Source organism: Ovis aries, chromosome 2 (genome assembly GCF_016772045.2).
Source record: "Ovis aries strain OAR_USU_Benz2616 breed Rambouillet chromosome 2, ARS-UI_Ramb_v3.0, whole genome shotgun sequence".
In the NCBI taxonomy this organism is placed as follows: domain Eukaryota; kingdom Metazoa; phylum Chordata; class Mammalia; order Artiodactyla; family Bovidae; genus Ovis; species Ovis aries.
This window is the reverse complement of record NC_056055.1, coordinates 83,216,469-83,338,364: the sequence shown is the minus strand read 5'-3', so window position 1 is coordinate 83,338,364 and position 121,896 is coordinate 83,216,469. Positions and strand designations below refer to the sequence as shown.

General features: G+C 37.2%; 1 protein-coding gene across 9 annotated transcripts; it reads left to right on the top strand.

Annotated features, from left to right (window-relative positions):
* Positions 1–2,333: 2,333 nt before the first annotated feature.
* On the top strand, positions 2,334–74,464 carry ZDHHC21 (zinc finger DHHC-type palmitoyltransferase 21). 9 transcript variants are annotated; one of them, XM_060409506.1, is made up of 11 exons: positions 2,334–2,465; positions 6,536–6,711; positions 10,958–11,090; positions 14,720–14,868; positions 17,326–17,523; positions 18,370–18,468; positions 24,896–25,007; positions 28,039–28,177; positions 51,016–51,132; positions 65,721–65,764; positions 66,315–74,464. In XM_060409506.1, the coding sequence occupies exons 5-11, from the start codon at positions 17,370–17,372 to the stop codon at positions 66,445–66,447; spliced, it is 798 nt and encodes a 265-aa protein (XP_060265489.1). In that variant the 5' UTR covers positions 2,334–2,465; positions 6,536–6,711; positions 10,958–11,090; positions 14,720–14,868; positions 17,326–17,369; the 3' UTR covers positions 66,448–74,464. The 9 variants fall into 9 exon arrangements, with proteins under 9 accessions (XP_060265489.1, XP_060265491.1, XP_011981298.1 ...); XM_060409508.1 differs by lacking the exon at positions 14,720–14,868 and adding an exon at positions 14,155–14,340; XM_012125908.5 differs by lacking the exon at positions 6,536–6,711.
* The last annotated feature ends 47,432 nt before the right edge of the window (positions 74,465–121,896 follow it).

The following is a 121,896-nucleotide window of genomic DNA, read 5'->3' as shown; positions in this document are numbered from 1 at the left end:
CAATAAAGCAGAAATAGATGTTTTTTTGGAACTCTCTTGCTTTTGCCATGATCCAGCGGATGTTGACAATCTGATCTCTGGTTCCTCTGCCTTTTCTAAAACCAGCTTGAACATCTGGAAGTTCATGGTTCATGTATTGCTGAAGCCTGGCTTGGAGAATTTTGAGCATTACTTTACTAGCGTGTGAGATGAGTGCAATTGTGTGGTAGTTTGAGCATTCTTTGGCATTGCCTTTCTTTGGGATTGGAATGAAATCTGTTCTTTTCCAGTGCTGTGGCCACTGCTGAGTTTTCCAAATTTGCTGGCATATTGAGTGCAGCACTTTCACAGCATCATCTTTCAGGATTTGAAACAGCTCCACCGGAATTTCATCACCTCCACTAGCTTTGTTCGTAGTGATCCTTTCTAAGGCCCACTTGACTTCACATTCCAGGATGTCTGGCTCTAGGTGAGTGATCACACCATCATGATTATCTTGACCATGAAGATCTTTTTTGTACAGTTCTTCTGTGTATTCTTGCCACCTCTTAATACCTGCTTCTCTTAGGTCCATACCATTTCTGTCCTTTATCGAGCCCATCTTTGCATGAAATGTTTCCTTGGTATCTCTAATTTTCTTGAAGAGATCTCTAGTCTTTCCCAGATCTATTAAAACACCGATTGTTGGGCTTCTCCCCCAAAGTTTCTATGTCAGTATGTCTGGGTATAGCTGGAGAACATGAATTTCTCATAAGTTCTTAGGTGATTCTGATGCTGCTGGTGTGGGAACCACACTCTGATAACCACCAATGTAAGACTTTAAGATTGCAGGGTCTTATATTTGTTACTAATTCAGAAACCAGGACATAACACGTTTGAAAATACCTAGCAAAACAAGGTAACATAAGGGTCCAAACTAAACTACAATGTGTGTGATATTGAGAGAGAGGAACTCTGGGCTGGCAGGATTTGAGCTGAGTCCCCGGTCTGGATAGAATTAAGATCATGAGAGGAAGATGGAGGGCCTTTTAGAAAGGGTAGATTCAGAAGCAAGATAGGTAGAGATAAGACTGGAGGGATAGGTAGGGACCAGTTTGTGAAGAGCGTTCCATGCCATTCTGTAGAGTTCAGCTGCTGCTGCTACTGCTAAGTTGCTTCAGTCCTGTCTGACTCTCTGCGACCCCATAGATGGCAGCCCACCAGGCTCCGCCTTCCCTGGGATTCTCCAGGCAAGAACACTGGAGTGGGTTGCCATTTCCCTCTCCAATGCATGAAAGTGAAAAGTGAAAGTGAAGTCACTGAGCCGTGTTCAACTCTCAGCGACCCCATGGACTGCAGCCCACCATGCTCCTCTGTCCACGGGATTTTCCAGGCAAGAGTACTGGAGTGGGGTGCATTGCCTTCTCCTTAGAGTTCAGCAAGTAGAATTTCGCCGCCCCTCATTCCACACATTATTTCTCCTGTGGAAGATAGGCACAAGGATCTAGCATACTGAAAACTTTTTAACCTTCCCAAAGACCTGTTCAGCAGAGGTGAGGGAGAGAGTAAAGGTTTTATCTTTGGTGTTGGGCGAAGATACGAATTGAGATTGAGAGGTGGATTATTTGCAGTGTTGAATCAATGTGTTTTTCGTAGGTTGCAGGGATGGGAAAGCCAGTAACTTTTGGATGACAAACACAAAGTAAAGCTTGTCTCACTGCGACTTTTGGTTGCCGACAGGAAAAAGAAAAATCTTGGCTGTCTTGGGCAACTTTGGCTCTCGTTACACAGAGGGTCTGAAGTGGGCAAGACCGTTCACTAGAGTCCAGTGCTTTCCAATCTTCAAGGTGCACGTGTAGGCATCACTTGTAACCCTTCTTAAAATGCAGATACTGATTCAGCAGGCCTGAAATGGCGCGTTTGTAACACGTTTCCTGAGGATAATGATGCTGGGTACTATAATTTGAGGCAAGGTACCAGGGGCCATCCAGTGTGAGGGGTAGAGAGGCCCGCAGGACAGCCCTTTCGAAGGGAAGAGGATAAAGGCGATCTTTAAAGAAAGGCCCCTCTCCAGTCACTCAGGAGACTGGGGACGGTGTGGAAGGAGGAGGGCCTGGGCAAAGCTGGGAAGGTGGCAGCCAGGGGGGGCGGCGGCGCCGAGGTGCGTCAGGTGCTAGTGTTGGGTAGCGGCCGTCCGGGGGCACGTGGCCGCGGCGAGTCTCCGCCCGCCCCAAGCGCGATTTCTGGTCTTTGGGCCCTCGGCGGCTCCCATCGCGGCTCCCGGGCGCGCAGTGGGGACCGCGGCGGCAACCGCAACCGGTCACTCCACCGCGCGGGCGGGTGCACCTATCCCGCCGGCCCGGCGCTCTGGCTCCGGAAGCGGAAGGGGAGCGCAGGCCCGGCTGGGCGGCGGCGGCGGGACTAGAGGAGGAGGAGGCGGAGGTGAAGGGGGAAGAGCTGCCTGCAGCCGCGAGAGCAGTAGCGGGGAGAGCGAGCCCCCGGCGCCGGTGAGTGTGTGCAGGCGCGGAACGCCACGGCAGCTCGGCGCCCGCCCCAGCCCCGCGCCCTGCCCCGCACGCTCTCCCCTGCCCGCACCTGCCCTCACCCCCGCTCAGAGCCCCGGGTCTTCTCCGTGCCCTGCCCCCCTGGGGTCTGGCCTTTCTCCCAGCATCTTCAGCCAGGGCGGTGCAGCCACCCGCCAGCTGCCCCTCCCATTACTGGTAGTTTGGTGGTTTCCTGTTCCAGTCTATATGGTTTGGGGTAGTTTTTTGTTTGTGTGGTGTAAAAAATCTGTGCCCTGAGCTTCTCACGTATGAACTCTAGTTTCCCTTCTCTGTACCCACGCCCGGAGACCTGCTAGAGATCTGGGATTTGTTCCTGCCATCGCAGCTTTTCATTCATTCCCAGATCGCTGGGGTGAGGCTTCAGAGGATTTGCGAGAGGAGAAACAACTTGCTCCTTTGCTGACCTTCTGCCTCCCTCCCCCAGATCCAAGAGTGGTTTTGAGAAAATGGCTTATGGATGGCAGCAGTTTGCACTTGTTACCATTCACTATAGTAGGCCACTGAATTTTAACCATTTAATGCTGTGGTCTTTTTCAAGCTGTATTTGGGTCATGTATTAAGATCCTTTGTGAGTCAGTGGAGGATGTCTGTACCTCTAGGGCGAAGGGAACCTGACTGGTTATTATTTGAAAATATTTCAGTATAGCCATCTATAAAAGTACAAGAGGAAAAAAAGTCAAGGTCGTTGTGGGCGGGTCATAAATCATAGTGTAAAGTTACAGTATAAAATAAAGACCAGTAAGTATAATTAAGCACGCAGATTAAAAGTATTTGTCAAATGGATCCAAGATCTGTTATGCTAATATGCGTACTTTAAATATTCACTACCTTCCTTGAAGTAAAAAGTAATAATAATTTTCATTTGATGTCTGTTCAGTACATGCCATTCCTTGACTAAAGGCTGTTGATGTAATGTCTTGTTAAATCCTTCCAACTCCTCAGATTGTTTTTTAAGAATGAAATCCAGAGAGTTGCTTTATTTTGCCTTAGGTGTGCTGTGTTGTCATGGCAAAAACTATTTTTGAAAAGATAAGATGAGAAATCAGTTAGAAAGAAAGAACCAAATAATTTGGTGTTGTGGAAAGAAAAACTCGGTCACTATCTAGCTGTGGTTTCATGGGTAGGTCAGTGACCAATGACATTTTTCATCTGTACAACCAGGTGAAGTGAAGTGAAGTCACTCAGTCGTGTCCAACTCTTTGCGACCCCCATGGACTGTAGCCTGCCAGGCTACTCCATCCATTGGATTTTCCAGGCGAGAATACTGGAGTGGGTTGCCATTTCCTTCTCCAGAGAATCTTCCCTATGCAGGGATTGAACCTGGGTCTCCCTCGTTACAGGCAGACTCCTTAACATCTGAGCAACCAGGAAGTTGGGCCAAACTCTTTAAGCCTTATTTTAGCTGTCCCATGCTTATTTGGAATATGCTAAGTTTGTAAATAATTTAAGACCCATTAACATGTTAAAGATACCTGAAGAAGTATTAGTAAAATTATATCAAAATAGAACCAAAAATGTATAAATCCATACTTTTAGCATAATATTTGCTGCTGCTGCTAAGTTGCTTCAGTCGTGTCTGACTCTCTGCGACCCCATAGAAGGCAGCCCACCAGGCTCCCCTGTCCCTGGGATTCTCCAGGCAAGGAACACTGGAGTGGGTTGCCATTTCCTTCTCCAATGCATGAAAGTGAAAAGTGAAAGTGAAGTTCCTCAGTGTCTGACTCTTTGCGACCCCCATGGACTACAGCCTACCAGGCTCCTCCGTCCATGGGATTTTCCAGGCAAGAGTACTGAGGTGGGGTGCCATTGCCTTCTCCAGCATAATATTTGGTGTAGTACTATTCCAGAATTCCTCATTTGGAGATCAAACAATAGGATTATATTAAGTCCTTTTAAACTGTTGTGATTTCTGTTTAATTTAACATACTTTTGAAGCCATAGTTGAAATAAATGAACTAGAGTGTATTTTAAGTGAATTGATAGCTGTGTCACATTGCCTACCTCTGGGGTGTTTTGCTTAATGAAAGAAATTTAAGCATTTAAAAATGCAAACATGGAACCATCAGCTTAACAGGTAGGTTCTTAAGAAGTAATCAGTGAATCATAAAATTTTGTACTTCTTTTTACTCACTGCCTGATTTCTCTAATTCATAGAGATGGATTCAGAGCCTGTGGAAAAGCACATGGGTAAAATAATGTCATGTATTAGTGAAGAAATGAATTGAGAAGTCTAGTAATGTCTCCATGGAGCTTTTTTTTCAGGAATTGTAATTGAATGTGAGTCAATAAAATCTTTCTCAGTGTAGAAGACTACATAGTGATGTTATCAGTTCTACCAGACACAACAGGGAAGGCAAAGGAAGAGCTATTTGTATTACCAGCCAGTTGTCCCCTAAGCTCAGTTTTACTTTTGTATTAGGAATGAAGGCATTTTATTTGACTGTAGTGGAACATTAGGACTCAGTTTCAGTTTCTCAAACACACTGAAAACAATGGCACTTTATCATCGAGAAAAATCAGTGCATTAATACATCTTATTAAAGTCAAAAATGTTAAAAAATAGAGGTGAATGACAAGAAGCAATGGAAAAACACGTCTTTCTTATTATTAGAATATTGATTGTTTTTGGTTAAGAGTTTTTGGTAAATTTTTTTTGGTAAGTAGAGTTTTCTGAATGTTGAGTTTTAAGCCAACTTTTTCACTTTCTTCTTTCACTTTCATTAAGAGGCTCTTTAGTTCTTCACTTTCTGCCATAAGGGTGGTGTCATCTGCATATCTGAGGTTATTGATATTTCTCCCGTTAATCTTGATTCCAGCTTGTGCTTCTTCCAGCCCAGCGTTTCTCATGATGTACTCTGCATGTAAGTTAAATAAGCAGGGTGACAATATACAGCCTTGATGTACTCCTTTTCCTATTTGGAACCAGAAGTGAAGAAGAACTAAAGAGGCTCTTGATGAAAGTGAAAGAGGAGAGTGAAAAAGTTGGCATAAAGTTCAACATTCAGAAAACTAAGATCATGGCATCTGGTCCCATCACTTCATGGCAAATAGACGGAGAAACAGTGGAAACAGAGGCAGACTTTATCTTATGGGGCTCCAAAAATCACTGCAGATGGTGTCTGCAGCCATGAAATTAAAAGACACTTACTCCTTTGAAGGAGATCAGCCCTGGGATTTCTTTGGAAGGAATGATGCTAAAGCTGAAACTTTGGCCACCTCATGCAAAGAGTTGACTCATTGGAAAAGACTCTGATGCTGGGAAGGATTGGGGGCAGGAGGAGAAGGGGACGACAGAGGATGAGATGGCTGGATGGCATCACGGACTCGATGAACGTTGAGTCTGAGTGAACTCTTGGAGTTGGTGATGGACATGGAGGCCTGGTATGCTGCAATTCATGGGGTCGCAAGGGGTTGGACACGACTGAGTGACTGAACTGAACTGAAATTGAGTTAGCCTAGTTTGAAAAGCATATCTTAATAGATACAAAATAGCACTACTTGCATTGGTAGCTACCTGTCCCAACGTAGTTGGTAGTTTATTAGCTTATTTCCCTTTTTTGACGTACTCTGGCGAAAAAATGTGATATTTGTAAAGTTTGTCTTCTACCTTTTAGACCCCTGTTTCCTGGTGCTTTTTCACCCAAGTGGGTTAACTTTGCCTATTTAAGAACTGAATAAGTTTCTGCTCTCTCTCTGTTGCTACCACTTCCACAAAAGGGCAGGTTAGGTAAAAATTAGTATTTTACTACTCACTGACTCATTTAATTTTAATTTTAACTTCACATGCTCCACTGTGGTTTCAACCTGACTTCTGATTTTAAGCCTTTTATCAGTAATTATGGAATAAATAACTTTTTTTTTTTTTTTTTTTTTTACTGTTGTAGTATTTTCAGCTTCAGCAAGCAAGGAGAGATTTTTTTTTTCTTTCAGTATTATTGTTTTTAAATCATGTCTGCTTTGGTAAAGCCTGGTGTGAAGGAAATCTAATTTAGCTTTTTTTTTTTTCCCCCCAGTCTGTTCTTGGTGCAGTGGATACTCGATAGGGATAAGTAGCTGACTTGCCTTTCCTCCTGGAAGAACATGCCTAATTCACATCCAGGAAATGCCAGAGCCTTATTTCTGGCTTTTCCTGTAGCTGAAGGTTTTCTCCTTGTGCGGTTTTTTGAGCAGAAGTTACCTGTGTTCAAAGGTAGGGAGCTTCTATCCCTACCCTGCATTTAATACCACTTATTTCCTGGCTGCCCTGTCCCTTTTCCTAAGTGAAGAGTCCCACATAGGCCGTTTGTACTGACTGAAACAATATTAGGTGGGCTTTAATTCATATCATCCCACACCTTTTGAGTTATTTTTTTTTGTTAGGAGGTTTGTTTTTTGTTAGAAGTTGCTGTATTGCAATACTTTTAATAATGGTATTAATTTACTTTTTTTTAAATTTCATCTATGAAGTATATACACAGAAGAGCCTCAGCTTATGTTCAGTTCTGCCCAGAATATAGAGACTTAAAGACTTGTTCTAGGAAGTGGATTCTTGAAACCATCAGTGGTACAGGTTGGACACTTTGTTCCCCCACATTTTCATGGGGTCTTGCTGGAGACCTTAGCAGATGGGCCAGAATTCCCAACTATAATTCTGTATTTTTCCTTAGGTTTTGAAATCAGGTCCTGATTTTCTCCCATGCTTCATTCCTTAACTCACCAGGCCTTCTACTTTTACCTGAAAATGATTTAGCTCAGTCACTCTATTTTTAGATCAAATCTCTGTTTTTGGTTTTTCGCTTGAAGAGACCTCATGCATGCCTGCCTGGTGGAAATACAGCCTCCCTACGTGCTTATAGTGTGATGCGAGGGAAAAGGCTGTATACTGTCTGAGGTTTCACCTCCCTTGACAAGTAGTTCTCAGATTCTGGTGTTGGAAAAAGTAGATAGCTGGGTATAGTTAAATTGTGCTTGCCTCTAAGTCACTTTAGTCGTGTCCGACTCTTTGCGACCCAGTGGACTGCAGTCCGCCAGACTCCTCTGTCCATGGGATTTTCCAGGCAAGAATACTAAAGTGGGTTGCCATGCCCTCCTCCAGGGGATCTTCCCGACCCAGGGATTGAACTTGCGTCTCTAACCTGCCTCTAGCGCCACCTCAAATCACTGCTTTAATGATGGCAACCCAGAAACATTGTTTCATCTTGGAGTTTTTAAGACTGGATGTAAAATTCATCTTTAAGTCCTTCCTTCCCCTTATAAACTCCCATTTAAAATTACCATTGTTGGAGGTGTTTCTTATTTGCCAGGCAATTTCTCCTTTAGGTATGACAGTCACCTTGTGTGTTCATATTTTAATCACCATATTAGAGATGGTTATACTGAAGCTTGAAAAGAAACTGAAGCTTAAAGAGCTAATAAAAGGCTCTGTCATAATTTGAATGTGACTCTCTTAAACGTTTAAGATTAATTTCCTACTCTGTTAAAATAAACTGAATACCTCTGTGATATTTTAAAAATTACATGACCTATTTGGCTAATTATTAATGACATCTGTATCCGGATATTTTAGGTAGAATTACTTGACTAGTTTCTCAGAGTTGATAAAATTAGAAGTTAAATAGCTGTATAAATATATACAGTTATATATTTATGTTTTTGAGATTCATTTAAAGCTGCAATTATAAGGTTTAAATTTTATATATTTGTATAATATGCTAACCATTTTATTTTGACACTGTGGGGGGGGGTTTTTTTTTTGGTTTGCCCTGTAAATCATCAATTGCAGTCTTTCACACATAACGATGTTAAAAATAATTAACTTTTTATAGTTATAGAACTTTGAGATATTCTTTGCTGTCACAAAATCTCTTGGGTTTTTAAGACTAGGGTTGCTTTTGTATCACATGGGTGAGATTTGGTTCTACAGCAGTGGCCATGCTGGATGGATAAAATGCTTGTCTCATTTTCGGTGCTGTGGCTGTGATGTGTTCTAATAACTGTAAATACAAAGTAGGATTTTTTTCCCCTTGATTTTAAGCTGGAGAATGCCTGGGATGGTTGACTTGTGCTGTTACCTAACGTTACTGACAGAAACTACTGTTTTGCTGGAAACGTTAAGAAGCCACCCTGGAGTCCTAGCCCGAGCAGAATTACTGACTTTGGCCATGTTTCAGAGCACTTCCTTGTACCACATTTAATTCTGTTTGAGGTCTTTTCTAGAAGATGAGTTCATTCATTGCTGTTAGAGTAGCAGCTCCTTTGCTAAGTCATTCTGTATTTTGTCTCTGAAGCAAATGTGCAAGCCATGGAGACCACTTTAAATTAGCTTAGCAAGCTAGAGTAGAAGCAAGTTACGTTTCACAATCGAGCAATCATGAGCCATAGAAAAAGTGACCTTGGGAAAAAAAATGCAGTTTAAAAAAAGGAGTCTATAAAGGGAATGGAAATGCAGTGATCATAATTTTGATATTTTCTTCCACATCCTCTGTATGTAATAGGTTCCTATTGCTATGGTAAGCAGCATGCATAGCAAACTCACAACTTGTCTTTTATTTCCTTTCTTGGAGAATGGTATCACCATTCACCTAGACCTTAAGCCAAACACTTGGGAGTCATCATAGAATCTGCCCTATGTGTGATTGATCACTATGTCCTGCTAGTTTTACTCTCAAGTTCTTACTCTGCCCTTTTCCAGCATACCTCCTGTCTTGTAAGTTTTCCATCCTCACCCCTACTCCTTCCTACTTCCTTTAGAAACTACTGCTTTTGGGGTACTTAACATATGCCCTCATCTCTCAACTGAATAACCAGTGAAAGTGAAGTCGCTCAGTCGTGTCCGACTCTTTGTGACCCCGTGGACTATAGCCCACCAGGCTCCTCTGTCCATGGGATTCTCCAGGCAAGAATACTGGAGTGGGTTGCCATTTCCTTCTCCAGGGGATCTTCCCGACCCAGGGATCGGACCCAGGGATTGAACCCAGGTCTCTCGCATTGCGGGCAGACGCTTTAACCTCTGAGCCAACCAGTAAACCTAGCTTATTTCATATAGTCAGTCTTGGAGCTTTATCCGTCCACCCAGGTTTGTCCTTCAGAGTGTTGCTCTTTCTAAAATGCACATTTCATCATGGCATTCTTTTGCCTATAATCCTTTAGTATTTTCTAAACTACTGTCTGCAGGGTGAAGTCCAGACTCATTGGCATGGTTTAACAGTGTTTTTCACTCTGTCTACTTGTAGGTCACGAAATCAGTGTAGTAGGCTGTGACCAACATTATGTATTTTCATTAAAGTGAAATACAATAAAATAGTGAAGTATATATCACATATAGTCCGGATAAATATCACTTCATTAAAGTTTTTCAGTTACATATTTTATAGTTATGAAATATATACTCACATATCTCATGTATTTCTGTATATTTGCTACTAGATGTTCTGAACTGTATTTCTTAAAGATGATTGTTCTCGAAAGGTTTAACATGTTTTATGTGATTCTTGCGTATGAATGACTCATTTCAGTGTACTTAGATTTTCTTTGCCTCCCTTATACCTTTGCTTACTTTGCTCTCTGATTCAGAAGAGCCTCCGTTTGTCATCATTTCAAGGTTTCACTTGCTCCAGAAATCTGTTCTTGGTGGCAACACCAAAAGAAAATTTTCACCGCAGCCTGGTAGACCCATAAATATTCACATGACTGAAAAAAGTCCCATGAACCAGTACTCTTCCTCTACGAGACACATTATTGCCCCATTGCCGTCTATCTTACTTTGTCTTGGTTGGTGTTGATCATGCCTGTTTACGAGTTTGTCTCTGTTGAGAATAGGTCTGGTCTCTCTTTTCTCTTTTAAATCTATATGCAGTGCCAAGGCTTGGTATATAGACAATAAGAAGTGATTGAATTAGTGAAATTCTGGATCAGTATGTTTTCTAGAACTCTTTACAGTAACTCTTAAACTCTTACTGTTTAAGCCTGAACTGTAGAAATTAACTTTAATGATTTCATTATAGGAGGATAACTTTTTCCTTAAAACATTTGAATGAATATGTGCTTCTATTTTTAAGCCCTTTACTTTACAATTGTCAGTTGTGATTAGACAGTCCTAGCCTAACATCTTGATAGACATTACATTGCATTGTGTCAGATCAGTGACCTCAGGATCTACTGTTACTTTGTAATTTGTGGTCAGGAAGTTTGGTGAAGCTAAATACTGGACACATAACACTTAATTTGATTTTATGGGAACTGTGTAGTTTCAAAAGAGAAAACTTTAATGTATAATGGCAGTCAGATAAAGATTTTTGGGGGCTGGCGGGATTAGATGTGAAGACAGAATTGAGTGGAGTTGGATCATTTTATTTCTAAATTTAAACTTTTGTAATTGGTGATTTTTCAGTTAGAATATTTAGTTGTTTACAATTTGTATCATTGTTGTGAGATCATTTTTATTAAACCATTAATAGAGTCTCATGGAGAACTGCTATTGAGGAGAGATCCATTTGTTGGGATGCAATAAAAAAAAAAGAATAATCAAGATAAAACTGCTAAATCCAAGTACCAGAAAAATTGCAACACATCTCAGTGAATTTGCAAGTGGTAAGTGCATTTAATTTTAATGGGAATATGTTTCTTAGTTCTGTGGCATAGTATCCTTAAAGTGTTACGTTTACATGAATTTTAACAATCTTTCATTTGCAAAAAAATATACTTTATGTAAAGTTTTTCATATTAAAATTTTAACCACATTTTGTTAAGGCTTTTTCCACAGAGGGAAAAAAAAATCTGTAAATAATATTGAAACATCTTCCTGAATTATATGTCTTATATGGCTTTATTGCTAATGCTTCTGTGCTGCATTTTTAAAGATACTAATTTGAAAAACATTCCATATAAAGATAATGCATAGTGATAAAGAGAGGCTAAAATGAAAATTTCTGGTGGGCATGGCAACTCGCTCCAGTATTCTTGCCTGAAGTGTCCCGTAGACAGAGGAGCCTGGTGAGCTATAGTCCATAGGGTCGCAAAGAGTTGAACATAGCTGAAGTGACTGAGCACAAGCACACTTGTTTCTTAATAAGCTTAGACTTATACATAAATATACGTACAAAATGTGATGGCATTCCTTCTCTCCATCCTTTCCTTCCTCAGCCTAGCGATAACCACTGTTAACAGTTTGGTAGGTGTATTTTCTTCCACACATACAGAAATAACTACACATTATTTTTTTTTCTAACAAAAAAAGAATCACGTTGCATAAACTTTTCTGTAACTTTCCCCTCCAGCATTTAATTATGAAAGATTCTAAGCAGAAGAACTGAAAGAATTTCATACTATAATACCTTCATACCCATCACCATAATTCTGCAACTAATGTTTTACTGAACTACATCACATGCTCGTCCATCTCTGGGTCCATCCATTAATCCGTGGTTTTGGGGATCCATTTGAAAGTAAACTGCAGTCATCTGTGCGCTTCCTTCCCCCTCTCCCCAGTACTTCAGTGTACATATCATTAACTAGAGTTAAGCATTGGTTTAAAGAAATTTTTTTTAAAGGTGAATTGACATACCATGAAATGCACCCATATTAGGTGCACATTTGCTGGGTTTCAACAAATTTATAACCTGTATATCTCAAATTTGTGTCAAGATAGAGATCTTTATCGGCACCCCAGAAAGTTCCCTTATACCTTTTCCTAGTTCACCTCTATGCTGCCCTCCTTTCAGGAAGATATCCACCCCCACAGATTTTGCCATATAACTTCATATAACTTCTTTTCACTCAACCCTTATGTGGGTCAGTTCAGTTCAGTTCAGTCGCTCAGTCGTGTCCGACTCTTTGCGACCCCATGAATCTCAGCACGCCAGGCCTCCCTGTCCATCACCAACTCCTGGAGTTCACTCAGACTCACGTCCATCGAGTCAGTGATGCCATCCAGCCACCTCATCCTCTGTCGTCCCCTTCTCCTCCTACCCCCAATAAGCCATATGCAAATTTTGATCAACTTGCTATCCTTCTTTAAAAATCGCAATAGTTTGGAAATAGTCTATGTTGTGGGTGTATTGTGATTTACACTATATGACCATTTCTCTCTCTCTCTATGAACATTTGTTGTTGTTTAGTTGCTAAGTTGTGTCCAGTGTTTTGTGACCCCATGGACTATAGTCCACTAGATGCCCGGGCAAGAATACTGGAGAAGGTTGCCATTTTCTCCTCCAGGGGACCTTCCCAACTCAGGGATTGAACCCCTCACTTCTGCTTGGCAAGCGGATTCTTTATCACTGAGATCACCTGGGAAGCCCCTACCAGGGTATTTAGGTTGTACCATATTTTTGTGATTATAAAAAGTGCTATATAGAACATCCTTATATGTATATATACCTGTACACTCTGGTGAATGATTTTATAGATATGACTGGAAATAAAACTGCTGGATCAGAGTGTTTGACGTTTTAATAGATACTGCCAAATTGCCCTTCGAAGATAATTATATCGATTTACATGCTTATCAGCAATGAATTGAAAGTGTCCTTTTCTCTGTGCCCTTTCAACATTGGGTGTCATCTGTTTTTCTAAAATTTTGTCAGTACAAAGGATGAAAAATACAACTAGTGATTTCACATTTTTCTAGTCAGCAGTGATTAACCGTTGGATTTTTTTTTTGTCCTTTGTGAATTACCTCTCCATGTATTTACTTTAATGACTCTTACTAGTAATACGATATATTCTATTTTCTAAGGATGCTTTGTCTTTTAATTTTGTTTCTGCTGTGTTTTGAGCTTCAGAAATGTTAATCTTAATGTGATCAAACATGGCTGATGGGGTCTTACTAAAAATCTTTCTCATTCTAAGATTATAAAATCACTTACTATCTATGTTCTTGTTAGTTTTTCTTTTTATTTGAAATTTTGAAGAGAAGGAGAAATTCGCTGTGAACTTAGGTGCCAGTAAAAAAAATTCATATGGAGAGTGAGATTCAAATTGACCTTGAAGTGTGAGTTGAATTTGAATAGAGCAGATAAAATTGCAGGGACATTTTGGACCGAAGGAATGAGAGAGGTATATATATTCTTATTCATGGGACAATAATAAGACCCACGGCTGGCATGGTGAGTCATATAAAGCTGTGAGTTCAGAGACACTCATTTGGCTCAATTTCTTGTTAATTATTTTGGCTCACTTTTATCCTTTTCCAAAATCTGCATTCTGGTGTTATAATTTTCCGTCATAGTTTTCTGTCCCTTTTCATAGCGACTTCAATATTCTTCCTGAGGAAAATACATAGTAAAATTTAGTTGCCTGAACAAGGCAGAAAAGGAAAGGTGGTTTCCTACCAGAGTAGGTTAACATTGTTATTATTTACATGGTCTAGTTTATTAGAGTTGAGTTATAATTTATTTGAAAAAAAAAACAAACCAACATTATGCTGTAGTAATTTATATTATTAATGACATTGGTCACAGCACCCAAGTATAGTTACCAGATAGCAATCTTCAAAAATGTTGAAGTACCAGTGTGTCCACTATTTACATCAAAGCGTTATGAGCTCATCACTTAATATACAAATTACTGCGTTGAATTCTCTAGCTGATGAAAGTATTTACAGATGCCACCCTTAAAACCACGTAGCAACATAGTGTTCAATTTGGTTGTTGCTCAGGATGTGTAATAGTTTCTGTCCGGCCATGAGCCACGCCTGGTAGGTATTAACTGAGAGGCGGGATCCTGCAACTCTACCAGTTACATGTTTCCGGCTGGCATCTGGTTTGGAGCTCTTGGAAGGCTACTGCTTTTGTCTCTACAGTCCAGTTGTAAGGATTAAGTGGCACTGATTTTCACTGATCAGGTATTTTTTAAAAAAATATTCAGTGTCTTACTTGTTCATTCTTTCATATTTCTACCCTTAGCTCACTTTTCCTTGGGGATTCTTGTTCTTTTAGAGCTTGTTAGTCTGTGTATGTTTATATCCAGGAAAAACAGACACATTTTAAACTGTGCTTTTCATTAATAGTTTCTGTTGTGAGGAATGTGTTGCAATGATAAGAAAAAATTGTTATTCTCTGGTAGAGGAGAATGAAAATAGAGTTTAAAAGTGTTTGATAATTTTGCTACATGTTTTGCTGGGTTTTATGCATCTCTGTTTCTGATACTAATATATTTAGAAGTAAGTAGTGAAATTACTCTGATTTCTATATAATTATTGAAATTCATTGTCTGTTTTTTAGTCCTGAATGGAACTGAAACATTAAAAGAAGATACGTGAAGTTAATGATACTGATCATGTTGAGAGACAGACTTCTGTCATTTCTTTTAGCACTTGATAGTTGGCAAGATTGTAAAAATAAACATTCTTTTTAACGTTTCTCTTTTTTAGGTATGTTGATAGCTTATCATTTGCATTTGAGTTCATTGACTTTTTACAATAATGATGCCTAGAAAATTAAGTAGCATGCTTTATCCTCTGTGGCTTTCCTTACTTTGATGATACTGATAGATCTTTTAATTTTCTAGTTAAAAGGTAATGAAGTTCAACCTTTACTTTTTTAAAGATCTAGGCAATTATTTCAGTTTTAAAATTCATGCATAAATACTAAGAGACCAAATCTGATTTAAAGAGTTGGGTGGTATTGCATTTGAATTCTTATCTTTTTTTTCCCCTGCATTTCCAGTGTTTCAGGGTTCTAGGGATAATAGGATAAGAGTGTTCTTTTAGAATTAAGTAATCCTTAATCTTTTTTTTTTCTTTTTCCTGGTAGCTTTGTAACTTTAAAGAACATTGGCAAGGCCTCTAAAGGGTAGTTCTGTGAGGCTCTTCAACTGATGGTAAATTATTCCTAGAATGCAGTAGTCTGATATATGTTAGAAATCTGGGAGATACCCTCCAAAAGCTTACTGGTTTGATTCTACAACTAATTTTTCCAAAACTAGTTTTGACTTTTGTCTTCTCTTAGCCCGAATGAATCATTGTCTTTAATTTTGTCCTCCACACCAGAGCTTTAATAATTTATTTAAAGTGTAAACCTCACTATGTTACCCTGCTCCCCTGCTTTAGTAGCTTCCCAAGAAATTGTCTTTGACTGGCATCTTTGTCATGATATAGCCCCTTATTTCTTACTGCTTGCTCTCCCCTAAAAGTTTGTAAGTCTTAAATACCTCCAACACGTCCTTCTGTTTGCAGTCCTGTTGTCACTTTTCTTTGGTTGGATGACTTTTACTCTTCTTTTAAGATTGAAGTCTGCTCCAGGGAGTCTTGTCCTGATTTAATTAGTCCCCATTTGTGCCTATAGTTATATATTGTCCACATCCCTGGAATGTATTATATCATATTAAACCCATTTTATGACTTTTTCCTCCATTAGACTGTTAGTTCCTTCAAGCCAAGATCATGTCCTATTCATCATTGTGTTTACAGTGTCTAGCAAGTGACTGGTGTATGGTGGAGGCTCATTGAATATTTGTTGAACTGAGTTCAACTCATTACTCTACATCTGAAGTCATAGTGAAGCTCCTGGATTAGTTGTTCCTGGATACCAGTCAACTGTATCAGAGACACCTGGAGACCATTTTATCAGTAGAACATTTTAGTGGTTTTTGGGCATTACTCTGTAAAGTATTATGATTCACTAGATCTAGAATGAGGCCTGGGAATAAGTGTTTTGATAAGCTCCTCAACTGATTCCTGTTTGCTTACAGGTTTGAGAAATATTGAACTAGTTTATTACTGTATTATTCCATTGTATTTTACGTAAAAACATTGCCGCCTAGACCTTACATGGTCAGTCGCTCAGTTGTGTCTGACTTTGCAAGCCTATGGACTGTAGCATGCCAGGCTCCTCTGTCCATGAAATTTTCCAGGCAAAACTACTGGAGTTGGTTGCCATTTCTTACTCCAGGGGATCTTCCTGTTTCAGGGATCAAACCCACGTCTCCTGCATTACAGGCAGATCTTTATCACTGTGTCACATGGGAAACCGAAACCTTACATAGTAATTTATTATTGAGGGTTTATAAGTTGTATCTACTAAAGGACATATTTTAAGTCACTTTTTCATACCTGTGTAGAAATATCTTAACTTTAAGCATCTCATTGTGAGACGTATTAGCATTTTGTTAACACCGAACTGAAAAAACCCACATTTAAGTAGGAGTCTTCTTGAATTGGTAGTATTAATAATATTAGTTGAGCTTCATTCCATGAACTTAAGTATTTCTGGCAATTTGTATTTACTTTTCATTTTTTATTATGATTTTTCAAAAGGATTTTTAAGCATTTTATTATGATTTAAGAATTAAATTGAACAAATCTTAAGTGTATTGCTCAATTTTTACATGTATATATACCATAAAGCAACAGGTTAACATATAGAACATTTCTAGCTCCTCAAAGTTTCCCCTGTGTCCTTTCCAGTCAGTAAACATGCTTCCCACCATGAGATGGGTACTCTTGACTTGGATGACCATCACTAGTCTTATGGACAAGATTTTTTTAGTAGTTTTAGTAATATCTTTTGGTGAATATATGCACTTATGTCCCTTGAACTGATACATGGAATCGCTGAGCTAAAGACAGACTTGTGTTTAACTTCAGAAGGTAATGCCAGTTTACTCTGTGATCTCAATCCATAATGAAAATTGAAGTTAAATTATTTGAAGCTTATGGTGAAATTCGAATAGCCTAAAACTTCCCTTTGTTTTCCAAAGGGTTTTATATTGTCAAAAATATATGTACAAAGAAAATTGGTGTCATTTTATAGTTGCCAATAAGGTAGTTTTGTTTCAGTCTGATAATTTTTCCCATGTAAGTAACTGTTTTCTGTTTCCCTTTCCCTAGGTTCGTCTTCGCTGTGGATTGGTAGGCAGTCATAGGGCTGCAGAATGGGTCTCCGGATTCACTTTGTTGTTGACCCACATGGTTGGTGCTGCATGGGTTTGATTGTCTTTGTCTGGTTATACAACTTTTTTTTAATTCCCAAAATTGTCCTCTTTCCTCACTATGAAGAAGGACATATTCCAGGCATATTAATAATAAGTAAGTTTCTAAATCTTTATTTTCTTGTATAATTAAAGATTTTTTTCTCATTGTGAATATTTTTGGAATTTAATACCATTATATAACCTTCCTTTTAATATTATTCAGTGCTATTAATATGAAATTATTTACTCATTTTAAAAGAAAGAGCTCTATATATAATTTTGCAGGGTAAGGTAATTGGTATATCTTCATATCTAACTCTAGAAAATCTACAAATACCATTTTGTTTAAAGCTACGCTGGCACAATAGTTCTATTTATGTAGGTGTGTGTGTATTTTTAGTGTTTCTGTTATACAATTTAAATTTAGATAATTAAAGTACATGTATAAATGTATATAGTTTAAGGTGTTATTAATTGTAAAATTCAAAAGTTTCTGCATTATTTATTTTCAAATTAAGAATCTCAAGATCTATTGAAAAGAGCAATTGAACATCACTAATCCAATGTAATTTTGAAGCTAGCCAGTTAGAGTTAATGAAAAAGTTTAATTGTAGAATAGGTTTAAAAATGCTGCTTTGATTCTATCAAATATAGTATATGTAGTAATTAAAAGGAGTTAATTTCTGTTAATTAATATACCATTAGTTTCTGTTAATAAAGAATCTCATTTACAACACATTTATCATTGTTATGCAAAATAGCTATTTAAAATTAGTATATTTTAGAAAGTCCTCCTGGCAATATTATTTGATGAATGAAATGAGTTCATCATTTTTCCATCTTATCTCTGAGAATTTAGGCTGATGCTGTTAATTAAAATATACTTTTAGCCTTTAAATATGCTTGTCAAAAGACATTTTGAAGGGTAAATACTGATTTTATTTACTTGTTTATTTTCAAGTATTCTATGGCATTGCCATGTTCTGTCTGGTTGCTTTAGTGAGGGCCTCAATAACTGATCCAGGAAGACTCCCTGAGAACCCAAAGATCCCACATGGAGGTAGGGTGCTCTTCAGATTCATCCGTTTTACTATGTCAGAACTATCACGTGTATTAATGTATGTTATTGCCTTTAGTATATTAATTACAGATGTCATCTAAGCCACTTCGTGTCTCTTCTCAAGTGCCTTCTTTCCAGATTTCTCAGTTTACAACCACAAATCCCAGCTTACTCCTCGGATCTGCCGTCTCTGGCTCCTTTTCAGTTTAGCTGCTTATTTGTCCCTCACTCCTCCCACTCTGGATCTGTATAACCTCTGTGAGGGTGTAGAGTTTTTCTTTTGTTTTCTTATTTGTTCAGTACTGTATCCTTAGGGCCTAAACAGCCTCTGTCACTTAGTAATAATTGCTGGGTAAATATTTGTTGAATGATACTATCTGAAAAATTACATTTTTATTTAGTAGAGGAGTTTTTGATGGTGCCACTTACCTCATGATGTAGTATAATATTGCTTACAATGTATTTACAAATATTTACAAAATAAATATCTATTGTATTATAATGCTATTGCTTGTATTTCTCCAAGTTGGAACAATTCAGTGAAAAATTTGAAAGCCTTTTGTTCTAGTGTCAATGGAAGTAATTTTTGGTCACCTTATTGCATAGTAACCATTTAGATCACAGAAATAAATTAAAAATGTATTGCTTGCCAGATACAGTAAACCTCCTTTATCCTCTTTCCTGAGTTTTGCTTTTGAACATTTGCTATGTAATCTTTGAGAACCTTGTACTTTCTTCTAGAAGAAATTTATATGTCTTTTTTATACATTATAGAGCCAGATAATTTTTATAGTAATTCAGTAGTTTCTGAACTTGCTATACATTAGAATCACCTAGGGAACTTTAAAAAACCTCAATGTCCAAATCACACCCCATATTAATTAAATCAGAATGTCTGGGGGTAAGAGCCCAGTATCCATGCTTTTGAAAGATCCCAGGTGAATCTAATGTGTAGAAGTTTGGAAAGCAATGTAGTCGTTCTTTCCAAAATTAGATTTAAGTGGCAAGTCACTTAGCCTCCTTTGAGCTTGTGATTGTTTTTTGAGATCTGTGATTTTGGGGCTTAATGGGCATTGCACATTTAATGATTAAGTGGGAATGACACTGATATTTATGTAACTGTAGAAATTTCTGAAAATAATCTTGAGTATTTAGTTTTTATTAATTTGTAGAACAGTATCACTGTCACTTAACGGTTATTGTGTGTGTGTGTACGCCTGTGTTTGGGCAGGGAGGATGGCAGTCTGTAATTTGTATAAAATCTCTCTTCTCAACTAACCTAAAACAAACGACTGTCTAAAATATTGATACATGTATTTTTCTACTTCAACTCTAAAACCTGATGTTCCCAGAAAATCAAGGAAGCAGGGTTTTCCTAACTCAGGACTCATTTCTGATGAAAACTTCAGTCTGCTGTGGTCAAATATTCAAATGCCTACACCTGTCAGATAGTACAAATCAGTGAAAGGGGCCAGGGAGGAACTATTTCATCTTGAAAAATCTATCTTATCTAAAGGAAGTGGCACTAATTCAGCTACACTGAATTGTCATGCAGGACGGGTATTTTTGAAGAGAAAACATGAAATCTCAATTTTTATGAGACATTTTATGATTTTAAAAAATATTAGCAACTAATTCAAAATTTTAAAAGCATTGTTTTTAAATGAATACCCAACAGATTATACCTGAGGGCCAGATTGAATCCACCTGAAGCTTCTGTGTTACCTTTAATTTTTAGGTTCCAGTGATGAGGACACCATGGCATCTTGCCAACCTTTTGGTTATCTGCATTATATCTCTTCTCATTGACATTTGGGCTGTTTTTCTTCAGTGGAAAGTTCCCCTTTGCCCAACCAAAAAAAAAAAAAAAATCCACGCATTCATTTATCACATCTGAATGCTTCCAAAGTCTTTTGGTATCTCCTGTCATATGACCCTCATGGTGGTGGTATGAGGTGGGTAGACTGGGTAAATCAGGAGCATAGATTGCCCTTCACAGGTCATACAGTAGGCTGTTACAGAGTGGCTGTGAAGCCCAGATTCTTGTCTCCATCATCTTTTTTACCATGAATCCTCTTACAGATGAATTATCTTACCTCTTTATTCATCTTTGCTTTGGTTTGAAGGAAATTAATTAAAGCTATCATGTGCTTTTTGCTCAGTTACTTGATGATTGTGTAGATATAGTTTTAACTTAGTTAAAATAAAAATTGTGAAAAATAATGACTAAAGTGTTGGGGTCTACAAAATAGTGACGTTTATTCAGCATTGTTTTAAGAGTGAGCAGTTTTATATAATTGAGCTCCTTAGAAAAGGAAACCTAAACCTTAAGGCTTTTATTATTTTAGCTACTTTAAAAAATTTTTACATGCCCTTCTGAAATATTTTACATGCCTTTCTGTTTTTTTAAACATAGTAACTTTAGTTTCTATATGACCCACCAAGTATGAGGCAATTTGAGTATAGGAGAATGCTTCTGTGTGAAGATCCCAAGAATTCGATTTTATAAACTTTGGGATGTGTAGATGGAATAGTCAAATGAAACTATTAAATGTCTATTTAAATTACATGCATGTTTGAAATACAGAAATATTACTTTTTGTCATTTTTGAATTTTATGAAATGATTTTATTTAGTCTCAACTTTTAAAAAACAACTTTGAGTGTAATTCACACATCATATAATTCAGCTATTTAAAGTGTACAATTTAGTGTCTTTTATATACAGATTTGTACAACCATTAGCACAGTCAATCTTAGAACATTTTCATCATCAAGCTCTTAACTTGCATGTTAGAGTTCTGTTTTTGTCCTCACTAGTGCCACCTTGTTTTTTTTTTTGTTGTTGTTATGTATGCCCCCTGTTGTACCTTGCATCCCTGCGGCTTATTTATTTTATGGCTGAAAATTTGTACTTCTTAGTCCCCTTCTCATATTTTGCCCCACTCCCACCCCTCTCCCTCTGGCAACCACTAGTTTGTTTTCTGTTTCTTGAGTCTGTTTCTGTTTTGTTTGTTCATTTATTTCTTGCATTGCCAACCAGTTCTGCCAGGAAACCTCGATTAAGACCCAATCCTTGTATTGATTTTCGTTAGTTTCAAGTTATATTTTTCTCCCCAAAACATTACTTTGTGATCTGAAATATAGTCATTGAAAAAAGTTCCCCTAATATGTGAATCTTTCAAAAGACTCAAATGGAAAGGTGATTTGCTTCTTTTTGAGGGATAAATGAAACCAAACCGTATCTGTCTTTATAGTCTTTCATGCAATTACAGCATTAAAAAGTTTCCCTGTTAAACAATATGATACTGTTTACCTTATATTAAAGAGGATCATTTATAGATTTTACCTTTTTTCTTTTGTTTTACGTGTTGATTTTTCTTTCCTTTAAAAAATGTTATCTTAATTTTTTACTTTCTGTATAGCTGCCATAAATTAGCAGGTGGATTCTGTCTCCCATAGGCTTTTATTTTATTTTGTTAGATGGGTAGTGCAAAAGTCTTATAGGTAATCATCAGACACCAGAATGTATTAGTCACCAAGATCCTGTTGCTGCTGCTGCTGCTAAGTCGCTTCAGTTGTGTCGACTCTGTGCGACCCCATAGACGGCAGCCCACCAGGCTCCCACGTCCCTGGGGTTCTCCAGGCAAGAGCACTGGAGTGGGTTGCCATTTCCTTCTGCAATGCATGAAAGTGAAAAGTGAAAGTGAAGTCGCTCAGTTGTGCCTGACTCTCAGCAACCCCATGGACTGCAGTCTACCAGGCCCCTCCGTCCATGGGATTTTCTAGGCAAGAGTACTGGAGTGGGGTGCCATTGCCTTCTCCAAGATCCTATTAGGACCTGAATAAATCCTGAAGAAGAAAAAAGGGAGAAGACTAAGAAATGGTTCCTGGATACATAGGATAGATTAAGATGGATGACTTTTTTTCTTGTTTTGCAAAGCAAAAACATAGATGATACTTTAAATTTCTGAATTTTAAAAATAGTGATTTTTTTCCTTTCTAAAAACAAATGTGTTTGTGCTTGTGTGTTCAAAATGTGCATCTTCATTTTAGATTTTTGTATCTTAAATTGAGCATTAAGTGACTCACACTCTTTGTTTGAACAAATTTATGGTCCAGACCATAGATCAGCAAATTCTACGTTAGTGCCAAATAGATGTTTTTAGCCTTATGAACCATATAGTCTCTGTCACAAGTCCTCCTCTCTGTCATGGTAGCCCCAAAAGCCGACATACACAGCATGTAAATGAATGGGCATGGCTGTGTTTAAATAGAGCTTTCTTTATGGACATGGAATTTAAATTCCAAGATTTTTACTTACCACAAATTGTTATTATTATTTTTAATCATTTAAAATTGTTAAAAATACTGTTAGCTCACACGTGCATGCTAAGTCGCTTCAGTTGTGTCCGACTCTTTGTAGACTGTAGCCCTCCAGGCTGCTCTGTCCATGGATTCTCTAGGCAAGAAGCTGGAGTGGGTTGTCATACCTTTCTCCAGGGGATCTTTCTGACCCAGTCATCTCTTACCTCTCTTACATTAGGCAGGTGGGTTCTTTACTACTAACACCACCTGGGAAGCTCATGGATCACCCCCAAACAGGTGATGGCCTAGGTTTGCCTGTGGACTGTAGTTTGCCAACCATAGTTTACACCACAGAATGAATTATAGTCTTTCTCTGACTATAGCCAAATTCTCTCTTTTTTTTTTCCTGAGGGTACAGCATTTTAAGTATGAAATAAATGATTTATTCTTTGGAATATTTTATGCTGAAATTGCCAATAGTGAATACCCTATATTTATTTTTTTTAAGGAGCTGGTTTAAGAACATAGTTTTCATGTTGTCTTTCAATGAAAGTGGGCTCACCTTCACATAGTCCTTGAAATATGTGAATTTAGAGTTTTAATATTGGGATATTTGGGAACATCTAGTTAAGTGGGGGAAAAAAGTGATATGTATGTGACATTGTATTATGCTACATGTGAAATGAGTTTCTATTTCACCAACAGTTAAATAACAGTAGTTTAATTGTACCTAAATTAAGCTTCAATATTGTTGCTCTCTCATGTAATATGTTTTCATTAAAATAAGAATTGTAAGTAAGAAATAGAAGAGAATTTTATTTTAAAATGAAATATTTTAAATGTAAAAGATAATTTTTCAACTTTCATCGAGAGCAATTAATTTGTTACAGCTCTTATTCATGCTTTATTGATTTCTCCAGAGACGTTTGTAGCAGAATGTTTTTCCAACACTTTACTATAAAATTCCAGCATATTGATCTTACTTCTGGTCATTAAACTAGAAATAATGGAATTAAAATAGGGTATCTTTTTTAAAAAATGAAAACTACCTACTCTTCTCTTTTGTTACTTATGTTTAGAATCTTTCATTAAAAAAAATTAAACTTGTCATGTTTTAGCAAGGATTTAGTGACTATGGTTTGCTCAGTCACACTTTGCATATACTAATATTCACTTGGAGTATTGAAGTTAGGTTAATTTTACTATACCCATAATTTTAGTGAGGTTAGGGTATAGTTTTCCATAAGTGATACAAAGTTTAAAAATTGTTGTAAAGGTAAAATTCCATGTCAAGAAATATTAAGATTATATATTCTGTATAACAGTTGTCTTGGTAGATAACAGTCCCGTAGAGTTTTTAATGGCTCTAGCTAGAGCAGTTTTTAGTGGAAATAAATTACTTTTTCCTTAATTCCTGTAAACTTCATGTTTTTAGCACAAAGCCTAATTGTGTGCTCGTTCACAGCAGACTACAGGAAACTTACTTGGTGGCAGGATAGAGTTTTGTAAAGGACTCCTTTATTTCCGTTAAAGAGTAATTTTCTTGTAATCTTCTTCACTTCTGAAACTATTTTAGTACCTCTTAAATGCATCTAAACTGTTTTTCCATCCCTCTGTCATAAATATTCCCAAATAAATCCATTCAAAAAATGGTTTTGTGTGGGAAGTTTGGGGAGATGCCGTCTCTGTTTATGCAGTTAATTTTGACTTACTAATCTATGAAACCAGTACTCAGCATTATCTCTTCTGTAGAACCGTTAGATAATAAATTTCTAGAGATTAACTTGTTTCAATAAAATTCTGTTTTAATGTAATAATTTGATTCTAAACAAGAGTTTTGTCACTAAATTTTGCTTACAGCAATATACTTAAACCCAAATATGCTGTTTTTTTTTATCTCTTAGTTTGACTATTAACAGTCTTATTTTATAGTGTTTAAAATTAGAAATGTACAAAATAAAACATGCAGAGAATAGAGAAGCAACGTTTACGGCAAACATTTACAGTAGAGACTTAGGCACATATCTCGAAGAATTCCTATAACTCTTCTAAACACTTGTTTCTAAATTTCGACATTACTCATGTTCCTTTACTAAATGAATTTTAATTTCCTTCTCTAGAAAGGGAGTTCTGGGAATTGTGTAACAAGTGTAATTTGATGAGACCGAAGCGTTCCCATCACTGCAGCCGCTGCGGCCACTGTGTTAGGAGGATGGATCATCACTGTCCATGGTAAGAAATGAATAATTCACTTTTGAAAAAAAGTGTAGTAAAAAATAGATCTTGGTACTTAGCCAGTTTAAACAAAGGTAATATCAGAGTTATACAGTTTAAGAAAGCCTTTTTATAAGGAGACCTTTAATTGATCATATGCTTCTATCAACTCCCAGGGTCATTTTTTCAGAGATTGTAGATTTTTCTAACAAGGAGATATTTGAGCAGAAAACTAAAAATTAACATGCACCCAAATATACAAAAGAACTAAAGTGGTTTTATTAAATGAAGCAGTGTAGGTAAAGCATTTAGTATAGTATAAGACATATAGAGAGTACTTAAATTTAAATATAGTAGCTGTTACTGTTTCTAACTGTAATGTAAACCATATACATCTCATTGTTTGTATTTCCCTCCAATTTAATTAAAGAGTGACATTTCATATATCTTATACCTCATTTCACTTCCTTTCAGCCTTTTTTTTCAGTGTTATGTGTTGGATATAGCGTTTAATATTACATGCTAGCTAGAAGTGGAAAAAAAAAGTGATAGTTGATTCTGCTGACTGCCAACATTTTTGGTCAGTAGGGGGCTCTCTTGTAATATTTAAAGAAAATGTTCAGTTGAGAAACAATTTTTGAAAACAAATGCTGTGAGAGTTCTGCATTGTATCTCATTTCAAAGCTGTCACAAAAATCTGTGAAAAGATATTGTATTTAATTCTGTTTTTCTAGCATGGGATCTCTGCATAAATATTTAAACTGGTATGGTGTAGCACTTTATAAATATATCTATGTACATATATATTTATGTTTATACACACATGTATACAAAGTTAGCTACATAATAATCTTCTTAAATTTATAACTGCACTTATCTGAGGTTGTCTCAAGGGTAGATTTTAGTTTTGTCTAGTAATGCTAATCATTTAGAGCTTCCTTTATTTTTGGTAGCACAAGTTATCAGCAAGCTTTTAGTGGGAATTTGGTTTTCACTATAAAATGATTATTTGACTAAAAGATAATTTCTTGAGATTTAGAAAAAATAAGAATACTGTGTTACTATGTAGAAAGGTCTAAAATTCTATCACAGGATAGTTTAGTATATAACATAGAGTTGGTGTTTTTAAAATGTGCCTGGAATTTATTCAGATTAATTCTCATGATTTTATAAACCTCAGTGATCTGTTTACAGTTACAATAGTAATAGGGTTTGCTTTTTAAAACTGTGTGAAGCATGTATTCAGGTAAGTGATAATCACACTGAAAAACTCAATTTTGTATAATTTTTTGAGTAATATTTCTGATTAAAAATATAATAAATGTTCATGATGGTTGGATATCGATATTTCCTTTTAAGTGAATGCAGTAATTTAAGCTTAAAAAATCAACTATTTTATAACTTTTATATAGATTATATATAGATTAGTATATATAGATTAGTGATAGTATTTATTTATTTTGAAGGAAGTAAGACTGACTTGGTGACCAGATAAAGTTCTTTTTAACCAAAATTCTAGGATTGGGGTGAGCTCTCTGTTCCTAGGCCTTCTGTTTCCAGTTTTAGTCACTTTCTCAGAGCCCTGGTGAGAAGAAGAGTGGAAGTACAAAGAGCTGTAGATAGGAAAAGAGGGTAGATCAGGGGCGTGAGTAGATATAGGGACTTATGTGCTTGAATTCCCTAATAAAGCATTGCTGAGCTCTTCAGAGTGTGAGGGAAATGTACAGTGTGCAGCAGAAGCAAGGAGAATTTTTGGTATTTTCAGAAATTGCATTATCTGAACTGCTTAACAGCTTTAAATTTAGCGGTCAGTTCTTTTGATGACCTCAAGATTTACTCTATTTGTGGCTCTGATCACTCTTTCTAAGGAATTTGTTACCAAAACAGTTTCTACATGTAGATGATAGTAGTGTTTCTTACAGTTCTATTCTTAAGAAGAATGCAGTGTTCATAGCAGTTATATCTCAGATTTTGGGGGGACAGAAAGGGTGGGGCAAGGATAAAGCATCTTTTAAGCAGTAGCTATTGGAGAGTGTTTTTGAGTGCACACAGAAGTACTCTTCTCTGGTAGCCCCGCTTACAGATAACAAAACACAGAAGGTTTTCTTGTTTATTCAGCATGAATTCTTCAGTCTAAGAAATGCCTCTTTCAGGTTTTCTGTTCAGTTACATATCTGCTTTTAAAAAATTGACAGCACATCTTTAATACAATTTAAGTTAGGAATTTGGCCCTATTTATTATTTTTTCAAACAGTGGCAGTATAATGCTATAGTATGTTGAAAATAAAACATTGTGAAAGATAATTTGTAGTTTTGAACTAGGATTTTCTGCTGGAATTGTATTTGGAAAATTCAGATACAATAACTTTGGAACAATAAAATATTCAGCTTGCATTAATCTTGAATTTTTGGAATTCTAACATTAATCCTTTTTCCTAGTTTTGGTTCATTGTTGTATTGGTGGAAATGTAGCTCTAAGAATTTATACATACTTTTGAATATATGTTTATTTTCAGCCACCAAGGGTTAGACTGTAAAAGTAAGGAAAATTGTGAATGCTTTGCAGTGTGTCAGAATGGCGGGTTTAAGTTACTTTGCTTCATATCATTCAGCTTGATCTCCACAGCTTGAATGCTGCAGTGAAAGAGCAGTATACAGAAGAGGGATCTTGTTCTCTTGACCACGGTCTCTCCTAACTGTACATCCTCTGGCAATTGTCCTAACCCCTCTGTTCCTTTTTTGTATCAGTGAAGCAAGGAGATTGCCATCTGTTCTTGCTGCCTCACTGGCTTGTTGTTGAGTTGAATGGGGAATCATATACAGGACTTCTTTGACAAGTAGAATGTGCTTTACAAATGTGAGGTGGCGTGTTTATGTCAATCTTTTCTTATATACTCCTTGCTTTTAGGTTTGAGTGGGTTGGGCTTATCTCTATGAACTGAAACACTTAAGAAGTTGTTTGTGCTTATTTCTAGTTTTACCATCCTAAAATTAACATCTTACTAAAGTTTGAAATATTTTTTCTTTTTCCTTTTTTTTTTTCCTTCAGGATTAACAATTGTGTTGGTGAAGATAACCATTGGCTTTTTCTGCAGTTGTGTTTCTACACTGAACTTCTTACTTGCTACGCACTGATGTTTTCTTTCTGCCACTATTATTACTTTCTTCCGCTAAAAAAGCGTAATTTGGTAAGAAATGTTTATATCCACTAATGCTAGAACAGCTGTAGTATATAGTTATTAACAAGTGGTGCTTTTAAAAGTGTAGAAAATTGAAAACAAAAGTAATGAACATAAACCCTCAAATTGGTGCGTTTTAAAATGTCTTGAAATTGAGAAAATGGACCTTTTCTGATATTGGCTTTTAACCACGTCTATTTACGATTACTTGTTAGTGTCGAGTTCTTTAAAAAGTGACCTATCGCTTAATGTATACATATTTTTGTTTTAAATCTACAGTAATGAAAAGCAAAGTGAAAAAGGTTAGCTTCTTACTTCTTTTCAGGAGTAAAAATAGACTTGTTTAATTCTTAAAAGTTCTCAAAGGAACATTAAGTTCTTGAGAAAAGGATTCATTCCCCAGCACCCCAACTCCAACTTTTAACATTGGTGATAAGATGAATTTGTAGATGCTTTAAAGAGTTGTTGTTATATATCCATTTGAGGCAATGCTTTTCCCACTCTGTAGAGGAACTACAATATATGTTAATAAGATATACCCAGAACCGTGGTGTTAAAGGTAGTAGTAGTAATAACATCAACCACGAGTTTTAAGCCTTGACTATAATATCAGCACTGTGCTATGGACGTGTGATTTTAATTCTCACTTAAATGCACACCACAATCACATGAGGTGGGTATGATTTTTCCTCCATTTTTTATAGATGAGGAAATAGACTAATAGAGGTTAAATAAATAGTTACTGAAGGCACAAAGCTAGGAAGTGGTTATTTAACTGGTTTTAGTTGTAGACTGGGATTTGAACCTGGGTTTGTGTTTTCTGAATCGTATCTTTTGTGCTTTGTAGAATTTGTATTTCAGCCTGATCCTGTGTGCCATTTTGACTTAGATTGTGTTTTTAGAATGCTCTGTGTATGTGTGTGTGTGTGTGTGTGTGTGTGTGTGTGTGTGAGAGAGAGAGAGAGAGAGAGAGAGAGGGTATGTGTACTTACAGGAAGCAAGATAGGGAAGGAGACAGGGAAGAGGAATAGAATTTCTGATGAAGAAGGGTGTTTTTTAATTTCCTATTTAAGTCCTTTTATACTCTTTAAATCTTTTCTATTAAAAATAACAAGCTTAGTGATGGCACATACAACTAAATTTTGTAATAATGGAACAGTTGAGAGAAGGTCTTTGAGTTCTGTGTATTTAGATCTTTTTTGTACACAGGATCATTTTGTATAATTAAAAGAGGGTATTTACTGTTGTTGCTTGGTTGCATATATTAGTGGGCCTTATCAAGGTAATTCTACATATTAAATGCAGAATGAGCAATTAAATTAGATGCAAACAACTCAAAAAAGTTCAATGGGGAGAACTGTAAATGTAGGTGTTTGACATTTATCACACTGAGAATTTAGTACATCCTGATACTACAGTCTTAGAAATGTTTTATCTTACAGATGAATTTCTTTTTTATGCTTTCTTATATTTTGATTTTACTTTCTGATAAAACCAGGTACAAAAGAATGGTCACCCAAAGCATCCAGATCAGAAGCGCTGAAACAACAGCAGTTAATATTTAAAGAGTCATTTAGGGTCAGCAAAGTACTTTCTGCACATGTCATTTATTTTAATTACCACACCATGTGAAGTGGCCTAGATGTGAGTGTGACTTTAAAGGCAGACTCCTTGGGTTTGAATCTCAACAATAGATTAATTTCTGATATATTTGGTATTGTAGTTAGAACATGTAAAAGGTTATATGTATTTTCCAAGTAACCTGTTTCAAATATGCAATAGATTGAGCCTAATTAGAAGAGCTTTAAAATAAAAATGAACCTGTAAGATTAAGGTCAGAATATCTTAAGAATGGAGAGAGAGGTAGAATCTAGTGGTATTAATGAAAGGCTAGTAGAGTTTCTCTAGGAGGGAATGCACCGTGGCACTGTGGAGGGGTTGGCACACTATGGGTGTTGGGATAAATTTGACCCGCTACCTGTTTTTATTAATAAAGTTTTGTTTGAAACATAGCTACTCTCATTTGTTAAGTTTTGTTTGCAATTGCCTTTGTAATACAACAGTAAAATTAAGTAGCTGTGACAGAGGCATATGTGCTGAAAAGCCTAAAAGATTCGGTATCGGGCTCTTTATCTTGCTTCTAGTAGTGGAAAGATCTTGATTTTATAAATAGACACACCTAGAATTAAGCCTGGCTTTTCTTATTGTGAGTATAAGCTTTGACACATCCTTTAACTTTCTGAATTGTAACATCCACTTGAAAAATGTGAATAATAATGAGATTTAATGAGATAACACATGTAAAAGTTCTTGGTAGATAAGAGATTTTCAATTTATGTTACATTTGATTTTGGTGAAAGCTCTCAGAAGGGAACAGTTTTGCTTTGCCCCTTTAATTTTTATGAACATTTAACAGACTGTTTAACAATATTACTAGGAGATCAATGACAGAATAAAAAAGTTCCAACACTCAAATAAAAATATAATGGTAATATTTAAATGAAGGATTAAGACATTACAAATTACAAACTGATTTGTCTCTCCAAACGAAAAGGTAGAAACTCTGGAAAAATTACTATCACTTAGAGGAAAGAGCACTTTTTTAAATGGAAAGACTGATTACAGATGGTACTAATATACTTAGAAACATATATATAGACGTGTATTTACATGCATACTAACAAAAGACTAGCAGTGTAGTAAAGGTTTATTAAGAAATGTGAAGTCCAGGATGAAAATATAAAAAGGCAGTACAGTTGGGTTTTAAAAATTCAAACCTGAGTTTCTTTAGAGCAATCACTTGTAGAAACAATACAGGTAATTCTAAAATTCTTAAAAATCATAATTATTGTTAGTAGGATTACCAGATGAAAATCAAATAATTAGCTCTGTCATATTGGTTGTAATAAAGCTACTTTGGTAATAGCAGTAAATTACAGATAGTTCTAGGGACCTGACAGAGTTTTAGCTAGTAGTGCTGAGCAGGAATTGTTCAAGGTTTATAGTATCTTTGTTGTATTAAGTAGGATGTTTTTATAATTACCTTCATGTTAGAGGTAATGAAATTGAAACCCAAAGGGTTTATGTTATGATATTTCTGAGAGCATTTAGCATCCTATTGAAAAATCCTTTGTGTTTTAACCCTGTTAATGGTGTATTTTCTGAATGAAGTGATTCATAATATTTTTAAGTTAGGTATATGGACAGGAGAATTTTACCATAGTGTTATCCAGTATAAGAAAAGACTATTATGTTTGACTAATACTGTTTTTATGTAGTATGTTTATTACTGGTGTCTTTAACCTACTTAAACTTACTGGTGTGTTAGTTACTCAGTTGTCTCCGACTCTTTGCAATCCCATGGACTGTAGCCCACCATGCTCCTCTGTCCATGGGATTTCCTAGGCAAGGACACTGGAGTGAGTTGCCATTTCTTTCTCCAGGGTATCTTCCTGACCCAGGGATTGAACTTTCCTTTAGGTCCTTGAAATATATAGCCCTAAATATTCCAAGGATCTGAAGGAAAATGAATGTTCAATAGTACTTAGCATTCACTGAAATGAATTCTAATCATTTCATTGATTAAGATGTTGGTAATTTAAAGCTATGTTTCCAGGTACATAGGGCTTCCCAGGTGGCACTAGTGGTAAAGAACCTACCTGCAGGAGACCTAAAAGACTCACGTTCGATCCCTGGGTCAGGAAGATCCCCTGGAGAAGGGTGTGGCAACGCACTCCAGTATTCTTGCCTGGAGAATCCCACAGGCAGAGGAAACTGGTGGGCTACAGTCCTTTGGGTTGCAACATGACTGAAGTGACACACTAGGTACATACAGTCTTGGAATTCTAATACTGTTCTAATGAGTTTACTCTGGTATCATAAATTATACCTTTTCATCTGCAGTAATTATCTTGCCTTGTGTTTTCTGTTACTAATTTGGCTATATTATTCTTTTGGTTAGTATTTTCAACTTTTTACTTATAACCTTTATCAGTTGTCTTTGTGTCTTGTAGACACCAAATATTTCTCTCGTTTTTGAAGTCTAGTTTGATAATCTTTGTCTTCTAATTGAAATGGTCTATTTCATTTATTTTGATTGATATTAATCCTATCATCCTACTAGTTATTTTTTACTTCACCCCTCTGTTCTTTGTTTCCATTTTTCTCCTTTTCTTATCTGCTTTGAAATTTTCAACTGAAAGAAATTTCCAACGTATCCCTTCTGAGGCTTTTTCTCTTTTACTCTTTTAAAAATGGTTTTCCCAGAGATCAAAACATTCTTCCTTGGTTTTCTGAAATTTAATATAAATTGATACTTTAAACATTCCCGAGATAATAAATGGAGTAGCCTTAGAACCCCTCCTATCATCATCATTTTTGGTATTGTGGGGGCATAAAATAGATGTAGAAATAAAACTCATAATGATAAGATTTAATTTTATAAATTATATGTTATAATGCATATGTTATATAAAGTCAGTATTTGTTTAGAGTTACCCACATATTGATGCTTTATTGATCCTTCATGATTTCATAAGTTTCTAAGCTGCTTTCTGAGAATATTTTTTCCTGCCTTTTGGTGGAAGTGTACTAAAACAAATTTTGCCAGTTTTTGGTTCACCTGAAAATGTCTTTATTTCTCTTTTATTTTTGAATGATTTATTTGCTTGGCATAGAATTATAGGTTTAGAGTTATTTTCAGATTTTAAAAGATATTATTTCCTTGTCTCCTGGTTTCCATGATTTCTGCTGTAAAGTCAGTTGTTAGTTTTATAGTTCATTCATTGAAGTAATGTGTCTTTCTCTCTAACTTCTTTTATGATTTAGTTATTTATATTATTTGGCTTTGTTGAGGCATAATTAATGAATAAATTTATAAGATACCTAAATTGTGCATTATGATAATTTGATATATGTATACGGTTTGAAGGGCTTCTCTGGTGGCTCAGCCGGTAAAGAATCTGCCTGCAATGCGGGAGACCTGGGTTTGATCCCTGGGTCAGGAAGATCCCCTGGAGGAGGGCATGGCAACCCACTCCAGTACTCTTGCCTGGAGAATCCCATGGACAAAGGAGCCTGGCAGGCTACCGTCCATGGGGTCACCAAGAGTTGGACACGACTGAAGCAGCTTAGCACAGCACATATACTTTAAAAGGATTCCCACATCTAGTTAACACAAATGTCGCCTTACATATTAATCTTTTTTATGAGAACATTTAAGTCATCTCTCTCGGTGAATTTCAGTTGTGCAATATGGTGATAAAACAGTAGTTACCATGTTTTATATTAGGTCCTTTAGACCTTATTCATCTTACACCTAAAATTTGTACCCTTTTACCTATCTCTCCCTTTTACCCCAACTCCAGCCCCTGGGAACTTTTCTACTTTCAGTTTCTAGAGTTAACTTAAAAAAAAAAAATTCTACAGGTAAGTGATACCATTTGGCTTATTTCACTTAGTGTAATCCCACCAAGGTATATCCATGTTATCAGAAATAGCAGGACCTCCTCCTTTCTCATGGCTGAATAGTATTCCATCACGTGTGTGTGTATCTTTTTTATTCATTCTTCCATTAATGGATGCCTCAGTTGCTTCCATATCTTGGCTATTGTGAATAATGCTGCAGTGAACATGGGAGTGCAGATATCTCTTTGATATCCTGTTTTTATTTCCTTTGCATATATACCCAGAAGTAAAGTTGCAGGGTCATATGGTAGTTCTATTTTTAATTTTTTGAGAGGTCTGCATACTGCTTTCCATAGTGGCTCTAGCTGTTTACATTCCCACCAACAGTGCAAAGGGTTTCCCTTTCTCCACATCCTTGTTAACACTTACCTTTTACTTTTTGATGATAGCCATTCTAATCTAACAGGTATGAGGCGATATCTCATGGTTTTGATTTGGATTTCCTAGATAATTAGTGATATTGAGTACCTTTTCATTTCCCTGTTGGCTATCAGTATATTTTTGGAAAAGTGTCTATTCAGGTACTCTGCCATTTTTTTAATCATTTTTTTTTCTGTTGAGTTATATGAATTCTTTATGTAGTTTGAATATTAACCCCATATTAGAGAGATGATTTGCAAATATTTTTACACATCACATAGGTTGCCTTTTCATTTTGTTGGTGGTTTCCTATGCTGTGCAAAAGGTTTTTAGTTTGATGTAGCCACACACTAGTTTATTTTGCTTTGGTAACTTTGTTTTTGGTATCAAATCCAAAAAAATCATTGCCAAGACCAGTTTAATGGAGCTTACCCAAAACCCTTTCTTCTATGAGTTTTATGGTTTCAGGTTTTACATTCAAGTCTTTGAATCATTTTGAGCTGATTTTTGTGTATAGTATAAAGTAGGGATCCAGTTTCATTCTTTTGCATGTTACTGTCCAGTTTCCTGAGAACCGTTTATTGAAGGGACTGTCCTTTCCCCATTGACTCTTCCTGGCTTCTTTGTCATAAGTTAATTGACCACGTAAGAGTGTTTTTTGTTTTCTTTTTCTGAGCTGTCTGTTCAGTTCTATTGATCTCAGTGTCTTTTTATGTCAGTATCATACCGTTTTGATTGCCATAGCTTTGTAATGTATTTTCAAATCAGGAAATGAGATGCCTCCAGCTTGGATTTTCTTAAGATCACTTTGGTCATTTGAGATATTTTGTGGTTCTATACACAGAATTATTTGTTCTATTTCTGTGAAAAAAATGAAGTCAAAATTATGATAGGGATTGCATTGAATCTGTAGACTGCTTGAGTACTATGGCCATTTTAAGAATATTTAATTTTTCCAACCTGTGAGCCTTGAAGAGCTTTCCATTTATTAGTTGTCTTCAATTCAGTTTCTTTCATAAGTTTCTTCACTGAACAGATCTTTCACCTAGTTGTTTAAATTTATTCCTAGGTATTTTATTCTTTTTGATACAGTTATCAATAGCATTATTTTCTTAACTTTCTGATAGTTTATTATTAGTTTATGGAAATGTGAATGATATTTGTATATTAATTTTGTATTCTGCAAGTTTATGGATTTATTTGTTAGTTCTAACACTTTTTTGGTGGTCTCTAGGTTTTCTATATGTAATACTATGTAATCTGCCAATAATGTCAGTTTTACTTCTTCCTTTCTAAATGAATATCTTATTTCTTTTGCTTGCCTAATTGTTTTGATATCCAGTGTTGAATATTCATGATGAGAATGGTGGTTCTTGTCTCATTCTTGATCTTAGAGGAAAACCTTTCAGCTTTTTATTGAGCGTGATGTTTCTGTGGGCTTGTCATATATGGCCTTTATTATATTGAAATATGTTCACCCCTATACCTGGTTTGTTGAGTTTTTATCATGAATGGATATTGAATTTTGTCAAGTACTTTTCTGTGTCCTTGGAGAAGATCATATATTTATCCTTCAGTTTATTAATGTAGTATATTGATACAATCAATCACTGATTGATTTGCAGATGTTGAAGCATCTTTACATCCCTGGAATTAAATCCCACTTGATCATGGTGTGTGATCCTATTAACGTATTGTTGAATTTGGCTTGCTAATATTTTGTTGAGGAATTTTACATCTTTGTTCGTCAGGTATATGGGTCTATACTTTTAGTGTTATTTGGTTTTTATATCTGGTTAATACTGGGTTTGTACAATATTTCTCACTGTTAGAATTTCCATTTTTTCATAGATCACTTCTCTGGTGAAATTCTGTATTTGTCATTAAATTTTGAACATTTTTATGCAAGTTCTTTTAATGTTTATGTCTGATATCTTCAGTGTTGAGATCCACTTGTGAATCTGTTTCTGTTGACTTTTTTCTTCTCTCTTTTAGTGTCAGATATTTGTTCTTTCTTCTGATACATCTGATAAGTTGTTAGATACTAGGCATTTTATATGACAAATTGTAGAAGACCTGGTTGATGCTTTCTTTTTCAAGATACGATTTACTTGTCTTTGTGGACAGTCGATAAGAGAGGACTCATCTTGATCCAGCCAAAAATTTGTGTAATAAATATTTCTAAAGCTAAATAACAGAACATTGGTCTTAATACAGCAGTTCTTTTGAAGATGAAATTTACTACGTTTGTTGAGACTTTGTAAGGGCTTACGATTTGGGTTTGGTCTTCATGAAGAACTAGTTTCCGTTTCTCCTTTCTTTTCAGCTGGAAACTTCAGTGTGTACAGTGGCTTCTGCTGTGTTGTTTCCCCAGCTCCGGGGGACTGTAGAAGGCTCTGAGCCTCCACTTCTACTTGACCTTTCATATAGTACTGTTTATGAGTTGACAGTTACCTCCAGGTAAAAAACAGTGTGGAATGTAGGACTCACCTTAGTGCATTTCTACCTTTCCTGGGATGTTGGTCATCTCTGGCCACTTCTCAGTGTCTTCAGTCAGCTGCTTGTTTACCAATTAATTGAGTTTTATCTGATTTTTAGTAGTGCTCTTATTGGTAGGGTTATTCTCATACAATCTCCTCTTTCATAAGTATCATTGGCATACAGTTTTGTTTAAAAATTTTTTCCCAGGTGATTTTTATCATTGCTTCCTAACTGCACAATTCCAGGAGACAGCACTCTTAATCTATATAAACAGTATCCTTTGGAGTTGTACAGAAGAATGCTCCTGTAACTGTAAGATTTGAGAGCTGTTGTTGTGCTGTAGAGAATTAAACTGGTGGTGGACTTTATAGTATCAATAGAGTTAAACCAGATGGAGAAACGAAGGAAATCGTTGCTGGACAATAGAATAACAAAAGGCTGAAAGGCTTGAGGCAGTTAATTGGAAATTGGTTTTAAGGTCACATTTGTTCTAAGATACTAATAAACTCTGTAGGAAATTTTCTTAAGTCTAAATAATAGAAAACTCTCCTTACTATAGCAGGTTATTATTATTATTATTATTGGTAATGACATTTATCATATTTTCTATAAAGGCAGAAAATTGCCAGTAATTTCAGTACAAAAATCATTATTAGTGTTTTTTATACAGTAGTGTTTTATAGTGGAATATTCTTCAAACAATCTTACCCCATCCATTTTTTCCTAAGCACTGTGTGTCTCTCATTTTTCTCTAAAACAAAGAAAAAAAGTATATCCAGCTCTTTGTTTTGTATGTAAAGTTGTTTTGATAGTATCAGAAACCTTCATAAAACTTGCTGTTCTTTTCTGTTATTTGGGCTATGGTATAAAGATCCCCAGATATCCCTAATTATCTTTGGAGATCGTGTTGCTGGTTACTGTACTTCTTTCTTGTGGAGAAAAAGTACAATCAAAGTATGCTGTGGTCTCTGACCCTGTATTCTGTCAGCCAGAGGAAGTGAAAGCTTTAGTGTGTATTTCCTTTATGCCCCTTCAGGTAGGTAGGTGGCAGCATATATCTTTTCTAGACCGTCTTCAGTTCTAAAGCTGAGTGCTTATTCTCTAGGTGGGAAAAGTGTTAACAACTCTTGCTTAGGGTTTTGTTTCTTTTTTTCTTTTTCTTAAATTGTGAAAGTATTCATTAAACAAGAGGAAAAGACTGACTTTTAAACTTGTGGTTGTGTTACTTAACCTGTATTTAGGAGAAAACTGGTAGATTATTGGTTAAATGCACAAGAAACAAAGAATTGAGAGAAAGCAGGCCGGTTCACAAACTCTGGGAAGTAAAGGGTTTGGAACCTGATTTTCTTCCATTTCTCTCTTGTCTTGGCTTTGCCTTTTCAGGAAAGTACATTCTCTGCTGGATTGTTTTAATAGCTTTGTAATAACCCCTTTGTTTTTGAGAGTAACTTAATGCTTTTTAGATTTCTTCTTAATCTTTACTTTTAAAATATCCACCTATCATGGGCTTCCAAGGATTTATGTGTTTTTACTATGTGAAGTTTTAAGGAAATGCTTTAATATATCCCTTAGTTAGAGAAAGGGGTAATAAGAAGAAAGGAAGACAAGGAATTTATTCACCATGAATCAGTGCCCCAAATCAGGATTGATTTTTGTGTTGTAAATATTGATTTATAGCTTCAGTCTTATACTAAAGAAGGCCTACAAACCCAAGAAGAATTAATATTACCATCTTCTTTGTGAATAGTAATTTTAAAAAATCTCTATAAATTCTCAGGTAATATTGAGACAAAAATTCATATTTAGAAAATTGCAGGAACATAAGTAATAGGTATCTTTCTAAATAAATGGAGATAAATAAAACATTTTCAGTTAGAATCACAGAATCCAAAATTAATAAAAATTATAAACTTGGAGATATTTGTAGGAGTTTTTCAAATGTTAGATGTCAGATTAATTCAACCATCATTTGTATTTATCATGCCACTATAATGTTATTTTTTATTTAAAATACTCTTGAAAATAATGTCTTCCTTTAAGCATGATTAGGATGAAAATCATCTTAAAAGATTTCAAAACGTGTAGTTGGGGAGCAATTCGGCATTTTAAATTAATAAAATGGATAGATATTAAAGAAAATAAATTTTCTTTGGTCAGAGTCTCTGTTTGACTATTTTTTACATTTTAAATAAATTTTAAATGTTTATAAGCAAATATCTGGTCATTTGGCATCTTGTTAAATTGTAAAAATATAGTTTAATAATTTACAGAATAAATTATAAAAATGTAATTGATCTTATTGTATGCTAATTGTTTACCAAAACCATTATTAGAAAATTATAACATTTTAATTAAATATGAGGGAAGGTGTCATTATAATTAGGGAGTATGCTTTCTATAGCTCACTATTTATTGATCCATGAATATTTCATTCATTTATTTCAGGAATTTTACTTTATATTTTTCTTGATTTGTAACAGTTGAATTAGTGGAAAATGTCAACTCTTTTAAAATACCATGAGAGGATAAGTAGTGTGGTTCCCATTGTACAGAAAAGGTACTGAGATGGTAGAGAGGTCTAGTAACTTGTCTAAGCAGAGAATTATCCCACCTGCCAGAGGTGTGTTTGGGCCCATTTCTGTCTATGCCTGAGTCAGTATGCTTTCTTTACTTATCAAGTTACTATTTGACTGTTTGCACTTTACCCTGAGGAAGATTTTTCAGCAGTTTAAAAAACAGTCAAACATCCACAAAATCTCCAGAGAAATCTTATTGGATCTCCTGATTGGTAAATTCATACTTGGCTATTTTCATTTTTAATTGAATCAGCACATTTTTAGTAGTTAATCTAATGTAAAGATTGTCAAAATACATGTTATAAAAGCATTATAGAAAGTTAGAAATATTTTAGAAAGTATGTACCTGCTGGCAATCACACACTGTAGGCAGTACTATCTCTACATTCTTTCTATGTGAGAAAATAAGAGATTATTTTCTTTCTTAAATAATCTGTAACTATTAGCGTAGAGTTTATGCAACTAATCATTTGTGGCACAGTTCTGAAGTTACATCTTTTAAATTGTTTTTAGATGAAGTAGATTCAAGTAATTTTTAGTTGATTCTTTTGTGTCTATTTTTATGTGAAGGGGGAAAACTAATATATTAACTGCATTTAAGGCTATGGGGTAAGTTACAGAAGTGGGAAAGGATGGGGGAGAATTTCAATAAAGGACATGTTGCCAGTATTCAGGAGAGGAAAATAAATAGTGTTTAGCAGTCCAGCCAACTCTTCTGCTAGGAAGATGCATTATTATTATTCCAATTAGCTCCTATCTAATAGTGTTGCTAGGGATTGATGTCAGATAGAACCTTGCCATGGAGTTATTTGCATAGATTTTTGGCTAACAAAGAATAGAAGTAGCTAGAGGACTTGGTTGCAGGTAGCTTTGAGTATTAATAAATCTCTTTATAGTTTAGTTTAATCTTCTTATATAATCAATCTTAAAGTATACTGAGTACTTCAATTATTTATTGCTGTTTTAAAAAGTGATTTAGGCTTTACGCTATATTTATATAGAATCATTTATTATGGACATTTTAGAATGAATAAAATTTCTGGAAATATGTATTTCGCTTATTTTTGGCAAGAATAGCCAAAAATATTGTGAAATTGAGATAAATATGAAATGAAAGTTATTTCATTAATAAGTATAGAGATAATTTGTTTTGTCTCTTTTCCTGAAATGCTGGTCGAAGTAGCATCTCTTGGTAAATTTTTCTTTCCTTTTTCTTTTTTTGCTAGAAAGGTATGGTGTCAGATGTATAGTTAGTTAATATGTGTTAAAAAAAAACTATATAAGAATACCCTACTGTTCTAACAATTGTCAGTTCTGTATGTCGTATATCCTTGTGCTTTTACTGAGGTGGAACAAAGAAACCTTATACTAAATCTTGACCTTGCCTTGCAGTACCACGTCTCCTGAATGTATGTCCTCGTTAAATTCTATGTAGCTAATTATTTATGAATATTATTACACTTAGTGTAAAAATTTAGCAGTTTAATTTCTCTGTGAGAATCTTTTAGTCACTGTGAGTTTAAGTGGTTAAATGCAATTTTATAATCTCACTCATCTCTCATTTTTTATCTGACGCATATAGCAAGAAAGTATAGTATCCTGCTTTCTTACCAATTTGCTCTAACTTTTCTAGAGTTTTTCCTGTTAAAGATAGGAAGGCAGACAAAATTATTTTTCTGAGATATTTTACCTTCAGCCATGAACCTGGCAGTCAGGTGCCAGTGAAATTTGCTCCTATATCTGTATCCAAATTTAATGTATAATTCTGATCACTCAGCAAGAGCCTTGAGTCAGGTATGAAGAGTGATTTTCTTTTTCCATTCAGATATTAATTTCCACTAGGATTTAACAAAACTGAAAAGTACATTTTACTTGGAGACTGGAGGTGAGAGTACTACACAGTATAATCCTATAACTTTGTGATTCAATTATAATAAAATTGAAGCTGAAGCCCATCCCAGAAAGTGCTGCTAACTGTACATATATGGTAGGATTTTACTTTATGCAAAAGCAAGTGCCACATGAACCTAACCTCAGCATGTGAAGTTGGTTATTTAGCCATTTTCAAAATTCAAATCTGTATATTTTAGATATCTTAGTTGTGATCTTAGCTATTTTCATTTTTGAAAAAACAGAAAACAGACCCCTGCCAGGAGTACAGTGGGGGAAGAAGGGAGAGTTTGGTAAGGATATCTGGAGATACTTGCGATGGTCACAACTGGGAGAGTGCTGCGGGCATTTAGCAGGGCTGCTGCTAAATGTGCTGCAATGCATAGTGCCATCCCTTACAAAAGAGGATGAATTGGCACAAAGCACGGTGATGTGCAGGCTGTCAAACCCCTTCACAGTAGCAGAAAGATCACAAATACCTCTCATGTTAATTTTCAGGCTAGTCTCATAAAAACACAGAAAACGGGGACTTCTGTGGTGGTCCAGTGGTTAAGACTACGTGCTTCCACTGCAAGGAGCACAGGTTTGATCCTTGGTTGGGAAACTAAGATCCCACATCCCGGGCCAGCAAAAAAAAAAAAAAAAACCAGAAAGTAACTTACAAATAATAGTTATGAATAAAATTGCTTTCTACTGATTAAGACTATTACCACTTTGGATGTAAAGTTTTCTTTGTAAAACAGTTGTTTATTTTCAAAAATTTTGAAGAACACTCATGAATCAGTTAAAAAATATTTGTCGAGCGTCTTCTTTGTGCACGGTGCCTCTTCTAGGCTCTGAAGATGCAGCAGAGACCACAGTAAAGTTCATGAATTAAGGAGCCTACATCCTAATTGGAGGAGCCAGGTGATAAGCAAATATATGGTATAAGGTTAGTATTATGAAATGTATAACAAAAGTGGGTAAGGGATAGAAAGTAATGCTGATACAGTCACAGGAGGCCTTTCTCATATTGACACTAGAGCAGAGATCTGAAACTCAAGCATGTCACTGATACTGGGAGGAAGAGCCTTCCAGAGAGAGGAAAGAGCCCATGCCAAGAATGTGAGGTGGGAGCGTGCTTGATATTTTCAAGGTACAGTAAGGAGGCCAGTGTATCTTGAGTGGAAAGAGGTAGGGCAGCAGTAATAGGAGATAACTGAGAGCAGTGAGAGCTGGGATTGGAGGCGAGGCTTTGTTTTGTCAGGAGGTTTAATTTAAAGATTGAGACTTTGGAATCTATTGAAGGACTTCTAGCAAAATTACACAAACTCATTTACATTTTAGAAGGAAAACTGATTGCTAGGAAGAGTAAATTTAGGGACAGTGATGGCAACAAAAAGATCAGTTACTAGACTATTAAAATACAGTCCCAACAAGATGGCAGTGGATAGGGGATAGTGGCCGTGTTGAAAAGTGGTGCCTTATAGTTTGAGAGCTAATAGGATTTGTAGATGATTTGGATGTAGGATATGAGATAGAAAGTGACAAGCTAAGTATGACTGCAAGGTTTTATGTCCTGAACTGGAAGAATAGAGATACCATTTACTGAGAGGGAGGAACCTGGAGGAAGACCAAATTTTAGGAAAAAGTTAAAAAATTTTGTATCTGTTGAGGTACCAATTCAGTATCCAAGAACAGATGTTAAGTAGACATATAGATGTTAAGATACAGAAGTCTGGATTTCAATAGAGTGGTGTGAGCTAGATATGTAAGTTTGGGGCCTTTACTGTAAAGATGGCACTTAAAGCCATGGAACCTGATAGAAGATTTTCTCGGGAGTGAGTATAGATAGACAAGAAAACAGATCTTAAGACAAAGCCCTGTATGTGTTGGTTGCTCAGTCATGTCCGACTCTTTGCAGCCCCATGGACTGCAGCACGCCAGGCTTCCCCATCCTACGCTAGCTCCTGCAGTTTGCTCAAACTCATGTCCATTAAGTCTGTGATGCCATCCAACCATCTCATCCTCTGTCATCCTTTTCTCTTCCTACCGTCAATCTTTTCAATGAGGCGGCTCTTCATGTCAGATGGCCATAGTATTGGAGCTTCAGCATCAGTCCTTCCAGCGAATATTCAGGGTTGATTTCCTTTAGCATTGACTGGTTTGATCTCCTTGCTGTCCACGGGACTCTCGGAGAGTGTTTTGCGTTATGTTCTCCTCTAGGAGTTTTATAGTTTCTGGTCTTAAACCTTTAGATCTTTAATCCAATTTGAGTTTATTTTTGTGTATGGTGTTAGAAAGTGCTCTAGTTTCAGTCTTCTCCAGCACCACAGTTCGAAAGCATCAATTCTTTAGCACTCGGCCTTCTTTATGGTCCAACTGTCACAGCCATATGTGACTACTGGAAAAACCGTAGCTTTGACTGTACAGACCTTTGGCCAAGGGATAGCTCTGCTTTTTAGTACACTGTCTAGTTTTGTCATAACTTTTCCTTCAAGGAGTGAGCGTCTTTTAATTTAGTGGTTGTAGTCATCAACAGTGATTTTGGAGCCCAAGAAAATGAAATTTGTCACTGTTTCCACTTTTTCCCCTTCTGTTTGCCATGAAGTGATGGGACTGGATGCCATGATCTTGGTTTTTTTGAATGTTGAGCCAGCTTTTTCACTCTCCTCTTTCACCCTCATCAAGAGACTCTTTAGTTCTTCTTTGCTTTCTGCCCTTGGAGTGGTGTCATCTGCATATCTGAGATTGTTGATAGTTCTCCCTGCAATCTTGATTCTAGTTTGTGAGTCATCCAGCCTGGTATTTCAGATGATGTACTCTGCATGTAAGTTAAATAAGCAGGGTGACAATATACAGCCTTGATGTACTCCTTTCCCAGTTTTCATCCAGTCCATTCATTGTTCCACGTCTGGTTCTAACTGTTGCTTCTTGACCTGCATACAGGTTTCTCAGGAGACAGGTAAGATGGTCTGGTATTTCCATCTCTTTAAGAATTTTGCACAGTTTGTTGTGATCCATGCAGTTAGAGGCTTTCACATAGTTAGTGAAGCCAAGCTAGATGTTTTCTTGGAATTACCTTGCTTTTTTCCTATGATCCAATAGATGTTGACAATTTGATCTCTGGTTCCTCTGGCTTTTCAAAATCCAGCTTGTACATCTGGAATTTCTCAGTTCATGTAATGTTAAAGCCTAGTTTGAAGGGTTTTGAGCATTCATTACCTTGCTAGCATGTGAAATGAGTACAATTGTATGATAGTTTTAACATTCTTTGGCATTGCCCTTCTTTGGGATTGGAATGAAAACTGACATTTTCCAGCACTGTGGACACTGCTGAGTTTTCCAAATTTGGTGGCATATTGAGTGCAGCACTTAACAGCATCATCTTTTAGGATTTGCAATAGCTCAGCTGGAATTCCATTACCTCCACTAGCTTTGTTTGTACTGATGTTTCCTAAGGCCCACTTAACTTCGCAGTCCAGGATGTTTGGCTCTAGGTGAGTGATCACACCATCGTGGTTATCCAGGTCATTAAGGTCTTTTTTGTAAAGTTCTTCTGTGTATTCTTGCCCCCTCTTGTTAATATCTTCTGCTTCTGTTAGGTCCATACTGTTTGTATCCTTTATTGTGCCCATCCTTAAATGAAATGTTCTCTTGGTATCTGCAATTTTCTGGAAGAGATCTCTAGTCTTTCCCATTCTGTAGTTTTCCTCTATTTCTTTGCATTGTTCACTTGAGAAGGCTTTCTTTTCTCTCTTTGATTTCTCTAGAAGTCTTCATTCAGGTGGGTATATCTTTCCCTTTCTCCTTTGCCTTTCACTTCTCTTCTTTTCTTAGCCATTTGTAAGGCCTCCTCAGAGAACCCCTTTGCCTTCTTGCATTTCTTTTTCTTGGGAATGGTTTTGGTCACCACTTCATGTACAATATCATGTGTTACAACTGTTTTTTTTTTTAGGGCTTTTTAAAATGCAAAATAATCATTAATTTTTGACTGCACCGGGTCTCTGTGGTTGTGAGCAGGGCACTCCCGCTGCTGGGTTTGGGCTTTTCGCCGCGGTGGCTTACCTTGTTGCAGAGCACAGGCTCTACGAGCATGGCTTCAGTGGCAGTGGCTGTGGGCCCCGAGCAGGGCCTCTGGTGGTGGCACATTGGGCAGGTGCTCCCTGGCACATGGAGTCTTCCTGGGCCAGGGATGGAGTCTGTGCCACCCGCTTTGGCAGGTGGATTCTTATCCAGTGCGCTACCAGGGAAATCCACAACTGTTGTTTTATAAGAAATCTTGTCATATAGTGTAGGAGTGTTTCTCAGCCTTTTTATTTCCATTATTTCTGTTCCCCTCAGGAGCCTTTTTAGACACTTTCTCCTCTTCTCTCTGTGAAGTTAAATACTAAAGGAATAAGACTTTATCAGGTAGGACTGATTTTGGACAGCCAGGAATCACTGTAATAGCTAAGATTTTTTATCCTCCAGGAACCAATTTTCTCTCTCCTGGGGGCAGTACTGCCCCTACTGAGAATGCATTCAGAACAAATCCTCCCCTTGTGCTTTTTATATAGGAGTGCTGTGCTGTCTTTTGCCTTTATTTTTCCAGTGAGATTTAGAAACTGCTTACTTAGCAGTTTACAAATCAAAAGAAAGTGAAAAACTCCTACCAGTAGGACTCTACTGGTGGGGGAATTTTATTGGGATTGTATTAATTCTATACATCAGTTTGGATAATTGACATCTCTACATTACTGAGTTTCCTGATCGTAAACATAGTATAGCAGCAGGAAGAATCTGGAAACATGGGTAATACAATGATGATGAGTGAGTAGTTAAAACTTTTTCTGAAAAGAATATTCACACATTTACCAGTGAGTTCTAACTCTGTCATGTATGAAAGGGAACAATAATTCCAGTCTTATGCAAACTTATTAAAATAACAGGTAAAGAGAAAACTCTTCCCAACTTATTTTATGTGTATAACATATGTTGGATATATAACCTATCAAAGATAATAAGGAAAAGAAGGAAAATTAGACTAGTCTGATTATGAACATAGATAAACAACCCCTAAACAAAATTTTAGCCAACTGTATCTGGTTATATATAACCAGCCCGGACAAGTTAAGTTTATCTTAGGAATGAAAGGTTATTTTTACACTAGAAAATCAATCAGTATACTTTATCACACTAACAGATTAGGGAAGATCCCCAGGTATATGAAGACTACATATATCAATGTATGAAGACAAATATACAATTCAACCTCCATTCATGTATAAACTCTTAGCAAACTAGAACTAGAGAGCTTTTTGAGTGAGATAAATGGTTCCAAAACAAACCAACAACCAAAAACCACACACAGAACACAACACAGCAGCTGTAGCTTGTTTAATGATAAAATGTTGACCTCCAAGTTGCGGGACAAGGTATTGATGCCTCTGTGCCCCCGTAACCATTGTTATGAAACACAATGCTAGAAATTCTAGTCTATACAGTGAGGCAAGAAGAAGAAGGAAACAGTAAAACTGCTGAAATAAATAAGCCCATCGTTACTCTTGTGTAAATATGTAAAAGTCATGATGTCATGATTGTGTAAATAATTTATTCAAAGATTCTTTGGGATTTTAAAAGAAAGTTTAAGAAGTCTGACTCTAATAAAATATTTTAAAAAATCAGTTTTACTTCTAAATGGCGGCAAGCAATGCTTTAGACAGTGAAATTAATAGCAGAACTATTTATAACTGAATCAAGAAATAGGAAGTTCTTGAAGGAAATCTGACTAGAAGAAGCACAAGACCTCTAGGGGAAAATTGTGACTCTTAGTGGAGAGAATATGTCAGGTGTGTGTATGTCATAACTTGAAATCTGATTTAAAAGTTATTATGGAAATATAAATTACAGTTGACCATTGAACAACACAGATTGGAACTATGCAGGACTGCTTACCTGTGTGTATTTTCAGTAGTAACTACTCCAGCGGTTGGTTGAATCTCCTGATGCTGAGGAGCTGTGGGTATTGATTGCCTACTATGAATTATATACAGATTAACCCCTGTGTTGTTCAATGGTCAGCTGTATTTAGAATAACCAGTAATTCCTTTTTTAATTGAAGTATACTTGATTTACCATAATATCTTATTTTCAGACGTAACACACTAGTGATTCAATATTTTATAGATTATACTCCATTTAAGTTCATAACAATACAAAGGCTGAATTTCCCTGTCCTGAACAATATATCCTTGTTGCTTATCTATTTAACACTTAGTAGTTTGTGTGTCTTAACCCCATAACAAGATATTCTTGAAAAAGAACAAATTGGGATAATTTGGCCACCTAGATATGGAGAGTTAGTACAAAGCCATGGTAACAAAGATGTGCTCACTAGTATTGGGATAAGCATATAAACCAAGAAAGCTGAATAGAAGAGCCCACATCAGACTCATTCATGTATGGAGACTTGACCTCTCATCACTGAGGAAAGACCAGCTTTTTAAATAAACCATCCTGGGACTATTGAATAACCATACAATAAAAGTAAATTCAGAACTGCTTATTTCTCTGTGTACAAAAATGAGTTCCACGTGGACGAGTGACCCACATATGAAAGGCAAAATTATAAAGCTTTTAAAAGCTTTAGAAGATGATATAGGAGAATGTCATTACTACCTCAGGATTGGGAAAGATTTCCTAAATACAAAACAAAAAAGCACTAACTAAAAGAAAAGATTGATGAATTGGACTGCATTAAGAATGTGGGGTTATCAAAAGTTGCCATAAAGAGAATGAAAAAGTAGACTCGGAGTATGAAAAGATACTGTAATAAGCAACAGAAACGTAGCATCAAGAGTGTCTGAAGAGCCAGTCAGTGACCTTTCCCATAAGTCAGGGATGAGGGGTTGGATGAGGGGAAGAGATGCAGTGAGGGCGCTGTGTGTGTTCTCAGATGTCCACGTTCTTTTCTCTAAACTGAACTTGTGTTTTCTGTGTTCATCTATGTATAAACATTCTTACATGCAAAACATGAACTGTGTGCTGCATTAGACTGTTCAATTCACATGATAGTCATTCTATGAGTCCAAAGTCCACTATACACATTCTTTCTGTCTTGCAACATCTTCCTAAATTCCATAAAAATGGGAAGAAATGAAAACTATAAGCACAGTTACAGTATTATTAGTTTCCTAGGGCTGACACAGTTTACCACAGACTGGGGGACACAAATGACAGAAAGACGTTTTCTCATAGTTCCGGAGCCTGGGAGTCCAGGACTGGGACGTGTGCAGTTCTGGCTCCGCTAGAGGCCTTTCTGCAGGCGGCTGCTTGTTGCTCTACCCTCACGTGGTCTCGCCTCTGCTGCAGCACACACGGTGTCTCCCTGGGTTTCTCAGTTCCCTCTTCTTAATAAGGGTACTCATCAGATTGGATTAGTGCCTGCCCTAAGCGTCCCATTTTAACTTCATCTGCTCTCTAAAGGCCTTTTCTCCAAATACAGTCACATGCTGAAGTACTGAAGATGAGGTGGGATGAGGACTTCAACATACAAGTTTTTGGAGAGCCATAATTCAGCCTTAACAGTGATTATGTAGTAAAGCTTTAAATAGCAAATGGGTACTTGTGATTTAGATAAAATTTCCCAAGCCAATTTTTGGATTCAAAAGTACTGTATCTAAAAAAAAAAGAAAAATCGAAGACAGAAGTAAAGATGTTGTGCTCTGGAGATGTGTGTTAAATGCCTCAAAGTATGGATTTAGTACTTATGTTAATTATGTGTGTATAAGATTAAATACATTTTTTGAAAAAGAGTGATAAAAAGCAACTTCTGAATTATTTTACTATTTTACACAAATACTCTTAATAATAAATGTATATCTAAGTGGATAAATATAATTTTAAATAGATCTTTTATAGTCTCGTCTTCATCCCTAAGAGGTATAAATTCTAGTTGGCAGAGAATTTTTTAATCTTTTCACTGGGGAAAAAGAGGATGAATTTTATTTGGTTACATGTGTCACAGATTTTCCTTGACTTACAGTGGGATACATCATGATAAACCCATCCTAAATTAAAAATATCCGAAGTTGCGCTATCTTAAAGTCAAAAAGTCATAAGGTGAACCATTGTAAATTGGGGACCGTATGTTTTTTTATTAGGGTGAGCTCTACATAGCACAATGTGTGAATTCCTAAAATTTGCCCCACTATGCAAAATCATTCAAAGAAAACCATAAGGGTTATGCAGAGAAATGAAAATATTCAAAAACTTTGTCAGTGACACTTAAAAAGGACACCTAATAAAAACAGCAGCATGGTCTTGCATGTTAACTAGTTAAGATATGCTGTAAGGAACATTGCGTTTTACCTTAGAAGAGACCTAAAATTTTCTCGTGGAAGTGAGTATCCAGAAGGGTTGCCTTATGTGAGTTATTACAAGTGATGGGAGGAGAGTCACGTGAAATTGGAGGGAAAATTTAATACCAGCTGTGGATGAATGTGACTTATAACACTTATGACAAGTTGAGGTAGCTGGTAGATGTTTGACAGTGTGTATTTGTGTATTCCAGTATGGCTTGGGTGAAGGTTTTATTGTTCATCTTGGGTTTCTTGCAGATAAAATCACATATAAACAAACACAAGAGCCTTGCTGTGGTCAAATTGTTGCTTAATGTATCAGTCATATTGGAGCATATTTGTGCTTTGAAAAAGCATTGTAGAAGAGCTTACTGTACTGAATTCGTGGTGTCATTTATAGCCCCATCTTTTCCTCTTTACATGTTTTGTAGGGATTCTCTGTTCTCTTTTTACTGAAGTTTTGAAATGACTGCCTAATATGTGACTATTACATAACATCTTAAGTGTCTTGGTGAATTTTAATTTCTTCCCGGCTAATAAACTGGGTGGTTTGAGTGTGGACTCAGAGTTGTGCTTGAGCCTGGCGGATGATCCCTATGGTACATAGAAGAGCATCAGTTCTTTTGTTTCAAGCAAGATCATTATGTTCAGTGACCTCCCTGTTTCTGGTATTGCCACCAGAGTACTGTTAAGTCCTAACCTGAATCAATATTAAAAAAGCATGTGGATGGTTATGTTTTGGGGTCCTTCCCCTTCCTGTGTTGCTTTTTATCCACCGTGACTTTTTTATTCCAAAGCTTCGCAGCAACAGGCTTCCAGAAGTCTGTGTTCTTTCATCTCCCTTGACTGGACTAGTCTATCCAGAGGAGGGAGAGAGAAGGAAAGAACTCTGAGGGTAAATGAAATGGCTTCTCCTGTTTTCCTGACCTCCTGCCACAGCTTCTTTGGATCACTTTCAAGACTCTCTTCTTCATGCCCTGGGCTGGAAAATCAGTTTTCCCTCACAGCTTTTCTCTTTCTAACCTCTCAGTCTAGGCATCCCCCTTTGTTTCTCCTGTCCTGTGTGCACACATTCCTGTTAAAACATGTGTCTCATTGCTGGGGTTTCGCAAAGTCGGCTTCTCTCTGTGAATAAATTGCATACTTCTTGAGGGCGCAGACCATGCCTTTATCATTTCTACATTTCTCCTACATAGCTCAGTGCTTGGCAGTGGTAGTTGGGTGAGTGAATGAGTGAATGGATGAATGAGGGGAGATTGAGGAGAGCTGTTCATGTGACCCTATTGTTTGTGTGTTCCTCTCATTTTGACTAAAATACATAATCTCTAGGTATCTTGGCCACTTGAACTTTAATATTATGAATCAGACTTGTGCATTCAAGCTTTTTACCAGTGCCATAATAAAATTTGTGTTTGTTGAACCAGAGATTGTGCACCATCTGTTTTTTTCTTGATTTTTGAAGAATGTTTTGTTTTTTGCTGCAAATGAGCATGGGTAATTTGCAACTTTAGGATTGAGTTTTTATCTGATAATAGAGTAGTAAAATCCTGTTTTTCAGCTTGCTACTGTGAACTACAAACAATTATTTTTGACAATTTCAGATATTTATATATTTATAAAGTGGAATAAACTCATAAAAGGGGAGTATAGTTCTTTTAAGATAATAAGGGAAATTGTTATGGCTCAGTTCTTGATTATTATTGCAATTGTAAGTAATTTTTGAATTATTTTTAAGGCTTTCCTTTTCTTACAGGACCTCTTTGTTGTTAGACATGAATTGGCCATAATGAGACTAGCTGCCTTCATGGGCATTACAATGTTAGTTGGAATAACTGGACTGTTTTATACTCAACTAATTGGCATCATCACAGTAAGTATGTTTTTAATGTAATGTATTTATGAACGTATGTCCTAAATATGAACTTAATTCTAAAAAGTTACAAAAAGTTTAGAAATTAAAGAGAAACTTACCATAGTCATTTATATAGTACCATTTTTTATGCCTGTGTAATTATAGTTATAATCAGTGTACAGAATGTACATATAATTTTGTATCCTGCTTTTAAAAATTAGCTTAGTTTTATATGGCCACAAACTTCATGTTTATAGTTTTTAATAGTTTGATACACTGTTTAGTGACTACATCATATTTTAATTAATCATTTTTCTGTTGATCAGTATCTACTATGCAGTTTTTTCTCTATATTACAAATAGCTCTTTGAACATCTCTGTTTTTCTCTTTTAACTACTAATTTAAGGTAAGTTCCAAAAAATAGAGTTGCAGGTATAAACATTTTATTAGTAAGTAAAGGGCTTTTTTTTGCATGTGTTTATTAGCCAAAGTGGACTTGTCACAACAGAAAAGATTTTTATTTTTATTTTTTATTTATTTATTTATTTGTTTATTTTTTTATTTTTCTTTCTTTCTTTAATTTTTAATTTTTTTGTTATTATTATTTTTTTTAGTTTTTTATTTTTTTTAATTTTAAAAATATTTTTATTTTTACTTTATTTTACTTTACAATACTGTATTGGTTTTGCCATACATTGACATGAATCCACCACTGATGTACATGCTATCCCAAACATGAACCCCCCCCCCCGACCTCCCTCCCCATAACATCTCTCTGGGTCATCCTCGTGCACCAGCCCCAAGCATGCTGTATCCTGCATCGGACATAGACTGGCGATTTGATTCTTACATGATAGTATACATGTTTCAATGCCATTCTCCCAAATCATCCCACCCTCTCCCTCTCCCTCTGAGTCCAAAAGTCCGCTATACACATCTGTGTCTTTTTTGCTGTCTTGCATACAGGGTCATCATTGCCATCTTTCTAAAGTCCATATATATGTGTTAGTATACTGTGTTGGTGTTTTTCTTTCGGGCTAATCGGCTCCAGTTTCATCCATCTCATCAGAACTGATTCAAATGAATTCTTTTTAATGGCTGAGTAATACTCCATTGTGTATATGTACCACAGCTTTCTTATCCATTCATCTGCTGATGGACATCTAGGTTGTTTCCATGTCCTGGCTATTATAAACAGTGCTGCGATGAACATTGGGGCACATGTGTCTCTTTCAATTCTGGTTTCCTTGGTGTGTGTGCCCAGCAGTGGGATTGCTGGGTCATAAGGCAGTTCTATTTGCAATTTTTAAGGAATTTCCACACTGTTTTCCATAATGGCTGTACTAGTTTGCATTCCCACCAACAGTGTAGGAGGGTTCCCTTTTCTCCACACCCTCTCCAGCATTTATTGCTTGCAGATTTTTGGATTGCAGCCATTCAGACTGATGTGAAGTGGTACCTCATTGTGGTTTTGATTTGCATTTCTCTAATAATGAGTGATGTTGAGCATCTTTTCATGTGTTTGAAAGCCCAGAGATAAATCCACACACGTATGGACACCTTATCTTTGACAAAGGAGGCAAGAATATACAATGGAGTAAAGACAATCTCTTTAACAAGTGGTGCTGGGAAAACTGGTCAACCACTTGTAAAAGAATGAAACTAGATCACTTTCTAACACTGCACACAAAAATAAACTCAAAATGGATTAAAGATCTAAATGTAAGACCAGAAACTATAAAACTCCTAGAGGAGAACATAGGCAAACACTTTCCGACATAAATCACAGCAGGATCCTCTATGATCCACCTCCAGAATTCTGGAAATAAAAATAAACAAATGGGATCTAATTAAGATTAAAAGCTTCTGTACAACAAAGGAAAATATAAGCAAGGTGAAAAGACAGCCTTCTGAATGGGAGAAAATAATAGCAAATGAAGCAACTGACAAACAACTAATCTCAAAAATATACAAGCAACTTATGCAGCTCAATTCCAGAAAATAAACGACCCAATCAAAAAATGGGCCAAAGAACTAGACATTTCTCCAGAAAAGATTTTTAAAATATGAAAAATAACACTGAGAAAAACAAAACAAGAAAAAAAAAAACTTCCCAAAAATGTTTGGAAATACACTGCATTTCAGATGTAAATAGGCTTTCTCATTTGTTATTGGTGGGGGTATAAATTAGTATAAAGGTTTTGAAGGTCAGATTGTCAGTGTCTATCAGAATTTAAAATGCACAACCCTTTTGGCCAACCTATAGATAGCATTTTTTCACATGTGTGTATATTACATGTGAAACATGTATGTTAAAAAAGATTCTCATTATTATATGTAACATAATGTGTATGAAAGCTTAAGTGTTTACCAGAATATATTCAGCGAAGAAGATGCATCAGAACTTAACATAAAGCAGCAGTAATTGAGAAAGTGTATTGCCGGCATAAGGATAGATGAAGCAGAATCGAGAGTCCAGACATATAAACATATATCTATATGGTCAATCAATTTTCAACAAGAGTAGCAAGATTACTCAGTGGTGGAAAGAAAAAAGTCTTTTCAACAAATGCTGCTGTAACAACTCGGTACCCACATGCAAAAGAATGAAGTTGGACCCTTATTTCCATTATATGTAATTACTGTATATGTAAGTTAACTCAAAATGGATCAGAGACCTAAATGGAAGGTCTAACATTATGTAACTCTTGGAAGAAAATGTAGGATTAGGCAGTGGTAAATCTTAGAGTAGGAAATAATATCCTATATATGATACCAAAAGTGCAAACAGAGAAAAATAAGACTAATTTGGACTTAAAACTGTAAACTTTTAAACTTCAAAGGACTCTGTCAAGAAAATGAAAGGACAGCTCGCATAATGGGAGAAAGTGTTTGCACATCACGTATCTGATAAAGGACTTGTATCTAGAATAGATTAAAAAAACAACTCAGTAATCAAAAGATAACCTAATTAAAGCATGAGGAAGGGATGTGAATGGCATTTCTTGAGAGAAGGTACAAATGAACAATAAATACACGAAAAGATGTTCAACATCATAAGTCATCAGGGAGATGAAAATGAAAACCATAATTAGGTTATCACTTCTCATGCATCCTTGATGTTCTTTAGTTGCTAAGTCTTATTCGACTCTGCAATCCCATGGACTGTAGCCTGCCAGGGCCCTCTGTTCATGGGATTTTCCAGGCAAGAATACTGGAATGGGTTGCCATTTCCTTCTCCAGGGGATCTTCCTGACCCACAGATTAAACCTGCATCTCCTATATTGGCAGGTGGATTCTTTACCACTGAGCCACCAGGGAAGTTCTCTCACACCCACAAAGAGGGTATAATAAAGATAATTTCAGAGGTGGGGATGCAGAGGCATCAGAACCCTTATACACTGCTAGTGGGAATGTAAAACGGGGTGTATACTTTAGAAAATAGTCTAACAGTTCTTTAAAAAGTTAAATTATCTTTTATTCAGCAATTCCACTCCTAGGTATATACCCAAGAAAATTGAAACATATGTTCACCCAAAAATTTGTATATGAATATTTATAGCAGCATTAGTCATAATAGGCCAAAACTGAAAGCAGTCCACATATCTATCTGCTGATGAATGGATACATGAAATGTGGTGTGTCCATAAAATGGAATATTATTTGGCTTTGAAAAGAGGTGAAGTATGATGCATGCAGCAACATGGATGAACCAAGAGAGCCTTATGCTTAGTGAAAGAAACCAGTCACAAAAGGTTACAGATTTGTATGATTCCATTTATATGAGTACCGATACAGGACTTGTATCTAGAACAGAAATTCAATGGGGGAAGGACAAGTCAACAAATGCTGCTGAGACAACTAGGTGTCCACATGCAAAAGAATGAAGTTGAGCCCTTAACTCATACCATTTATGTAAATTTACTCAAAATGTACCATAGACAAGATTTACATACAATGGCATAAATGCATACATGCGCATCCCAAACCTCTTTCACAATAGAGCTGCTACCGTTAACCTAGAATGTTCTCTTATGCCGCTTATCAGTAGATCAATGTGCTGTGAAGAAGCAGCATTGATCTGGTTATTTTTCCATCATAGATTAGAATTCGTTATAGAACTTGACTCGTATCCATTTATCTAGGTCTTCTTTCTTTCAGCATAATGTTTTTTGATTCATCCATGTTTTACATGCACTGATAATTTCTTTTTATTACCGAATATATTCCATTATATGACTATACCACAATTTGTTTATACATGCTATTAATTGACAGCTGATCTGGTTCCATAATTTGGTAATTATCAATAAAAATGCTATGAACGTTCTTGTTCAAGTATTTTTGTGGAAACACGTTTTCATATCCTTGGGTAAATATCTAGGAGAAGAATTGCTGGTCACTTAAGATAGGTTTATCTTTTATTTCATAAGAAACTGCCAGGCCTCTTCCCCAAGTGATTGTACCATTTTGCAATCTCACCAACAGTGTATGAGAATTCTGGTTACTTTCATACTCATCAATATTTATTGTTGCCAGTCTTTTTAATTGCACCTGTTCAGTTCAGTTCAGTCGCTCAGTCGTGTCCGACTCTTTGTGACCCCATGAACCACAGCATGCCAGGCCTCCCTGTCCATCACCAACTCACAGAGTCCACCCAAACCCATGTCCATCGAGTCAGTGATGCCATCCAACCATCTCATCCTCTGTCGTCCCCTTCTCCTCCTGCCCTCAATCTTTCCCAGCATCACAGTCTTTTCAAATGAGTCAGCACTTCTCATCAGGTGGCCAAAGTATTGTAGTTTCAGCTTCAACATCAGTCCCTCCAATGACCACCCTGGACTGATCTCCTTTAGGATGGACTGGTTGGATCTCCTTGCAGTCCAAGGGACTCTCAAGAGTCTTCTGCAACACCACAGTTCAAAAGCATTAATTCTTTGGCGCTCAGCCTGCTTTATAGTCCAACTCTCACATCCATACATGACCACTGGAAAAACCATAGCCTTGACTAGACAGACCTTTGTTGGCAAAGTAATGTCTCTGCTTTTCAATATGCTGTCTATGTTGGTCATAACTTTCCTTCCAAGGAGCAAATGTCTTTTAATTTCATGGCTGCAGGCACCATCTGCAGTGATTTTGGAGCCCAGAAAAATAAAGTCTACCACTGTGTCCACTGTTTCCCCATCTATTTCCCATGAAGTGATGGGACCAGATGCCATGATTTTAGTTTTCTGAATGTTGAGCCTTTAAGCCAACTTTTTCACTCTCCTCTTTGACTTTGACTGTTCTATAGGTTTTAATAATAAACAGTTGTTTTAAATTACATTTCCTTGATGATTAATGATATATAACACTTCTTCATGTGCTTATTGGTCATTCATGGATTGGATGATGTCTGTTTAGATATACCTTTGTTATTATTCAGTCGCTTGATATATTTTCTAATATCTCTTGTGATTTATCTAATGATGTTGATAAGTAATGTGATATTAATCATATTCCTGTGGACAAGACTAGATCTTCCCCTAAAATCTTTTTTCTCTGCCTTTATACTCATTCATAATTATTACTTTATAGTCCATTCATAAGTTGAGTCTAAATTGCCAGATTATGCTTGCATTTTTAAATTTCTACTTTTGAGTTTTTCCAAATCATATTTATATTTCCTGAAATGAAGTTTCTTTGATTTCCCTAATTTCCTATGGTTAATGACTGGAAATGGACATTTGATAGCATTGCTGTTAAGACTACAAGTTACTTCTGAGAGTCATCAGGCTTATGGCTGACAGTAACAATTTCCTTCTCACCTAAGCAGTCCTAGTAGCTTCAGAAAATGGGGTTTGGCAGCATAGGCTTCAAGATCATTTAAGAATTTCTGCTCTCAAGCTTTTGTATCACTTCTGAGTTGGACATAAAACTACTTATCATATCTGATTCACTTCTGAGTTGGACCTAAAGTTTTATATATATATATATATATATATATAGTTATTTATGCTTTTTCAAGGATATACAGTATCAGGTTCCCTTCTGTGTTTCGGACTACCAGTACATTAATATTAATTTTCAAATTGTATGTTCTCTTTTGCTATAATATTGAACCTCATTTCATTGTCTTTCTTAAGATAGGGATATTGGTTTTAAGGTTGTGGCATTTCTAAAACTGAGTGTGTGTTTGTTGCTCAGTCATGCCAGACTCTTTGCAACCCCGTAGACTGCAGCCTGCCTGGCTCTTCTGTCCATGGTATTTTCCAGGCAAGGATACTGGAGTGGGTTGCCATTTCCTTCTCCAGGGGATCTTCCTGACCCAGGGATCGAACCCGGGTCTCCTGCTCTGCAGGCAGATTCTTTATTGGCTGAGCTACCTGGGAAGCCTCTGAGTAGAAATTCTATTTGTTAAATAAAGCTCTCTCCCAAAGTTTCATCTCTTTCTGTATACATATAGTATAGTAGACAGGTCTCATGTGTACAGAAATTAAATATATGTGAAACATTTGAAAAAGAATGCAAGTATTAAGAGACAGAATACATTCCATTTGCTAGTTTAGCCTTTAGTCACTGCACTTCCTCTTGAATCTAAATCCCAAAAAAAAAAAAAAAAAAAGTAAATTTCAATTGCATTTACCTGGGCTTTCATGGTGTACTTCAAGTACCACTATTTGAAGAAAAAAATTTTTTTCGTTTCCAGAATACACAACTAGCCACACTGATATAAGATTCTCTAGGGCTTAATTATATAAAGTTGTTATGCATTAATTGTTTAATTTTAAATCTAATGAATTGATTAGTATTTAAAATAGTATTTAGTGTTAAAATTAAAGTTTAAAATGAAGATTTTTGCTTCCTTTCTTGATAAAATTTGCTTGCTGTTTATATATTCCCTTTGCTAGTCCAACCTTTGGTTACTGTACTTCCTCTTGAATCTAAATTCTTAAAAATTATAGTAAATTTCAATTGCATTTACCTGGATTCTTATAAGGTATTCAAGTACCACTCTTTTTAATGAAAAAGTTTTTGTTTTTTTTTAAGTTTCCGGAATGCATTACTTCCCACATTGATTTAAGGTTCTTTAGGGCTTAATTATATAAAGTTGTTAATGCATTCAATATTTAATTTTAAATCTAGTGAATTATTCGTATTTAAAATAGATTTAATGTTAAAATTAAAGTTTAAAATATAGATTTTGCTTCCTTTATAACATATGCCTCCTGTTTAATTTAATGAAAAAAATTGATACTACCTATAGGCTATTTCACATCTGGACATCTTTTTGTCACTGTCAGAATCCATAGATCTCTCTTTAGAATGTGAAAGTAGTGATGAAAATTTGTCAGGTAGCATAAAAAAGAAAAGGAGGAGAAGGAATCATGGTAAATTTAATCCTTCCATTGATGTGTTTCTCCTTCCTCTACTCCTGCACCCCAAAGACCAAGATACATTTTTGGAAAACATTGGTAGGAGTATCATTTCATTATAGAAATTATGTAATTACATAGTTTGAAATACACAACAAACAAGCAGAACAAATGCTATCTCTGTTTAGGTTTAGATTGAAGTTTTGAGGAAGCTACATGTTAATTTTTGGTAATTTTTTCCCATTATCTGCCCTTACTTGGAAAAACAAAACATTTCCTTCCTGTATAAGAGGAAAAATCCCATCTTTTTACTGATAGTAAAAGGTAACAGGTTGATCATAGTTAATGATAATCCAGTGTCATTTTAGACCTAGTAAGACAAATTATGTTACCCAGATAAAATAATTAGAAATTACTTAAATTTAAAAATATTGGATTTGTGATCCCATTTCCAAGGTTAAAAGATTTCAACCCAGCCAGATGTTTCTATGAAATAGACTAATCTTAAACCCAGTTTTTAAGGATTACCTTTGATTATTTTAGACTTAATTTTAAAAAACAAGGTTTAAATATATATTCTTGCTCCTTTTGACTAAAATTAATATTGAGGGTAAAAGTGTTTTCAAAGTTTGCTTTGAAACATTCTTTATTTAGGGAACAGATTATTCTAATTATTCCTCACTTAGACTATTTAGCCTTTTTGTTTGTTTCTGAATGAAATGGATAGTGATGTTATTAGTGTAATTGCTGTTGTCAGTATTTCTTACCATGCAGTAGTTCACACACAGCCAAGAATAATGTCCATTCTGATGAGCACCAATACTAATAGTGCTGGATGATTGTATTAGCCGTGTTTTCAGTCACTGGGCTTGGAGAGAGTTAATCAAGAAGCCGGTAACAGCTGGTACAGCGCCTTCTGGTGAGGGTCTGACAGTGAGCTATTGTATACCATGACACTGTTCTGACAGTTTATCTCAATTTTGTATACACGCATTTTTATTTTCAGGGCACCGTGGAGTTTGTGTAAAAGCTGAAGCTTTTGATGGTGTCTCTGGAGCTTAGTGCTTTTCTCAGTTGTGGTGAGGTTGAGGGTAGGCTGGGGAAGATATATTTAGTTGCAGGTTTGTAAAAGGCTTTAAGTTCCCAAAGAAAAAAATTTTGAGCTTTTTATATTTGGTCTCACAGGTACTATTTTTGGACCACTACTTAAATTCCTGAGGCTAGCTTAGAGCAAAGCTTTTCAGAATAAAAGGAGAATATGTTTTCCTTCCTAAATTCTCACTCATGATTACCTAAATAAACAGACAGACTCACAGATGCAGGAGTGACTTTAATTTTAACTTGATTATGTTTTACAGTGAAAAGTATCTTATGTTCAAAATGTTAAATTAGCTTAAATGAGATTATCTATTAGGATAGAGTTAGTGAACTTACCTGCCTTTTAGACATGTACCCAAAAATGTAGTCCTAAGACTTATAATGAAATTTTGCTAAGTATCCCCTGAATCAATGCGATGAATTAAGTGTTCAGTATAATCTCTGTACAAATTATGTTTGGTTTACTCAGCTCTAAATCAGCATTGCAAATATGGATATCATTGCCAATTATGCTGAACCTAGCTCACTTACATTTCTATAAAGGGAGTTCTGTGCAACATTTTGTTTTCCTTTCTGAATTATATTTTCATTTAATAAAAACGAAGTATGTTTCTAATACAGCATTTCTAATTATAATATTACAGGAAGTATCTGTGTAGCTTTTTAAAACCTAGAAAAATCATTAAAATTTAAAATGTTACTTCTTATATGCTTTCAGTATCATATTCTAATATTGGCTATAATATTTCTTTGAATTTTGGATACAGTAGAGACCTGTGTGGAAACTAGGTTCACTCTAGCAAAAGAATTAGTTTAAATACATACTAAGTTACATTGCCTAGTAATAGAAAAGCTTTCTTTCTAAAAATGCCTCCTAGCATCATGATTATTATGTGTGGAATTGGATTGCTCTTTAGTATAAAACTGTTCTGTGTGTAAGTGTATTTATATTACATCCTCTCTCTTTAGTCAGTGTAATTAATTAACTATTTCTGATAAGATTAAAAGTCATTTAAAACAACTTAGATCTATTTCTGTACTTTTAAAAATAGGAATAGCGCCTTTTAATTTTCTTTAGGCATGACTAATTGCTTCAGTGATTAAGTAGATGGCTTTTTTTTTGGTAAGGAAGCTAAACATTTATGAGTTTCCCCTTTAATTGTGATTTTTCCCACTTTATTGTTTCATGTTCTGAATCCACATGAATTTTTACTCTGACTTTACAACTTACAGGATTGGAAAAAACAGTGAACTTTATATTTATAGTTAACTTGGTATATCTTTTTCCACAGTGATTCTTATGTTTTTCTCTGTCACATTCTGTCGCTATATTACTTACTCCTCAAATCCAAGCCAAAGGGGCACATTAGCCCATCTTCTACTGATAAAAAATCTTCTTGAAAGTATAATTTTGTATTAAAAATGTAAGGGTAATTGACCTTGAGTTGATTGTTGATTGCAAACATAAGTTTTCAGCTGTTTTAAAATAGTGCTTGGCTTACTTATATGTTGTTATATATGATCGTCCTCTCTGATATCTTCTGTATATTTCTGCATAATTATTTCTTATATATTTAACTGTCACTAGCCTTTAAGCTCTTTGTTACTGTATAATATGTACTTATTAAATTTTTGATAGAGGAATAAATGAGTAAATGAATCATGGTTTATGTATAATATTTACTACCTATTTTTTCAACCAGATTATAAGTCCCTTTTGGACATTGTATTTTATTTGTGTAGTCTTCCACAGTCCATGTCATTTTAATTATGAAAATCGCTTTTGTTTAAAGATAATTTTGTCTAGTTACAATCTAATATAACTGAGATATCTCCAAGTCCTACAGTAAAAACTTAGGTTTGCCATTTATTGAGTTATTAAGGGCTCTAACATATTAATTCATTTGATTCCTACAAAAACCTAGTAGTAGTATTTGAACAGCCAGAAAAAGGCTGATTAAAAACCTGAGTAGCTCAGCTGGTAAAGAATCCACCTGCAGTGCAGGAGACCCTGGTTCGATTCCTGGGTTGGGAAGTCCCCCAGAAGAAGGAATAGGCTACTGACTCCAGTATTCTTGGATTTCCCTGGTGGCTCAGATGGTAAAGAATCCACCTGCAATGCAGGAGACCTGGGTTTGGTCCCTGGGTTGGGGAGATCCCCTGGAGAAGGACATGGCTACCCACTCCAGTATTCTTGCCTGGAGAATACATATGGACAGAAGAGCCTGGCAGGCTGCAGCCCACGGGGTACAAAGAGTCGGACGCAACTGAGCGACTAAGCGCACACAGAACAGGAGTATAGAAATTCTTTTGGAAAGAAATTTTCAGTGGCTATAAATGTAAGATCTACGGCCTTCTCAGTTTGGTTTCATGATTGATTAAATGTTTATATGAACTTAAGATCTCTAATAAAAGATATAGCTGGTCCTTTGTGAAAGATGGATTTTTAAAAAACTGTCTCTTCAAGTGAGTAAGGTAGTGAGTTTGACCTCAAAGAATAAGAGAGGTCTAAGGTTAGGAGGAAGTTTTTCTCTGGATTGAAAAAAAATAAAGATAAGAAATAATGTTATTTCTGTCCATGTTCGTTTAGTTTAGTGCTGCAAACATATGTTGAGTACCCACTTTCTGTGTGGAGATACAAAGTGAAATGAGTTGCTCTCTGTATGTTGATCAGAAATTATAGGAAGTCAACTAACGTCTGTTTTAGAATTACAAAATTTATTAGTAGACACAAGAGGTATATCATCTCTAGTTGAAATAGACTTTCCTTAATGGTGTTTTTTACTCCAGGTTAAATCAGCAGAGTTGTTGAGTCGGGTATGTGCAGAGAGTAAAAACTATCAAGAAGACCTATCCTGAGACAAATGAGAGCGGGCAGCTAGGTTGAACTGTCTTCTTTCTGACAGAATGTTCTTATTTTCCTCAGACCTGTGTTTTGATAGATCTAGAAACTCCATTTTGAAAATGTTTCCAGGGTTAATCAGGCCCAGAAGTAGTAACTCTTACTTCTAGATGCAAAAGTGATAATCGTATAAACTGGGGTGACTATTTATCCCCTTATGTACGACTGTCAGGTACCAAAGGACTCTGTAGTACACTCTCCTGTACAGCTGTGTGCACAGCCAAGTGTTGCTTGGTGAGGATGAACTCAAGGCTGAGTGAGTGAGTTGGATGAATTGTGTCATCAAGCAGTCTATCCCAAGAGGACTAGATTCTCAGATCTGTTAACCAGGAAATGTTTGGCGATAAATTCTTGCTCTTTGCCTCTCTCACCCCCAATTTTTCCCATAGGCAATAATACCTCCTTCTCCCTTCCTATTAGAAACTTTTTTTTCATTCCAGTTATAATCTTATTAGTTGAGGGATACATCGTTCTTTTATAGTCAAACATATTTCCTTAGACTGAACCTGAAAAATCATTTCTTAGAGTAGGGTCAGCCATCGGGAGAAGATAAAGTATATTTGATAAAATACATGAGGGCTATGTTTCTGTAAGTCTTGCTTGTTTCTAGTTTATTCTTTTTTTTTTTTTTTTTTAGAAAATAAACTTCTGGTTTTTAAACTAGGAAAGGATTTTCATATATCTCACTTATGCAGACTGACACAAGTCTTGGCTATTTTGATCATTAGACCATAATCAAGACATAAATATTTCATTGGAAATAAGGTATTTTGATTGTAGATAACACACAATAAAAATGTGTTTCTTATCATTCCTTGAGGAATTTGATTTTTTCTAGATAGCTGTCCTACATATAGCAGGAATTTAAAAGATTGTATTATTACTCCTTGAAGATAGTAATTATCTTATTGGTCCTTTTGTGATAGTCACTAAAGGTATTGAGTCTTTTATGTTCAGTAGAATTATTTGCAACAAAATCTATTTATTTTTAGTTTTTCCATGAAATATTCCACAATTCCCTGCCTAAATAAAACAAAACTAAAAGTATATTGAATGTAGTTTGACACTTGAAAATAACTTGTGACTGTCAACGTTCCTTCACTAGTAATCTCTCCTCTAGTTTACTGTTTCTATTGTGTGTGTGAATGTGATAGCTGATAACTTTTGTTGCCCTGAGTATGTTGTATAAAGGCCAGTGCAAAAACCTTGTGACATGTTTGGCCATTTATTGTTCTTATAATAGTATTTTGGATAGCTGAGAGCTAGGCATTTGCCATTTCTAGAGGGGGAAAAAAAATGGTCCTTTATAGGTTGCCCCACAAGTCCTATTCATAAAGTCATGGTAAACCACTCCATCCTTTGATAGAATAACTGTTTATGATGACTTGAAAGGTAGTATTCCTGCTATTTCTTGAACCAGATTCTAGAAAGATATCATCAAAAGCACTTGAAAGTAAGAGCTTTCCCCATAGGAAGTCTAAATACAAAGTCTTTTAAGTTGATCTTTTACTGTCACAAACACATTCCTCAGAATTATAATCAAGTTGTGAGTTTAGGCATGGTAAAACATTTCCTGTACTATCAGCTAGTTATAATAGTTTAACCTTATAATTGCCTTCCTTATCCTGAAATAGTTTCTAGTTTCAAATATTATCTACACCTGTGATTCAGGGCCATTTATACACCTTTCCTCATAACAGTTTTAAATTTATTTTCTGTTTCTTCCTTCATATTTTTGTGCAAGCTGTCTTAATTGTTTCATAATAACCTGTCACCATCAATTCTAAGAAACCATTTAAATTACTTCCTTCACTTTTTTGTCAGATATAGAACCAGAGCCCCAACTTTCCTCTAAGTCTCTAATCAATGTTTACATGTATTTGCAGACTATGTTTTCACAAAGTAAAACATTATTTTGAGCAAATTATGAATGCAGTAGAACTAGGAAAGGTTAATTATGAGTCGAATTGTCATTGGATATCATGAATTTCAGAAAATGCTAGGGAAATTAGTGAATATAGAGTAACTAACCTACAACCTCCTCACACATTCCTGACAAATCTGGAAGTGAAACTCTGTTATTGGTTACTAGTCATCTAAAAAAAAACATAGATCTGTTTTCCTGTGTGTGGGCCAACTGAAGTTAGACAGCTGTTCATACATAATAATTTAATATTATGAGCCATTCATGTAGCTTCTTTGAAAGAATTTTTTGAAGCAAAGGTATTTTTTAGTAGTAGTGTTGGAAGACAATCACATCTAAAGAAATTTTTGGAATTGGAGTTGCAGTTAGAAATATTTGCATGAGTGGTACTGCTTAATAATAGTACAGTCCACCTGCTGTATATGAAGAAGCTAATAAATAGGGTAAAAGGAAAACTCTTAACTTTTTTGTATATTTAAAAAGAATGTATTTCTTTTGTACTATTTAAAAGTATTTTTTAAATATAAATTTAAAAAATGTAAATATGTATATAAAATAAGATTATGTTACTTGTGTTTTTAATTATTTCTATATTCCTTATCCATCCCAGTTTCTCAGTCTAATGATGTCTTCCATTAACATGAATTAGACTAGTATGTCTAGAAACTTTATTCTCTTTATTGAGTTCTTTTCCTTACATATTTGTCTTAATAGCCTTTTAGAAAACACATAATGAGAAATTGCATTATTATGAAGGGACTGTTTTTTCTTTTGAAGCAGTTTTTACTAAATACTAATCAGTTAGCTTTACTTTTCAAGTAATAGTGTGGTAGCATGGTAAACGCATAGACTGTGTTGTTGAATTTGTGTTGGTTTACAGAAATCCATAACCAGTAGCAATTGTTGACTCTTTAAAGTTTTCTGTTCACTAGTGTCTTTAATATTTTGGTATTTAATTTTGAATGCATGTGACAATTGAATTAACTATAGGCTTTTAAAAGAATTATCCAGAAGGGAAATGTAATAAAAGGTATTTTTTAATGAAGTGAGACTCCTACAATTTGGGGAATGGGGTTTGTAATTGAATTTTTTTTTTTTTTTTAGCACAAGGTAATATTGATTCTGTTTTTCCAAGGGAATTTCAGCAATGTACATGGATAATTTAGAGTTCTTAGTACCTATATGTAGACTGTTTATATCTTCAGAATATTCTCTTAATATGATTAAAAACATCATAAAGTATCGAATAAAGCCCATAAAATAGATATAAAATAAAGCCTTGCAAACTTTGTTATACCTGAGTATAATTTTTTAAATTTTTAATAGGATACAACATCTATTGAAAAGATGTCAAACTGTTGTGAAGAAATGTAAGTATAAAAGTGAACTCTGTAGTGTTCTTATTTAAAAATGTGAACAACTGGTTACATTTGAAAAATGTGTGCATGTAGTGAAAAGATAGATAATATAATGATGGCTTTTTCTCGGTACCTTGTCTAAGGTCTGAGCTAGACAAGCATGACCCAGTCTTACAGTAGGGGTCTTCTAGCCGTGATAGTTTTCAAACAAAATAAGTACTGATCATTCTTGTCCCTTGTCTAACTAAAGTAAGTTAAATTATTTGTCCTGAAAGTACATCAAAAGAGATTTGCTACTGTGTTGTTGACACACATTCTGTTAATCCTGAGATTCTCCTCTGCTTCAAAAGTTGCCTAGGTTGATTGACGACACAGATACAATATCTGCTATCCAGAGTTAAAACTCAGCTGCATGCCATAATGAAAGAAAAGCTGTATTTGTGATGCTGGGACACAATTCATCAGAGTCCAGTAATGGATCCCCAGCCAACCTGTATTGTTTTAGCTGACTGAAGTGCACCATGGGAGAGCTGTCTTTCACTAATAATGCTGTCTTCTGTAGATCGAGGCCCCGAAAGCCATGGCAGCAGACCTTCTCAGAAGTTTTTGGCACTCGTTGGAAGATCCTGTGGTTTATTCCTTTCAGGCGGAGGCAACCACTGCGAGTTCCCTACCACTTTGCCAATCACGTCTAAACAGATGGATGGTGGGCACAGATGGGTCCTCCATGCTGGAAATGCGTTACAGGTTTTCTGATAATAGAACTATGACAGTCTTCAAGTCAATTAAAATCCACCCACCAATCTTAAGCATCATAATGTGCCCCAGGCTTTATTTTAATAGTGATCTTGATCCTGTTGTGGGACTAATAAAAGATCTATATTTAAGTTTTAAAGCATGTTTACTTTCAAATTAGCTTTCCACAGGGATTTCTTTAAATGCTTTTGTTATTAAACTCAAAAGGCACTGATTGGGATGAAATAATTGTACATAATTTCTTTTAGTACTAACAGTGTTACAGATTTGTGTGTGTGTATTTAAAATTTTCACTCTTAAGCGGTACTAACCAAATCTGAATTTAATCCTTCAAATTTTACACAAGATGATGTACCTTTTATGTAAATTTTCTTTTTCAAATACAGTTTAAAATATGATATACTCCCTTTTATATGTGCTGCAAGATTTTTTTTTAAATGCAGCATGTAAGATTGAACAGCAACAAAAACCAAAAGCAGCAACACAAAAAAAGGACGGTGTTTTCTTAGAAGTAGCTTTCTGATTTTTTTCTCTTCACCAAAAACTAAATAAAAACAGCATAAAGTAAAATACCAACTACCTGCTTTATTTTAAAGGAAAAATTAATTTTTTCCATGTTAACTTTCCCATTTCTTCTCTCTCTGCTGTTGTAATTATTGGTTTTTGTTGAGATATTTGCTCCGGGGAAGAATTTTTGACTAAACAGACGTGTTCCTATTTTACCCTAAGGTTTTGATGAGCAAAAGGGTAAAGAATTTGCAATAATTCCACTGATACCTTTTTGTGTGTCGTTATATTAGAATGTGTTATGTTTTTTAAATGCTAGTGAACTAGATAATATGTAATGTATAGTATAAAGAGGAGTATTGTGCTTTTGAAAAAATGTATACTTTTTACTTTTACCTATTAGATCTAAAATGACACGTTAAGATTTTTATGTAATAAATATTGGCCAACTAATATTGAAATTTTATTTATAGAAAGTTACTAGTGAAAGTAAGCAACTTTTGTGTACCTGTAATCACCCAAATTGAAATTAAATTTTAATTGCCCACATGTAATCTGGATGGAGAGACCTTTCGTTGTAGCTAACGTTAGGAAATGACCTTAAAATAAGAAAATATAGTGATCTGTATTCATGATTAGCCTTATAAAAATTTGAATTGTTGATAGTGATGGTCTCTTGGAAAGTACAGAACATTTGTGTGAAAAAAATATTTAGTATGTTTTGGAAAAAAATTCAGTTAAAAATTTTTTTTCCATTAGAATACTGCAAAATCCATATATCTTTTCTAAAGAAATTATGTGCTCAGTCTTTCTCTTGAGGAGAAGATTGAAGAGGTGTCTAGTGTTCTTGGAGCATAGCAATATTTTCTTTTTAGTTAATTTTGATAGTAAGGAGTCATACCTGAGAAATCATGGGACAGAAGGTTAACCATTGTCAGCTAGTTAACTCTACTGTGTTTAGTTTTTAGAAACTGTAAATAGTCTTCTAAAGTAATAGAATAAGGTCTTCTCAGAGATTTAAGTGCCATGTCTCTCCTGTTCTGATTACAATGCTTTATTATTTAAAAACTTAGATGTGGCAGGTAAAAATATTTATTGGTGCTGATAAGTTGCATAGTAAATTTAATATAAGAAATATATTTATAGAGCTTAATGAACCACAAAATTAGTATATTCATGCCAGGCAAATAAATGGGTAGGGTTTTGTGCAAGCTAACATATTGACCAAATTTGGCCTGGTGACAGAAGTTATAAGGAGTATAGATAATGTAGATAGATATCAGTCAAATGCCTTATGCTGTATACATTCCTTTCAAATGAGAACCTTGAGAACACAGCGTAGCCAAGTGAGGACTCCTAAAGAGCTTTATGGATGTATTTATACTTCATGTAGTAGCAGTAGCTACCTTGAAAGGTACTGGGGAGGTCAGTGCCAACCTCTGCCTCAGTGATGAGAACCAGAGGTGGTCTCATTCCTACTCTAAGGATCTCTGTTTCTGGCTTTCTTAGATTTCCCAGTTTTAGGGCACAATCTTTTCGCTTCTTTCTCTTTACTTTTCCTGATCCTGATCCCATTGTAGCTGATTCTTCTAAGTTACTGAAATGCAAACTAATACACTAGGCAAGGCATATATTTATTTTTCTTTGAATGGCAGAAATGCTACATATCAATATATTTATATAAGAATCTATATAAAGTGTAGCTGTGTATACTTATGCTGTAACTTTAAGTGTTTTCAAGTTAGCACACATGACTGGGTTTTGTGATTCTTGGTAGACCACGTGAGAGAAGCCACCTGGCACTTTCCTAGGGAGTGCATAAACTCTGGTGTTCTCTCTGCGCCCTCTTTTGGCTAATTGATGTAATTATACTGGCTTTAGAGATTTATTGCCCCACAAGTGAATTGTATAGTCAAATTCTGAATACTTCAAAGGTACAAATTTAAGGGAAGTCTGTGTAAAAAATGTAAGGTTTTATGAAAATGAATGTGTTCCTATTTATGATTTTGATGTCTAGTTCATACAGGTATGACCTCTTTTCTTCATTTATGTGTATTCATATTGCATTTTTTTTACTGTCAGATTTATATCAGATGAGGATAAATACATATGAAACCATTTCATCAATTTTATTTTGAGCCTTATTTTGGCAAATTAAGCCTCAGAATTGAAAAAACCATTACCTTAAAATTACCAATTTACTACAAAACAAATTTATTGTAGTTACAATAGCAAGCAAGTGTCTAGTTAGTGTTTTACTGAATATATAAAAAAATACATTTGGTTTTTAATCCCAGTTTTGGAATGAAATTTTTTTTTTACTGATTCAGTTGTATTAAAATAATGAGATTACTAATTCTTTCTATAATTTTCTTCATTCCTTTTAATTATCCTACTGTGAGTTAGAACTGTACCTTTAGTAGCTGATTTATTATGTATTCTGGATAACCATGGAAATAACTAATGATGTTGAACATTAGAAAATAATTATGAGCAGTGAGATTATTGATGTAATCTATATATTGAATGAAGTATTTCCTTATAAACATTCCATTTCATTTTAAGTGAAATGTATGTTAAAGGATGTTTTATGGCAGCAAAGTCATTAATTGGGCTTCTGGAAATGAAAGATTTTTAAGTGGTTGTTAGAATTTACCCCTCTTGAACAATTATGTTTGTTGCTATTTATTTCTGCAAACAAAAATATTTTATAGGCTCAAGATTGTGGGCAAAAGTTGACTGAGTTCAAAATTTTAAAAATATTAAATCAGCTGATGTTCCACTGTAAGAAAAATAACTATTTTGCTCAAGAATTGTATTAAAAATATTTGTGGTTAACTTAAGAAATAGGTATATTTAAAATAGTAATATATTAATCTCTTTGAGCAGAAGAAAGCATAGTTTTAAATAATAGAAATAGAAAACATAAGCATAGATAAAGTTTAGTATAACAGCTAAGTTAAAATTTCTGTCAGAATGGGCATTAGTGATTGTTTGCTAAAGCTTAGCGGTATTTTTCTCCAGGCTGGTGGCTAATTTTAACTACTCTTCATCAGGCTTTTTCAGGCCACTTTTGTACAAATAATAAATTGAAGGTATGTTTCACCCCAAAGGGTGTTTTGATGCTAATCATGAAGACTTGAGTTAGGAGAACACCTCCACACAAGATGTATGAAATAATTTTGATTTTTAAGCATGTAGCTTTCTATGTGTTAAGTAATGGAGTGGTTTGAATGTTCTCACTTATGTTGGTATAAAATCACAATATATGCAGCTGTAGTTTACAAAAGCATTAATATTAACAGAGCTGCTAGTCTTTCCCTGGACTTTTCTCCAGTGTCTACTTCCCTTAGTGCTTCCTGTATGAATAGAGTACTTAGCTCAAGTTTACTATTGCTGCTTTATTAAATAAGTTTTTGACATGACCTCTATATATGTAGATATATCTAGAATTTATTTGGTACAGTTTATACTTAAAAACATTAAATAATTTATTATTAGATATGGGATTTTTTTACCCAATTCTCCTACTGTTGCTTTAAAAAAAATAAGTATTAGCAAATGTAGTTAGTAAGTCATACACATTTAGTATGTTCTACTTGCTAGTATTAGTAGCCATATAACTAGTAAATGAATGAATGTAGTATTTAATGTCCACATTTATTGCTTTAGATCCTAAGAATGCTTTGAATTTCTCTGTAAATCACTAATTTCATTGAACTCTGAATTTAGCCATTCTCAGTTGAATCCTAGAATATTCTTCAGTAGAACATGAAAAAGTAATAGAACCAACTTGCTTGAAGTATTGTGAACCAATGCTGTTGTTCTGTATATCAGTCAGTATTTAACATTTCTGCTGTGTTTGGGATGGTGATGGTTTAACTTCAGGAAAGTTTTCTCTTATGTCTCCTTTCATTATCATTGTGCAGTTTTTGACAACTAAATTTAGTGTATTTTTGTCTGTTCTTCAGATGTTATAGTATGCTGCTTGCTATGCTAATTTGAAACAGAAATAATAGTGATCTTTATTCTTATGTATTGGTATTTTTGGTATTTTCTATTATTATTAATTTTTTTTGCTATATTATTTCCTTTTTCCTTTTTCTACCATAGAGTACAGGTGTAAATGAGGAGTGAGTAGCCAAAACTGGATAAAGAGAGTAGGGGAACATAATGAGTTAGAGAGAAGGCTAGACAGACTATGTATAATCAGCATCTTAACAGCAGGGTTTACTGGGCACAGAATTTCCCTGCTACAATCACTTTAGCCTTATCTCTTGTTGATACCGTTTTACTGTAAGAGTTGTTAATGCATGTAAGCATTTAGTTCGAGTTATTTTACCTAAGGAGTTTATATTGCTGATTCTTGTCAGCTAGTCAGATGCCTTTGAGAAATTCTTTTTAATTTTAAACATCATAATTGTATAGTGTCTGCTGTCAGGAAGTTTCAAGAATTATGTGGTAGTACAGCTATTTAATGCCAAGGAGAAGTGAATAGGTTGCCTAAAGTTTGACTGAAAAAACTAGGACCTTATTATAAGTCTCCTATTATTGAGAAAGGATACTATGTATTCAAGTAGAATTTATCAACAGAGAGAAAATCAACTGTTTGTATATGAAGGGTGATTTTTCACTTTCAATTTTGGACTATTTCAGATACTTTGAGATCTTGAGGGTCTCCATAGCTATTGGTATTGTGAATTCCTGTAACATGTAATATGGTGCCTACCGCAGTCGTGCAGCACTCTGATCTTTTTGGTATTGATAGCTTTATATATAAACAGATGTGGACAAAATAGTAGCAACAAAAGGTGTGTTTCTTTTTGTGGCTTTGCTTGTCTGTTGACTAAGTACAGGGTTTAATTGCGTAGGCTGTTAACTAAAGGGAAAGCTTGCCTGCATATTGCAAGCTCATTCTTGCCAGTGTGTGTTGGGTGATATTTGCACTACTGGTGCCTGAAGTTAGTGTTTTACAACCTCAATAACTAAAACATCCTGGTGCTACTCACTTTAGCCTTGAGTGACATTTTTAACTCCCGTACCAAAGAGTTAATTTTCTTTTCAGTTCCCTGAGGGTTCTCTTCTCACGTCCTTGTGTTTATAAAGGAGAATTTGATGTTACTAAGAACAATTCTGATTAATAGATGTTAGTTTTTGCACACTGCTGCCTCAATTTAGTTGGCTTTAAATGTCTCTCATTTGGACTTTATGTTTTTTAGTTAGGAAGATTAGTATGATATTTAATTTTGTATTTTCATATAGATTGGCCACTTTAAAATGTAGTATGGTAGGTTGAACTTACAAAAGTTAATTGAAACACTTTTCACAAGATTTTTTTTTGTCTTAATCTGCAGGAATAAATGAGAAATAATAATAACTCTACTATTCCTACAAATGAACTGTATGGCTTGTTGGGCCCTTTTAATAAATTCTGAAGCAAAATGCTAAAAGGAAAAGTTAAGGGCCCATTCTGATAACAGATGAAGGTTTCTGCATCTGTGTGTGTGTATTAGTGGTATTAAAGAATGATATTGCCATTTTTCTATTTTGCAAATAAAGATAATTTTAAAGGAAATGTTAAATATACACATATGTATGTGTGTACACACATACCACACACACACACACACACACACACACGCTTGTCTAAGAGGAAATGCAAAACTTTGATTTAAACAAAACTAATAAGAAATTGAACTTTACATCCCCCCCAAAAATCTAGATGTTGTTACTCACTTCACGTAAGTTATAGTTGAGTATTTTAAAAACTAATTCTGCTTAGTGATTCATTTTGTAAAAAATGAAAGAAAACATCCTTTAGAAGTAGTTGTAATCGTCCAAATGTAATACTGTTATGTTTACTATCCTGTTTCCCTGTTTTTTTTCCCCCACAAAACTTTAAAGCATTCATTTGATGCCCCTAAAATATAGCTGAATTGGTTAAAAATTCTGGCAAGAAGATAACTGAGTGTGCATATTGGGAAAGTAGACAATCACATTTGAGAATGTTCCGCATAGTTTTCAATCAACTAAAATCATTCTGTCTTTGAATGTAGATATAATATGTGGTTTTGCAGTGAATTCTGAATGGAAAAAAATCATGCCTGAAACTAATGTGAAATGTGACTTAGGATCACATGAATGATATATTGAAATACAGATGTATATATTATTAGGGGGAAAGATAAAATTTAAAAGCAAACTGGGAAGAAACAACATTGTCTCTAATTATCCAAATATATTTTCTAGATCTTGTTGCTGCAGTATCAGTTCTGAGTCACTCAGATTGTTTATGTGTTACTTAATTTAATGTGGCTAGATAGATAGATAGATAGATAGTGAAGTCGCTCAGTCGTCTCCGACTCTTTGCGACCCCATGGACAGTAGCCAACCAGGCTCCTCCATCCATGGGATTTTCCCAGGCAAGAATACTGGAGTGGGATCCCCTTCAACAGGGGATCTTCCCGACCCAGGGATTGAAGCCGGGTCTCCCACATTGTAGGCAGACGCTTTACCGTCTGAGCCACCAGGGAAGTCACGTTTAATGTGGCTAAATGCAGTCATTTATTTAAGTTATTGAGTAGTAGAAGATTCACAACTGTTGTCCTCCAGAGTATTAGAAAGAAATGTCTGCTTTAGCATAGGTAGAATAAAGTGACTAAATGATATCATAGGAAGAATTTTCTCTATAACTGGAGATACTCAGGCAAGTGAGTTGCAAGTTTAACCTGAGGGAATAAAATAGACTTTTGCAGGAACTGAGTGTAGATGATCTTGCTTGTATGGGCCTTGTGTCCCTAGAATTAGTCTTTTAAAATGTGACTGGCAAGTTTAACGAATAGGCAAAATTTGTGATATTTTGAGGCTCTTAAAATTTTGTGTCAGCCTCAAGTGATGTTTAATATTATATCCTCCCTAAAATGAAAGACTTTTGTTTTGATAGTGGTCTGTTCCAAGTGCCATGTGAAGATTCTGTTCTTAAATTTGTTGGGCATTTTCACATTCAGTGCATCTGTTTAAACCTGAGTGTTATTTTGCTGCATGTCTACTGTGTTACCTTGTCAGTTCCCCGGATAGCATTTAAAGAAAAATTGTCACTGATGTTTCTTGTGCTAAAGGGAATAAAGAAAATAGTAGTTGAGGGATATGAAATTAGATTGAGAAGAGGGAGGAAAATGATAAGTGGGAGCCATGTATCCGAGATACACTTGTTGAAATGAAAAGTCTACACTGGTTTTTGAATGAAAAACAAACCATGTATCTATCTACCTTAAGAACGATGTTTTGTTTTGTTTTTAATTTATTTTACTTAGTTTTATTCATGTAATATTTCTATTTTCTTTGCAGATTGTTTTTTAATTTAAATTGTGAAGTTTTTACTTCTCTCAAAATGTATTATGTACTGTATTTTTAGATATCTTATTTTTAAATAAATATTTTTTAAAAACATAGGACTATTTTTCTTTTGCACCTCTGTTTTATTAAAATAAACCCCAAATTCTAGAATTGAGGACTGTCAATGTGACTGGCCACTTTGTTTGCTGCTGCTGCTGCTAAGTCGCCCCAGTCGTGTCCGACTCTGTGCGACCCCATAGACGGCAGCCCACCAGGCTTCCCCGTCCCTGGGATTCTCCAGGCAAGAACACTGGAGTGGGTTGCCATTTCCTTCTCCAATGCGTGAAAGTGAAAAGTGAAAGTGAAGTCGCTCAGTCGTGTCTGGCTCAGTTGTGTCTGACTCTAGCGACCCCCTAGACTGCAGCCATTTTATATAATTTGGATAATTATTCGTACTTAGTACCCTTAAGATTTTGTTCTGTCATAATCTCAGAATTGTTTACATATTCAAGAAAAACTCAGTATACATAATAGAGTTGAAATTGACAGAGTATTTCTAGTTAGGCATATTTGTGTAGAGATGACCCAATTGACTATATTCAGTCACCCCTTCAGCATTTATTGTGCCAGACATTATTCTATGGAAATAGTTTCTCTTTGTGGAGTAATCTATGCAAGGTAAAATGCAAAGAGTGCATGTCTAGGCATTGTTTATTTTCTAGGGGTATTACTTAGAGCTTTTGCTCTTACTGAGTTACGTTCTAAAAATACCTTCCTAAGTCTCGACTAATTACTTTACATGTATATGCAAGAAATCAGAACAGAGACATATATTAGTGAGTATAAGTGTGTCAAAAATATCATCTGAAAAGACAAATCAATGTGTGTTAGGAAGAATGGAGAAGTAGAAACTGCCCTGAGATTGAAAGATAGGCTTAACTCTTATTTTTAAAACCCCCTTCTTAAATTTTTATTACCAGAAAAATAACTTGATAAATTCTCTGAATTAATAGGTAAATAAGTTGGTAGGATTTCATATGAAACTAAACTTTGCTGCACTGGTAATTCAAAGCAAATTGTTGCGTGCTGACAAGTCTTAAAGGATTGTAAAACTTCACTCTTGTTGCTTCTTCAGTTTCCTTTGCCCTGATTCTAAGCAGCATATATGGTAATTGTGCTTTCTCAGTGATGATAAATTGTAATTCTCAAGTTTTTGGTCTCAGAACTTCTTTATTTTCATAAAAATTATTACATGCCCCAGAGTCTTTGCTTATATAAAATGTCTTTATCAATATTGACTATATTAGAAATTAAAACTGAGAAGTGTTTTAAATGCTTATTTATTCATTAAACGTATAATAAACCTATTGCTTGTTAACATAAATAATGTTTTTTACTTAGAGAGTCATGATTCTAAATTTTTTTCCAAAGCTCTAATATCTGGCTTTAAAAAAGAAATTTGGATTTTCATAGAACACTCAATCCATTACATTGTTATTTTGGCTGAAGTATCTGGAAAAAATCTCATCTCATTCAAATAATGGAATTGGAACAAGGAAGAATATTTAAATAGCTTTTTCAATCGTCTGTGGATACTCTTTGATAATATAAGTCTTAACAAGTTATGGTTCCTTAAAATTTAGTTACATTGTAGAACCAGAAACAATACCAAGGACTTTTCAAGGACTTTTCCAACCCTGTTACATTAAAAGCCACTGGTCTCTTTTTCACTTTGAAAAGTTCTCTTAACCCATACATGATTCTGTGACATCATTCATTAGTCATTTGGAAATTATTGGAGTAACACAGATCTTTCAAGTGTTGACACGTTCATTCTATAAAAATAAAAATTAGATTAAAATTTAAAACTAATATCACCACTGATCTTGTTCAGGAAAAGTAAGTATTAGAACACTGTTCAGCTCATGCATTACATTTTGCAAAATCCTAATTTTCATGTGAAAACTTGAGTTTTATTATCAGTAACCACAGACTCAGTGATTTCCCTTAATGTGGCAGGTTCATTTCATCTTGAGAAAATATTTGCCATATATCCCTGTCTGAAAAATGAAAGTTTGTCAGTTATTCTTTCAAGTAAAAAATGCTATCCATGAAAAATGTGGTTAGTTCAGCTTGCAACTCAAAAGTTACACCAGTGCTTATTTCCCTCAAGAATGAAGAGTCATACTTTGGAATACAGGTAAGAGTGCCTCATGTTTACTTCCTATGCTGTCAAAGAAAATATTGAAAATGTACTCCAAGGCTGAGATTTAGTAAAATTATTGTTTTTACTGATTCATCAAGGGCATATTAAGTGAAACTGGCTTGTCATTTTCTTCTTTAAGCTGAAGTTTGTTTGAATCTACTTAATTTAAGATCCCCTGGAGAAGGGCATGGCTATCCACTCCAGTTTTCTTGCCTGGAAAATCCCATGGACAGAGGAGCCTGGCAGGCTTTTGTACATAGGGTTGCAGAGTTGGACATGACTGAAGCAACTGAGCACACATACACAGGGAGGAAAGCAATGAGGGAAGGTAAGACAGAACATTATCCATTTGAGACTCTAGTTCATTTACTCTTCATTTGATAAGTGAAAAGGAACATGAGCTGCTTAAAAAGAGAATTTGTATTTCTATATGCCTGCTTTTGAAACACTTAAAATATAGCATACTTAAGGATTCACCTCTATTTAGCTAGTTATAAAGAGACAAAAACTAAAAACACATGACAGTATTATAATACTGCAAAATCATTTGAGAAGCTGCCAGATACTGTAAGTGAACAAATGCATACAAATGCTGCTCTAGGCTGACCAATTACCCATATGAGCAGCAATTATATTAGCGTGCAAGGGCAATTGGAGGGAAAATTGGACCCTGTGGACATCCAGCTGAGCAAACAGGACTGAGAAAGGATAGAGGATGTGTGTTGCTTTGGAAAAAAAATACATCTAAGCTTACTTAAAAAAATACTTGTGTCAGTCACAGCACATTCTTTATATGTCCTCTGGTTGCCTAGTATTTTTCAAATTAGTCCTTTTCTCCAAACAAAAATGTGCCTCTGCTTAAAGATCAAACACCCAAATAGTAATGTGTTTTGCATGTAAAAAAGCCAGAAGAATTCAAGAAATAGAGAAACTTGAAATATACAAATCCAAACATTCAGATGGTACTGTGCATAAGTGCTTACGTGTGTTGTTAGCAGTAAATTGTGGAATGGTTCAGATGAAACTTATCCTTCTTAATACTGAAATGTATTATTTTTATAACTAGAAGTGGCCCCTCTAGCTAGTGCTCATTCCTGGCATACATTGAATGATTGAGGATCTAATACAATGTGGAGTTTTTATAGTTCAACCTTGAAAATATGGGTGAGTAATCTTGATGAATAAGGAATGACCATCAAGTTAATAAATTTCATTCTGTAAATTATGTAAGCTGTGTAGCAGTTGGGCCAAATAACCCTCATTCCATTTAATAGGTTCATATTTTAATGGTAGCTAAAAATAAGAAATATCAAAATTTTGGAGTGATCTATCTACACTATAACTTGATGTCTGATTTAGAGAGTTCTTAAGTGTTTGAAAGCATTTCAAATCTTCTCAATATGGAAAACCTACCCACAATATGGAAAATACCAATCCATACAAAGTGCTATAATTTTTGCCGTTCATTTTCCATATGTATTTTTGGATATTTGAAAATAATTTCAGTAATTTGGGTATCTCTGTGGTAGATAATCTCTAAGAGGGCCTCAGGTATCCACATTTCCTGGTTTTCAAACTCTTAGAGGATTTTCCCCTTTCCTCTCCATTGAAGTAAACACTATTCTAAATTTGGCATGTATTATTTCCAAAGATGTTCTTGTAATTTCATGTATGTAAAGATGAGAAATATATTTTATTTGATTATTTACATAAACCTCCTCACTAGCATTTCTTTTTCCACTTTTTTTTTAATTGAAGGGTATTTGCTTTACAGAATTTTGTGTTTTTCTGTCATACCCCAACAACAATCAGCCATACGTGAACCCGTGTCCCCTCCTTCCTGAACCTCCCTTCCGTCTCCCTCCCCACCCTTCTAGATGGTCACAGAGCCCCTGTTTGACTTCTCTGAGTCATACAGCAAATTCCCATTGCCTATTTTACATATGGTACTGTAAGTTCCATGTTACTCTCTCCATACATCTCACTCTCTCCCTCCTCCCCTCCCGCCATGTCCGTAAGTCTGTTCTCTATGTCTGTTTCTCCATTGCTGCCCTGAAAATAAATTCATCAGTACAATCTTTCTAGACTCCATGTATATGCATCAGTATCCAATATTTATATTGCTCTTTCTAACTTACTTCACTCTGTGTAATAGGCTCTAGGTTTGTCCACTTCATTAGAACTGACTCAGATGCGTTCCTTGTATTTATGTACCACAGCTTCTTTATCTGTTCATCTGTTGATGGACAGCTAGGTTGCTTCCGTGTTCTAGCTTTTGTAAATAGTGCTGCAGTGAACATTGGGGTACATGTGTCTTTTTCAGTTTTGATACCAGCATTTATCTTTTGTTCCTGCTGGTTTTTTTTTTTCTCCATAGCACTTATCACCATTTAGAACAAAATGTGAAAAATCCCCACTTCTACTGCTCACCAGAGGCAGCTACTGACAGTAGCTTCAGTTCAGTTCAGTTCAGTCGCCCAATCGGGTATGACTCTTTGTGACCCCATGAATCGCAGTACGCCAGGCCTCCCTGTCCATCACCAACTCCCGGAGTTTACTCAAACTCATGTCCATCAAGTCGGTGATGCCATGCAGCCATCTCATCCTCTGTCATCCCCTTCTCCTTCTGCCCCCAATCACCTCCCAGCATGAGTCTTTTCCAATGAGTCAACTCTTCACATGAGGTGGCCAATGTATTGGAGTTTCAGCTTTAGCATCAGTCCTTCCAATGAACACCCAGGACTGATCTCCTTTAGAATGGACTGGTTAGATCTCCTTGCAGTCCAAGAGACTCTCAAGAGTTCTCCCAACGCCACAGTTCAAAAGCATCAATTCTCCGGTGCTCAGCTTTCTTCACAGTCCAACTCTCACATCCATACATGACCACTGCAAAAACCATAGCCTGGACTAGACGGATCTTTGTTGGCAAAGTAATGCCTCAGCTTTTTAATATGCTATCTATGTTGGTCATAACTTTTCTTCCAAGGAGTAAGCGTTTTTTAATTTCATGGCTGCAATCACCATCTGCAGTGATTTTGGAGCCCCTCAAAATAAAGTCTGACACTATTTCCACTGTTTCCCCATCTATTTCCCATTAAGTGATGGGACTAGATGCCATAATCTTCGTTTTCTGAATGTTGAGCTTCAAGCCAACTTTTTCACTCGCCTCTTTCACTCGCATCAAGAGGCTTTTTAGTTCCTCTTCACTTTCTGCCATAAGGGTGGTGTCATCTGCATATCTGAGGTTATTTCTCCTGGCAATCTTGAGTCCAACTTGTGCTTCTTCCAGCCCAGCATTTCTCATGATGTACTCTGCATACAAGTTAGATAAGCAGGGTGACAATATACAGCCTTGACGTACTCCTTTTCCTATTTGGAACCAGTCTGTTCCATGTCCAGTTCTAACTGTTGCTTCCTGACCTGCATATAGGTTTCTCAAGAGGCAGGTCAGGTGTTTTGGTATTCCCATCTCTTTCAGAATTTTCCACAGTTTATTGTGATCCACACAGACAGTAGCTTAGTATCCATCATTTCTCTTCCTTATCTTCACATATCTCATATCTACCTACCTACTCAACAATCTAACTGTGTTCACATGCACAGTTGTTTGGTTTTCATGGAAGACCAAGCTAACTTTTCTGTCGTTTTCATTGTTAACAATGTATTTTGATGATCATCCATTTCAAGGCATAATAGTCTCCCCTTTTCTTTCTACCTTTACTGTAGATTTCAACAAATCAGTATCCTATAATATATTTAACTATGCCGCTACAATGAACACCAAATATAGTCTTTTTTTTTTTTTGCAATTAGAAGCAATGTTACAGTAAACACTTGTACAAAAATCTTTACATTCATTTGCTAGTATTCCTGTAAGTAGATTTCTAGAAGTGAAACTGGCAAGTCAAAGGGTGCGCATATTTTACATTTTGATAGGAAATACCAAATTGCCTTCCAAACTTCTTTAGTTTGCGCACAGCCTCACTTGGTACTATTAATCTTTAAAATTTGTGTCAGTCTAATAGAGGTGAGCATCTCATTTTTTTCTTCTCCAAGTTCCTTGTGTATGGCATTTGAATATTTGACTGGACTCTTTGCTTTTCCTTATTGAGTGTTAGTAACTCTTCATATTTTCTGGACATTATTTGTTAACTTATTCAACATGTTTCTATATTTTAGCCCAGCCTCTTTTTTTCTCTATGGTTTTTCTTTATGGCTGTGTAACAAATAACCCCAAGCTTAGTGGTATAAACCAAACAACCATTTTCTTATGGTCACAGATTCTGTGGGTCAGGAATTCAGAAAGGGCACAGCAGTTTTTCTCTGTTCCATAGTGTCTCAGGCCTCAGCTAGAAAGTTTTGAAGACTGTGAAGGAATGTATTACTGGAAACTACAGTCAGCCAAAGCCTCATTTGCTCACATGTCTGATGGTTGATGCTGGCTCTCAGCTGGGACTGCAACTGGGCTGTCATTGAGGACATCCACATGGTTCTTTCCATAAGTCTGTTTGGGCATCCTCACTTCATTATGGCTGAGTTCCAGAAGAGAGAGTGGCCCAAGAGAACCAGGTAAGAGCTGTATCACCTTCTATGACCTAGTTTCAGAAGTCAGAAGCCTACCCAGATTCAGTGAAAGAGAATTTGACACTCTTCTTGGGAAGAGTGTCAAGTTCACATATAAAAGGAAAATCATTTTAAAAGGAAGATATTGTTGAGGACAAATATGGATAATAAAATTTGCCACAATCATTATGGTTTATGGAAGTATTAAATTATCTTGAAATTTAAGCATTGTAAGATGTCTGGGGTTTTATATTATTAAAAAAAAAAAACCCTTCCTAAATCAACATTATGTATTTTCCTTTATTTCTCAGAAAACTTTGATAGTGTTACTCATTTGTATTAGGCTGCTGAATCTGTTTACTATTACAAACACCAATGTAACTTTAATTTTTTAAAACTTCAGTGTTTTTGTGTATTTCTATAAGCCTTTATTTTTGTAATAAGTATATATTAGAAAGGTGGCGCTAGTGGTGAAGAGTTTGCCTGCAATTCAGGAGATGGCAGGTTTGATCGCTGGGTCGGGAAGATCCCTTGGAGGAGGGCATAGCTACCCACTCCGGTATTCTTGCCTGGAAAATCCCATGGACAGAGGAGCCTGGCGGGATACAGTTTATGGGGCCACAGAAAGTCAGACATGACTGAGTGCCAGAGCACACATACACGCAGAGAAGACTAACTTTAAATTTGTTTACATATACAGAATATCACAACACAATTTTTTGCACAGTTCACTTTTTCATATATAATGTATAATATTAATTATATTCTTGAAGATATATAGTATGCATTTAATGCTTCTAATAATTATTGATTAAATTTCAGAAGCATTCACCTGTATTTTCCTCACTGTGATCTTCACTTAAAAAATAGTATTTTTAACACCTCTACCCATTTGAAGCAAGGAATTTATTTTTTCATTCCATATTTCCACTTATTTTAAATGAATATAATTTAAAATTTTAAAGTCAGATAATATTTGCTATCTTTCATTTTAAAATCAGTTTTACTGAGGTAGGTTGCGTGAAATATAAAGTAACCATTTTACAGGTACATTTTAGTTGTGTGTGTGTGTGTGTGTGTGTGTGTGTGTGTGTGTGAAAGTTAGTCACTCGTTTGTATCCGACTGTTTATGGCCCTATGGACTGTGGCCTGACAGGCTCCTCTGTCCATGGAATTCTCCAGGCAAGAATAATGAAGTAGGCAGAATTTCCCTCCTCCAGGGGATCTTCCTGACCCGGGAATCAGATCTGGGCATCCTGCGTTGCAAGTGGATTCTTTACTGTCTGAGCCTCCAGGGAAGCCCACGTTTCAGTTAGTGTCATACCTTGTGACGACCAGCACAATCAAGATACGGAATATTCAGTCAGCACAGAAAGTTCCTTGGGGAAGCTCACTCCCAATACCAGAAAACACTGGTCAGCTTTCCCTCACTATAGATTAGCTCTGCCTCTTCTAAAACTTCGTATAGATGGAAGTACATAGTCTGTCCTTTTTTTGGACAGGTTTCTGGTCAGCATTATATTTTTGAGATTCATTCATGGTGTCAGTATCAATTTGTTTCCTTTTCTTACAGTGGCATGTTGTTTTATAAATAATCCTAATTTTCAATATAATATAGTTGCTGAAATAGTTAGGAAGGATTGGTATTATTTATTCAAATATTTCATAGATTTCACCAGTGAAACTAACTGGACCTAAGATTTACTCTGCTAGAAAAATTTTAGTTACTTATTCAATTTGTTACTTTGTTAGAGATCTACTCAGGTTTTCTATTTCTTCTTTATTTTTTTGAAATTTTAACCATTTTTAATTGAAATAGTTAATTTACAGTGTTGTTTCAGTTATACAGCAAAAGCAAAATTATTCAGTAACATATATATATACATACTATATAGTATATAAATATATATTTTTCATATGCTTTTCCATTATATATATTATTATAAGCTATTGAATATAGTTCCCTGTGCTATATAGTACATCCTTGCTGTTTATATATTTTATGTATAGTAGTGTGTTTATGTTAATCCCAAATTCCTAATTTACTTCTTCCTGGGCTCCCCTCCTCTTCTTTGGTAAATATGTTTGTTTTCTATATTTGTGAGTCTATTTCTGTTTTGTAAATAAGTTCACTTGTATCATTTTTTTCAGATTCCACATACAAGTTATATCGCATGATATTTGCCTTTTTCTTTTTGACTCATTTCACTTGTATGATAATCTCTAGGTCCACCCTTGTTGCTGCAAGTGGCACTATTTCATTATTTTTTATGGCTGAATGATATCCAGTTGTATATACGTACCACATCTTCTTTATCCATTCTTCCGTTGATGGACATTTAGACTGCTTCCATGTCTTGACTATTGTAAACACTACTGCAGTGAACATTGGGGTGCATATATCTTTTCAAATTATGGTTTTCTCCAGATGTATGCCCAAGAGTGGAACTGCAGGATCATATGATAACTCTGTTTTTAGATTTTTAAGGAACTGTTCTCCATAGTGGCTATGCCAATTCAGATTGCCACCAAGAGCATGGGAGGGTTCCTTTTTCTCCGCACTCTCTCCAGCATTTATTATTTGGAGACATTTTAATGATGGCTATTCTGACTGGTGTGAGGTGACATCTCATTGTAGTTTTGATTTGCCTTTCTCTGATAATTGGTGATAGGGCTTCCTTCATGGCTCAGTGGTAAAGAATCCACCTGCAATGCAGGAGATGTTGGTTCAGTCCCTGGGTTGGGAAGATCCCCTGGAGAAGGAAATGGCAACCTACTCCAGTAATCTTGCCTGGGAAATCCCATGGACAGAGCAGCCTGGCAGGCTACAGTCCATGGGGTTGCAAAAGAGTCGGACACAGCTTAGTGACTATACAATAATTAATGTTAGCAGGCATCTTTTCATGTGACTGTTGGCCATCTATTTGTCTTTGGAGAGATGTCTGGTTAAGTCTTCTGCTCATTTTTGATTGTGTTTTCTGGGTTTTTTGTATTAAACTATATGAGCTGTTTACATATTTTGAAAATAAATCCCTTGTCAATAGCATCATTTACAAATATGTTTTCCCAGTCCATAGGTTATCTTTTCAATTTGTTTATGGCTTCTTTTGCTATGCAAAAGCGGAAGAAATAGAAAATATAAACAGACCAGTTGCTGCTGCTGCTGCTAAGTCACTTCAGTCGTGTCCGACTCTGTGCAACCCCATAGCTCCGTCCCTGGGATTCTCCAGGCAAGAACACTGGAGTGGGTTGCCATTTCCTTCTCCAATGCATGAAAGTGAAAAGTGAAAGTGAAGTCACTCAGTCGTGTCTAACTCTTAGCGACCCTATGGACCGCAGCCTTCCAGGCTCCTCTATCCATGGGATTTTCCAGGCAAGAGTACTGGAGTGAGGTGCCATTGCCTTCTCCGAACAGACCAGTTACAGTACTAAAATGAAATTATTAATTTAAAACTGCCAACAAACAAAAGCCCAAGACCAGAGAGCTTCACAGGTGAATTCTGCCACACAGTTAGAGAGGAGTTAACACCTGTCATTCTGAAAGTATTCCAAAAAATCTGCAGAGGAAGTAACATTTCTGAACTTATTCTATGAGGCCAGCATCACTCTGATACCAAAACCAAAGATATCACAAGAAAAGAAAATTATAAGGGCAATATCACTGATGAACATATATGCAAAATTCCTCAAAATACTAGCAAACCAGCGTCAACAATACGTTTGTTTTGGCTCTTTGGGGTCTTTTGTGTTTCCATATGAATTTAAAATTTTTGTCTTAGTTCATAAAAATGCCATTGGTAATTTGATAGGGATTGCATTGAATCTGTAGATTGCCTTGAGTAGTATGAGATTTATTTCTGTGAAGCAGGGAATTTTCAAAATCTTGCAAATGAGTTTGATACACCACATTGAATAACTGAAGAATAGAAATCATATGATCATCTCAAAAGATGCAGAAAAAGCTTTTGATAAAATTCAATATCCATTTATGATAAAAACTCTTAAGAAAGTGTGCATAGAGGGAAAATATCTCAACATAATAATGGCCATATATGACAAACTCACAGCTAATATCATACTCAATGGTGAAAAGCTGAAAGCATTTCCTCTAAGGTCAGGAATAAGACAAGGATTCTCACTCTTACTAATTTTGTTCAACGTAGTTTTGGAAGTCCTAGCCCCAGCAATTGGAGAAGAAAAAGAAAGAGAATATAAATTGGAGAAGAAGAGAAGAAAAATTGTCATTGTTCACATATGAGATCATAATATACCTGTGTGTGTGTTAGTCAGTTAGTCGTGTCCGACTCTTTGCGACTCTGGACTTGTAGCCCATTAGATTTCTCTGTCCATGGATTTCTCCAGGCAAGAATAGTGGAGTGGGTTGCCATTTCCTTCTCCAGGGGATAATATACATAGAAAATCTTAAATATGCTTCCAAATTAGAGTCCACCAGTGAATTTCATAAGATTGCTGGAATTAATATACAGAAATCTGTTGTATTTCTATATACTAACCATGACTGTCTTAAAGAGAAATTAAGGAAACAATTTCATATACCATTGCATCAAAAAGAATAAAGTATCTAGGAATAAATCTACCTAAGGGGCAAAAGAGCTGTGCTCAAAAAACTAAGCTGTACTCAAAAATAAGACATTGAAAAACAAAATTGAAGGTGACACAAACACATGGAAAGATATATGTATTCTTGGATTGGCAGAATCAATATTGTTAAAAATGACCATACTATTCAAGGCAATCTACAGATTCAATGCAATTCCTATCAGATTAGCAATGGCATTTTTCATGAACTAACACAAAAAATTTTAAATTTATATGGAAAAACAAAAGGCCCCAAATAGCCAAAACAATCTTAAGAAAGAAGAATAGAGCTGGAGGAATTACACTTCCTGACTTCTAACTATACAACAAAACTACAATAGTCAAAATAGTGTGGAATTGGCAAAAAACAGATGTTTACTGTATAGCACAAGCAAGCCTGACTCATTATTATGTAACAACGTAAATGGGAAAATAATTTGAACAAGAATAGATCCATTATATGTATAATTGAATCCTTTTGCTGTACATCCAAAACTAACACATTGTCAACAAGCATACTCCAATATAAAATTAAAAGTTAAAATAATAAACAAACAAAATGCAGACTTCTAGATCAATGGAACAGAATAGAAAGCCCAGAAATAAACCCACACAATTACGGTCAATCAGTCTACAACAAAGGAGGCAAGAATATATAATGGAGAAAAGATAAGTCTCTTGAATTAGTGGTGCTGGGAAAACTGGGCAGATGTGTGTAAAAGAATCAAATTAGAACATTCTCTAGTACCATATATAAAAATAAACTCAAAATGGATTAAAGACCTAAATGTAATACCCAATACTGTAAAACTCCTGAAGGGAAACAGGCAGAACACTCTAGACATGAATTGCAGAAGTATTTGTTTTTAATCTCCTAGAGTAATGAAAAAAACAAAACAAACAAACAAAAAACACAAATGGAATCTGTTTCTTCTTATGTCTGTTTTGGGAATTTCTATCTTTCTAGAAATTTGTCTTTTTCATCCAACTTGTCTAATTTGTGACACAAAGTTGTTCATAGTATTCCCTTAGATGTCTTTTCGTTTCAGTAGTTTAAGTAGCAATGTCCCCTCTTTTATTCTTAATTTTGAAAACCTATTTTTCTTTTTTGTAAATTTTGTGATTTTTTAATAAAAGACATATTTTTCAGAATTTTCTCTTTTTTCTATTTCATTGATTTGTACTATAATTTCTTATGTCAACTCTATTTCTTTTCTGCCTCCCTTGAGTTTAGTTTGCTTTTCTTTTTCTAGTTTCTTAAGGTGAAAGCTTAAATTGCTGATTTGAAATGATTATTCTTTTTTAACATGGATTTTTCAAAGCTAAGAATTGCCTTCTTAGTATTGTTTAGCTATATCCCATAATTTTGATATGCTATAGTTTTTCATTCAATTTTAAGTACTTTAATTTCCCTCATTACATTTTTTTTCCATTACATATTTTTTGACCAAAGATGATTGAGAAGTGTATTGTTTAATTTGAAGAATTTAGGAATTTCTCAAATTTATTTCAACTATTGATTTCTAATTTAATTTCATTATGGTTGAAAAGTACACTTTTTCAACTTTTATAAACATTTTTGAGATTTATTTTATGGTCTAGCATATCGTACCTCCTGAAAAATGTCCCAAGTATGTTTGAAAAGCATGTATATTCTGCTGGTTTTGGATGCAGTGGTCTACAAGTGTCAGTTATGAAATGTTGGTTAATATGTTTGTTCAAGTCTCTATCCCTGATGACTTTTTTTTTAGTTACTTTGCCAGTTATTGAGAGTAGACTATTGAAATGATCAAATATATTGTTGAACTGTGTTCTCCTTTCAGTTCTTTTAGTTTTTGCACCATTTTATTTTAAGGTTTTGTTGTTAGTGAGAATGGACTTGTAATTGCTATATCTTCCTAACTGTAAATATAACCATATCAATTACTATTTTATTATAAATTGAATAACAACTATCAAAAGGCAAGATGGTCAGACTGGATTTAAAAAAGCAAGATCCAACTATTTGCTGTCTACAAGAGATAAAATTTATGTCCAGAAACATAAATAGATTAAAAATAAAAGGATTATATAAGATATACCATGCAGGCAGTAATCATAAGAAAAATAAAATAGCTATAATGATATCAGACAAAATAGATTTTATGCCATGAAATATTACAAAAGACAAAGAGGAGGGAATATTTTATAAAAGAGGTACTTAATGGTCATGATTTAATAATGTCAGTAATTTGTACTGCTACATGAAGCATTTTCTTAAGTGAGACTGACTCTTTTCTCTGTGCAATTAATGATAATGAACAGTACAGTGATTGCCAGTACAGTTTGATGTTCTATGTTGATTTCTGTTAAGGGACCAGTAGACCACAGTTTTAGAGCTATGCATTTAGATCATTTACACTTAATGTAATTACTTTTATGAGTGAAAGTGAGTGAATCACGCAGTTGTGCCCACCTCTTTGAGACCCCATGGACTGTAGCCCACCAGGCTGTTCTGTCCATGGAATTCTCCAGGCAAGAATACTGGAGTTGGTTACCATGCCCTTCTCCAGGGGATCTTCCCAACCTAGAGGTCAAACCCAGGCCTCCCACATTGCCGGCAGATTCTTTACCATTTGAGCTACCCAGGGAGCCCTTTTATAGTTTTTTTTTTTTTTAAATATAAATTGGTTTTGCCATACATCAACATGAATCCACCACAGGTATACACATGTTCCCCATACTGAACCCCCCCTCCACCTCCGTCCCCGTACCATCCCTCTGGGTCATTCCAGTGCACCAGCCCCAAGCATCCTGTATCATGCATTGAACCTGGACTGGCGATTCATTTCATATATGATATTATACATGTTTCAACGCCATTCTCCCAAATTATCCTGCCCTCTCCCTCTCCCACAGAGTCCAAAAGACTGTTCTATACATCTGTGTCTCTTTTGCTATCTCACATACAGGGTTATCTTTACCATCTTTCTAAATTCCATATATATGTGTTAGTATACTGTATTGATGTTTTTCTTTCTGGCTTACTTCACTCTGTATAATCGGCTCCAGTTTCATCTACCGCATTAGAACTGATTCAAATGCATTCTTTTTAATGGCTGAGTAATATTCCATTGTGTATATGTACCACAGCTTTCTTATCCATTCATCTGCTGATGGACATCTAGGTTGTTTCCATGTCCTGGCTATTATAAACAGTGCTGTGATGAACATTGGGGTACATGTGTCTCTTTCAATTCTGCTTTCCTCGGTATGTATGCCCAGCAGTGGGATTGCTGGGTCATAAGGCAGTTCAATTTCCAGTTTTTTAAGGAATCTCCACACTGTTCTCCATAATGGCTGTACTAGTTTGCATTCCCACCAACAGTGTAAGAGGGTTCCCTTTTCTCCACACCCTCTCCAGCATTTATTGCTTGCAGACTTTTGGATCACAGCCATTCTGACTGGCGTGAAATGGCACCTCATTGTGGTTTTGATTTGCATTTCTCTGATAATGAGTGATGTTGAGCATCTTTTCATATGTTTGTTAGCCATCCATATATCTTCTTTGGAGAAATGTCTGTTTAGTTCTTTGGCCCATTTTTTGATTGGGTCGTTTATTTTTCTGGAATTGAGCTGCAGGAGTTGTTTGTATGTTTTTGAGATTAGTTGTTTGTCAGTTGCTTCATTTGCTATTATTTTCTCCCATTCAGAAGGCTGTCTTTTCAGTTTTCTTCTAGTTTTCCTTTGTTGTGCAGAAGCATTTAATTTAATTAGGTCCCATTTGTTTATTTTTGCTTTTATTTCCAATATTCTGGGAGGTGGGTCATAGAGGATCCTGCTGTGATTTATGTCAGAGAGTGTTTTGCCTGTGTTCTCCTCTAGGAGTTTTATAGTTTCTGATCTTATGTTTAGATCTTCAATCCATTTTGAGTTTATTTTTGTGTATGGTGTTAGAAAGTGTTCTAGTTTCATTCTGTTATAAGCGGTTGACCAGTTTTCCCAGCACCACTTGTTAAAGAGATTGTCTTTTCTCCATTGTATATTCTTGCCTCCTTTGTCAAAGATAAGGTGTCCATAGGTGCATGGGTTTATCTCTGGGCTTTCTATTTTGTACCATTGATGTATATTTCTGTCTTTTTGCAAGTACCATACTGTCTTGATGACTGTGGCTTTGTAGTAGAGCCTGAAGTCAGGCAGGTTGATTCCTCCAGTTCCTTTCTTCTTTCTCAAGATTGCTTTGGCTATTTGAGGTTTTTTGTCTTTCCATACTAATTGTGAAATTATTTGTTCTAGGTCTGTGAAAAATACCGTTGGTAGCTTGATAGGGATTGTGTTGAATCTATAAATTGCTTTGGGTAGTACACTCATTTTCACTATATTGATTCTTCCAATCCATCGATATGGTATATTTCTCCATCTGTTAGTGTCCTCTTTAATTTCTTTCACCAGTGTTTTATAGTTTTCTATATATAGGTCTTTAGTTTCTTTAGGTAGACATATTCCTAAGTATTTTATTCTTTTCGTTGCAATGGTGAATGGAATTATTTCCTTAATTTCTCTTTCTATTTTCCCATTATTAGTGTATAGGAATGCAAGGGATTTCTGTGTGTTGATTTTATATCCTGCAACTTTACTATATTCATTGATTAGCTCTAGTAATTTTCTGGTGGAGTCTTTAGAGTTTTCCATGTAGAGGATCATGTCATCTGCAAACAGTGAGAGTTTTACTTCTTCTTTTCCAACTTGGATTCCTTTTATTTCTTTTTCTTCTCTGATTGCTGTGGCCACAACTTCCAAAACTATGTTGAATAGTAGCGGTGAAAGTGGGCACCGTTGTCTTGTTCCTGACTTTAGGGGAAATGCTTTCAATTTTTCACCATTGAGGATAATGTTTGCTGTGGGTTTGTATATATATAGCTTTTATTATGTTGAGGTATGTTCCTTCTATTCCTGCTTTCTGGAGATTTTTTATCATGAATGGATGTTGAATTTTATCAAAGTCTTTCTCTGCATCTATTGAGATAATCATATGGCTTTTATTTTTCAATTTGTTAATGTGGTGTTTTACATTGATTGATTTGTGGATATTGAAGAATCCTTGTATCCCTGGGAGAAAGCCCACTTGGTCATGGTGTATGATCTTTTAATGTGTTGTTGGATTCTGATTGCTAGAATTTTGTGAAGGATTTTTGCATCTATGTTCATCAGTGATATTGGCCTGCAGTTTTCTTTTTTTGTGGCATCTTTGTCAGGTTTTGGTATTAGGGTGATGGTGGCCTCATAGAATGAGTTTGGAAGTTTACCTTCCTCTGCAATTTTCTGGAAGAGTTTGAGTACGATAGGTGTTAGCTCTTCTCTAAATTTTTGGTAGAATTCGGCTGTGAAGCCATCTGGACCTGGGCTTTTGTTTGCTGGAAGATTTCTGATTACAGTTTCCATTTCTGTGCCTATGATGGGTCTGTTAAGATTTTCTATTTCTTCCTGGTTCAGTTTTGGAAAGTTGTACTTTTCTAAGAATTTGTCCATTTCTTCCACATTGTCCATTTTATTGGCATATAATTGCTGAGAGTAGTCTCTTATGATCCTTTGTATTTCTGTGTTGTCTGTTGTGATCTCTCCATTTTCATTTATAATATTATTGATTTGATTTTTCTCCCTTTGTTTCTTGATGAGTCTGGCTAATGGTTTGTCAATTTTATTTATCCTTTCAAAGAACCAGCTTTTGGCTTTGTTGATTTTTGCTATGGTCTCTTTTGTTTCTTTTGCATTTATTTCTGCCCCAATTTTTAAGATTTCTTTCCTTCTACTAACCCTAGGGTTCATCATTTCTTCTTTTTCTAGTTGCTTTAGATGTAGAGTTAGGTTATTTATTTGACTTTTTTCTTGTTTCTTGAGGTATACCTGTATTGCTATGAACCTTCCCCTTAGCACTGCTTTTACAATGTCCCACAGGTTTGGGGTTGTCGTGTTTTCATTTTCATTCATTTCTATGCATATTTTGATTTCTTTTTTGACTTCTGTGATTTGTTGGTTATTCAGCAGCGTGTTGTTCAGCCTCCATATGTTGGAATTTTTAATAGTTTTTCTCCTGTAATTGCAATCTAATCTTACTGCATAGTAGTCAGAAAAGATGCTTGGAATGATTTCAATTTTTTTGAATTTACCAAGGCTTGATTTATGATCCAGGATGTGATCTATCCTGGAGAAGGTTCCGTGTGCGCTTGAGAAAAAGGTGAAATTCATTGTTTTGGGGTGAAATGTCCTATAGATATCAATTAGGTCAAACTGGTCTATTGTATCATTTAAAGTTTGTGTTTCCTTGTTGATTTTCTTTTTAGTTGATCTATCCATAGGTGTGAGTGGGGTATTAAAGTCTCCCACTATTATTGTGTTATTGTTAATTTCCCCTTTCATACTTGTTAGCATTTGTCTTACATATTGTGGTGCTCCTATATTGGGTGCATATATATTTATAATTGTTATATCTTCTTCTTGGATTGATCCTTTGATCATTATGTAGTGATCTTCTTTGTCTCTTTTCACAGCCTTTGTTTTAAAGTCTATTTTATCTGATATGAGTATTGCTACTCTTGCTTTCTTTTGGTCTCTATTTGCATGTTATAACTTTTTCCAGCCCTTCACTTTCAGTCTGTATGTGTCCCCTGTTTTGAGGTGGGTCTCTTGTAGACAACATGTATAGGGGTCTTGTTTTTGTATCCATTCAGCCAGTCTTTGTCCTTTGGTTGGGGCATTCAACCCATTTACATTTAAGGTAATTATTGATAAGTATGATCCCATTGCCATTTACTTTATTGTTTTGGGTTTGAGTTTATACACCGTTTTTGTGTTTCCTGTCTAGAGAAGATCCTTTAGCATTTGCTGGAGAGCTGGTTTGGTGGTGCTGAATTTTTTCAGCTTTTGCTTGTCTGTAAAGGTTTTGATTTTTCCTTCATATTTGAATGAGATCCTTGCTGGGTACAGTAATCTGGGCTGTAGTTTATTTTCTTTTATCACTTTAAGTATGTCCTGCATTCCCTCCTGGCCTGAAGAGTTTCTATTAAAGATGAGCTGTTATCCTTATGGGAATCCCCTTGTGTGTTATCTGTTGTTTTCCCTTGCTGCTTTTAATATTTGTTCTTTGTGTTTGATCTTTGTTAATTTGATTAATATGTGTCTTGGTGTGTTTCACCTTGGGTTTATCCTGTTTGGGACTCTCTGGGTTTCTTGGACTTGGGTGATTATTTCCTTCCCCATTTTAGGGAATTTTTCAACTATTATCTCCTCAAGTATTTTCTCATGGTTTTTCTTTTTGTCTTCTTCTTCTGGGACTCCTATGATTAGAATGTTGGGGTATTTAACACTGTCCTGGAGGTCTCTGAGATTGTCCTCATTTCTTTTAATTCATTTTTCTTTTTCCTCTCTGATTCATTTATTTCTACCATTCTATCTTCTATTTCACTAATCCTATATTCTGCCTCTGTTATTCTACTATTTGTTCCCTCCAGAGTGTTTTTTTTATCTCATTTATTGCGTTATTCATTATATATTGACGCTTTTAATTTCTTCTAGGTCCTTGTTAAACCTTTCTTACATCCTCTCAATCCTTGTCTCCAGGCTATTTATCTGTGATTCCATTTTGATTTCAAGATTTTCGATCATTTTCACTATCATTATTTGGAATTCTGTATCAGGTAGATTCCCTATCTCTTTCTCTTTTGTTTGGTTTGTTGGGCATTTATCCTGTTCCTTTACCTGCTGGGTATTCCTCTGTCTCTTCATCCTGTTTATATTGCTGTGTTTGGGGTGGCCTTTCTGTATTCTGGCAGTTTGTGGAGTTCTCTTTTTTGTGGAGTTTCCTCGCTGTGGGTGGGGTTGTAGGGGTGGCTTGTCAAGGTTTCCTGGTTAGGGAAGCTTGTGTCGGTGTTCTGGTGGGTGGAGCTCGATTTCTTCTCTCTGGAGTGCAATGAAGTGTCTAGTAATGAGTTATGAGACATCAGTGGGTTTGGAGTGACTTTGGGCAGCCTGTATATTGAAGCTCAGGGGTGTGTTCCTGTGTTGCTGGAGAATTTGTGTGGTATGTCTTGCTCTGGAACTTGTTGGCCCTTGGGTGGAGCTTGGTTTCAGTGTAGGTATGGAAGCATTTGATGAGCTCCTGTCAATTAATGTTCCCTGGAGTCAGGAGTTCTCTGGTGTTCTCAGGATTTGGACTTAAGTCTGCTTCTGGTTTTGCAGTAGCATCAAGACTTCTCCATCTATACAGCACTGTTGATAAAACATCTAGGTTAAAGATGAAAAGTTTCTCCACAGTGAGGGACACCCAGAGAGGTTCCCAGAGTTACATGGAGAAGAGAAGAGGGAAGTGGGAGTTAGAGGTGATTTGAATGAGATGAGGTGGAATCCAAAGAGGAGAGAGCAAGCTAGCCAGTAATCACTTCCTTATGTGTGCTTCACAGTCTGGACCACTCAGAGATGTTCATGGAGTTATACAGAGAAGAGGGAGGAAGGAGACAGAGGTGGCCAGGAGTATAAAAGAAGGGAATGAAAAGGAGAGAGACAGATCCAGCCAGTAATCAGTTCCCTAAGTGTTCTCCACTGTCTGGAACACACAGAGTCACAGAGCTGGGTAGAGAAGAGAAGGGGAGGGAGGAGATAGAGGTGACCTGGTGGAGAAAAAGGAGAGTCCAAAGGGGGAGAGAGCAGTCAAGGCAGTAATCTCATTCCCAAGTAAAAATGGGTACTGAAGATCGGGTTCTTAAAGGTACAAAATTGATAACAAATACCAAAAAGCAAAGATTAAAAATCTAGAGTAGAGGTTGGATTTTCAAAAATACAATGTTAAAGAAAAGAAAAAAAAGTCACAAAAATTATAAAAATATATATATATATATGAAGTTTGCTTTAAAAAATAGGGTCTCTCTTTTTTTTAATTTTTGCAAAGTACTAGTAGGTTATAAAAATGAAAAAGGAGTAATAGAGGACTTAAAAAATTTTAAAAAATGATAGTAAAAATAGTAAAAATATATCTAGGACTTTCTCTGGTGTTGTTGTGGGCAGTGTGGGGTCAGTTCATTTTCAGCTAGTTCCTTGGTCTGGCTTATATTTCTCAAGATCTATAGGCCCCTTCCTATGTAGTTAGTACTAACTACAGGGTTTCAATCTCTTGCATCTGTTACTTCCAAGACGGTTCCCTCTGTTTTAGCTTCTTCTGTTTGCTGGTCTCTTCAGTGTCTGATTTCCACCCTGACACAAGGGGGGCGGTGGTGGACACTTTTTTAGGCTCACTTGTTCAGTCATGCGGTGGGGAGGGAGGGACGCTGCAAACAAGTAACACTGGCATGTGCTCGCAGTGTCTCAGCCACACTGGGTTTGCCCCCGCTCATGGCGCGTGTGCCCGCCCTGCCCAGACTGCTCCGGTTCTAGGTTGCTCTGCTGGGAACCGTCCGAGGCCGGCCCTGGGCTGCATGCACCTCCCAGGTCTAAGCCGCTCAGGCTCAGGCACTTGGTAGTCCTCAGAGGCGCAGGCTCAGTTGGGCCTGCGTTTTGTGCCCTTCCCAGGTCCGAGCAACTCAGGTGATGAGGTGTTTGGTGAGCGCAGTTGCTGTGACTTATCGCCTCCCCTGTCCCTGCTGCTCGGGTTTTCTGGGTGTACAACTGGTGCACCTTCTCAGGTGGATGTTGACCTTCCAGAACCCCAAGAGGTCTTAGCAAAGAAGCCTGCTTGCAGTTTGGTAGATAATGCCTCTCTGGGGCTGCGATTGCCCCCTTCCGGCTCTGGCTGCCTGTCACTGGAGGGGGATGGTCCGCAGCCGGCTAGCTCTGTTCAGTCCTTTGTTCTGTGAGTGGGCCTGACGGTGTCTTAGGTTAGGGCTTTTCGCATGGTAGCTATCCCACAGTCTGGTTTGCTAGCCCAAGTTAGTTGCCTCAGATTGCCCTTGGGGCATTCAGGCCTGGTCCTTACTCTAAGCAAGGCAGCCCGCGCCTCCCTGCCCAGCCCCAACTTAGTAGTGGCGGGTGCAGGCGTCTGCGCTGCTTCTCCACTGGGGGAGTTCCCGTTGGGCACGTAACCTGTGGGGTTTAATTATTTATTTATTTTTCCTCCCTGTTATGTTGCCCTCTGAGGTTCCAAGGCTCGCCACAGACTCGCCAGTGAGAGTGTTTCCTGGTGTTTGGAAACTTCCTCTCTTTTTAAGACTCCCTTCCCGGGACGGAGCTCCGTCCCTACCTCTTTTGTCTCCCTTTTTGTCTTTTATATTTTTTCCTACCTCCTTTCGAAGACAATGGGCTGCTTTTCTGGTGCCTGATGTCCTCTGCTGGCATTCAGAAGTTGTTTCGTGGAATTTACTCAGCGTTCAAATGTTCTTTTGATGAATTTGTTGGAAAGAAAGTGGTCTCCCCGTCCTATTCCTCTGCCATCTTAGGACTGCCTTGCCCTTTTATAGTTTTATAGTTGTGTTTGAATCTGTCATCTTGCTATTTATTTACTGTTTGTCCTATCCTTTTTTCTGTTTGCTTACCTTTTTGGATTAATTTAGTGTTTTCTTAATATTTCATTTTATCCCCACTATTGGTTTACTAACTGTACCTCTTTTAATTTTAATTGTTTCTTTCAAAATTATACTATGCCTTTTAAATTTATTAGTCTAATTTTAAATATTATTCTATTTCATGTATAATATAAAAACCATATATTGTTTTGCTTCCATTTCCTTTTTTTCCCCTTTTGGATCTCATTGGCATATATTTTACTGCTACATGTGTTATAAACCTCACTATGTTGTTACTACCTTTCTTTTACTAGTCAATAGTCTTTAAAAAATTTTTAAAGCAGGAAAAATATTTCAAAGATTTGCCCATCTCTTTACCATTTCTGGTGCTTTTCTTTTTTTCATTTATAGATCTTGGTGTAAGTAAATCTTTTTCCTTCTAGAGAATTTCTTTTCATATTTATTATGATTCAGGCCTACTGGTAATGAATTTACTGAGCTTTTGTTTGCCTGGTTAAGTTTTATTTCACTTTAATTTTTGAAGGATGTTATTGTTGAATATAGAATTCTAAGTATAGGGTTTCTGTGTCCCCCACCTCACCCCACGAGACACACATTCAGCCCCTTCCATTCCATTATTTTCTGGCATGCCTATTTTCTGGTGAGAATTGTGTTATAATTATTTTACCTGTTTATTTGTAGTTTGCAGCAGTTTAATTACAGTGTGTCTTGGTGTGGTTTTCTTTGTGTTTATGCTGCTTAAGTTTATTAAATACCGCAAATCTATGGGTTTATTATTTTTATCAAATTTGGAAACTTTGGCCATTATATCTTCAAAGATTTTGTCTGCCCTATCACTTTTAAACATACACTGTAACACTTTGTGTTGTTTCCTAGGTTACTAAGACTTTTTCCAATCTTCCTCTGTCTTTCTGTTTGAATAGTTTCTATTTTGATGTTTCAAGTTCAGCACTTTTTCTTGTGCAATGTCTAATCTACTAATCCCATACAGTGAATTTTTCATTTTAGATATTATGCTTTTCATTTAGAGAAACTTTGACCTAGTGACCCTCTGCGCTCAACAGATGCTTCTTTTCCTGTGTGATTCTCTGGTATTCTGAGCCAAGAAAAGGAATGGAGAAGTATAGTGATCAGGGTACACTGTCGAGGCTCCCTCCATGTACCAGTGCTTTGTGATGCAGGCTCTAGATTTCAGACAGCACCACGGTTTGTCCTTAAATTTCTGAGCAAGGTCTTTTGTGTGTGTGTTACTTGCTTGCTTACTAGAAGATGCTGATGAGGACTACTGCAGGAAAAAACATTTTCACAGAGCATTCCTAGTGCATAGAGAGGGGTAGTAGCCCCATTTTCTGGTTTGCGTCAGCTTGATCATCTGGTCAGTGGGCTCATGGTAGAATGATTGGCATCTTTTATGCCTTTTCTCAGACAGTTTCTGTCTCATGATTTAAAGCCAGCATTGGTTGTGAAGTGAAGCCTCTTTATACGATTCACTTTTTAAATCTTGCCTCATCAGCCTTATAACTAATAGTAATAATAACATATACTTTATTGAGAAATCTCACAAATGAATCAAAAATATGAATTTTTTTCTAAATAATTATGTTCTGTTAACTGCCATTTCTACCACTGGGTGATGGTTCCCATGTTGGTATTTTGCTCAGATTCTGCAGTGTTTTCAGTCACTTTTGATTATTAGAACAGATTAATAAGCCTCGCTCAGAATGAGTTTTAAGTGTCAGTCTTACATGCAATTCAAAGCTCTTCCTGCATTCCTACTGCACGGGCTAAAGATGGTACTTCAGAGCTGTCTCCTCTCAAGGGATTTAAGTGGGAAAAAAGGACAGGACAGAGGACAAGAGGCAGGCCTTTCACTGTTCATTGTCTCTTCTTCTCTGGCTGCAACTTCTGTGTGGCCAGTTTCCCCTTGCTGGCTCTGGCTCTCTGGTGGTCTCCTTGGAAGAGCTGGGACACAAACGATACTGAACTCTGTAGAGCCCTTGATTTGAGGGATCGTGTTTCTCTCCCTGCTTTTGATTCTAGCAGCCTCTGTGATTGACTTGCTTTTACATGGTAGATGGGGCTCCTTGTTGAGACATAGGTGAAATGAAAAAAGGCCAGCCATCTCAAGGTAGTGTCCACCTAACCATGGAACATTCTTTTTGCCTTGCTGTGAATGCAGTGGAAACCTAAGCCGCCTCTCAGTCACTTCTTCCCTCAACTCTACCATCTCTTTCCTGTCTTTTCTTTAAGACCAAGGAACACATTGGCTACTCAGCAGACCTGTTGCCTCACCAACATTCAGGAGAAGGATGGTCATTAAGTCTTTTAGTTAATGGAAAATGGGGGTGTTGGAAACCCCAAAACTCAGAATTTTTCTTAGGATCTCCCTCTCTTAACCTCTTAGAGAAGAAACACCAGTTGTCTTCCCCCACGGGGAAGGGGAGGTTATTATAGTCTCTTTTTCCAAATATTCACCCAGAGGACACACTTCTCTGCCAGTTTCTCCTTTATATTAGTTGCAGATAGGACTGGGACTAGGAATAGGAGATATACTAAAATGAGCACCTCTCAGTAAATCTAGAACATTCTTTGCCATTACTTCCTCCATTTGCTACAATTTCAGAATGACAGAGGAAATCCTGTTTTATAATGACATTAATAACCATGAAGCTATGCTACTCATGCTAACATTCACTAAGTATTTACTTGGTGAAGACTTTACAGGCATATCTTCTCCAATCCTCATAACCAGCCTATGAAAATGTCCCCATCATCTCTACGCTGCAGGTGAGAAAAAGTTACTCAGCTATTAAATAGGAGAGCCAAAGTTCAGAACGCATCTGCATTTTTAGCCATTTTCCTCATATTGTGCGTTGGACTCATCTGATGCTATTGAAAGTCTCTATCTTTGGGTTTATCTTTATAGGTGTGGACTGGAGAAATTGCAAGGGAAGCAGTAGTCCTGTTAGAAGCCATTCTCAACCAGAAGTCTCCTTTTTCCCTTTTATAACTTTAGGATTCTGTGATTCAGATATAAATAATAAACATGCTTTGGCAAAGGTTAATAAAATACTCATTGACTTACTGCCAACTTCACTCCAGGTTCCAGTTTTTTGTTTGTTTGTTTTTAGTTTTTTTTTTTGTTGTTGTTGTTTTTAGGGAATAACTACATCTTTGGCAATTAATTTTCCCATGTGGGGTTGAATGAATTCCCTCAGGCCATAGCACTGTAATCTGGAAGAGTTCATTTAGCAAATGGCACCCAGCTTATCTCACCCTGGTTTGCCAAAGACACTGGGAGGCTTTGTTTGAACACAGGCAACAGTACTGGACGGCAGATGTTTGCAAATACCATTTGTTTAATTACTCAGGCACTTTATAATGTATTTTTCTCCTAAGCTGAAACACATCCTTTTATCAGCTTTAAAACAGAGTGCAACTTTTCAGAGCCATTCTGTCTGCCCTTTTCCCTTGTGCTTTGGTCCAAACAGATCAAGTGAACAAAAAGAAGAGAAAGGAGTAGCCTTTGGCAGTAGCCTTCAACTTTGCCTTTTAGTAGCCGTAGTCGTCGCGACTGACGACTTCACTTTCACTTTTCACTTTCATGCCTTGGAGAAGGAAATGGCAACCCACTCCAGTGTTCTTGCCTGGAGAATCCCAGGGACGGGGGAGCCTGGTGGGCTGCCATCTATGGGGTCACACAGAGTCGGACACGACTGAAGCGACTTAGCAGCAGCAGCCGCCGCAACAGTATAAAAATGAGTAGCTTTTCCAATCATGCTCCCCATCCCCTAAAACATACAAAACCAACCAACAGAAAAGAACTCCTGACTATCAAGCTGAAAGGATGAACATAGTCAAGGAGAAGGAGGTTCACACGGCAATAGCCCTTCCTAGCAGCCCATCTGACAGCGTCTATAGTTAGTGTCTGAGTTCTGGCAACTTCATAGGGATCTGGCCCTGCCTCATGGCTGGGGCGTGTGTGCTGAGAGGTTCTCATGGGCTCAGTGAGTGCCCAGCCTGCCCTGTCAATCTAAACGCCCTCACGTCAGTCTCTTAAGCATGCAAAAGAGCCCCTGACAGTTGTACCTTAGAGGACGTGGGTATGTGTTAAGTTTATCTAGCTTTCAGGAGATTTGGAGAAAAAATTAGGACTCAACATGAAGGAGACCTCTAAGGCAGTTATTCTAAAGAAAATGGATAAAACATACAATACCTCAGGCTGGCAATGAACTTGTAACCTAATAAAAGATCACAACTTTGGCCTTTATATCACATTCCACTAATAATTAGAAAACCAAAGCCTCTGGGGGAAGAGATACTCAGGTCATTTCCAACCCAGACACCAAGTTTCTGGAAAGAGTTAGCAATGCACCTGGCAACACATGGCCCTTATCTTGTAGATAAACAAGACTGCTTCCTCCTAGTGACACAGCATTCAGTGTTCTGTTAAATGCTTCATTTCAAAGCATTCGTCACCTCTCTTCCAATGGATTACAATAAAAGGACAACATTCTTTTGTTTTCCTTTGATACTTTTTTTGCATGCTGCTGTCTCAGTAACGCATTATAGTGATGGTCAGGTTTAAATGGGCCCTTTCAGAAAGGTCAGTGTCCCCCAGTTGACACTGGCATATTTGAAGAGGATTCACAAACTTCCAGTTCATAAGCTGTGTGGATGTGGTAATACCATTGTGTGCTCTGAAATCAAACCAGGTTATGCAAAGAAGAGACTCATCCCAGATGGTCCAGACTTACCTCTGACCATGAAAGACACACACACACACACACACACACACACACACACACTAAAATAGCACAGTTAGCGGATCAATCCTCACTTCTCTCATTGAGATATCAAGATCTCTCCTTGGGGGATACGGGAATCTCAGTTTTTTATGCTTTTGGCATATGGCTTCCTTTAGATGGGTTTGTCTTCTCTATTCCTGTACTTAGCCAGGAAAGAATCAGGAAACCAACAAAATGCTCATTGCTTACTTATTCAGCCTCCCTGCTTCAGGCCCCTACAGCTAAAGAGACCCCTGTTTGCCCTATTTGTAAGTGTTCTTTTATTTACAATATTGTAGGATGTGAAAGAGTTAACTCATTTTTAGTGTTATTTTTAAAAAATTATTTATTTTTAATTGAAGGGTAATTGCTTTATAATGTTTATTGGTTTCTGCCATACATGAACATGAACCAGCCATAGGTATACACCTGGTCCCTCCCTGTTGAACCTCCCTCCCCATTTTTAATAAAACTGCTTATAGAAAATCCAAAAACAAGAAAAAAATATCTGTAACTACATTCTAAGAGAGACTGCAGCCTTTATTTTGATGTAGTCCCATCCAGTCTTTTTATGCTATGCGTATTTATTACTTAATTGTACTCACTGTCTAATACAGCTTTATATTGTTTTTCATATTAGTTTTATGTCTGAAGCACCCATTGGCTCTCCATGCCTCATCCTAAGGAGTGACACAAAGGTTTCATACATTGTCATGTAAAGTTGTTGGGATTCGGGTATTTACCAACTCTTCTCTCTTGAGGGAAATGCATTGATTAGTTAGGTCTTATTTATTTATTTGGGCTTTACTGGATCTTCATTATTGTGTGCGGGCTTTCTCTAGTTGCAGCGAGTGGGGGCTACTTTCTAGTTGAGGTGCTTGGGCTTCTCATTGCAGTGACTCCTTGTTGTCAAATTGCCAACCTCCACTGGATCATAGAAAAAGACAATTTCAGAAAATCATCTACTTCTGCTTCTTTGACTACACAAAAGCCTTTCACTGTGTAGATCACAACAAACTGTGGAAAATTCTTAAAGAGATGGGAACACCAGACCACCTTACCTGCCTCCTACAAAACCTGTATGCAGGTCGAGAAGCAACAGTTAGAACTGGACACGGAACAACGGACTGGTTCCAAACTGGAAAAGGACTACATCAAAGCGGTATATTGAACACCCTGCTTATTTAACTTATATGCAGAGTACATCATGCGAAATACCAGGCTGAATGAAGCACAAGCTGGAATCAAGATTGTCAGGAGAAATATCAATAATCTCAGATACGCAGATGGCACTACCCTTATGGCAGAAACCAAAGAGATATTAAAGAGCCTCTTGATGAAGGTGAAAGAGGAGACTGAAAAAGCTGGCTCAAAACTCAACTTTCAGAAAACAAAGATCATGGCATTTGGTCCCATCACTTCATGGCAAATACATGGGGAAACAATAGAAACAGTGACAGACTTTATTTTCTTGGGGTCCAAAATCACTGTGGATGGTGACTACAGCCATGAAATTTAAAGACACTTGCTCTGTGAAAGAAAAGCAATGACAAACCTACACAGTGTATTAAAAAGCAGAGACATTACTTTGCCTACAAAGGTCCATATAGCCAAAGCTATGGTTTTTCCAGGAGTCATATATGGATGTGAGAGCCAGACAGTAAAAAATGCTGAGCACTGAAGAATTGATGCCTTTGAACTGTGGTGCTGGAGGAGACTTTTGAGAGTCCCTTGGACTGCAAGGAGATCAAACCAGTCAATCCTAAATGAAATCAACCCTGAATATTCATTGGAAGGACAGATGCTAAAGCCGAAGCTCCAATACTTTGGCCACCTGATGCGAAGAGCTGACTCATTTGAAAAGACCCTGGTGCTGGGAAGGATTGAAGGCAGGAGGAGAAGGGGACAACAGCGGATGAAATGTCTGGATGGCATCACTGACTCAATGGATCTGAGTTTAAGCAAACTCTGGGATACAGTGAGGGATAGGGAAGCCTGGTGTGCTGCAGTCCATGGGGTTGCAAAGAGTCAGACATGACTGACTAACTGAACAACAGAAACTCTTGTTGTAGAGCATGGGCTCTAGGGCATTCGAGCTTCAGTAGTTGTGGCTCATTGGTTTACTTGCCCCATGGCATGTGGAATCTCCCTGGAGCAGAGATCGAACCCATGTCCCCTGCATTGGCACCAACCACTGGACCACCAGGGAAGTCCGGTATGTTAGATCTTAATCCAGCTGTAACCTGTTTACATTTCTTCTGGTTTCTTAGAATCAGAGACTGCATTACCATCCAGAAGGACTTCTTGCCTCTCCTTCCATAGTGTGATAGTTCTTGCATCTTCAGGAAATCTGAAGAGAAGTATGTTCTCATTTTCTATACTATCTAATGCAAGCTGACTAGACTTGCTATCCTATACTGATTAAAATCTAGTTTGGAACTGGGATCATCACTCGCTTCAGCCTTAGCCTACACTCACATCCTAAGTTGCATGATATGTACTGAGGGTGACAAATAAGATGTGTGTTTCCATTTCTCTTCAGTTGATGGTGGCTGAATAGCAGCCTAGGTCTGTTTTATGTTAGTGGGTGCACGCAGCATGCATGCTAAGTCTCTTCAGTTGTGTCTGGCTCTTTGTGACCCTATGAACTGCAGCCTGCCAGGTCCATGGGATTTTCAAGGCAAGAAGACTGGAGTTGCCACACCCTCTCCCAGGGGATCTTCCTGACCCAGGGATCTAACCCATATCTCCTGCTGCAGCTCCTGCACTGCAGGCGTTTTCTTTACCACTGAGCCACCGGAGAAACCTGGTGGTTTAGGTCAATATAGTAAAGTATGAATGTTTAGCAATGTTTGCCGCAGATACAAGGGGAAGAAGTTACATGCCTAAAGTTTGCCATACCTTGAGAGAAACACTTATTGTAAGTATAAAATGTGCTATGTATGTGAAGTGAAGTCACTCAGTTGTGTCTGACTCTTTGTGACCCCATGGACTAGTAGCCAACCAGACTCCTCCTTCCATGGGATTCTCCAGGCAAGAGTACTGTAGTGGGTTGCCATTTCCTTCACCAGGGGATCTTCCTGACCCAGGGATCAAACCCGGTCTCCCGCATTCCAGGCAGACGCTTTAACTACTGAGCCACCAGGGACTGTCATATGAATATACTATATGCTATTTTCCTCATAGTGATACAGGAAATGGTTTCATTTTCCCATATGAGCAGTGCAGTAGAGCAAAAATTTCATTTGAACTCAAAAATTACTCAAGAGTTAATCTACGAAATCAACACAAAATGAAATACAGAGAAAGGATTTACAGCTTTATGCTAAACAAACTGGTCAGAATGGCTCCCAGGATAGTAATATTCAGTTCCTAATTTGTGTCCAACTCTTTGCAACCCCATGAACTGCAGCATGCCAGCCTTCCCTGTCCTTCACCATATCCAAGAGTCTGCTTAAACTCATGTCAGTTAAGTCAGGGATGCCATCCAGCCATCTCATCCTCTGTCGTCCTCTTCTCCTCCTGCCCTCAATCTTTCCCAGCATCAGGGTCTTTTCCAGTGAGTCACTCTTCACATTAGGTGGCCAAAGTATTGGAGCTTCAGCATTTGTTCAATGAATAGTGGACAATCCAATGAATATTCAGGGTTGATTTGGTTTAGGATTGAATGGTTTGATCTCCTTGACGTCCAAAGGACTCTCAAGAATTTTGAGAGCACAATCAACAACACAATTTGAAAGCATCAATTCTTTGGCAATCACCTTTAATGGTACAACTCTCACATCCATACATGACTACTGGAAAAGTCATAGCTTTGACTATACAGATTTTTGTTGGCAAAGCAATGTCTCTACTTTTTAATACACTGTAGTTTGTCATTGCTTTTCTTCCAAGGAGAAAGCGTCTTTTAATTTCATGGCTGCAGTCACCATCTGCAGTGATTTTGGAAGTCTGTCACTGTTTCCATTGTTTCCCTATGTATTTGCCATGAAGTAATTTTAGAAAAGGCAGAGGAACCAGAGATAAAATTGCCAATATCTGCTGGATCATGGAAAAAGCAAGAGAGTTCCAGAAAAACATCTATTTCTGCTTTATTGACTATGCCAAAGCCTTTGACTGTGTGGATCACAATAAACTGTGGAAAATCCTGAAAGAGATGGGAATACAGACCACCTAACCTGCCTCTTGAGAAACCTATATGCAGGTCAGGAAGCAACAGTTAGAACTGGACATGGAACAACAGACTGGTTCCAGATAGGAAAAGGAGTACATCAAGGCTGTATATTGTCACCCTGCTTATTTAACTTGCATGCAGAGTACATCATGAGAAACACTGGGCTGGAAGAAGCACAAGCTGGACTCAAGATTGCCAGGAGAAATATCAATAACCTCAGATACGCAGATGACACCACCCTTATGGCAGAAAGTGAAGAGGAACTAAAATGCCTCTTGATGAGAGTGAAAGAGGAGAGTGAAAAAGTTGGCTTAAAGCTCAACATTGAGAAAATGAAGATCATGACATCTGGTCCCATCACTTCATGGGAAATAGATGGGGAAACAGTGGAAACAGTGTCAGACTTTTATTTTGGGGGCTCCAAAATCACTGCAGATGGTGACTGCAGCCATGAAATTAAAAGACACTTACTCCTTGGAAGGAAAGTTATGACCAACCTAGACAGCATATTGAAAAGCAGAGACATTACTTTGCCAACAAAGGTCCGTCTAGTCAAGGCTATGGTTTTTCCAGTAGTCATGTATGGATGTGAGAGTTGGACTGTGAAAAAGCTGAGCATCGAAGAATTGATGCTTTTGAACTGTGGTGTTGGAGAAGACTCTTGAGAGTCCCTTTGACTGCAAGGAGTTCCAACCAGTCCATTCTAAAGGAGACCAGTCCTGTGTATCTTTGGAAGGACTGATGCTAAAGCTGAAATTCCAATACTTTGGCCACCTCATGCGAAGAGTTGACTCATTGGAAAAGACCCTGATGCTGGGAGGGATTGGGGGGCAGGAGGAGAAGGGGATGACAGAGGATGAGATGGCTGGATGGCATCACCGACTCGATGGACATGAGTTTGAGTCAACTCCAGGAGTTGGTGATGGACAGGGAGGCCTGGCGTGCTGCAATTCATGAGGTCGCAGAGAGTCAGACACGACTGAGCGACTGAACTGAATGGGACCAGATGCCATGATTTTTGTTTTTTGAAAGTTGAGTTTTACAGCAACTTTTTCACTCTCCTCTTTCACCTTCATCAAGAGGCTCTTTTATTCCTCTTCCCTTTCTGCCATTAGGGTGGTGTCATCTGCATTGTTGATACTTCTACCCGCAATCTTGATTCCAGCTTATGAATCATCCAGCTCAGTATTTCACATGATGTATTCTAAATAGAAAAAGCTGGGTGATACTATACATCCTTGGCATACTTCTTTCCCAGTCCATTGTTCCATGTCCAGTTCTAACTGTTTCTTGACCTGCATACAGCTTTTGCAGGAGGCAGGTAAGGTGGTCTGGTATTCCCATCTGTTTAAGAATTTTCCACAGTTTATTGTAATCTACACAGTCAAAGGCTTTAGCATAGTCAATTAAGCAGAAGTAGATGTTTTTGGAATTCTCTTTCTTTTTCTATTATTCAACAGATGTTGGGAATTTGATCTCCAATTCTTCTGCCTTTTCTAAATCCAGCTTGTACATCTGGAAGTTCTTGGTTCACATACTGATGGAGCCTTGCTTGAAGGATTTTGGGTTCTATCTTGCTAGCAAGTGAAATGAGTTGTTTGAAAGTTTGAACATTCTTTGGTATTGCCCTTCTTTGGGATTGAAGTGAAAACTCCTTTTCCAGTCCTGTGGCCACTGCTGAGTTTTCCAGTGTGCAGCACTTTAACAGTATCATCTTTTAGGATTTGAAATAGCTCACTGGAATTCCATCACCTCCACTAGCTTTATTTATGGTAATGCCTCCCAAGGGCCACTTGACTTCACACTCCAGGACATCTGGCTCTAGGTGAGTAACCTTACCATGGTGGTTATCCAGGTCATTAAGACCTTTTTTGTACAGTTCTTCTATATACTCTTGCACCATCTTCTTAAACTCTTCTGCTTCTATTAGGTCCGTACTGTTTCTGTCTTTTATTGTGCTGATCTTTGCATGAAATGTTACCGTGGTATCTCCAATTTTCTTGAAGAGATATCTAGTCTTTCCTGTTGTGTTGTTTTCCTCTGTTTCTTTGCATTGCTCACTTAAGAAGCCTTTCTTATCTTTTTCTTCTATTCTTTGGAGCTCTGCATTCAGTGTGATATATCTTTCCCTTTCTTCTTTCTTTTTCATTTCTCTCCTTTTCTCAGCTATTTGTAAGTCATTCTCGGACAACAGTTTTGCCTTCTTGCATTTCTTTTTCTTTTGGGTGGTGTTGGTCACTGGCTCCTATACAGTGTTATTAATCTCGACCCATAGTTCTTCAGGCAGTTCGCCTATTAGATCTAATCTAATAGCTGTATCTAATAATTAAACATATTTTAAAGAAAGATTGTCAATCAGAAGATGATTAATAATGGAAACTTAGATAAGCAGGTACTACATAATCCCATATTGGCTGTGTATACCCAAGCAAGACTGCTCAGTTTCTTATATTCGGCAAACATTTATGAAACATGTGCTGTGGGCTTTGTCCTTGATGCAAGGATAACTAAGATATAGTGATACAGTGCTTGCCCTCAAGAAGCTCACAGTTGTTGGAGGAAACAGTTACAAATGGATACTTGAACTGCACAAAGTCAGAAATTTGCTTGGCTTCCTGGAAGTATAGCCAAGGAGAAGCACCCTCCCCGAACGTGAGAGAAAATAGAAAGGCTTCCTGGAGGAGGTGATATCTGAAAGGAGTCTTAAAGTAGCTTTTCAAACTATACTAAAGTGCTAATGCTTTTCTTTTTTTAATTTTCAGTCTACCTTGCAGATACAATAAAATGACTAGGAAAGTAAAGTTTTTAAAAAATCAAGCCCAACTTTGTTATCAGAGTACAAATATATGAAATTACTCTAATATATTATAACATATCTAAATGCTCTCTTTCAACTTGCAGACTTACTTCAATTAAGTGGTTTAAAATAGCTAATGGGAAGCTTCTGTACATAGCACAGGAAGTTCAGCTTGGTGCTCTGTGATAACAGATGGTTGGAATGGGGGATCGAAGGGAAGTACAAGAGGGAGGGAATATACTTGTACATACAGCTCATTCACTTCATTGTACTGCAGAAACTAGCACAACATTGTAAAGCAATTATACCCCAATTTTAAAAAAGTGCAGAAAACAGACAGGTACACATCCACGGACTACACCTTGACTGGCGTGGTCTTATAGGATGAGTCGGTACCAGCCATTGGCCAATGGAAAGGACTGGTTAGCACGAAGGACAGACAGCCTGAGCAAAGAGCTGGCTGTGAAATTTCCAGAGTGGATGGTGGGGTAGATATGAAGTGCAGTTCAGTTCAGTTCAGTTCAGTAGCTCAGTCATGTCCAACTCTTTGCAACTCCATGAATTGCAGCACACCAGGCCTCCCTGTCCATCACCAACTCCCATAGTTCACTCAAACTCACGTCCATCGAGTCAGTGATGCCATCCAGCCATCTCATCCTCTGTCGTCCCCTTCTCTTCTTGTCCCCAATCCCTCCCAGCATCAGAGTCTTTTCCAATGAGTCAACTCTTCACATGAGGTGGCCAAAGTACTGGAGTTTCAGCTTTAGCATCAGTCCTTCCAAAGACACACAGGACTGGTCTCCTTTAGAATGGACTGGCTGGATCTCCGTGCAGTCCAAGGGACTCTCAAGCGTCTTCTCCAACACCACAGTTCAAAAGCATCAATTCTTCGGTGCTCAGCCTTCTTCACAGTCCAACTCTCACATCCATACATGACTGCTGGAAAAACCATAGCCTTGACTAGATGGACTTTTGTTGGCAAAGTAATGTCTCTGCTTTTCAGGAGGGGCGGTGGTGAGGAGATACCCCTTGTCCAAGGTAAGGAGCAGCAGCTGCGCTTTGCTGGAGCAGCCATGAATAGATACCCCACATCCAAGGTAAGAGAAACCCAAGTAAGATGGTAGGTGTTGCAAGAGGGCATCAGAGGGCAGACACACTGAAACCATAATCACAGAAAACTAGTCAATCTAATCACATGGACCACAGCCTTGTCTAACTCAGTGAAACCAAGCCATGCCCTGTGGGGCCACCCAAGATGGGTGGGTCATGGTGGAGAGGTCTGACAGAATGTGGTCCACTGGAGAAGGAAATGGCAGACCACTTCAGTATTCTTGCCTTGAGAACCCCATGAACAGTATGAAAAGTCAAAATGATAGGATACTGAAAGAGGAACTCCCCAGGTCAGTAGGTGCCAAAAATGCTACTGGAGATCAGTGGAGAAAGAACTCCAGAAAGAATGAAGGGATGGAGCCAAAGCAAAAACAATACCCAGTTGTGGATGTGACTGGTGATAGAAGCAAGGTCTGATGGTACAAAGAGCAATATGAAGTGCAAGCATTGGGCAAATTCTTTTGGCCATTTGAGTGACTTAATTGTGCTTCCTTCCTGCTGTCCTGCTTGTGTTTCTCATCCTTCCCTCCCCAGTCCTTCCTTCTTTTTTGTTTTAAATAGTATGTTGGTGTGACCTTTTAAAGACAGGCTTCCCATGTGCCCTGATTTCTTCACTTTTTTTTTTTTTAACCTGGATGTGTTTTAACAAGTCCGTGTAGATTCCTTTTAGAAACAAGACTAATTACAAATTGGTAAATTAAAAATAAAATAGAAAATGAATTAAAGGGAGAAAATTTTGCCTTATGAAGTGTCTGTAATTTAATCTCCATTCCCGACCCCTCATATATAGGGAACATCTTCTGAATGCCCCATGCTAAGTTAAGGCTTAGCTCTGACTTCAAAAAGCATAAAGCCTAGTAAAAAGGTAAGCAGTCAAACAGATATATTACAGATAAAACATGGTTAAATGTATGACTGTATTTTCCTCAGTGTATTCATTCATGACTTTCAATCAACTATGAACATAGTCCTTTGAATGTAGTCACAGGAAAACGTATAAAATATAGCCATGTACTTGCTTGGGAGACTGAGAAGTCTTTTCAGAAGAGAGGATGTTTAAGTAGGTGTTGTTTATTTAAAAAAAACAATATTTTTTTCTCCTGACAAAGTAATGCATGTACAGAGTTGAGTCCATCTAATAGTTTTATAAGACTTTTCATGAAATCAGCCAAGCCCTCTTTTTCCTTCTTAAAAACAATGATTTCCAGCACTTTCCAGTTTTAATTCTGCTACCAATATATTTCTAACTAATATGCTTATGATGCTACTGCTTAATATTTTCAGAGGTAAATAGTGTATATTGACTTTTGTTTGTATAAACTTAGACTTGCCTTTCTTATTACCTGACTTCTGCCACCCACCTCCCCATCTCTGGTGGTTGTTGGTTTTATTGCTGTCTGTCATAGTAGAGGCTTTGTTCGAATGTCTCTTGACCTTGGCAAATAGTTCCAGTTTCAAGCTGCCTGGAACAACCTGTATGGAAGAGCTAGCTAGGCCTGTGCCTGGAGGCTTCCCTATGGGGGAATCAGGCAGCTATCTTGATATTTCATCGAGCAGCTCACAAATGTCAGTATTTTTACATTTTCTTTTTGAGTTGGTCTGTTTCCCTAAAGAGGAATCTTTTGGGCTCTTGCTTAGGATGTATAAAGCTGGTTGCCAACTTTTCCAGAGCCAGGCTGGGCATGCAGCTAAAAGTTTCACCCTCTCGTGCATAGACATCCCCTTAATCCCTCTTTTCAGAATGGCGCCATGAGCTATGCCTACTGTTCTCAACTCCAGAGTTCCTCAGGCTAAGCCTCTTCAGGATGAAACCTATGAGCCTCTGGGTGAAGAAGGCTATTCACCTGCCTGTGTGGGGGGGATGGGACGATCCAGGGATCAGTGGCTTCCTGTACGTTCAACAAATGCACAGTTCAGCACCTCCTACCCCACCTTGCGGGCACCCAGCCCCTGGTTCCTGGATGCTCGGGTTCTGCAGGAGATTGATCGCTGTTAGGCACCATGCATCTGATTTCCACATCCCTGCATTTTGTTGAAATACTTTACCAGCTGTCAGTTTCTCTTCTCTTTGCCTTTGTAGGTTTATGCATTTTTATAAAAAGTCCCCTTTATATCCTTTTCCTAGGTTTTCAAGAGGGAGCAGAGGAGTATACATCTTCAATCAGCTCCTTTAAATCTGGATTTGTAAGTTACCCTTTCAAAGACAGTTTAAGTAAGGGTGAAGGCATGAGGGGATGAAAAAGGCAGTTTAGGTCAAAGAAACAACAAGTCCAAGCAAGAACAAAGATGTCTGAAAGTGTTTGGCATTGTGTTTGGGAAGTAAGGATTACAGTTTGGCTGGAGTCTAGGCTATGATGGACAAGGGATAACTACGGGAAGTAGACAGCCTCTGTGATAGATTGGTTTTTAAAAATGCACCGAATTGTTTCCCTCCCTTGAGGCATACATAGTTCTTACCATATGACTCTGAAGCTTCCTTCATCAGGAAGGCGAGTCTGTTCCTCAGCCCCTGGAATCTGGACTGGCCTGGTGATGCTCTGGTCAACAGAATGTGGCAGAAGGGACAGTGTATGGCTCTGACTAGACCACAAGGGGCCTTGCACCTTCTACTTGCCATTTTGGAACCTGTCCACATGCCATGAGCTCAAGTATGCTGCTGGAGAATGAGAGACATGCAACCCAGTCTTCTCTGTACCCCTCGCTGATGGCCTGTCAGTCCCCAGAAGCAGCCAGTGGGGTGACTTACAGATGACCACACACACAGGGAGCTTAATTGAGACCAGACAAGATACCCTTTCCTAGGACAAACCCAGGGGCCTCTCCATGCCAGGCTGGGTGCTGGGACCACAGTGTGAATCAGACATGAGGGACACAACCACAAAGAGGGAGACAGGCTGCTTTGGTGCTCTAGGAATGAGCTTCGTCAGATCAGGAGCTGCAGGACTCGGGACCATAAGCACATTCTTCTCTCGATGTGTCCCTGCCTCTTAACCTCTCCTTTATCCAACACCCAAAAGAAAATTAGTTCAGAATGTCAGAGCCATTCTGGCTGAGCATTCTGCAAGATAGCACAGCCCAAAGGAAATATAATATGAACCATATATACCGTTTAAAATTTTCTAGCAGTCACCATAATAAAAAGTAAAAAGATGCAGGTAAATCAATCATATATTTTATTTAACTCGGTATATCCTCTCATAACAATTCAAAAGCTCAAAACCAATTGTAAAATTATTGAGACATTTTACAGCTCCTTATTTTGAGCTCACTTTCTTGGAATTGCCTTTAAATTTTCAGCACACCTCATTTCAGAGCAGCCACTTTTTCAGTCCTCATTAGGGGCCTTTGGCCAGTGGTTGCGTGATGGACAGTGTGGTCTGCTGCGCTCGGAAGTGCCTCAGAGAACAGACTGCCAAGCAGAAGAGCTTGTCTCTCATCGCCTGCATCTCTCTGCTGGGCACCCAGACCTGAGGAGGCCTGCACAGGGACCTGCTGAACTCCTGCTTTCTCTGATTATGTTTTCAGGAGAGGCTGCGTCGCCCCTGGGCCATGGGGAAACCTTTGCCTCCCTCAGGCCTGGCTCCCTGCAGGCCTCCTCTCCTTACGATGAAACACGACCGCTGGCCCAGCTGGGCCTGCAGGCACACCTCAGAGCCAGGTCCTGTGTGTGGCTCTCGTGAATTGCTCTTTCTTTTCCTGGGCACACAAAACACATTCCCTGACTCCTTTCCTCCCCTTGCAGCTTGAGAACCACCTGTGGAGGGAGCTACACAAGGCGCCCTTTGTCTCTCAGCTTGGGTTGAACAGTGTACCTGCTTTTGATAAAAGTCTTACCCCGAAAAGCCACATTTTTGTCCCTTTTCTTCCTTTTCCATTTTTGTGGAGCCAATGATCAAATCTACTTTCAACATTTAACCTTATAAAACAGGGGCAGGTCTTGGCTTTGGAAATGGATTTTAGAGTTCCCCACGCCCGATCCGGGTCTGACTTTCTGAGAGCAAGGCTAAGAACTGGGCGTTAGTTCTGAAGGCTCCAGAAATCCTTTATGATACTCCTTGATAATGTGATTCTGTGTCGTCTCCATTTCTCAGTAAAATCTTTTCCAAACTTGAGGGGAGGTGTCCTTTAAAGAAATGAGTCTGACAGAACACCTGTGCCCATAGTAGTTCAGAGAGATTGGGGAAGTGGAGGCGTAAGTGGAGGACATGAATGCCGTCCCTGAGGGTGACAGCTTCCAGGGCTTACGTATGAGGAAACCCAGCCACCCCCTCATCGCCCATTGCCCCCCTCAGGTAACATGGCGCCAAGAGAATGCATATGATGTAGGTTTTCAGGCCACTGGTGATGACTTTGTTCTCTTATTTTAAACCTAGATATTTGCATTCCCTGGTGGCTCAGAGGTTAAAGCATCTGCCTCTAATGCAGGAGACCTGGGTTTGATCCCTGGGTTGGGAAGATCCCCTGGAGAAGGAAATGGCAACCGCTCCAGTATTCTTGCCTGGAGAATCCCATGGATGGAGGAGCCTGGTGAGCTACAGTCCATGGGGTAACAAAGAGTCAGACACGACTGAACAACTTAACTTTCACTTCTACCTAGCATTTACAGTACAGCGGGAGAGCTGGAAATCCTCCCAAAAGATTTTCTGACATGGCCTTCATCAGTTCAGTAACTCAGTCCTGTCCGACTCTTTGCGACCCCATGAATTGCAGCACACCAGGCCTCCCTGTCCATCACCAACTCCAGGAGTTCACTCAAACTCATGTCCACAAAATCGGTGATGCCATCCAGCCATCTCATCCTCTGTTGTCCCCTCTTCCTCCTGCCCCCAATCCCTCCCAGCATCAGAGTCTTTTCCAGTGAGTCAACTCTTCGCATGAGGTGGCCAAAGTAATGGAGTTTCAGCTTTAGCATCAATCCTTCCAAAGACACACAGGACTGATCTCCTTCAGAATGGACTGGTTGGATCTCCTTGCAGTCCAAGGGACTCTCAAGAGTCTTCTCCAACACCACAGTTCAAAAGCATCAATTCTTCGGTGCTCAGCTTTCTTCACAGTCCAACTCTCACATCCCTACATGACCACTGGAAAAACCATAGCCTTGACTAGACGGACCTTTGTTGGCAAAGTAATGTCTCTGCTTTTCAATATGCTATCTAGGTTGGTCATAACATTCCTTCCAAGGGGTAAGTATCTTTTAATTTCAAGGATGCTATCACCATCTGCAGTGATTTTGGAGCCCCCCAAAATAAAGTCTGACACTGTTTCCACTGTTTCCCCATCTATTTCCCATGGAGTGATGGGACCAGATGCCATGATCTTCGTTTTCTGAATGTTGAGCCTTTAAACCAACTTTTTCATTCTCCTCTTTCACTCTCATCAAGAGGCTTTTAGTTCCTCTTCACTTTCTGCCATAAGGGTGGTGTCATCTGCATATCTGAGGTTATTGATATTTCTCCTGGCAATCTTGAGTCCAGATTGTGCTTCTTCCAGCCCAGCATTTCTCATGATGTACTCTGCATGCAAGTTAAATAAGCAGGGTGACAATATACAGCCTTGACGTACTCCTTTTCCTATTTGGAACCAGTCTGTTGTTCCATGTCCAGTTCTAACTGTTGCTTCCTGACCTGCATATAGGTTTCTCAAGAGGCAGGTTAGGTGGTCTGGTATTCCCATCTCTTTCAGAATTTTCCACAGTTTATTGTGATCCACACAATCAAAGGCTTTGGCATAGTCAATAAAGCAGAAATGGATGTTTTTCTGGAACTCTCTTGTTTTTTCCATGATCCAGCGGATGTTGGCAATTTGATCTCTGGTTCCTCTGTCTTTTCTAAAACCAGCTTGAACATCTGGAAGTTCACGGTTCACGTATTGCTGAAGCCTGGCTTGGAGAATTTTGAGCATTACTTTACTAGCGTGTGAGATGAGTGCAATTGTGCGGTAGTTTGAGCATTCTTTGGCATTGCCTTTCTCTGGGATTGGAATGAAAACGGACCTTTTCCAGTCCTCTGGCCACTGCTGAGTTTTCCAAATTTGCTGGCATATTGAGTGCCGCACTTTCACAGCATCATCTTTCAGGATTTGAAATAGCTCAACTGGAATTCCATCACCTCTACTAGCTTTGTTCATAGTGATGCTTTCTAAGTCCCACCTGACTTCACATTCCAGGATGTCTGGCTCTAGATGAGTGATCTCACCATCATGATTATCTGGGTCATGAAGCTCTTTTTTGTGCAGTTCTTCCATGTATTCTTGCCACCTCTTCTTAATATCTTCTGCTTCTGCTAGGTCCATACCATTTCTGTCCTTTATCGAGCCCATCTTTGCATGAAATGTTCCTTAGTATCTCTAATTTTCTTGAAGAGATCTCTAGTCTTTCCCATTCTGTTGTTTTCCTCTATTTCTTTGCATTGATCACTGAGGAAGGCTTTCTTATCTCTTCTTGCTATTCTTTGGAACTCTGCATTCAGATGTTTATATCTTTCCTTTTCTCCTTTGCTTTTCACTTCTCTTCTTTTCACAGCTATTCATAAGGCCTCCTGAGACAGCCATTTTGCTTTTTTGCATTTCTTTTCCATGGGGATGGTCTTGATCCCTGTCTCCTGTACAATGTCATGAACCTCAGTGCATAGTTCATCAGGCACTCTGTCTATCAGATCTAGTCCCTTAAATCTATTTCTCACTTCCACTGTATAATCATAGGGATTTGATTTAGGTCATACCTGAATGGTCTAGTGGTTTTCCCTACTTTCTTCAATTTAAGTCCGAATTTGGCAATAAGGAGTTCATGATCTGAGCCACAGTTGGCTCCTGGTCTTGTTTTTGCTGACTGTATAGAGCTTCTCCATCTCTGGCTGCAAAGAATATAATCAATCTGATTTCAGTGTTGACCATCTGGTGATGTCCATGTGTAGAGTCTTCTCTTGTGTTGTTGGAAGCGGGTGTTTGCTATGACCAGTGCATTTTCTTGGCAAAACTCTATTAGTCTCTGCCCTGCTTCATTCTTCATTCCAAGGCCAAATTTGCCTGTTACTCCAGGTGTTTCTTGACTTCCTACTTTTGCATTTCAGTCCCCTATAATGAAAAGGACATCTTTTGGGGGGGTTAGTTTTAAAAGGTTTTGTAGGTCTTCATAGAACCGTTCAACTTCAGCTTCTTCAGTGTTAGTGGTTGGGGCATAGACTTGGATTACTGTGATATTGAATGGTTTGCCTTGGAAATGAACATAGATCATTCTGTCGTTTTTGAGATTGCATCCAAGTATTGCATTTTGGACTCTTTTGTTGACCATGATGGCTACTCCATTTCTTCTAAGGGATTCCTGCCTGCAGTAGTAGATATAATGGTCATCTGAGTTAAATTCACCCATTCCAGTCCATCTTAGTTCACTTATTCCTAGAATGTCAACATTCACTCTTGCCATCTCCTGTTTGACCACTTCCAATTTGCCTTGATTCATGGACCTAACATTCCAGGTTCCTATGCAATATTGCTCTTTACAGCATCGGACCTTGCTTCTATCACCAGTCACATCCACGACTGGGTATTGTTTTTGCTTTGGCTCCATCCCTTCATTCTTTCTGGAGTTCTTTCTCCACTGATCTCCAGTAGCATATTGGGCACCTACTGACCTGGGGAGTTCCTCGTTCAGTATCCTATCATTTTGCCTTTTCATACTGTTCATGGGGTTCTCAAGGCAAGAATACTGAAGTGGTCTGCCATTCCCTTCTCCAGTGGACCACATTCTGTCAGACCTCTCCACCATGACCCGCCTGTCTTGGGTGGCCCCACAGGGCATGGTTTAGTTTCATTGAGTTAGACAAGGCTGTGGTCTGTGTGATTAGATTGACTAGTTTTCTGTGATTATGGTTTCAGTGTGTCTGCCCTCTGATGCCCTTTTGCAACACCTACCATCTTACTTGGGTTTCTCTTACCTTGGATGTGGGGTATTTCTTCACGGCTGCTCCAGCAAAGCGCAGCTGCTGTTCCTTACCTTGGACAAGGGGTATCTCCTCACCACTGCCCCTCCTGACCTTGAACGTGGAGTAGCTCCTCTCAGCCCTCCTGCGCCCACACAGTGAACACTGAAAAGAAAGCAGCTCTGTAGAGGAGACAGACATGGTGGCTTTTCAGAGGCTTATTGCAGGATCCCTGGACATAGGATACCTTTAAGGTGGGTGACTGGAACTTTTACTTTTGGGGGAAAGCCTCAGTGTTACTGAAACCACTTTTCCTCCAATGGAAATGATGTTTGTTACTCCTTCCCTTCTTTCCCTCCCTGTTTGATTCACTCCAGACTCAACCCTCTCCACGAGTTTGCTGTTCAGGGACTATAGTTCATTCATCAGATGTGTGCTGAGCGTCTGTGATTGACCACTCCCACAGCCAAGTCTCAGAGATTCAGAGAGGCCTCCAAAATGCCCTGCCTCCACAGTGCTCACCAAGGCTTAATGCAAAAGTTTTCTTTCTATTCTTTGATTATCATCACCCCCAACCTCAGACCAGGGGTTGGCAAACTATGGCCCAAATTGGCATAAATTTGGCCACTGACCTGTTTGCTTGCTTTAAAAGCATTCTTTTTAATTATGGCAAAATATTTGTAACATATAGTCTATCATCTTACGTATTTCTGAGTGTACAGAGAGCAGCCCCAGAACAGGAGCAGTGGGCACAGGTGGTTTCTTCCCCGAGGAGCGGCACGGGTCTTCCATGGAGCACAGATCTGATGTGCCTGTAACAATGGCGCCAGTTTCTCCACTACTTATAACTCGCCAGGTGCTTGCCTCCTCACACTTCATCTACACAACAGCCCTGTCAGTCTGAACCACGAGGGTTCCAGTTTGGCAGAGGAGGAAACCCGGTAGCTTGCCTCAAGTCACACGACTAGACTAGTATTTGTGGGACTCCAGGGTTGAGCTTAGGAAGTCCAGCACTAGAGCCCCACACCTCCCACACACCTCCCAAGGTGCCGTCCTGCCCTTGACCTTAGAAGCGATGCACAGCATGTGGGACCCACTGATGGAGCAACGAATGGCTGAAGTGAATACTGGGAGCATGCGGAAGGACACTGCGCCACTGCGCTGCAAACACTGGACCATGGAAGTCTCTTTATGTTCATCTCCATGTCCTCAGGATAGCCCTGGGCATATTTGCTTAATTGATTGAGTGGAACGCACCATTTCCACAGATATGTCAGCATACGCCTCTCTGAAGAAGGGAGAAAGGACGCTCACATTTAGCAATTCCTACAAGGTGCTGTGAAATGAGAGCTAGCGTCTTGTTCTGGTCTCACCTCTAGACGTAACGTGGTTCCAAGTCATTAAACCTTGTTATTTCCCCACGTGTCCTTGCCTTTCTCACCTCCGTGCTTCTCCTATTGCTGTTCCACCACCACGAATCCCTTCCTGTTTATCTCCACCTAGAAAACACTCATCCCTGTGGCAGTTTGGATGTCACCTCCTCCAGAGACACTCCCTACGAACCTCTGGGAGGATTTCCTTCTCTGTGTCCTGCAGGGACACACTTTACCTGGCCTTCAGGAGAGCACAGCTTCTACATCAGTATCTAGCCCAGCACTTGGCTCTCTGAAGGAATGTAGTAAAAGTTGACTTAATGAGCAAATGAACGTATGGGTGAATGTTCTTAAGAGGTTCTTCATGCACAAAGAACCTTTTAAATTCTCCAGAACCACTTTCCCTGAATAAGAAAAATTTCCCAAGCTGTTTCTCCTTCGCGATTTACCTCCTTCTATCTTTATTTTTTATTTATTAAAAATATTACTTAATGGAAAGTGACTGACCCTTAATTTCCGACTTTTTATTATGCCCAACTGAGTGCAAATAATCCCTTTCACTACTTTGTTACTTTTTTTTCAATATTCAACACACATATTACTCATAAAAATGTGACTTCCTGCTTTATTTCCAGGGTAACACATGAGGGTTCCATAAAATCTACTGGAGAAAATGAAATGTAGTGCAGACAGGAGATTTTATCTATTCACTGTGGCTCCCCACTGTCGACTCGTATCGTGTAATTCTACTTAGCACTTCTGGGCCCATTTCCTCCAAAGTACTTTCCAAGCATTACCTAAGTGATGTGGTGAATGTGAGCGGATGGGATGCCAGGAACTTGAGCTGTAAATGTTGAACTGTTAAACACAGTTCTGAGGAAATTAGATTTTAGAGTTGGAAAAGAAATATGGTCCTGACACTTACACCCTGTCTCAATTCAAATGACCAAACTTCCACCTTCCTCCAACATCTCCTCTGTGGGGACAAGGGGATATTATATTAAATGCAAGGGTAACCGCGAAGTGGTGTTCCAAAGATTATGGAAAGCTATAATCCCCAATGGGCAGCCACATGAAAAGACAATTTTTTTCCAGGATTGTTGGAAAAAGAACTGCCATCACTCCATAATCAGGGCATAGAACACTATACTTGGAAGAGCCGGTTCATTTTAAGAACTACCAATATTTTAAATGATAATAATGGCAGTCAACATTTATTAAGTGTCTACTGTATGCCAGGTGTTTTGTATACAGTATCTTTAATTCTTTTCACGAATCTTAAAACAAGGTAATGATTCTACAAAATTGAAGAGTTTTGGCCAATCTCTATGATTCCTTCTAGCTTCAATCTAGGAAGATTCTCTCACAGAAGAAGGAATCCTTTTAGAAAATGTCACTGAGGGGAGAAAGCTAGAGACTAAGGAATTCTTCACACAGTCAATTTGTTCATTGCTTTCTGATCTCATGGAAAAGTCTGGAAGTTTCAGGTTAGCACAGTTGTGACTCTTGAGGAGTTGGATTAGAGGGTACTAGCCCACTCCAGTGGAGAAGCAATGGCATCCCACTCCAGTACTCTTGCCTGGAAAACCCCATGGATGGAGGAGCCTGGTAGGCTACAGTCCATGGGGTTGTGAAGAGTTGGACACGACTGAGTGACTTCACTTTCACTTTTCACTTTCATGCATTGGAGAAGGAAATGGCAACCCACTCCATTGTTCTTGCCTGGAGAATCCCAGGGATGGAGGAGCCTGGTGGGCTGCCATCTATGGGGTTGCACAGAGTTGGACACGACTAAAGTGACTTAGCAGCAGCAGCAGCCCACTCCAGTACTCTTGCCTGGAAAATCCCATGGGCGGAGAAGCCTGGTAGGCTGCAGTTCATGGGGTCGCTAAGAGTCGGGCATGACTGAGCAACTTCACTTTCACTTTTCACTTTTCACTTTCATGCATTGGAGAAGGAAATGGCAACCCACTCCAGTGTTCTTGCCTGGAGAATCCCAGGGACGGGGGAGCCTGGTGGGCTGCCATCTATGGGGTCGCACAGAGTTGGACATGACTGAAGCGACTTAGCAGCAGCAGCAGCAGCTTACAGTTACTGCTTTACAGACTTCGTATCACTTGCAAGTTCTAAACAATAAACGTAGTTGATTTAGGAATTTTAAAATATTACAATGAGAAAATAATGTAAGGATTTTTTGTAATCCAGGTCCTGTTTTCGTGTGTTGCTTTGCTGTCCCAACCCTGTGTCAGCTGCAAAGCCCAGCATCTCCAGTTCAGTTCATCCTGCAGGTGGGAGCATGCTCGGTGCAGTTCGTCAGTGCACCCACAGCATCTGGCAGCTGCCCAGCACCTTGTTGGTGCTCAGCTGTTCTTGTTTGAATGAGTTCTCTATAGGAATCTGAAACTTACTGCTTTCCTTTCAATGAACATATAAAAAAGTAAAAGCTCTAGTTGTCTTGAGACCAGTGTGGTATTTGGTGCCTGAGTTTCCATTTGTGTTTAAGACTGCCCTTGTAACAAGTGATCCAGGCTGATGAAAAAAGAAAATTAGTCAACCGGGTGTGTGTGTGCCAAGCTGAACTGAGGCTGACAACACTGCATCGGGCTGTGTGGAAAGATGACTCACAGACATCCCCAAGCCCTTCTGCGATTACCTTGCAGAGCTCGAAAGCACCCACTGTCACTGTCAGGACCACGTGACCTAAACCAGTGATTTCATGTCAGCCAGAGACTATCACCTGTCATGTTAATGCACTTGACTTTCATGGGGTTTGCATTTTATTTTTAACTTTTAGCTTTGGAGTTATATAAAAGCCATCAGCAACACTGAATCTTACTTGTGTCTATATATAAGTAATATTAAAATAATTTAAATCAAACACTGCACGTGTATGTGTGCTAAGTTGCTTCAGTTGTGTCCAACTCTTTGTGACCCAATGGACTGTAGCCCATCAGGCTCCTCTGTCGGTGGAATTCTCTAGGAAAGAATACTAGAGTGGGTTGCCATGCCTTTCTCCAGGGGATCTTCCCAACCCAGGGATTGAACCTGTGTCTCTAATGTCTCCCACCTTGGCAGGCAGTTTCTTTACCACTAGCACCATGAGGTCAATTTTTTTAAAAATCATTTTGGAGAAATAATTGTTTGTGAATGTATTAAACCAGAAAAAAAAAAACAAAGACAGAGCCCTTTGACATATACCCTGAACTATTAATCCATAGTATGGCTGTCTTTGGTCAATTAGGTAGAAATACACATAATAGAGCTCTTACCCACTCCACATAGTGCCCTTATGACAGGATATACTCACAGACTTTCATCGGCTGTTTGTCAAAGTCAAGACACAGAGAGTCCTGAGCAGTCTCCTCACCTGTCTAGTAACCCTCCTAGATGTTCATGTGAGATATTTACTGAGGGCTTACTGGGTACCAGACCCTATTCTATAGCCTTGGAATCCCAACTGCTGGGACTGTGAGCACAAGCGTTCCAGACTCTTCCTTAGACTTCCACCCAGTAAGACTCTACCATGTATACTGC

Excerpts from the sequence above, each read along its gene's own strand:
- ZDHHC21 (XM_042243455.2), top strand. The coding sequence starts at position 17,370 with ATGGGTCTCCGGATTCACTTTGTTGTTGACCCACATGGTTGGTGCTGC. Across the intron at positions 18,469-24,895 it reads CCCAAAGATCCCACATGGAG|AAAGGGAGTTCTGGGAATTG; the intron begins GTAGGGTGCTCT and ends TTCCTTCTCTAG. Across the intron at positions 25,008-28,038 it reads ATGGATCATCACTGTCCATG|GATTAACAATTGTGTTGGTG; the intron begins GTAAGAAATGAA and ends TTTTTCCTTCAG.